The sequence below is a fragment of the Haematobia irritans genome, chromosome 3, assembly GCF_050003625.1.
Source record: "Haematobia irritans isolate KBUSLIRL chromosome 3, ASM5000362v1, whole genome shotgun sequence".
NCBI lineage: Eukaryota > Metazoa > Arthropoda > Insecta > Diptera > Muscidae > Haematobia > Haematobia irritans.
Genome location: NC_134399.1, coordinates 182,528,014 through 182,672,192, shown reverse-complemented (window position 1 = coordinate 182,672,192; position 144,179 = coordinate 182,528,014). Strand labels below are relative to the sequence as shown.

Below are 144,179 nucleotides of genomic sequence, written 5' to 3'. Positions count from 1 at the left end.
TAAAATTTTTTCAAATCCAAGCTGCAATAAAATCAAGATTTCGAATCACAACACCAAGAGACTGGTGATAGTCTTCCAAATGCTGAAAATATGAAAATGGGAGTTCGGTCACCTTGTATTTATGGACGAAAATTTACTTCTATATATTCAAGTACAGTGCAGTCGTGGTAACGTGAACACCACCTAACGTGAACACGCTTTTTCTGACACCAACTATTCCATGATGTTGAATAACATGAAATTTGACGTTAACACACACAAAAATTTCACGAAAATTTTTCCAATTAAAATTTTAATTGAGTTTTAAAAAATATTCAATTAAAAATTTAATTGATTCAACAAATTTTTTAATTGAAACAAAAATCAATCACAAAAATAATAGTATCAATTAATTTTTTAATTGGATCAATTAACTTTTTAATTGACCTGCAATTAATTTTTTAATTGATACTATCATTTCTGTGATTGAAGACATTCCAATTAAAAATTAATTGGATCAATTAATTTCGTGATTGAATCAGAAAAAAATTTTTTTTGTGTGAAGGCAGACTCGCAGTGCCAAATACAATTTCAAATACACCTACGGAATATTTTAGTGATCTGTTTGGCTTTTTTTGCGAATTTCAATTATTAATTTATATTGCTTTGTAATTTCATGCCCACTGATATTATTCCGATCTCTTTTTTTAAATTTTTTTCATGAAGTTGAATTAAGTTTTTAATATTACTAATAACAACAATAAAAGACTATCACGCTAGAAAGTGTAAAACTCCCGAATATGGTGATGTTTTGTTGAGAAATTCGCTGAAGTTCGCAAACGTGAAAATTTTCGCTAATGTGAACTCTCTTGGTTTCAATTAGTTCGCGTTACTGCGAGTGCACTGCAGTAAAATTGGGCAATAGACACGTTGCCAAAGTTGATAGAATTCTACCAGAAATGGTAGATTTTTTTATTGTTTGGTAGATTGATAGAAATAATTCTATATAGAAATAAAATTTTGACAAAGTTTTATACAGAAATAAAATTTTTAAAAAATTTTCTATAGAAATAAAATTTTGACAAAATTTTCTATAGAAATAGAATTTTGGGAAACTTGTCTATAGAAATTTTGACAAAATTTTCTATAGAAGTAGAATTTTGGGAAACTTGTCTATAGACATAGAATTTTGACAAAATTTTCTATTTATGGAAATTCCCCACCAAATCCCCAAGTCCCCAACTTAGAATTTTCGTATCCCCAATTTGGAGAAAAATCCCCAATACTGGCAACAGTGATTGTAAGGATGCATGTATGTTCCGAAAAGTCTTCCTGACGAAAGCGAAGATGTGGTTCTAATTCAAGACAACAGAATTTGTGAATCAAGAACTCGGGTTTTCAATTTGTTGGGTTATCTAGGAACAAATGGAAATCGGGATAGTATTATTGGCAATAAAGATCTATTTATGGTTTCTCCATTGAGCAACTACCGACAACGGTGTAGTCATAAATGGACAAACTCCGAATTCCATTCTAGAAATATACAGACTCCATTTTACACTCTAGAAATAGACAAATTGCAAGAATTAAAACGGCAACACTGGTAATCTCCAACAAGGAAGTCCTTCATCACAAAAACTTGGAAGAAATGTTAGAAGTAGCCAGAGTAAAACTCAATTGTCATACTAGTCTATGGAGTTGAGAAGTAGTATGGGAAACCCTATACGAAGCTGTATATCCGAGCAAACTGCAATGTGAAAGGCCGTTCGAACTCGGATATAAAAAGGAGGTCCCTTGTCATTGAACTAAACATGTAATCGGGCAGCACTCAGTGATAAGAGGGAAGTTCACCACTGTGGTATCACAATGGACTGAATAGTCTAAGTGAACCTGAAATATCGGGCTGCCACTATACGTAGCCTAAATTTCAAATCCTTTACTTAGGTTAGGTTAGGTATAGTGGCAGCCCGATATTTCAGACTCACTTAGACTATTCAGTTCATTGTGATACCACAGTGGTGAACTTCTCTCTTATCACTGAGTGCTGCCCGATTCTATGTTAAGCTCAATGACAAGGGACCTCCTTTTTATAGCCGAGTCCGAACGGCATTCCACATTGCAGTGAAACCACTTAGAGAAGCTTTGAAACCCTCAGAAATGTCTCCAGCATTACTGAGGTGGGATATCCACCGCTGAAAAACTGTTTGGTGTTTGGTCGAAACTGGACACTGTGTATGCAAGGCGGACATGCTAACCATTGCATCACGGTGGCTCCTCTACTTAACTAAAGCCAATTTAACTTTATTTTAGTTCATGCAATTATTATGTTTGGTGAAAGTTTTCCTTACTCTAATAATTTTTTGCGTACGTTACTTAAATCCAATTAAATTTTTTCACTTGTTAAAGAAAATTTTGTAGTTTGAAAGAAAAAATTGGAGTTCAAAATTGCAAGAAAGAAAGTTAGTGACATAACATACAAAGTTCATGATGGACGCATTTGTAGTAAAATTTACAAATTTAAAGAAATAATAAACTATTTTGTGATTCATTTGTGTATAATTTTTTCTCGTTTTTTAGTTAATTTAACTAACGTACGCAAAAAATTACTAGAGTAAAAGAAACTTTCTCCATATATTCCATGAACTAAAATAGAGTTAAATTGGCTTTAGTACAATAGAGAGTTCACTTTTGTTTAGTGTATATAGTCTCCATATGTAGAATCTTTAAATTTAACTTCGGAAAACGTACCATTTGAGCGGATCTGCTTGGGAATGTGTCCATCGTCAAATCCAGCTGAAATTCTATATATTTTCAAGTAACACGCTACGACGAAGAATTTTCATAGAAAACTGTCATATTTTATTCGTTGTGGTTAGAGATGGTCTGCATCAAACTTTTTAAGGTTTGCCACTGTCGCAAAGTTGTAAACGTCGTAAACGTCATATACACGTCGTAAATGTAGAAAAAGTAGCCAACGTCGCAAACTCCAAATTCTTTAGACCCTTCAGATAGGCAGCGAATGATATCCAAGATGATGATATATGCAAAGAAGTTTCAATTGTCAGGAATTATTAACAAGTTTAAAAAAACCTGAGAATATAGTTATTTCAATTCGAAACTCGAAGCCAAAATTACTATAAACTACTTGATGGTGCAGTAAACGTGACGGTCGGAAATCGCTCATGGTCAAACTTTAACAAATTACTGCAGAAACTAGAATGAAGGAAAACTACTTAAGTCTTACATAAATGAATTGCTGTTTAGAGAGAATTTTATAAAATCACTTTTTGGCTTATTAGAGCCAATTTCTATACTAATTAAAAAGCTTTAGTTGCATCAACGATGACTAGCTACACATCGTTGATGCAACTAAAGCTTGTATGGACATTATGGACCACGAAAACCAAGAATAACAGGTTGGCTGATAAATCCCCGGTCTAACAAAGAAAAACAATTTTTTTTTGTCAAAATTCGTTTTTATTATTCAACATAGTTCCCTTCAAGAGCGATACAACGATTATAACGACCTTCCAATTTTTTGATACCATTTTGGTACTACTCCTTCGGTTTTGCCTCAAAATAGGCCTCAGTTTCGGCGATCACCTCTTCATTGCAGCCAAATTTTTTCCCTGCGAGCATCCTTTTGAGGTCTGAGAACAAGAAAAAGTCGCTGGGCGCCAGATCTGGAGAATACGGTGGGTGGGGAAGCAATTCGAAACCCAATTCATGAATTTTTGCCAGCATTCTCAAAGACTTGTGGCACGGTGCGTTGTCTTGGTGGAACAACACTTTTTTCTTCTTCATATGGGGCCGTTTTGCCGCGATTTCGACCTTCAAACACTCCAAAAACGCCATATAATAGTCTTTGTTGATGGTTTTTCCCTTCTCAAGATAATCGATAAAAATTATTCCATGCGCATCCCAAAAAACAGAGGCCATTACTTTGCAAGCGGACTTTTGAGTCTTTCCACGCTTCGGAGACGGTTCACCAGCCGACTGTCGATTGGACTCAGGAGTGTAGTGATGGAGCCATGTTTCATCCATTGGCACATATCGACGGAAAAAATCGGGTGTATTACGAGTTAACAGCTGCAAACACCGCTCAGAATCATCAACACGTTGTTGTTTTTGGTCAAATGTGAGCTCGCGCGGCACCCATTTTGCACAGAGCTTCCGCATATCCAAATATTGATGAATGATATGACCAACATGTTCTTTAGATATCTTTAAGGTCTCTGCTATCTCCATCAACTTCATTTTACGGTCATTCAAAATCATATTCAACCACCTCTTTCGGGCGTCCACTGCGTTCACCGTCCTCCGTGCTCATTTCACCACGCTTGAATTTTGCATAACAATCAATTATTGTTGATTTCCCTGGGGCATAGTCCGGAAACTCATTATCAAGCCAAGTTTTTGCTTCCACCGTATTTTTTCCCTTCAGAAAACAGTATTTTATCAAAACACGAAATTCTTTTTTTCCATTTTTTTTCACAACAACAAAAGTTGCTTCACAAAAGACGCTCTATCTCACAAACTAATTGTCTTACAGACGTCAAATTTTGACACGAATCATTTGAAGGTTGGTACTAAATAAAAATAATATGCATTAAATACTAGCGACGCCATCTATGTGTCAAACCGGGGACTTATCAGCCAACCTGTTAAATCTAGTACAGTTTAAAATAAATACAATATAAAGCATTTTTTGCATACCTTTTATCGGGGAGCTTAACTAAATTAAATTAAAAAATATTCACAATTTCTTTAATTCCAAATTAGGTTTTCTACACTACGTTTACAACTTTTGTGACATACGTATTATGCCGTCGTAAACGTATGTCGCAAAAGTCACAGTTTGTGACAAGCCAACCCTGATTGTGATTGTGATTTCTATAAGAACTTATCGTTTAGCAATAATATTAAACTCAATAATTTATCCTTTTTTTTATAGTGGGTACAGTTGTGAAGATCATTTTCGGGAACCCGATACCTATTTACATTCTTGGGAGGTATTATTGGAAATAATGATGTCACCAATATGGTAAGCCACAAATTGTCAAAGCATTTTAAAACGAATCCTATATGAGATCATCATATATTTTTATAGTGAACATATGCTGATCGATGTTGGTATGCCAGTGATGCACCGCAATGTAGCCTATAATTGTCGTGTGGCCTTTTTCAATCGTAAAATTTTACTCATAAGACCAAAAATGTCTAACTGTGATGATGGCAATTACCGAGAGACAAGATGGTTTACACCATGGACCAAGGTAAATTAACATCGTGTATATAAAAAACAATATAATATGAATAAAAATTTCATTGAATCAATCCATTATTCCACATGCTTATATTTTCCACATGTTTATATTATCGATTTTTGTAAATCCCGGGATCCCGAAATTTTCTGGATTTTTTAAATAGTTTAAGTAATAAAAATCTACAGCGCCTAAAATGTTCGTACTTCTTAAAAATATCAAGGCATTAAAATTTTTATCAGATAAATGAAATCTTGTCATATTGTCGACGGACCTTTTATCATTGCTTGAGGACCTTACCGTTTACTTCAATTTTTGGTGAGAGTGTGCCTTTATATAGTATACATCATGTATAATACTCGTAAATACTTACTCGAGGTGTACCATAAATGCTCATTAACACAATTTGTCGGGTATGAAATATAAGGGCGGTTTGCACTGAATGAAGACTCCAGTATATTAATCACCCTTATTCCTGAAGTCGCCCTCGCCGTCGCTTTTTGTCGCTTTTCGTCTGTCGCCACTAATTGGTATTCCGTTCGTCGATATATTCTGCTATCGAAGAAAATCGGTATTCCTGCTGACGCTTTTTGTCGCCAATACCGTCGCTTTTTGTCGCCGTTAAATTTACCAGCGACGAGTTCAGTGATTAATTTCTGAAGAAGTTTTTTAGACTTTATTGATCGAACAATTGAAAAGTAAATTAAAAAAATGGAAATTGGTAAGAGGTAAAGTGACTAATCTTCAACAATTACAAAAACAAACAAAAATGAAAAAAATGAACTAGAGATCCATTAGCGTAGCTAGACAATTTTCCTAGGGGGGGGGGGGGCTATAGCCCCCCCTAGCTAAAAATTTATAGACTGAACTTATAGGTTCAATTATTGTTTTATTTCATAAAAAAGAATAAAAAAATAGACATCAAAATAATATATAATAAAGCAACTAAAAGTAGTTCCACACTTTTCCCAGCAAAAAAAATTGGGATTTGTTTTAAAGGCACAACTTTAAAAGCACTTCCAAAAATGTCCTCACAAAGAAGTTAATTATATTAACTACACAGGAAGTTTTTTACTTCAGCTTTTTCATATTTTAATGCGTAATTTTTGTTTTCTTTTTTCAAATAGTTTAAAAAAAGAGTAAGAATAAATAAAATGGTAAAAATTATTCAAATTTTGCCACAAAAATTAAATCCATTATAGAAAAATCGATAATTTTTGAAAATATCCAAACAAGCGTTAGAATGCATTAAAAATCATAAAAAAATATAAAAATTACTATAAATTAATGTTTCTTGAAGCTCGAGGTCTTTAAAAATATTTATATAATTCTAACAAAAGGTCGACCAAAAATCAAATAAAAAACGAATAAATAAAAATTATTTATTTGGGAAAATATATTAATTCACATTCAAAACTCTGAATTCGGATCACACCTTAAGAAGTGATGCAAATTTATTGCAACGGCTGTTGAAACGGTGGACATTCGTTCTATGACGAGTTCCTATTACATTCATCGCTTCTCCGCCAATTTCGCACCACTTCCGGACCCAAAAAGAACATTTTCACTTCTTTTTTGGCGACGCTTTTTTGCAGCATTATTAAGATATTAATTTATGAAAGAATAGTTTTAATACCAATTACTATTTTTTAATTAAGATGACTAAACCAGACTAAACAATATAATAAAGGAGCTTTACATCCTGTTTCTGTATGTCGAATGAGCTCTGTCGATCGACTAAAATGGAAACAAACAGCTGAATTTATAACCAAAAAACAGCTGTTTCTATGCATTTCAGTCGATCGATTGAACTCGTTCGACATACAGAAACAGGCTGTTAGTTATTTAACTAAACCATAAGTTCAATCACAGTTCTATTTCATAAATATCAGACTTCAAACATAGTCATCGGCAACTGTTACCACAACCCAAGTAATTCGATTGTGCATGAAAGTCTTTAGGGGAACTTTGTGCGGTTGTATATACTTGTTTAATTTTTATAAAAATGTAAAATCGTAAATAGGTTTTCAAATTCTGGGGGGGGCTAAATTTTTTCTGGGGGGTCTAAGGCCCCTCCCCAGAGGCCTTCCTACGCTTATGTAGAGATCAGCCATGAGATGAGCTGGACTGACTCCAACGTTCAATGCCTTTGAACATTAGAGACAAATTGTAACAAATGGTAGAAAAGCTGTAACTATTATTAAAAAATCTATATTGTTCAAGAGTGGAAACTCTTTGAGGAACTCATGTTCTGAGCTGACCACGATCACAAATCTATTGATATAAAAATGGACTATTTACACCAAACTGATCTGTATATATAGCAGTTATGGTCATCACATTCACATCATAGAAAAGAAAACAATTAAAAAGTGTTGATTTTTCCATTTATTTTTAGTAGAATGTATTTTATTTAGCACCAAACTTAGATAATGTAAATCATTTCCCGAGTCAAATTTATCATTTATTATTTTTAAAAGCAAATAATTAAAATTCAGTTTTGCACATCAACTGATTGTTTTCTCTCACGATGATCCTAGTGCAATTGATCTCAGCGTCGTCGCCATTTTTATAGTTTTGGAAGCTTTTACTGTCCTTGAATAACAGGTTGGCTGATAAGTCCCCGGTCTGACACATAGATGGCGTCGCTTGTATTAAATTCATATTATTTTTATATAGTGCCAACCTTCAAATGATTCGTGTCAAAATTTGACGACTGTAAGTCAATTAGTTTGTGAGATAGAGCGTGATTTGTGAAGAAACTTTTGTTATTGTGAAAAAAAGGAATTTCGTGTTTTGATAAAATACTGTTTTCTGAAGGGAAAAAATAAGGTGGAAGCAAAAACTTGGCTTGATAAGAAGTTTCCGGACTCTGCCCCAGGGAAATCAAAAATAATTGATTGGTATGCAAAATTCAATCGTGGTGAAATGAGCACGGAGGACGGTGAACACAGTGGACGCCCGAATGACCGTAAAATGAAGTTGATCGAGATAGCAGAGGCCTTAAAGATATCAAAGGAACGTGTTGGTCATATCATTCATTAATATTTGGATATGCGGAAGCTCTGTGAAAAATGGGAGCCGAGCGAGCTGACATTTGACCAAAAAAAACAACGTGTTGATGATTCTGAGCGGTGTTTGCAGCTGTTAACTCGTAATACACGCGAGTTTTTTCGTCGATATGTGACAATGGATGAAACATGGCTCCATCACTACACTCCTGAGTCCAATCCAAACCGTCTCCGAAGCGTGAAAAGACTCAAAAGTCCGCTGGCAAAGTAATGACCTCTGTTTTTTTGGGGTGCGCATGGAATAATTATTATCGACTATCTTGAGAAGGGAAAAACCATGAACAGTGACTATTATATGGTGTTATTATCACAATGGACTGAATAGTCTAAGTGAGCCTGAAATTTAATCGGGCTGCCACTTTAACCTAACCTAACCTATATGGTGTTATTGGAGCGTTTGAAGGTCGAAATCGCGGCAAAACGGCCCCATATGAAGAAGAAATGTTGTTCCACCAAGACAACGCACTGTGCCACAAGTCATTGAGAACGATGGCAGAAATTCATGAATTGGGCGTCGAATTGCTTTCCCACCCACCGTATTCTCCAGACCTGCCCCCCAGCGACTTTTTCTTGTTCTCAGACCTCAAAAGGATGCTCGCAGGGAAAAAATTTGGCTGCAATGAAGAGGTGATCGCCGAAACTGAGGCAAAACCGAAGGAGTACTACCAAAATGGTATCAAAAAATTGGAAGGTCGTTATAATCGTCTTGAAGGGAACTATGTTGAATAATAAAAACGAATTTCGGCAAAAAAAAATGTGTTTTTCTTTGTTAGACCGGACCTTATCAGCCAACCTTTTATATATCCACATTTTTTCCCGCGTCAAATTAAACATTTTTTTCTTGATTTTTCGACAAAGAATTGAGTCAGAAATAAAAATATTTTAAACCGAAAAAAAATTAAAATTCATTTTTTTCACATCAGCTGATTGTTTTCTTTTTTTACCGAGTATTGTAATTGGTTCAAAACGTAATCGTCGTCTAGCGACAGCCGACAAAAAGCGACGGCGAATAATAAAATTAAAATAAAAATGAAAATCAAATAATAAAAATAAAAATCAAATTTAACAAATTTGAATTAGTTTTTCAGGATCCCGAAAAACTCCGGGATTCAAAATAAAATATCCGGGGATTCGGGATTAATCCCTGGATTGTGGATTAATCCCGTCCCGAAAATCAAGGGATTTCGAGACGGGATTTATCGCGGGTGACAGCCCTAGTTTATATATGTACTACTTATGGTGTTTTCTTATACTAGGCCTTACAAACTGAGGAATTCTATTTACCTCGCATGATTTCCCAACATACCGGACAAGATACAGTACCTTTTGGTGATGCTGTTATAGCCACAAAAGACACATGCATTGGCTATGAAATCTGTGAAGAATTGTGGAATGTTAAAAGGTAATAATAATACACAGCTGCCAAAAAAAAACCATCTTTGATTTATTTACTCTCCTATTCTATTTATTCTCTTCATTGCAGCAAACACATTGACATGTCCCTATCCGGTGTGGAGATCATTGTCAATAGTTCCGGTAGCTATATGGAATTGCGTAAAGCTCACATAACCACCGATTTAATACGCAATGCCAGTTTTAAAGCTGGTGGTGCCTATCTCTTTAGCAACCTCAGAGGCTGTGATGGTCAACGGGTTTTCTTCAATGGTTGCTCCGCGGTAGCTTTAAATGGTGAAATTGTTGCTCGAGGCAAACAATTCTCATTGCAAGATGTTGAAGTCACTTTGGCCACGATCGATTTGGAAGAGATACGAGCCTATCGTGTGTCCCAACGTTCGCGATGTTCAATGGCTGCCTCAGCTCCTACATATCCAAGAATCAATTGTGATTTTGAAATGTCCACCCATTGTGATATATTTAAAACTGCCAGTACACCAATACAATGGATTTATCATACACCAGAGGAGGAGATTGCCATGGGGCCGGCATGTTGGTTATGGGATTACCTGAGACGTTCTGGACAAGGTGGTTTCTTTTTACCTTTGTCCGGAGGCGTGGATTCAAGTAGTTCTGCAACCATTGTACATTCCATGTGTCGCATGATTGTGAATGCCGTGCAATCTGGGGATCACCAAGTTTTGCATGATATACGTAAAATATTGGCTGATCATGAATACACACCCGATAATCCAGCTGCCTTGTGTAATCGCCTATTGGTTACCTGTTTCATGGGTAGTGTTAATTCGAGCAAAGAGACTCGCTGGCGTGCTTCTCAGTTGGCAAGCCAATTGGGAAGCTATCACATTGAAATAAGCATTGATACAGCAGTTAATGCTTTACTGGGCATATTTAATGCCGTTACGGGATTGACACCACGTTTCCGAACTCAGGGAGGATGTGCTCGGCAAAATTTAGCTTTGCAAAATATACAATCACGCATACGCATGGTTTTGGCCTATATATTTGCTCAACTTATGTTGTGGGTACGCAATCGCCCTGGCGGTCTTTTGGTGTTGGGTTCAGCTAATGTCGACGAATCGCTGAGAGGTTATTTGACGAAATATGATTGTTCCTCGGCTGATATTAATCCTATAGGTGGCATATCGAAAACAGATTTGAGGAGATTTTTATCCTATGCCAAAGACAAGTAAATAGTGATTATTATATTTAAATTTAATTATTATTATTTATATTATTATTATTATTTTGTTAACAGATATAACTTACCTATACTGGAATCAATTATTGAAGCTCCACCCACTGCCGAGTTAGAGCCATTGCAAGATGGCAACCTAATGCAAACGGATGAACAAGACATGGGTATGACCTATGCCGAACTAAGCGAATATGGACGTCTTCGGAAACAAGCTTGCTGTGGGCCCTATAGTATGTTCTGTAGATTGGTTGCAACGTGGAAAGGTGATTTGAGTCCCAAGGAAGTTGCCGACAAAGTAAAACATTTCTTTAGATGCTATGCCATCAATCGCCATAAGATGACCGTTTTAACACCCTCTGTGCACGCTGAAAGCTATAGTCCCGATGACAATCGTTTCGACCATCGTCCCTTCTTATATCGAGCCAATTGGAGTTGGCAATTCAAGGTTATAGACGATGAAGTTGATAAATTACAACCAATTTATACACCATCAACAATATCGCATGCTCGACCCAGTACTGATGATCTATTGTCATCGCATGAATCTACACATAGATCGTCATCAGTTCATCAGCACCATCACCACCACCAACAACACAGTGATTCGAAGCATTCATCACCATTATCTTCATCATCGGTGGATATTGCTGCTGCCACCACCGCCACGCCATTGGGTACAGCACCCAGTGGTAGCCTTGGTACTTTGGGTAAAAAATCCAGTGGTTATGCCAAGGTACATGTAAATGTTTTAGGTAAAATCAAAGATCGTACCGGAATACCCGTTTAATAGAGAGAGAAAAAAATGAGAGAAATCCAATTACTTTGCTAACATTTTAATGAATGAACAATTTGACCAATTATAGAACAAAAAAAAAACAAAATGGAATTAAGAACAAAACAGAAAGGAAATTGAAAACTCGCTTTAATGGAACACGTAAAAAAAACCTGGGACAAAATCCCAATTTAGCTTATATTTAGATTGAAAACGTCATTTTATTAATAATATTTTATATTACTTTTTCAAATTATAAAAAAAAAACGTATTTTTGTATTATTTTTTGTTAACTAAAATACATTGTTTTGCGAAATAAACCTGCGTTCATACCACATCTTTATTTGGATGAATTTTAAGGCCTTGAAAAAAAACATGGTTTGAGCCCTAATGATTGCAATACACAGAATGAAGCCGTCGGGTAGCACCGCCGCCAATTATGCGGGTTCATCTCGACTGAAGGGTAGTCGTCTTTCTTTCAGAAAAATTTTAATTTTTTTATTTTCTGCCAAAAACTGCTTCATTAACACAAACTAATTCAAGACTTCGTATCAGTTTTGCCGCCGCCTCCAATAAAAATGGATCGGTTTCATTCACTGCTTCAATTCCCAAAAACACTCATTTAAATAAAATCTTAGTATTAACAGCATATAACTCATATCAGCAAATGTTGTTTTAGTGTGTAAATATAACCATAGTGATAGGCGAACACTTGTTTACGTGCATTTTTTATTGGTATCCCAAATTCCGCAACGGAATACAGTGACGGCTAGCGGCGGTAAGCGATGGCAACACTATGGTATAAATTTTTCAGCCAAGGGATTATAATAGATTTTAATTTGGGAGCACGCCGCGAGCCGCCACGGTATTCTGTCACGGAATCGGTGTTCGCCTACCGCTATGTTAACCTATCGCTATCTTATCGTCATTAAATTTGGCAGCGATGAGTTTAGTGTACAATTTTTAAAGAAGTTTTTTTTTAACTTTAGTTATCGAAAAATTAAAAATAAACGAAAAATGGAAACTAGAAACTGGAAAGAGTTAAAATCCCTTTGGGTCCCATGAAAATTTGCCCCAAAACCTAAATGGACTAATGGCGTTTTCTTTTCTTGTAAAAAATGCGTATTTTTTTTGCATTTTGCCCGGAAAATGTACTTTTTAGGTTCTTTTCTAAAAAAAATAGGCAAAAGTGCGAAAAGGCTTCGAATTCTGTTGTGAAAATAGCGCCACGCATAGAGGCAAATTACGGGCATTTTCAGCACTGCCAACAAACGAGAGTGCTGCGATTGCCCTGTTTCCTTCTTTGAATTCTTTTCTACCCGCTGAAATGATAGCATTTTTTAGGTTGCTGGTAACATTTTAAAAATGCGCATTCTGTACAGACAAAATTAAGGCAAAGCACTTTTTTCAGAAAACAAAACACCATAAGGCACCAAAAAAGTGTATGGAAAACAACATCAAATTCTTTATGTTTTTGGGGAGTAACTTAATTTTTCAATTATTTCTCCATTATGATAATAAACATCAATAGAACAATGGTGGCAACTATACACACTTTTCTTGTTCTGAATAGCATTGGTGCATTCAGATTTGGTTATTGCATGGTCGACCTTCGGACGGCATTGACTTTTTTGTCTACAATGTGCTAACTCGATTCTAAAAAGAATTGTACACAGTAACACATTTACAGCCTGTTTCTGTATGTCGAACAAGGTCTATCGATCGACTGAAACGGAGACTAACAGCTGAATTTATAACCAAAAATCAGCTGTTTCTGTGCATTTCTGTCGATCGATAGAGCCAAAGATTTTCTGATTTCCCAAGATGTCTAAATTCTTCCCCTTTTTTTCTAATAGGCTCATGAGCTTAGGTTCATACATGTATGAGAGAGTTGGAAAAAAAATGGGTATGATGTTACGAATCTAAAAAAGAAAAGAAATTAAGAATTTTCAATTTGGTTAATAGGCCTGTTTCTGCACTCTTTTCATTCAACATTTATGCCAAAAGAAATTACTTCAAGTAAATTGTGTTTATTTTTATTTTGTTGAGTATTTATTGGTACCGTATCTTTACAAATTACATTGCCATACAAGAGATAATGACTAATATGGTTTATTTATAATTATATGACGATAAAAATGGCAATTTTAACGGCTAAACTGGAACTTAATACCCACCTTAAGTCATTAAATCATTATGATATGTCTATTATGCTCCCTGGTGTTCTTTCTACGTTAAGTTCTGTAGAAAACTTAACGTAGAAAGAACACCAGGGAGCATAATAGACATATCTTAATGATTTAATGACTTAAGGTGGGTATTAAGTTCCAGTTTAGCCGTTAAAATTGTCATTTTTATCGTCATATAATTATAAATAAACCATATTAGTCATTTTTCTGAGAAAATAGGAATTTTTACTTTACAGTTTTAATTTTGGAAACACGCCCGTAGTAGCGGCCAATTCAAAATGTTTTCCTCTTTTAACTTCTTTATTTGTCAATTGTTTTTTTTTATCTCTTTTTGTTCGTGTTTTTGTCTAAACGAAAAATTTAACAGTCACAAATTATTACACATCATTGGTCCCCCGAACACAGCTATTTAGACACATGATTGTTACGGATACTATTTTAAAGAGGAATTGGAGAAAATGTTGCAAAGAAACCTTCCAACAAGCAAAATAGATAACGAACGTGTGTGAACTTAAAGTCGTGCACTTTTATCTAAAAGTCTTTGGATAGAGCTCGTTCGACATACAGAAACAGGCTGTTAATTTTTTTTTTTTTTTTTTTCTTAAAACTTCATATTTTTCTACCAGTTAGTGTTTCAAACGGTATTTTAAATCAAAAGAGAAATTGAAACGCTATGGTTATATTTACACACTAACGCCCAGCGTCGTGTCGCCAAATTAAAATCTATATTCTTTTTTTTCGCGTTGCCAATGATTATTACTTTTTAAATTCACCACTAGGTGAACCAACAAATAATTAGAAATTAAAAGTTTTTTTTAATAGAATATGTAATAACAATCATGTTGAGACGAAGAATGCAATTAACTTGGCTAAAATTTCTTCGTTTTTGTTTTAATTCGTGGTACATTTTTTTTTGTGCTACATTTTTCAAAAATAGTTTTATTCTTATCCATATCATAAACAAATACAAGAACTGTTAACCCATTTTATTCGTATAGCATTGTATTTACTATACATACATACATATATATAAAAATCGTAGTTCAACAAAATGCAACAATATAAGCCTTCTATTCAAAGAACAAATTGTATTTATTTAAGTAGTGTTAGGTACACATACACAATAACATTCATATACGTATATACAATGAAATACATCAGATGACAAAAAGTTTAAGACAAATTATCTCAATAGTTTGTTATATGCAATTTCAAATAACGAAGTAACACTAACAATGCAACCAACACTGTCGAAAACGACGTCAAATGTTTCACTTCTTTTTAGAATCACATACAAAATGAAGTCTAATTAATAATAATACCTAGTAGTTAACGTAGAATTACAATGTAAGAAATTAAAAAATCTAAAAAAATAAAATTTAATAGAAATTGTAACAATATTTTAGATAAAATCTAATAAAATAAAGAAATGTCAAAGGTAATGTATCAGGACTATTATATTGGGGCTGTTTTCTTTTTGCACTGATAACCAGTGCTAAAATAAAACGCAAAAAAAAATTCAGTTCAAATTTCGATTTTGATTGGCAACACTTGGTCCCCAGCTGTCAAAATGAAATTTTTTGTTTACAAATAAAAAAAGAGGATAGAGACCGCCAATATATAGCAACAAGTGAATTTTGATAATATTAAATATAGATACATAAACAAAAAATTAATAAACCAAAGTTTGTGGTGGCAATTTGCATAATAATTGTTTTTGCCCTAAATCAACTTGTCGGTAGTGAAATGGATTTGGAAAATGGATGGATTTAAATAGTTCTGTAAACAAGTGGAACAATTCCAAAAGCTATTGAGAGCTTTACAAAATGAACACAGTCATTTGTATGAAGTGGTCAAGTAAAATAATGTTGAAATTCCACCTATATCTGCCTTACCCCCAGAGCCTGAGCCACTACAAACAAAGCCGATTACAAGTGTTGCGGACACGGATAAAATGGAAATTATGTCCAAGAATTGTGCAGAAATAAAGCAGACACTGGCAAACAATTGCAAGTCCAAGAAGAAACAAAAGGAAAAGTCTAAATCTAAAAAGAATGATAGCAATCAAGTTACCAATATCAGTAAGGAATCATCACCAGCCATATCGGAGGAAGCAGTCGCCAAGGTACAAGAATCCAGCGAGGTGCAGGAAAATAGTATAAGCAATACAAATGGTGACGTTGAGACGAATAAAAAGAGGCTGTCAATGAAATACTAGCACATGCCGCGGAAGTTCCTTCTCCCAATGACATAATTGTAACAGAAGAGTCTGTTGAAGCCAGGGCTGTGGAGTCGAGTCAATTTTGCTCGACTCCGACTCCAGCATTTTTCATCAGCTCGACTCCGGGTAATATAACTAAATGTCATTTTAATTTGTAGTTCTATTGTGGGGGTATCATAAATGGATCGATATAAAGTATCGTATTTATTTATGTGTAGAAAAATGGTCTTAATTTCACACTTGGTGCCAATTGAACTCTATATTTCAAATTTAGGGCAATGTTTGTCTTATATTTACAAATATATTTACAATTTTTGATGGCAATTTCGGAACAACGCATTTATGATTCATCAGTCAATAGATTTGTATTAGAGGTATAGGAAAATTTGAGTCATTTTACAAGTTTTCGGCTTAGGTAGCGAGTATCAGTGAGCATCAGTAAGAAAAAAATTGAGAAAATTTGTTATAGAAATAAAATGTGTAAAAAGTGAAAAATTGCTATAGAAATACAATTTTGAAAAAAAAATTGTAGAAATAAAATTTTGAAAAAAAAAATATCAATAGAAATACAAATTTGAAAAAAAAAAATTGTGTATTGAACAAAATTTTGCAAAATTTTCCATAGAAGTGATATTTTGCAAAAATTTCCTATAGAATAAAATTTTGAAAAATTTTCTATAAAAGTAAAATTTTGCAAAATTATCTAAAGACACAAAATTTTGAATGAATTTTTTTATAGAAATAGAATTTTGACATAATTTTCTATAGACATAAAATTTTAAAAACATGTTTTTGTAGTAAGTAAAATTTTGCTAAGTTTTCAAAAATAAATATTTTATAGAAATAAAATTTTGACAAAATTTTCTATAGAAATAAAATTTTGACACAATAAAATTTTGAATACAAATTTTTTATAGAAATAAAATTTTGACAAAATTACAATAGAAATAAAATTTTGAAAAGGTGTAGTAAATAAAATTTTGCAAAATTTTCTGTAGAAATAAAATTTTGCAAAATATTATATAGAAACAAAATATTGACTAAATTTTCTATAGAAATAACATTTTTACAAAATTTTCTGCAGAAATAAAATTTTTTTTGATATTGTTCCAAATTAGCCCTTTGGCCTTGGTACATTGACGTAATTCATAAAAAATAAATAAAAATGTTGCTACATTTAGTTCATTAAAGAATAACCATAAATCCATACGATATTATATCAAGCTCTTCAATTGTTCTAAGATTCACCACCACATATTTCTCTTTCTCATTTATATCATATTGAACGAAAACAATATCTATTTCGTATTTGTTTATTTTTTTTTTTTTATTAAAACGATAAATAATAAATGACTTTCGTCTTATGCGCTTTACAGACTATCAGTTATTCCGGACGGAATGTCGGTGTTTGTAAAGAATTTTACAATGTGTCGGATCGATACGACTTGTCGGCGATGACTAAATAATCGGTAAATGTGTTATCGATCCCATAAACATGCAGCAGTATCGATTATGCCGTCGGACTTAAATTATAATGTGCACAATATATGGGATATGTTCGACACGAGTACTGTCGTCCGGAATAACTGATAGTCTGTAAAGCGCATTACTTGTTAAAGAAGATTGTAAAAGCTTTTAAGTATTGGATTAGTGATAGGCTTTGTTATAGTCATGGCATGCAAATACACGAAATGTCTGCGTGTATGTAATCCTCTTTTCTATATTATCCATTTTTTGAGGCTCAACAAATGATTTCTCACTTGCCCAAAGCATGCGAACGTGTATTTAATTGTTTGTAATTCTCCTTTGGTGTGATGTTGGCGGTAGTGTTATGTAGGCATCCAAGTTTCTAACCCAAAAATTTCTATAGAAATACAGATTTCGTAGATTATTTTTGGCAATATGGACCAAATGTTGTGTAATTGGCCATTGGCTATATTTAACTAAAGACCGATGTGGACCAATTTTTGCATGGTAGAGACAATATACTAACCCACGTACCAAATTTCAACCGGATCGGATGAATTTTATTCTTTCAAGAGGCTCCTGAGGTCAAATCTTGGGATCGGTTTATATGAGGGCTATATATAATTATGGACCGATATCGACATGTTTGTTAGAGACCTTATACTTACATGTTTGTTAGAGACCTTATATTTACACCACGTACCAAATTTCAACCGAATCGGATAACTTTTGTTCCTCCCAGAGGCTCTGGTGGTCCGTTTATATGGAGGGTATACGTAAAAGTGGTACGATATAGCCCATTTTCAATACCATCCGTCTCACATCAATAATAACTACATGTTTCGTCTCCTTCTGGGTGTTGCAAACATATGCACTAACTGGTCCCCAGTGTGGACAGGGTTTAAAAAAGGGGGGGGCGGAGCTCGTAGCCTGCAAGTGAACATTACTGATTCAGGCGTTCGAATACTACACACTCCACGAGAGTAAAAGTGAGTACTAAGTTCGAGTTTTCAGCAAAAAAAAGGCATACAATTATACATAGAATAGCCCAAAGCAAATTTTCACAAAGTTTGTATTCCTTAAAATGGATTATTAGAGGAAAGTAATCGTGAAAAACGACGAATTTAGCGGCTAAACTCGAACTTAATACTCACCTTAACTCAAAATCCAAACAAATTAGTATTTGTTTATTTACTTTTTACCATTTTTCCATGTTCGTTTCTTCTTCTTCTCTGTATGTGACATTCACTTGAGATGTGTTTCTTTCCGAGTATTACTTTAGTTGACAACTCATATTTTGACAACTAAAAAATCGCATATAATGGTGACTCTGGTGCGACTTGCACTGATAGTTGTTCTGGATAGAACACCAGTGCAACGATTTTTATACAAAAGTTGCTATCAGTGCAAAAAGAAAACAGCCCTATTATGAACGGAGCATTATGGGCCGTCCAGACTATAAGATTATCCGGACAACAGTGCTTGTGTCAAACATAACTCAGATTTTGGCCACTCTATAAGTTATATTCGAATACATAATCGATACTGCAGCTTGTTAACGGGATCGATAACACATGTATCGATATTTTACTTACCTCCAACACTGTAATACGCATGTTTAGGGGTTTGATATGTTTTCCTTTTATAAGCCTTTCAAACGAGTCGTTTTCCCCATACAAGAAATCAAGTTCAAAACGCTAGTTGTCCTCAAAAACTCGTAAATTTTAGAATGTGAACCCCCCTAAAGGTAAGTACTATGTTCGCTTTTCGCGTTGAAATTTTCAATATAAAGCAAACAAATTAACTCAATTGATGCGTAGTTTCTTGTTCCTCTAGATTTCGCCAAGACTTTACAGGAATAAGTTTGTTTTCATTTATAATTTTGGTTACTTAAGGAAAAGTAATCGCGAAAATAAAGTGGTTTTCAAACCGAACATAGTACCTACCCTAACTTGGAAAATGCCGTGGCTAAGCATACTCTTTTCGAAATATATGTCAAATTATTGTAATAAATTTCATAGAAAAACGAATAAACAGAGGCTTCAAAACTTTTTTCCCTTTGCAATCGCGGTATTTATTTGAACAAACGTCACATATATTTGAAATCCGAGTAAATTGGAATTTCTAGTTTCCATGGCAACTACCAAACTAAAACATCTCAACTAGGTGTGAACGGTGAAATGTTTTGGAAAAACGAATGAGGAAAACGAGTCACTGGGAACATAGCATAAGATTCTTTACAAACACAGACATTCCGTCCGGATAAACTTATTAATTCCTGTTTGACGATATAATATATACTGCAGCATATTAGTAAGATCCATGACCTATTTATCCATTTTTAATTCATCGCAAACAATTCTTAGCATTTGATCACACTGTAACATTTTGTTTAAACACAGACATTTTGTACGGATAATCTGATGTTATGAACGTCGCATTAGGCAACACCTTCTCGTGACAAACGGAAAACTAACGGCGTTGTATGCAATACATTCGTCTCCGCTTTATCAACAACCAATATCAACAGCTGTTCTTATGGAAAGGATACGATTTTCGACGCGGAATGCAAATTTGACATATATCGAAATTGTTTATGATGCCCTTTTCAACTAGCGAAAAAAACGGAATTATTGATTTACTGGATCCACACATTTTAATACAAATTGCAAGGAGTGTAACTAAAAACGTAGTGGACATTACTACCGCAGATGGTAAGTAAGGTGCCGCAGAATTAAATATCTATAAAACCCACCCATCATATTTTTTACCATCTATGTTGTTTTACCAACAGATGCTCTTGAATACATCTTTACACACACATCGGACATCCAAACGCTTCTAAACAAGAAAGCCATCACTAAGGAAATTCTGTTTAAATATCTACACAGCAAGAGAGTATCGCTAGAAAGCAATTTTACTAAAGCTGTTTTAGTGAATAGGGTTATAGAATATTGGAAGGCATCGGAGGATTTGACAAAAGAAGAAACAGATGCAACAAACCAATGTGGAACATCCAGATCTTATGAATCACACCATAATGGAAATTCAAATGTATTGAACCAAGGATATGATTCCTCCATAGCATCACCAGCCAGTGAGCCTGACTTTCCAATCAATTTGTTAGCCCGTAAATTTTCCGAATGGTTTTTTAATAACTATAATCAGCACACTCTAAAACTTAATGATTTTTGGCAAGACGTTAGACTAATAATGGAAATTACCGCTAGCGATGGTAGCGACATACAAGACTGTGATAACGCTTTATCCACATTAGAAGTACTATATGGAGAACAAGAACGTTTTGGGTTTTTCTTTAATCCCAATTTGTCCCATTCCGGCGTACAAGGTCGTATGGATGTACATGGACTAGTTTTAGTTTTGGCTTGTGGGACTTTACATACCCAACAAGCCTGTGTTGGTATATTTGAATGTATCTTTGGATTATTACGTGATCCATTTTGTGAGAATAATTGGAAGACAAAAAACATTAAATTAATCTTGAGAAGCAAAGGAGTAACAAGTACACCATCACTACTTGAAAGCGACACATTGCACGAGGCTCTAGCATTACCCGTTCCTGAGGGAGACTTGACGTAACATCAAAAACAGTACTAAATAAAACAAATGTAAATATTTGATAAAAATAAGAATAATACAGAATAACTTTGCATTAGCTACTTGGGCCATAAGCTAAAATATTTTTTTTATTTTTATGGGAATACAAAAAAAATATTTTATATTGGTAGAACATCAGAATGGTAGTCGAGGGCCATATATAAACAACACATACAAATATTTTGTTTTCAAAACAATCAAACAGCTAAATCTTATTATGGCGATTCCTCTTGCAAAATATGAAGGACACTGTCATAGATTTCGGATCCTGTGTCCCACACAATATTATGAATTAACAATAACATTAGAATGACACTATCATTTTGGCTAAAATACAATTTCATATACTACACTACATTTCGCATTCTTCAATAAAATTGTCTTGGAAACTGTCTGAATTTTAGTCAATCGAAATTCCGGTTTGTTGTAAAGTCCTTTCTTTGAGAGTAAGTAAACCCGATTTTATTAGAAGCATTGGGACGATTGTCTCAAATCTTTTTAATTCGCTTCTAAAGAAAATTTTGCGATTCAAAATATGTCGTTTGCCGAAAATTTCGCTCCACAGAAAAGAAAAATTGTATGTATCAATGTATACACAATGTACTGAAGACGTATAGTTTAGCATCTTCCAGCGGAAATAAAAAGGAAAAATTTAATTTTCATGCTGTACATGAAGTACAGCATGACCTTATTTTGTTTTAAAATGTTCATTTTATTACAATATAAATGCATCAAAGCATTTATATAGAATGCTTCGATATAATAGCTGGATGGATTGTTTCCGTGATTTACAAATGATTTACACAATGAACTCAACAGGGTAAACTCATTGTTCTAGATGTAAAGTATTAATAGAGCTCATCGATTTCATTATACGTTACGGTATAATTGTTTGTTTTCCACATTTGCTGGAGGTTTCTCAACGCCCTTGGCAAATAATCGTGGTTATTTTCCAATGCTGACTTTAGCCAAATATCAATAAATTACTGTACAATCCATCACCTACATTTGATAGTTCAATGGCAATGCCTAACACATCATCAATGTTACTGTTAACATTTTTGAAAACGTCGCATGATGATTAAAAGTCGCTTATATTGTGTGACGAAAAAATTAACAGATACACACCATATTCGGCGTATTTATGCGTAGACCCAAAATATCTCAAGATTTTGAATTTCAGGTAAATCGGATAAAAATTGCGATGTCTAGAAGCACATGAAGTCAAATCAGGAGATCGGGTTTTATCTATACCAAAACATAGACCGATACACACCATTTTCGACACACCTATTTGTGGTCCTAAAATCCCTCTAGATTTCCAATTTCAGACAAATCGGATAAAAACTACGGTTTCTAGAAGCCCAAGAAGTAAAATCGGATAATCAGTCTATAAGGGGGCTATTCCAAAACATGGATCGATACTAACCATTTTCTGCACACCTAGTTATGGTCGTAAAATGCCTCTAGATTTTTAATTTTAAGCAAATCGAACAAAAACTACGGTTTCTAGAAGCCCAAGACCCCAAATCGGGGGATCGCTTTATATGTCCTGCGTGCAGACAAAAGACGAATCTGTGTCAAATTTTAGGACGATAGCGTCATTATTGAAGATTTTTGCGTGATTACAACAGACAGACATCCTTATATCGATTTACAATTTCTCCTTGACCTTTATATAATCGGAAGTTGATATTTCGATGTGCTACAAACGGAATGACAAACTTATATAAACGGAATGATAATATTATATGGGTATAAAATGTTCTATAAAACAACACAAAAACAATAAAGTACCAGCTTATTGTAACATAAAATCCAGTAAAACGTAAGCTTGCAAGAGAGTAAAAATGGATTTTTTTTCTCTTTGCTAAAATTAGCAGAAATGTACGCGAACGCCATCCAGTACCAATTTACCATCGCCAATTTAATAATTTTAAGCCAATTAAAATAATAAAAATATTTATTTTTTGTACTTCACTTCTGATCAGCGTTGCCAATTTAGCTTTTTTCCCGCTAGATTTGGCTTTTTTTGAACACATTTAGCGGGGAAAAAATGCATTTAGCTTTTTTTCTGGCTTTTTTCATGACCCTTTTAGCTAATTTTGGCTTTTTTTTATTTTCGACATGTTCCTATTGAAATATGGATAAAACTTCGTTTTTATCTAAGCCTTGCTGCCAGAATAAGGTTTTCCACATATTTCAATTCCTTATATAAACTGTCAGTAAATTATTAGGAATATTAGCATTTGACTCGTTTATCCTTTTTATGTTATTATAATTTGGTTATAATAGCATTTGTGAATTTCTCTTCTTCAATAGCCGATAAATTCTTTTTGTCCTTATAGTTAAGTGATTCAACTTAAAAATGGGTATTTTTTCATGAAAGAAGGCTAAGGTCAATTCTAAAAAATTCTTAAAATTAATGAAATAGTCTTTAAATTTGTGGAGTTTTTGTATCTTGACCACAAACCAAAATAGCGTTCAAAAAAAGAAGAGGTTTTTCAACATTTTATTTTAAAAACGTATACATAGAATAATTTCTACTTAAGTGTGTAAATATAACCATAGCGATAGGCGGTAGGCGAAACATTTTTGCCGCAACGGCAAATACAATAAGCTTGACGGCGAATAATTCCCTTTTTCACGTTTCCTAGCGTTTTTGTTGTCAATACAGCACGCTTTGACAATATTAAACAATGAAGTTGAATAAAAACATACAATGGCTTGTTATTTGTTGAGTTATTTCAAGAAAAAATAATCTACACGTGTCCAGGCAACAGCAATTCCTTGTGGTGAGTTAAAAAAAATTGATAAGCGATGGCAACACGATACCAGTTTTCGCCAAGGAGTTAGAATAAGTTTTAATTTGGCGACACGCCGCTAGCCGTCACGGTATTCCGTCGCGGATTTTGGGCTTCCCATAAGAAATACACGTAAATAAGTGTTCGCCTACCGCCTATCGCTATGGTTATATTTACACACTAAAGTCGAGTCTGAATTTGGAAATTTAAGTTGTCGTTAGCACGCTTTTAAAGCACTGTGATAGCTCATGAAGAAAAAGCTGAAAAAACGAATAAATTCAAATTTGACTCGGAATCAATACCAAAATCATTAGTGTACAAAATCTTTGGAACCGAACATAGAAATAATTAAGGAAATAAAGTTTTGAATGTGGTATTATTTTTGTTAACATCAAAAAAATGCAATGAAAAAATTCGTAGTGATAGGATAAAAACAAATCTGCTATATATTAATGGAATGGATTTTTAGACAACAATAGGTTTGTATGGGAAATTTTCGAATAAAAGTTATTCAATATAAACTTGCAAGACAGTTAGAATGGGTTTTATTCTCATGGGTAAAATTAGGAGAAGTGTACACGTTCACGAATTTATCATTAATTCAGTTAAAACGAAATATATTGATATTTTCTTATGCAGTTCTATGTGACATTGTGCAATATATCACACATTGGACTTGTTGATGATTAACCAGCTGACAATTGCAAGTTTACTGGGAAAAATGTTTTTACTAGGAAATATAAACGAAGGACTTCCAGTAAAAATTTGTGATAGTAATCAAAATGTATCGAGTATGCAAACAGAGCTAATATGACTTAAATTTTCTTACAGTCTCACAGAAATTGAAATAAAATGAATACAATTAAAATAATATGCATTTTAAGTGAAATAAAGCCTTTAAGTTTGTTAAATTTCAATCAAAAATGTGACTTTTGATACAAAACATTTTAGCTCTTTTTCTAGATATTTTTTTAAATTTTTTAGATTTTTTTGGCTAGTTTTTTGGACAAATCTAGCGGTTTTTTGTGAAACAATTCTGGCAACGCTGCTTCTGATTGACTCTGTGAAATATATTGCTCATGTGATTTGTTTATGACAAACTCCAAGTTTTTACTGGCAAAACAATCCCTAGCAAAAACTTGCAACTTCTCTATTTCTCAAATGTCACATTTGATCTCTCTCTGGCTCGCCATCAAGGCTTTTTGGAGTAAACGAACGACCTCCAGTTTTAGGTATTTATCAAAAATGATTTGGTACTAGAATGGATCTAGTGGTTGAAATGGTATGCAATAAAACAACGACTGAACAAACCAGAACACCGTGTAGGCTAGGTATGGAAGGTTAGGTTCCATTGTGATACTATACGTGATTTACTTATCTCTTATTAAAGAGTGTTTCTATGGGTCGCTCAATGACAAGTGAATCCCTTGTTATAGCCGAGTTCAAACGGCGTTTCACATTACGGTGAAGTAATTAGATAAGCTTTGAAACACTCAGCGAAACTGGGGCTGAATCCATGACCAAGGAGGGCAATTACACAACGGAGGCTCCCACGTAAGGCGCACGACGATGAATTCCCATTTATAAAAATGGCTCCAAATTCAAGCACTTACCTTTTAGTCGCACGCATGCAACTAAAGTCGCACATTTTGAATATTTTGACGTCAGAAAGGTTGCAAAATGGGACTAAAGTCGTTCAACGGTAACACTGCACATCATTAATTGGCATAACTGTCATTACATATTGCCACCATGCATGCTTATCGTAATTTTAAATGTTTGATGGATCTTTACATTTTTGATTTCATCGATGTTCAAAAAAATTAAGTTTTGAATTATACTATCAAATTATTACGATTAAGCAAATAATCGATTTGCCTTATAGTATGTGTTAAGAGCAATACCAATCATGTAGTAAATTCTCGCAGCCCAATAAAAACTTGTGTCCGCAATATTTAAAAAAAAAATGTTTTACTAAATTATTCTGACTTTGTCTTACCCATTACACCTTTTGGTAATCATATAAATAAAATGTTTTTTTTTGTTTTAATATGTTTTATTTCAGATTTTTTAAGATCTTAATTTAGTACAAAAATTAAATTCTCTTAATTTGACACATAATTATTATTGTTATCTTATAGCTAAATACGTAAGCTGTATAATATTTTATTTATAACTTGCAGTAAAAATGAGAAATTTATATATAAATTTTAGAATGTATATCTTAAAATAATTTATAAAAATTTCTTGCCAAATAATCTTATAATCTTGTGTTTTATTTAGATTAACCGAAATTAATTAAAACAAAGACACATGGGATCCAGATTTAATATTTAGATAAATTGCCTTTTTACACAGTTAAAATGCCTTAGCACACTTTATAGGTTTTGTAACATTTAAATATTACTGTTTTTACGGATATCGTTTCGTTTGAAGTTCGCATTCGATAAGATACAGTTGCCATACTAAATTGGACAATTGAATTAAGGGATGTCTTTGCAAATAATTAAAACTATACAGTGAAAGCTCTCAAACTTGGACACTCTAACTCTCTAAATTTGATGTATTTTGTCTTACTATTGAAATAAAACAAAACGAATATTATTCATTCAAGATTTCATTTGGAATTTTTTGGTTTGAAATATGACACACTGTTTTACACGGCCAAAACCGAGGACCCAATATCTAACGGAAATGTCATAATCATAAACGCTATAATTTGGGCAGTGAAGTACTTCCGCCCGTATCTTTTTGGAAGGAAGTTCAAAATTTACACGGATCATAGACCCCTGAATTGGGTGATGAATCTAAAAGAACCAAACTCCAAACTGGTAAGATGGCGATTGAAGTTGGAGGAATACGACTATGAGATTGTATACAAGAAAGAGAAACTCAACAAGAACGCTGACGCTCTTAGTAGAGTAAAGATAAATGTCCCATTAGAGGAGACAAATGAGGAGCTGTATAACAATACAAGCACAATCCATAATCAAATTACAGGTAATTCTCAAGAGGAGGTATGTAGGATCCCCCCATGACCGTAGAGACTGTTTTCAGGAATAGGCAGAGAAGAATTTTGCGCAGGGAACAATTTAACGAGGAAACATTTATACGACCGACGAAATCTTTGCAATAGTACAATCGACATATTCCAAATATTTTGCCCAATAAACGAAATTTGCCGGAATAAACGAAACATTGTACCATCTCAAACGGAAATATTATTTTTTAAACATGAAAGATAAAATCACTAAAACACTAAGCAATTGCGAGAAATGTAAGACATTTAAGTACGATAGGAACCCCCCCCCCCCCCCCCCCCCCCAAACTGAAATATTTAGTTCCAGAAACACCGTTGAAACCTCTGGAAATACTCCATATCGACCTATATAGTGTCAATAATAACCAAATATTGACTATTATAGACAAATGTTCCAAATTTGCCTGCGGGTATACACTAAGTTGTAGAAGTAGTATTACGGTTCTTAGGGCGTTTAAAAATTATATTAGTACCTACGGCATACCTAAGATGGTCGTATGCGACCAAGGCTCCGAATTCGTTGCAAACATCTTCAAAGACTTTTGTGGCAATTTCAAATAAAGTTACTCTTTACTTCATTCCAACAAACAAGCAGCAATTTTCCTGTAGAACGGTTACACTCAACACTTACACTAATTTTGTCAAAGAGGAAAGAAAATAGACTCACGGTAGAACATGACGAAATTCTCTCTGAAACACTGATTACATATCGACGCCTCCGAACCATAGTATGCTAAGTCGACTTAGCATGTTTTAAAGTTCTTTGCGTTTTTAGATTCTACGTTCTTTAATTTAAATTCTCTGAAATTTTGGTAATCATCGACCAATCCAAACGAAAGTTATAAGCAAAAATATACTTAGTATGGGACTTAAGATTTAAGAAACTTCCATACCAATATGTGGTAAGTACACTTAGCATATTTCGGCTTGGAACATTTTGAATTATTTCGGATGCTAAGTAGACATAGCATACTACAGCACGGACTTTTTTTATGACGTGTTCGCTATGTATACTTGGCATTGTCGTTATTTTATTTTTAGTGTTTCTAAGTTTACTTAGCATGCTTTTCCCCGAACTTCAAAAAGTAGTTTGTGTGTGTAAGTATACATAGCATACTATAGTTTGGAAAAAATAGTCGACTGATAAAGAACGAAAATTTTCACATTTTTACAAATGATATGAGTTCGATTCCGCGGAAAAAGCTGAAATTGGCACAAAATATCTCAAAAGGTAATATTTATTTATATGTAGTTTTATATTATGTTATTAATCTGATTTCGCTTCTATAAAGGAGAAGTAATAACTACAGAGACCATGCTAAGTAACAAAGAGGAAAATAAAGGTAAGCAAGAAAAATAAACGTATATATACGCCAATGGAATGGTACTCTGTAATAAGAAATGTCAAGAAGACAGAATCATTGTATGACGTTATTGAAGTGGAAAATGAAGATTTTTTAGATTTCAAGCCATTTGCATCAATTATAAATTGGGCGAAAAATACAAAAAATGAAAAAGTAAGTCTATCAAAGATCAAGCAGATCAAAGTGTCGAAGGATCAAAACTATATTTTTTTGCAAACATAAATTCGATGATGATTTTAAAGAAATCAAAGTATATGATGAAAACAAAAAGTGCAGAAAAGGGAGAAATGTCCCTCAAGACATACCGAAGGCATATTCGTCTACATTTGGTATAACGGAAGAAAAACATAAAGATCTCCTATATATGTGCGACCAAAACTTACTTCCAAAAGTTCACCAACGCTTCTACAGAGAACTAAATAGCGCTGTTGGAAAGGAATATGTAGTCACGTCAGACAATGACGATTAAATATAATAAAAATAAATTCAATTTTAAGTGAATTGAATTATTTTTTATTTAATTTTAATTTTTTTATAAATTAAAATACATATGTGTTTATGTTTTATGGAACCTTCATTTTAACATATTTTTGAATGGCCATTACTTAACTCGTTTTCATTTGTTTAATGTACTTATAAATGGATGTTATTAAACTTGAACTATCAATAAAAACTTAAAAAACTATTATAAATTGTTTGTTTTTTTTATTATATATTATAATCTTAGTTCGTCTAAGTATAATGACAATAAAATGTATCACCGTTTTGTTCCAAACCAGAACATGCTATGTATACTTAGACGACTAATCAGAGTAGAAAGGTCCGTAACAAAACATGCTAAGTAAGTCGACTTGGCCGACTACTTATGAAATGTTTGTCCATGCTAAAGTATTCTAAGTCGTTTTTAGCTATAAACTGCTAGAAAAATGTTAAACTTAGAAGTGCCACCAAAATTATATTTAAATTCCGTTAAAATCAGTAAAACACTCAATGTTCTATTCCACACCACTCCCGAGATAACGCCTGTAAACTTTGAGAGCTTCTCCTGAAAAACTCACTTTTCAGACTTAGCATACTATTCTTCGGAGGCGTCGATATAATAACGGCATTCATTCCTCACCCAAACACACTCCATACGAATTATTTTTCGGAAGGCCATACAGATTCATGAGGACCTTGATTACATTTATAACGGGGAATATGGACACTATAACAATTAATCAAAAAATAGAAAAAATCTACTCAAACCTAAACAATGTTACTAGTTCACGTACACTCAAGCAACTTCAAATTGATCGAATGACTCAATAACATAAAATCCCACATTAACACCGAACAAACGAGACGAAGACATACTAACCCAAACAAAATCAAATAAACTATAATATCGACCTTCAATTTCAAGATTCTTACTTACCCCAGAGGAACTTGATAATAAAGAAATTAAATTTAAATAACAAAATATCCAAATTGAAACAATTGAAGATATATATGAAATGTTGGGCATGCAAGCCTACTATAACGAAACAAAAATTATTTTTTATATTCTCGTCCCGAACGTTTCTGAGGGAAATTATTTTTTATATCATGTAATCTCTCTTCCACTTAACGTAACTAAATTCATAATCACCGAGCCCTATGTATTATTTAACGAAAATACCATACAACATTACAAAGCACTTTGTCCCAAGATAGAGGGAATTTATTTTTGCGGTGAGTCGATCCAACGGGAGGACACTAAAAATTTGTTATGTATTGGTAATCTGATGAGTAACAACGAAGCAAACTGTCCCATCGCCGACGTAGGAAGGGTAGAATCAATAATGCAAGTGGAACCCAATTTAATCCTTTTTACCAATTTCCCAGAAATAACAATTAATTCCAGCTGCAACAACAAAATCTTCACAATAAAAGACACAGCATTGGTACGCTTCAAGAACTGTGATGTCACGATAAACATCATAACATACTACGATGACGCTGATGCGCATTGTCCCATTTATTTCCCACACTATTTTTGTATTGATCAACATTTATTTCTTAGAATTAAGTTACTTTTAATATTGTAAATGAAAAATAAAGTCATTCTGTTGTTAACTCTCAAAACGAGATATTGTGTTTTTTTTTAATAACGGAACACCACTTAGTACCTTAACTCACGCAATACTCGACTTCGGTAAATTTCTGGATGAAGAAGTGAAAATTATTCAAAAGCAAATATTGTTATGGTATACGGAGAGTCGCAAAACACGAGTAATTAGAGTGGAATAGCGATATTAAACTAAATTCAATTATTGAATTGTTTTCATTTTTAGTTTATCATACATTTAGCTAATGTATAAATAAATTCATAGTTGAAATATTCAATAAATCTAGTGATAAGGGATTAAATTAATAAAATGGCTTGATGATGATATTGATGAAGGAGTTCTAATTAATGATGCAGAATTCAAATTTCGATATTTCAATGATACGTTTTAATCAGCAGCTAGTAGATATTAGAGTAGTTCGAATCTAGTTTTATTGATAGTATTTGTTTTATTCGCATATTCTTTTGGATGCTCAGAGTTCAGTATATCAGCAAATCAATTAATTTGCAATGAATTTGGTAAATGTAAAACTTTGGTAAAAAAACAGTTAAAATAAATAGTATCCAAAGGCGCAGTTGAGAAGATGCGCGACCGCAAACTACGGAATATCAATTCGTTTATTCATTCAAATTAATTTTCATACTTTTCAATTCTTAACTTTATTATTAAATAAAAAATTTTCATTGAAGAGTTTTGTTAAAATTTATTGGTGCGGAGACCCTTGGTTGGTGCTGTTGAAAGGAGTGATTCGCATATAAAAAATTTAACAAGTTTAAAAAGATATGGTTATCGACTTCAATGTACAGAAAGTTTGGAAGGTTGTATTAAAAAATCATTGAATTATCGCCACTTTACAAAGACAAAAGGATTGCAGGGTTGGTATGTAATAACGTATAAAAAAAAAATAAACGAAGAAAGTTAAAATACAGGAAGGAGTAGGAGTATCAGCAGAGTGAATGTAAACGTATAGTCGATAAAATTTTCGACTGGAGAAAAGAAGACTTTCAATATTTTTAAATAAACTAATTGTAGCATACTCCTGTGCACTATTGTAAAAATAATTAAAGAAAACATGAACTTCTTGTCTTTATTATTATGAGAAGGGAGAAACGGTGGAGCTACATTGACAAACCAAGTTTGATATATTGATGAGGTGTTCAATTGTTTAATGAAACCCGTATGTGGAAAGAAGAGAGTGTACTCAAAAAAACAAAAACGTGTGTCTATTACGAAGAAAATTCAATGAGAATCAAGTTGTCAATAGAAAATCAATATGAAAGTATGGTCAATATACTCTTTACATTCGCTCCTTACGTCGTCAGGTGAAATGACACCAAGCATTGAAAAGTCGAAAGGTTTTAGTAACATGGATCCACAGGAGGCTGCTTTTGAGGAGCGGAAAGGAAAAAACAAAAATGGATGCATTCATTCACGAACAGAAGAGAGCCAAGCAATGTACAAGCTTAATGCAACCTTCGTTTTGAAGACTTTTGGAGGATGACAAAGAAGTGCTAGAAGAACGTTTACGTATTTCTATGTAAATATATGAGGATATGCTTCGGGAAATAAAGGAAGGAACAATATGTCAACTCATGGAGATCATCAGTAATGAATTAAGACATAAATAATAAGTTAAGCATTGCTAAAAAATATATATACTCTTCAAATTTTTACTAATTATAAAAAAGTAATAATTTACATTTTCAAACTATCAATTTTTTTTCCAAATATAAAATTATCCATTTATACAATATAATCCAAAATAATAATCAATAAATAATAATAATAAAAAAGGAGAAACTTCTTTTGATTATGTGGAGGGGAATAGGTGGTCGTGCAACCAAATTGTCAGACCATGTTTGTTATAAATAGGCGAATTTTATCAACATAGGTATTCAGTTACAATAGTCAAGCAACAAATTAGTGGAAAATTCAATTCCCTGAATTTTTAGAATATAATCAATTTGAAGGAGCATAATATATGTTGATACTCTTTCAGTATGTAATGTGACGAAACACACATTCCACTTCTTCCCCATTTATCTTCACTCACACATGCATTCCTATTAGCATACAGTACTGTGTTTTGATTCACTTACATTTTCTGTGCATTCATATTTTGTTTTGTTGACGCAGGTCAGTCACACACTTGGTAGTGACAGAGTTGAATGCACTCATTAGAGTTCTAATTTGATGTTGATGGCATGCGACACTTTTCATTGCTTTAGAGTTTCCAGTTGGGATTGCATACATTGTTTTGTATGTAGACCAAATACATGAACTCAGAATTGAGTCAAATAACTACCAATAGGAATTAAGACAGACCTGCATCTCAAAGAAAGTAAAAGTATTAGTAAAAGTGAAGATCGATTTTACAAAGAAAGATATGCGTGTATTAGTGAAACCCATAGTTCTACACACCATTCGTTGAATATGTATTAGTATATTTCCACTCAATAATAAGTAATTCTAAGTCCCAAAATTTGTATAAATAGAATGCATTTTTTCAAAATAAAGTCAGAGAAATATTTGACACAGAGCTTGTGAAGGAAGACTGTTCGATGGTACGAGATAGCAAGCCAGAAAACAAAGAATACTTGCAAGGCCCAAAGAGGTTGTCAATAGAGGAGTATAAGAGACGTCAGATAAAGACCTTAGTGGACACACGAGGACTACTATACGGTGACGGATAGTCAAACAATACAGTCCACCACAAAATATGTTAAAATATTTTTAATGTCGATATCAATACACTAAGGAGGACCACTAATTACACCTCAAAATAGAATCATTTTTCTATATTATGAAATTGATAAGTTTAAATTCGAACGATCTTTCTTTAGTAATAAGAACGATGTTCATAAATTTAAATTAATACTTGAGAATAATAACAAAATATAAATTTTATTATAAAATAATACAGTACATTAATTCAAATATAATGTTTATTGAATTGCTCCAAAAATGGGTAGGTTGAAATAAAAATTTCATTTATAATAGTAGGCTCCTTTTGTGGGACTAGACATTAAACTATTACGACTGTTTTATAACCATATCATAACATGGTCAGTTCGGGTTTTATGCTTGCGTCGTACAGTATTTTGTATAATAGACTATAAAAGTGGAAGAATTACTGTTGAAATCTCCAAAGCTAATGAAAAATATGGATTTATTCTAAAATTTTAATTTATGAGAGAGAAATGCTCCTGCCAAACTAAATTGTGTTTGGGGCAATAAGGAGCTTAATTAATTAAATTTAAAAAAAGTTTTAAATTTGTTACTAGAAATAAAGATATTTTAAAGGTCTCATATAATCGTTTGGGCCAATTGTGGCTTCCGATTAGAGCGCAAATATGGTGAACATTCCCAACTTACCATTTATTTCACTTGATCAACTTAAGGATTTTGATGACAAACTCATATTCGACGATGAAATGCGCTCTCAGTTGGTAAGTCGAATTAACATTTCTTTAATTATGCATTGAATTGCAAAATTATTCAGAAATACTTGTTTCGTTAAACTGGAGGAAAAGATGTCACTTCTTTCTTGAAATTTGAAATAAAATCCGTTATTGCGATGAGTTAGTCTTAAATTTGACATGGCGTGGATGTCCAGATAAACCAAGCATAAAAAATTTTCCATAGTTATGTGTATGGTACGTTTTATTACAATTAATACATCACATTACTTTACTTTTATACTCTACACCAGCGATAGTCAACCTGGTCCGTATCGCACATAGTGGGCGGTAATATATTAAGTATATTATATATATATTGTATAATATAGTATATTATATTGTTTTGATTTCCCTTTTTTTATGGTCCATTTAGTGTTGCGAATGTGTCACAGTCGGTCATTTCATTTACAGAAGCATTAAAAAAAACATTACAAAATGACCCAAAAAAAGAAATACGCCGGAATATTTGAATTCAGTGAATTTATGTGGGATTTGAGATTTAAATTACGAATGGCAACTCTACAACAAAGACAAATTCTGCTTAGAAGTTGCAAATAAGAGAGAGAGGGAAAGATGTCAGTTGAGAAGTTGCGCGACAGCAAACAACCGTGGAATATCCATTCTATTCATTCATTAATTTTCATTCATTTAATTTTCATACTATTCCTTTCTCAACTTTATTATTAAATAAACATTAACTTTTGTAATTGTAGCGTTGTGTTAAAATTTATTGGTTCTTTCACCCTTTATTGGTGCTGTTGAAAGGAGTCATTCCCATGTTTATATCAGCAAATAATTCAATAAGTAGACATCAAAACCGGCAATATTTTTTTATAAAGATTAAAAAAATAGACAAATTTGTTAAATTGAAGAAAACTCATCAATAAGGTTTACGCCTATGTGGTGACACCGAAAATCAATGCATTGAACCATTGCTGTTTAACAAGTTAAAGAGGATTGTCTGCCTATTTTAAGAATCATAAAAAGTGTAAAAGAAGACATAAATATAGATTTTGTGGCTATATAAAAAGAATCTACTGGTCTTACACATATGTGCTTCATGTGCTGTAAAGATCAGATGACGGATAAAAAGGACATGTGTTAAGAGTGCACTTAGTTATAATTTACAAGGAGCAAGAAATATAAATGGTACTTAATTTTAGGCTAAGTAGTTGTAATTATCATGTGTGAGGTATAGTTTAAGTTATTTTACATTTTATTATCTTTAAGTGATTTTCATTATTAAAGAGTGCCTTACAAACACTCGACGTGAACAGTGTTTCATATAGCAGACGGGTTTACAATTGCTTTCATTTTATACTTTACACATTACTTGCTTCATTATCAATTAAATAAAGTCTTCCAGTTCGATTTTTTACATTGCATTGTTCGGTTATTTTATGATTTGAACACAATCTGAGTTGCATATAAAACTATGAACAAAAAGTGGAACAATTATTCTCGAAACCAGTTTAGTCGATATTCAACTGTGATCTAGATAATAGGAAAGCTCTGTGATATTTAGTTTTAAATCTGATTATTTTCAGCAAATGTTTAAAGTTTTGTGTTTGTCTCATGTTATATGAATAAGAAAACTTTACGAGTGCAATGGAAAATAACCTGACTAAAGATTAAATATTCAATAAAGATACCATCCTTGAAGAAGCTGGAATCACCCAGCGAAACGTTGGACGAAAAAAATGGAATAAACTAATCTATTCGCATAAAAATACCTGACCTTAAAAGCCCAAAGGCAACAACAGATGTTTAAAAACAATTAGAAAAGGTCGAATCAAAAACAAAAAACGTTTGAATTTGATTGGCACAGTGCAATAAGTCAATTGAATACCTGAAGAAACAATTGTTAAAATCCATATTGTTACAATACTATGACTTTGATAGATAATTTTGTATAACAACGGATGCAAAAAAGACAAGAATACAATGTCCAAGAGCTTCCGATAAATTGATTGATTGAAATATGAATAATCTCTTAACAATGGATGTAACTAACAAGGAACGTTTGTGCTTATCACTGAGTTATCACTAAAATAAAAAATATCATAAAAAAAACACACACAACGTTACTCACGTTAATAATCAATAATAGACATTGGCCATGAATGCTTTTGTAGTTGAGGTTAGTGATAATGATGACAGATCAATTTATATCCCTATAAATTATGGATTGCTGCATTTCATCCACTATAAATGTTTTGATAATGATACTTTTAATCCGTCTAAATTAAATGCTATTTTCAAAACGAACATATCAGTTGATGATTATACGGCTTTGGAGAGTTTACCAGAATATTCGTTCACATTTCATAAATACGTTTCTCCAGATAGTATTACCGATGACTCTATAGTCGGTGATGTGAATGCAAAAATTATACATCATGATAGCGCTTCTCAGGAAGCTCATATAATACATATGTTACAGTGGTATTATAACATGCGTGCCGACTTTGAGGCGTTGTATGCATCTTATATTAAGAATATGTCTGACATATTTAATATTTTCATTGAAGTATATTTGCCAAATTTACGAAGAGTGGAAGGAGATGGGTTAGCGTATGAAAGATATCGTGGAATATTTAGGATTTTCGATACAACATTAGAAAATTCATCTCTCAATACCAAACATAAGAATGGAATGCACGTAGCGGCTTTGCACCGTACGATGCATGAAATTTTAGTTTTTGGTCTAAATAAATGTTCAGATATTACTAACGTAATGAATTCTAGCGCAGTTACTGAAATATGTGCGGCTATCGTATATTCAGTACTATTCGGCGAGATGAATACAGTTAGTATTCTATTCAATTTAATGACCTCATCCGTATTCCCAAAATCTATATCCGAACTTAAATTAGATAAATGGTTGCCGTACAACATTTCTCATATGGAATATGTATCAGATGAGCAGTGTTCGTTTAAACATAATGGAGTGATAAAATGGGCATATTATATCGATTCGAAGGACTTGAAAAATGCCCTAACTAAAACCGGGACGGCTAATTACGTTACAAAAATCATTACCTTAAACTGTACTAAATTGCTTCTTATAGTATCAATAATTGATAATTTTGGAACTTATTCTGTTCCATCATATGTAAATAAAGTATATATACAAAAGATTGTGTTTAAGTAAAAAGTGCATTTATAATAGCAGGTCCCTTTTGTGAGTCTGTAATCTAATGTGTCCTTTTGTAGGACTATAATCTAGTTTATGATTACAAATTGTAATGAATTGTTTTATAACGATGTCATAGCATCGTCAGTTCGGTTTTTACGCTTGCGTCGTCCAGTTATTTTGTATAAGTTATCATGAGAAACCCTCGTGTCTCAATATTCTCACAGGCTAATAACACTAAGTAACTTAAAACTCCACACGAGTTACAATATCAGCATATTTCTACCTGTGAATTCTACCAAACAACCATTTCCCACATTCCTATATTCCATCATTTCATGATAAGCATAATTGACGTTTTGCAATATTCTACACGAGCCGCTGAATCAGCGGTCAACACAGAGTGCAGTGGCAGAGCGGCAGCAACGCGGGTGGCTTAGGTGTAGGTTTCTTTAGGCTAAGTAAGAAATGTTTTAGTTAGTCTAGAACTCACCCAAATGAAATAAACATCAAAACCAAAAAGACTTGATTAATTTATAATAGACTATAAAAGTGGACGAATTACTATTCGAGTATACAAATTTAAAGAAAAATGTGGAATTATTGCAGAAATTTGCTTTATGAGAAAGAAAGCCAATAGGGAGCTTATAAAGTTATTTTTTTAATAAATACATCGCAATAATTCTCATATTCAATTTTGTGTAAAAATATATTTCAAATAATTGACTGAATTTTAAATAGTTGTAAATTTGATACTTTAGTTATTTTCAATTTTATTATCTTTAATTGAATTTCATTAATAAAGAGTGGGTGCCTTACACACACTCGACGTGAACAGTGTTTCATTTAGCAGACAGGATTGCACTTGATTTCATTTTATACTTTAAACATTACTTGCTTCATTATCAATTGAATAAAGTCTTTCAGTTCGATTTTTTACATTGCATTGTTCGGTTATTTTATGATTTGAACACAATCTGAGTTGCATATAAAACTATGAACAAAAAGTGGAACAATTATTCTCGAAACCAGTTTAGTCGATATTCAACTGTGATCTAGATAATAGGAAAGCTCTGTGATATTTAGTTTTAAATCTGATTATTTTCAGCAAATGTTTAAAGTTTTGTGTTTGTCTCATGTTATATGAATAAGAAAACTTTACGAGTGCAATGGAAAATAACCTGACTAAAGATTAAATATTCAATAAAGATACCATCCTTGAAGAAGCTGGAATCACCCAGCGAAACGTTGGACGAAAAAAATGGAATAAACTAATCTATTCGCATAAAAATACCTGACCTTAAAAGCCCAAAGGCAACAACAGATGTTTAAAAACAATTAGAAAAGGTCGAATCAAAAACAAAAAACGTTTGAATTTGATTGGCACAGTGCAATAAGTCAATTGAATACCTGAAGAAACAATTGTTAAAATCCATATTGTTACAATACTATGACTTTGATAGATAATTTTGTATAACAACGGATGCAAAAAAGACAAGAATACAATGTCCAAGAGCTTCCGATAAATTGATTGATTGAAATATGAATAATCTCTTAACAATGGATGTAACTAACAAGGAACGTTTGTGCTTATCACTGAGTTATCACTAAAATAAAAAATATCATAAAAAAAACACACACAACGTTACTCACGTTAATAATCAATAATAGACATTGGCCATGAATGCTTTTGTAGTTGAGGTTAGTGATAATGATGACAGATCAATTTATATCCCTATAAATTATGGATTGCTGCATTTCATCCACTATAAATGTTTTGATAATGATACTTTTAATCCGTCTAAATTAAATGCTATTTTCAAAACGAACATATCAGTTGATGATTATACGGCTTTGGAGAGTTTACCAGAATATTCGTTCACATTTCATAAATACGTTTCTCCAGATAGTATTACCGATGACTCTATAGTCGGTGATGTGAATGCAAAAATTATACATCATGATAGCGCTTCTCAGGAAGCTCATATAATACATATGTTACAGTGGTATTATAACATGCGTGCCGACTTTGAGGCGTTGTATGCATCTTATATTAAGAATATGTCTGACATATTTAATATTTTCATTGAAGTATATTTGCCAAATTTACGAAGAGTGGAAGGAGATGGGTTAGCGTATGAAAGATATCGTGGAATATTTAGGATTTTCGATACAACATTAGAAAATTCATCTCTCAATACCAAACATAAGAATGGAATGCACGTAGCGGCTTTGCACCGTACGATGCATGAAATTTTAGTTTTTGGTCTAAATAAATGTTCAGATATTACTAACGTAATGAATTCTAGCGCAGTTACTGAAATATGTGCGGCTATCGTATATTCAGTACTATTCGGCGAGATGAATACAGTTAGTATTCTATTCAATTTAATGACCTCATCCGTATTCCCAAAATCTATATCCGAACTTAAATTAGATAAATGGTTGCCGTACAACATTTCTCATATGGAATATGTATCAGATGAGCAGTGTTCGTTTAAACATAATGGAGTGATAAAATGGGCATATTATATCGATTCGAAGGACTTGAAAAATGCCCTAACTAAAACCGGGACGGCTAATTACGTTACAAAAATCATTACCTTAAACTGTACTAAATTGCTTCTTATAGTATCAATAATTGATAATTTTGGAACTTATTCTGTTCCATCATATGTAAATAAAGTATATATACAAAAGATTGTGTTTAAGTAAAAAGTGCATTTATAATAGCAGGTCCCTTTTGTGAGTCTGTAATCTAATGTGTCCTTTTGTAGGACTATAATCTAGTTTATGATTACAAATTGTAATGAATTGTTTTATAACGATGTCATAGCATCGTCAGTTCGGTTTTTACGCTTGCGTCGTCCAGTTATTTTGTATAAGTTATCATGAGAAACCCTCGTGTCTCAATATTCTCACAGGCTAATAACACTAAGTAACTTAAAACTCCACACGAGTTACAATATCAGCATATTTCTACCTGTGAATTCTACCAAACAACCATTTCCCACATTCCTATATTCCATCATTTCATGATAAGCATAATTGACGTTTTGCAATATTCTACACGAGCCGCTGAATCAGCGGTCAACACAGAGTGCAGTGGCAGAGCGGCAGCAACGCGGGTGGCTTAGGTGTAGGTTTCTTTAGGCTAAGTAAGAAATGTTCACCCAAATGAAATAAACATCAAAACCAAAAAGACTTGATTAATTTATAATAGACTATAAAAGTGGACGAATTACTATTCGAGTATACAAATTTAAAGAAAAATGTGGAATTATTGCAGAAATTTGCTTTATGAGAAAGAAAGCCAATAGGGAGCTTATAAAGTTATTTTTTTAATAAATACATCGCAATAATTCTCATATTCAATTTTGTGTAAAAATATATTTCAAATAATTGACTGAATTTTAAATAGTTGTAAATTTGATACTTTAGTTATTTTCAATTTTATTATCTTTAATTGAATTTCATTAATAAAGAGTGGGTGCCTTACACACACTCGACGTGAACAGTGTTTCATTTAGCAGACAGGATTGCACTTGATTTCATTTTATACTTTAAACATTACTTGCTTCATTATCAATTGAATAAAGTCTTTCAGTTCGATTTTTTACATTGCATTGTTCGGTTATTTTATGATTTGAACACAATCTGAGTTGCATATAAAACTATGAACAAAAAGTGGAACAATTATTCTCGAAACCAGTTTAGTCGATATTCAACTGTGATCTAGATAATAGGAAAGCTCTGTGATATTTAGTTTTAAATCTGATTATTTTCAGCAAATGTTTAAAGTTTTGTGTTTGTCTCATGTTATATGAATAAGAAAACTTTACGAGTGCAATGGAAAATAACCTGACTAAAGATTAAATATTCAATAAAGATACCATCCTTGAAGAAGCTGGAATCACCCAGCGAAACGTTGGACGAAAAAAATGGAATAAACTAATCTATTCGCATAAAAATACCTGACCTTAAAAGCCCAAAGGCAACAACAGATGTTTAAAAACAATTAGAAAAGGTCGAATCAAAAACAAAAAACGTTTGAATTTGATTGGCACAGTGCAATAAGTCAATTGAATACCTGAAGAAACAATTGTTAAAATCCATATTGTTACAATACTATGACTTTGATAGATAATTTTGTATAACAACGGATGCAAAAAAGACAAGAATACAATGTCCAAGAGCTTCCGATAAATTGATTGATTGAAATATGAATAATCTCTTAACAATGGATGTAACTAACAAGGAACGTTTGTGCTTATCACTGAGTTATCACTAAAATAAAAAATATCATAAAAAAAACACACACAACGTTACTCACGTTAATAATCAATAATAGACATTGGCCATGAATGCTTTTGTAGTTGAGGTTAGTGATAATGATGACAGATCAATTTATATCCCTATAAATTATGGATTGCTGCATTTCATCCACTATAAATGTTTTGATAATGATACTTTTAATCCGTCTAAATTAAATGCTATTTTCAAAACGAACATATCAGTTGATGATTATACGGCTTTGGAGAGTTTACCAGAATATTCGTTCACATTTCATAAATACGTTTCTCCAGATAGTATTACCGATGACTCTATAGTCGGTGATGTGAATGCAAAAATTATACATCATGATAGCGCTTCTCAGGAAGCTCATATAATACATATGTTACAGTGGTATTATAACATGCGTGCCGACTTTGAGGCGTTGTATGCATCTTATATTAAGAATATGTCTGACATATTTAATATTTTCATTGAAGTATATTTGCCAAATTTACGAAGAGTGGAAGGAGATGGGTTAGCGTATGAAAGATATCGTGGAATATTTAGGATTTTCGATACAACATTAGAAAATTCATCTCTCAATACCAAACATAAGAATGGAATGCACGTAGCGGCTTTGCACCGTACGATGCATGAAATTTTAGTTTTTGGTCTAAATAAATGTTCAGATATTACTAACGTAATGAATTCTAGCGCAGTTACTGAAATATGTGCGGCTATCGTATATTCAGTACTATTCGGCGAGATGAATACAGTTAGTATTCTATTCAATTTAATGACCTCATCCGTATTCCCAAAATCTATATCCGAACTTAAATTAGATAAATGGTTGCCGTACAACATTTCTCATATGGAATATGTATCAGATGAGCAGTGTTCGTTTAAACATAATGGAGTGATAAAATGGGCATATTATATCGATTCGAAGGACTTGAAAAATGCCCTAACTAAAACCGGGACGGCTAATTACGTTACAAAAATCATTACCTTAAACTGTACTAAATTGCTTCTTATAGTATCAATAATTGATAATTTTGGAACTTATTCTGTTCCATCATATGTAAATAAAGTATATATACAAAAGATTGTGTTTAAGTAAAAAGTGCATTTATAATAGCAGGTCCCTTTTGTGAGTCTGTAATCTAATGTGTCCTTTTGTAGGACTATAATCTAGTTTATGATTACAAATTGTAATGAATTGTTTTATAACGATGTCATAGCATCGTCAGTTCGGTTTTTACGCTTGCGTCGTCCAGTTATTTTGTATAAGTTATCATGAGAAACCCTCGTGTCTCAATATTCTCACAGGCTAATAACACTAAGTAACTTAAAACTCCACACGAGTTACAATATCAGCATATTTCTACCTGTGAATTCTACCAAACAACCATTTCCCACATTCCTATATTCCATCATTTCATGATAAGCATAATTGACGTTTTGCAATATTCTACACGAGCCGCTGAATCAGCGGTCAACACAGAGTGCAGTGGCAGAGCGGCAGCAACGCGGGTGGCTTAGGTGTAGGTTTCTTTAGGCTAAGTAAGAAATGTTTTAGTTAGTCTAGAACTCACCCAAATGAAATAAACATCAAAACCAAAAAGACTTGATTAATTTATAATAGACTATAAAAGTGGACGAATTACTATTCGAGTATACAAATTTAAAGAAAAATGTGGAATTATTGCAGAAATTTGCTTTATGAGAAAGAAAGCCAATAGGGAGCTTATAAAGTTATTTTTTTAATAAATACATCGCAATAATTCTCATATTCAATTTTGTGTAAAAATATATTTCAAATAATTGACTGAATTTTAAATAGTTGTAAATTTGATACTTTAGTTATTTTCAATTTTATTATCTTTAATTGAATTTCATTAATAAAGAGTGGGTGCCTTACACACACTCGACGTGAACAGTGTTTCATTTAGCAGACAGGATTGCACTTGATTTCATTTTATACTTTAAACATTACTTGCTTCATTATCAATTGAATAAAGTCTTTCAGTTCGATTTTTTACATTGCATTGTTCGGTTATTTTATGATTTGAACACAATCTGAGTTGCATATAAAACTATGAACAAAAAGTGGAACAATTATTCTCGAAACCAGTTTAGTCGATATTCAACTGTGATCTAGATAATAGGAAAGCTCTGTGATATTTAGTTTTAAATCTGATTATTTTCAGCAAATGTTTAAAGTTTTGTGTTTGTCTCATGTTATATGAATAAGAAAACTTTACGAGTGCAATGGAAAATAACCTGACTAAAGATTAAATATTCAATAAAGATACCATCCTTGAAGAAGCTGGAATCACCCAGCGAAACGTTGGACGAAAAAAATGGAATAAACTAATCTATTCGCATAAAAATACCTGACCTTAAAAGCCCAAAGGCAACAACAGATGTTTAAAAACAATTAGAAAAGGTCGAATCAAAAACAAAAAACGTTTGAATTTGATTGGCACAGTGCAATAAGTCAATTGAATACCTGAAGAAACAATTGTTAAAATCCATATTGTTACAATACTATGACTTTGATAGATAATTTTGTATAACAACGGATGCAAAAAAGACAAGAATACAATGTCCAAGAGCTTCCGATAAATTGATTGATTGAAATATGAATAATCTCTTAACAATGGATGTAACTAACAAGGAACGTTTGTGCTTATCACTGAGTTATCACTAAAATAAAAAATATCATAAAAAAAACACACACAACGTTACTCACGTTAATAATCAATAATAGACATTGGCCATGAATGCTTTTGTAGTTGAGGTTAGTGATAATGATGACAGATCAATTTATATCCCTATAAATTATGGATTGCTGCATTTCATCCACTATAAATGTTTTGATAATGATACTTTTAATCCGTCTAAATTAAATGCTATTTTCAAAACGAACATATCAGTTGATGATTATACGGCTTTGGAGAGTTTACCAGAATATTCGTTCACATTTCATAAATACGTTTCTCCAGATAGTATTACCGATGACTCTATAGTCGGTGATGTGAATGCAAAAATTATACATCATGATAGCGCTTCTCAGGAAGCTCATATAATACATATGTTACAGTGGTATTATAACATGCGTGCCGACTTTGAGGCGTTGTATGCATCTTATATTAAGAATATGTCTGACATATTTAATATTTTCATTGAAGTATATTTGCCAAATTTACGAAGAGTGGAAGGAGATGGGTTAGCGTATGAAAGATATCGTGGAATATTTAGGATTTTCGATACAACATTAGAAAATTCATCTCTCAATACCAAACATAAGAATGGAATGCACGTAGCGGCTTTGCACCGTACGATGCATGAAATTTTAGTTTTTGGTCTAAATAAATGTTCAGATATTACTAACGTAATGAATTCTAGCGCAGTTACTGAAATATGTGCGGCTATCGTATATTCAGTACTATTCGGCGAGATGAATACAGTTAGTATTCTATTCAATTTAATGACCTCATCCGTATTCCCAAAATCTATATCCGAACTTAAATTAGATAAATGGTTGCCGTACAACATTTCTCATATGGAATATGTATCAGATGAGCAGTGTTCGTTTAAACATAATGGAGTGATAAAATGGGCATATTATATCGATTCGAAGGACTTGAAAAATGCCCTAACTAAAACCGGGACGGCTAATTACGTTACAAAAATCATTACCTTAAACTGTACTAAATTGCTTCTTATAGTATCAATAATTGATAATTTTGGAACTTATTCTGTTCCATCATATGTAAATAAAGTATATATACAAAAGATTGTGTTTAAGTAAAAAGTGCATTTATAATAGCAGGTCCCTTTTGTGAGTCTGTAATCTAATGTGTCCTTTTGTAGGACTATAATCTAGTTTATGATTACAAATTGTAATGAATTGTTTTATAACGATGTCATAGCATCGTCAGTTCGGTTTTTACGCTTGCGTCGTCCAGTTATTTTGTATAAGTTATCATGAGAAACCCTCGTGTCTCAATATTCTCACAGGCTAATAACACTAAGTAACTTAAAACTCCACACGAGTTACAATATCAGCATATTTCTACCTGTGAATTCTACCAAACAACCATTTCCCACATTCCTATATTCCATCATTTCATGATAAGCATAATTGACGTTTTGCAATATTCTACACGAGCCGCTGAATCAGCGGTCAACACAGAGTGCAGTGGCAGAGCGGCAGCAACGCGGGTGGCTTAGGTGTAGGTTTCTTTAGGCTAAGTAAGAAATGTTCACCCAAATGAAATAAACATCAAAACCAAAAAGACTTGATTAATTTATAATAGACTATAAAAGTGGACGAATTACTATTCGAGTATACAAATTTAAAGAAAAATGTGGAATTATTGCAGAAATTTGCTTTATGAGAAAGAAAGCCAATAGGGAGCTTATAAAGTTATTTTTTTAATAAATACATCGCAATAATTCTCATATTCAATTTTGTGTAAAAATATATTTCAAATAATTGACTGAATTTTAAATAGTTGTAAATTTGATACTTTAGTTATTTTCAATTTTATTATCTTTAATTGAATTTCATTAATAAAGAGTGGGTGCCTTACACACACTCGACGTGAACAGTGTTTCATTTAGCAGACAGGATTGCACTTGATTTCATTTTATACTTTAAACATTACTTGCTTCATTATCAATTGAATAAAGTCTTTCAGTTCGATTTTTTACATTGCATTGTTCGGTTATTTTATGATTTGAACACAATCTGAGTTGCATATAAAACTATGAACAAAAAGTGGAACAATTATTCTCGAAACCAGTTTAGTCGATATTCAACTGTGATCTAGATAATAGGAAAGCTCTGTGATATTTAGTTTTAAATCTGATTATTTTCAGCAAATGTTTAAAGTTTTGTGTTTGTCTCATGTTATATGAATAAGAAAACTTTACGAGTGCAATGGAAAATAACCTGACTAAAGATTAAATATTCAATAAAGATACCATCCTTGAAGAAGCTGGAATCACCCAGCGAAACGTTGGACGAAAAAAATGGAATAAACTAATCTATTCGCATAAAAATACCTGACCTTAAAAGCCCAAAGGCAACAACAGATGTTTAAAAACAATTAGAAAAGGTCGAATCAAAAACAAAAAACGTTTGAATTTGATTGGCACAGTGCAATAAGTCAATTGAATACCTGAAGAAACAATTGTTAAAATCCATATTGTTACAATACTATGACTTTGATAGATAATTTTGTATAACAACGGATGCAAAAAAGACAAGAATACAATGTCCAAGAGCTTCCGATAAATTGATTGATTGAAATATGAATAATCTCTTAACAATGGATGTAACTAACAAGGAACGTTTGTGCTTATCACTGAGTTATCACTAAAATAAAAAATATCATAAAAAAAACACACACAACGTTACTCACGTTAATAATCAATAATAGACATTGGCCATGAATGCTTTTGTAGTTGAGGTTAGTGATAATGATGACAGATCAATTTATATCCCTATAAATTATGGATTGCTGCATTTCATCCACTATAAATGTTTTGATAATGATACTTTTAATCCGTCTAAATTAAATGCTATTTTCAAAACGAACATATCAGTTGATGATTATACGGCTTTGGAGAGTTTACCAGAATATTCGTTCACATTTCATAAATACGTTTCTCCAGATAGTATTACCGATGACTCTATAGTCGGTGATGTGAATGCAAAAATTATACATCATGATAGCGCTTCTCAGGAAGCTCATATAATACATATGTTACAGTGGTATTATAACATGCGTGCCGACTTTGAGGCGTTGTATGCATCTTATATTAAGAATATGTCTGACATATTTAATATTTTCATTGAAGTATATTTGCCAAATTTACGAAGAGTGGAAGGAGATGGGTTAGCGTATGAAAGATATCGTGGAATATTTAGGATTTTCGATACAACATTAGAAAATTCATCTCTCAATACCAAACATAAGAATGGAATGCACGTAGCGGCTTTGCACCGTACGATGCATGAAATTTTAGTTTTTGGTCTAAATAAATGTTCAGATATTACTAACGTAATGAATTCTAGCGCAGTTACTGAAATATGTGCGGCTATCGTATATTCAGTACTATTCGGCGAGATGAATACAGTTAGTATTCTATTCAATTTAATGACCTCATCCGTATTCCCAAAATCTATATCCGAACTTAAATTAGATAAATGGTTGCCGTACAACATTTCTCATATGGAATATGTATCAGATGAGCAGTGTTCGTTTAAACATAATGGAGTGATAAAATGGGCATATTATATCGATTCGAAGGACTTGAAAAATGCCCTAACTAAAACCGGGACGGCTAATTACGTTACAAAAATCATTACCTTAAACTGTACTAAATTGCTTCTTATAGTATCAATAATTGATAATTTTGGAACTTATTCTGTTCCATCATATGTAAATAAAGTATATATACAAAAGATTGTGTTTAAGTAAAAAGTGCATTTATAATAGCAGGTCCCTTTTGTGAGTCTGTAATCTAATGTGTCCTTTTGTAGGACTATAATCTAGTTTATGATTACAAATTGTAATGAATTGTTTTATAACGATGTCATAGCATCGTCAGTTCGGTTTTTACGCTTGCGTCGTCCAGTTATTTTGTATAAGTTATCATGAGAAACCCTCGTGTCTCAATATTCTCACAGGCTAATAACACTAAGTAACTTAAAACTCCACACGAGTTACAATATCAGCATATTTCTACCTGTGAATTCTACCAAACAACCATTTCCCACATTCCTATATTCCATCATTTCATGATAAGCATAATTGACGTTTTGCAATATTCTACACGAGCCGCTGAATCAGCGGTCAACACAGAGTGCAGTGGCAGAGCGGCAGCAACGCGGGTGGCTTAGGTGTAGGTTTCTTTAGGCTAAGTAAGAAATGTTTTAGTTAGTCTAGAACTCACCCAAATGAAATAAACATCAAAACCAAAAAGACTTGATTAATTTATAATAGACTATAAAAGTGGACGAATTACTATTCGAGTATACAAATTTAAAGAAAAATGTGGAATTATTGCAGAAATTTGCTTTATGAGAAAGAAAGCCAATAGGGAGCTTATAAAGTTATTTTTTTAATAAATACATCGCAATAATTCTCATATTCAATTTTGTGTAAAAATATATTTCAAATAATTGACTGAATTTTAAATAGTTGTAAATTTGATACTTTAGTTATTTTCAATTTTATTATCTTTAATTGAATTTCATTAATAAAGAGTGGGTGCCTTACACACACTCGACGTGAACAGTGTTTCATTTAGCAGACAGGATTGCACTTGATTTCATTTTATACTTTAAACATTACTTGCTTCATTATCAATTGAATAAAGTCTTTCAGTTCGATTTTTTACATTGCATTGTTCGGTTATTTTATGATTACAACACAATATGAGTTGCATATAAAACTATGTACAAAAAGTGGAACAATTATTCTTGAAACCAAAAACGTTTGAATTTAAATAATAATGAAGGGAGAACTCAGTGCAATGAGTCATTTGAATACCTGAAGAAACAATTGTTAAAACCCACATTGGTATAATACCCAGACTTTGATAGACAACGGGTACAAGCAAATATGTATGCGAAGCAGTGCTAAGTCAAGAATTCAATGTCCAAAAGCTTCCGATGAATTAATTATAAGTTAAAAATTGAACCAACGTTTTTTCTTAAGAAAAATCTTCTTATGGCAATTGTTTAAATGTTTAAAATCGAACCAACTTTCTTTAGTAACAAGAAAAGATTTTCATAAATTTAAATTAATACTTGAGAGAATAGTAATAAAATATGAATTTTGTTATAAAATAATACGGTATAATTCAAATATACTGTTTATTGAATTACTCCAAAAATAGGTAGGTTGTAGTAAAAATTTCATTTACAATAGTAGGCTCCTTTTGCGACATTAAACTATTACGACTGTTTTATAACGATGTCATAGAATGGTCAGTTCGGTTTTTACGCTTGCTTCGTTTAGTAATTTGTATAATAGACTTGTAGTGTGACCAAACACACATTCCACTTCTTCCCCCTTCATCACCACTTACACATGCATTACTAATAGCATACGATACTCTATTTTTGATTCACTTGCATTTTCAGTGCATTCATATTTTGTTGACGCAGGTCAGTCACACACTTGGTAGTGACTGAGTTGAATGCACTCAGTAGAGTTCCAATTAGATGTTGGTAGCATGTGACACTTTTCATTGGTTTAGAGTTTCCAGTTGGGATTGCATACATTGTTTTGTATGTAGGCCAAATACATGAACTCAGAATTGAGTCAAATGTCCACCAATAGGAATTAAGAATGACCTGCATTTCTAAGAAAGTAAAAGTGAAGATCGATTTTATTTGAAAATATGTGCATGTGTTAGTGAGCTCCATAGTTTTAAACTCCAATTGTAATGTATGTATTAGTATAATTTCCACTCAATATTCGATTCTAAATCCAAAAATTTGTATGAAAAGAATGTATTTTTGTAAACAAAGTCAGAGAAAAATCTTACACAGAGCCAAAAACAAGCGGCTTTCATTTCTCTCTCTGTTGAGGTGGCACTGTATAGTGCCTGCGACAAAAACTTAGCTGGTCTAGTGGCGCTCTTAAGCGCCGGCCAAATATCGGGTAGGCAGGTCTCTAAATTTGAACACAGTTGTCAACAAGTACCCAAGTAAAGGAATACTTTACGTTGTGATCCTGCTACGTTAATTAATTATATCACGTATACATTACAACTTTTTCGAAGTTACATATTAAAATCTCACATATATAAAACATTTTAAGTTCGGAAAAGCTATAAAAGTGGAATAACTACTACTGAAGTCTTCAAAGCTAAAGAAAAATTTACACCATGTAAAATATGGAATTAACTTACAATTTTGCTTTATGACACACAAAATATTGCGACTGTTTAAGGCACAGTCGCAACTTAAAAATTGATTCGCATAAATTTTGGACGCCAAACAGAAAAATTGAAATATGAACAACCTCTTAACAATGGATGTAACTAACAAGGAACGTTTGTGTTTAATACTGAGTTATCACTATAATAAAAAATAGCATGTACATTCCATGGCACAATAATTCAAATATACTATATAATTTCTCTAAAAAGGTTGAAGAAAAAAGTGAATTCATAGTAGCAGATCCTTTTTGTGGGTCTGTAATCTAATGTTCCCGTTTGTAGGACTATAATCTAGTTTATAATTATAAATTGTAATAACTTTTTATAACGATGTCATAGCATCGTCAGTTCGGTTTTTACGCTTGCGTCGTCCAGTTATTTTGTATAATAGACTATAAAAGTGGAAGAATTACTATTGGAGTCTCCAAAGCTAAAGAAAATGTGGAATTATTCTAGAATTTTGCTTTATGAAAAAGAAATGCTCCCACCAAACTAAATAGCGCGAGTGTTTGGGGCAATAGGGAGCTTATAAAGTTTTTTTTTTTTAATAGATACACCACAATAATACTCATATTCAATTTTATCTAAAAATATATTTCAAATAATTAAATTTTAAATAGTTGTAAATTTGTTACATTAGTTATTTTCAATTCTATTATCTTTAAATGAATTTCATTAATAAAGTGTGCCTTACAATCACTCGACGTGAACAGTGTTTCATTTAGCAGACAGGTTTACACTTGCTCTCATTTTATACTTTGCAGATTACTTGCTTCATTATCAGTTAAATAATACAGTGTGTCCATCACCATATATGTTGTGGTTCGTTCGCGTATATTTTGTTTGGTTTTGTTGTGCTGGTCAGTGACATAATTTTATGGCCAAATTCTTGATCGTCATTTGATTCCCTTTAAGTATTTCAAAAAATTCGAGTTACATTGTTGCAACAGAACCATCGCAAGCTTTTGCTGACAAACAATATAGAATTTAGATTTTTTAGTGCTAAGTTATGGAGTGGACTCTAGGTCCAATTCATATCATAGGTTAAGGAATTATTCTTGAACAATTATTCTTGAAAACAAAAACGCTTGAATTTGAATAATAATGAATGGACACCTCAGTGCAATGAGTCATTTGAATACCTGAAGAAACGATCATTCAAACCCACATTGTCAGACTTTGATAGACAATTTTGTATTATATCGGATGCAAGCAATTATGCATGCGGAGCAATGCCGATAGCATTCACATCCAAAACATTTACAAAGGGTGAGGCTAATAAATCAACAGCCGAACAAGAACTAATCGCCATACATTGGGATGTTCAGTATTTCAGACCGTACCTACACGGAAAACTTGGTCGAAACGGACCATGAGCCCTTGTCCTATATATTCTCAGAGAGCTCAGATGCTCTCAGTAACAACACGTGGCGTTGGAGTCAATTTAGTACCATCTTTGTTCCTCGATAGTACATCAATACTAAATGTGCCGTTGCGGACTGACCAAAAACCCCATTAGATAGCGTATGCAGGGACACGACTATCAACACAAATCCTGTCCTATAATTATGTATGTACGTACATTAAAAAAAAATTTGAATATAAAACACACATTGCTATGTATCAGTAAATGGGCATGTATTTGTCCCATTAATAACTTAAATTTTACTAACATAGATATAAGGGGCATTTATTCGGTTATTAAATGATTATTACCGGTATATATCATGACGCTTGGGCTCTATCAGTGAAGACGCTGACAGAACTAAAAATTGTGATATATATTCCATTTTTTTTTTTATTTTTATCAAGACATCCTAACAAAACGTCTGTTTTCTGTACATTTTAAAATGGGAGCTAAGGAGTCGAAAAATATTGAAAACACGGGGGAAGTAATTAATGAAATGATTTCAATGCCCGCAAAATAAGGAAAATATATGTTAATGATTATTACGGGAATAAAGGTGATCCAAGTTTTGTATAAAATGCACAGTATTTATAGAGGTTCTCTAAAGAGAAAATATAAGTCGTCAGCAACAATAGCCGAAATATATATATTTTTTTTCTTTTTTGTCTCACTTTTCACTCTTTTCACCATATAAATGGAATGGCGGAATATTTTAAAAAAAGTTGAGATTTTTAAAGGAAATTTTTGATAAATCTTACACTAAGAGAAAAGCTTCAGGCTAAAATTAAGCTGTGTCGGGCTTGTTTTTAGAATTGTTGAATTTTAAAGAAATCAAGCCTGCTATGAGATAAAATTAAGAACGACAATCTTAAAAGAAGAATAAAATCTTAAAACAAGTAGAAAAATTTTGATTTGAGAATAAAGTTCTTAATTTTAGATTACATCAAGAATGAAATTCTTAGTTTAAGACTAAAACATATTAAAACAAGCCTGACACGCTTAATTTAATCCGAAACGATTTTACAATAAAAAAACACTCTCACTATGCGGTGATTTCTTTAGTTGTGTTATTCTTTCAGTGTGTCCACGTGCTAGCTATAGTGAAAATTAATTAAATTAAAGAAAAAGACACAAAAAACTGTTGTAATGGAGAATTGTGGAATAGTTAATATTGATGAAAGCACCATAGGTAATTGGATGGCTGTGGCCTTTGAAGAAGTTATTCCGGTAAAAGAAACCCCGTCGTATGTTCCGGGGAAAGAAACAATGGAAAAAAGTTCGAGTGAGTTTGTGCTATTGAATGTTGAAAACGAACAGTCTCAGCAATGTGGCGAATACCAAGATGAGGAAAATGTGAGAAAACTATTGAAAGAATTCGATTTGGAACCTGTCTTTGAATATTTAAAGGGTAAATATTTGTACTTTTTTATATGCTCCATACATCATTCATTTTTATGATATGTTCACGCTGCTCAAGTGACTTTTAGGAGCTTACAGTTCATGCGAAAAGAGGACATAAAGGAAGCAATTCCTCCATTAGGGCTGCGCATGGAATTTCGCGAGAAACTATTTGTTTGGAAGAAAAAGCAGGTAGAAATTTTGTGTTTTAGAAAATCTAATCATAAAAAAAATATTTAATGATATTTATCATAGTTTGGAATAGATGAAGGTGCAATGTCAATGTCATCAAAAGTAGAGGACTTGCTGCAAACTGTGCAATATCCAAGAAACAGCTCCTTAATCACTTCATCTGCAACTTTGTCAATCAGTGGAAAATTGTTGACAAAAGATTTGAGCGTAATTCTAAATGAAACATCAAAGGGAAAGAATATTATCGAATTTTACAATCAAAAGCAACATTTAACTAACGAATAAAGGAATGAATTGATAATCATCATTGTGGAAGAAGTAATCAACAACAATATCAAGCTCCATGCAAACGATTTTTTGGTATTACTAAATTAAATTGTTAGTATCTTTCTAAATGAAAAGTCTGTTGAGGTAAGCCACATGTTAATTTAATCCTCCGATGAGTGGGAAGGTCCCAAGGAACTTTTTTGCCTTTTCAAACTGAAATTACTCCTACTTCGGACACTACAACCCAGCCCTAAAGTTACTCTGTATTCCAAGAGTATTTTGTTGCGCATCTTTTGGAAAAAAATTAAGCCGATCGGATCATTATTTTTAGGAGTTATTGAGGTTTTAGTGAGAGAGTACGCGGACGTGTGAATAGGTCCGTATGGACCTTGTACTGTATTTCATTAATAAATTCATGTTTTCGTGCATCATTATAATTTTTTTATTGTTTCAACACATAATTTACTTGTTCTGAACACAAAGACATTAGGAATGATGATAAAGACAAAAAATTCTAAGAACAAAAATACACATTCGAATTTCGAACAACAAAAATACACACATATTTTTTTTTTTAGTCGTCATTGAGTACACATACATAATTGAAAATGTTTTTTCCAAAGACCACTTACCATTTGAAAACATTGAGCTAGCGCTAAACTATGCTAACGTAAAGATTGTAAGCAACACAAATAATCTAATGTATGTAATTTCGATTCCCAAAACTTTGAATGAAAATTGTAAAACGCTAATAGCCAAACCAGTAGTACAAGAAAATACTGTAATCAAAATTAAATTTAAAAAACTTGTGAAATGTGAAAATAAATTATATGGAATCAAAAACTATCGTAATGAACTTAATGGAATTATTTTATGTTTAAGAACCAATATTGAAAACATTTCGAATGACAACTGTTTATCTAAATTAATTCTCAATGCTCCACATAATTGTACCGTAACTAACTCAGAGCACATAGACAAAATAGAAGAGATCCAACCAGGCCTAATATTGTTAAATAATTTTTCTGGCGATGTTTATACCTATTAAAATTTGAGAATAGCACAGTAAGAATAAATTCTATAACATTTTCAGTAGAGAATGCAGCCTACTCCAAGCCAGTCCCAGTCCAGTTCTTTTAAAATCCTCAATAAAATAGGTGTATAGCACCGCAAAGGAGAAGAGAATACAAAAATTTGATTTTTTATTAATTTGTATGACGGCTAGCTTGACTTGAGATATTATACGTTGATATCCCGGCTAAGTAAGCAGACTAATAAAGTCCAAGTCGAAACAATCATATACATCACATTAGTTACTTGGTTCATTACCAAAGAAATAAGCTCGTTCAGTTCGGTTTTTAATCTTGCGCTGTGCGGTTATTTTATGACTTGAACACGACCTGAGTTGTATATAAAACTTTTTACAGAAAGTGGAACAATTATTCTTGAAACCCGAAACGAAAACACAATAATGTGATTAATAAACGCTTGACTTTGAATAGTAACACTGATATTGTAAACTGAATAATACATATGGCAAAACAGTGTGTTTTTAAAATATTATTTCTTGGTTCATTACCAGACAAATAAATCCTTTCAGTTCGGTTTTTAATCTTGCGGTGTTCGGTTATTTTATCGTTGAACAAGATCTGAATTACATATAAAACTCTGTACAAAAAGTGGAACAATTATTCTTGAAACCCGAAACGAAAACCCGATAATGTAGTTTATAAACTTTTGAATTTGAATATTAACGTTGGTATTGTAAAATGAATAATATATATGGCAAAACATTGAGAAATTTTAAAATATTATACTTGGTTCATTACTAAAGAAATGAATACCAGGACTGGAAACAGTAGAAAAACTTGAAAGCAGATTGAAAGATGTTGCAAATCAGAGATCAGATGCTCTCAGTTACAACACGAGGCGTTGGAGTCAACTTAGTAGCATCTTTGTTCCTCGATAGTACATCAATACTAAAGTATGTATGACGGCTTGATTGACTTAAGATATTATACGTTGATATACCGGCTAAGTAAACAGACTAATAAAGTCCAAGTCGAAACAATCATATACATCACATTAGTTTGATTTACATTACTTGGTTCATTACCAAAGAAAGAAACTCGTTCAGTTCGGTTTTTAATCTTGCGCTGTGCGGTTATTTTGTGATTTGAACACGACCTGAGTTGTATATAAAACTTTTTACAGAAAGTGGAACAATTATTCTTGAAACCCGAAACGAAAACACAATAATGTGAATAATAAACGTTTGAATAGTAACACTGATATTGTAAACTGAATAATACAAGTTAACAATATTCCCAAATCTGCCAACTCCACACGTGTGGCAGAGTCAGCATAAAAGGGAATATCAAAATATTTACACGCGCAGGCTATCAGACGCTTAGTCTGCAAAACTACATTCCCATGCCACCGGACACCTCCACCTGAAATGAGGTGCATACTGACAAAACTGAAGCCAACAAGAAATGCAAAGACAAGTGGTAGCGGCAGTCTTGGTTACGCGTCGTTCAGCTTTGGCCGTAATTTTGATTATCTTAGATATATTCCTTTAAATGTTTGATTGTTAAACTATCGTATTATACTTAAAATAAAGATACATTGTAAGAAATTTTGGTGTGAATTATTATCGGCGCAGTGGTCGCGCTTAGCAATTTATTTTTTTAAACTCTTCAAGGAAACTCCCCTTAACTTACATGTGGCAAAACAGTGTGTTTTTAAAATATTATTTCTTGGTTCATTACCAGACAAATAAATCCTTTCAGTTCGGTTTTTAATCTTGCGGTCTTCGGTTATTTCATCGTTGAACAAGATCTGAATTACATATAAATGTAGTGTGCCCATCACAATTTATTGTAATTTACCAAATATTGTCAACATACATTTATTTTGGTTCTTTCGCGTACATTTTTGTTTTGTTTTGTTGCGCTGGTCAGTAACATAATTTTATGACCGAATTCTTGTTCGATATTTGATTCCGTTCTTAAGTAGCTCAATAAATTCAAGTTACATTGTTGCAACAGAACCATCGCAAGCGTATGCTGACAAGCAAATGTAAACATAGTATTTAGATTATTAGTGGTAAGTTATAGAGTGGACTCAACTCAAATCATAGATTAAGACAGTTTTGTATAAAAAGCCAAAGAATAAAATAAAAATCAATCAGTATTCTACTCTAATTCGGAGTGATCATTTCTATTTCGCATTGGTGCTTTTGAAGAAGGAAGGAAGGATATTATTTGTTACCCATTACACTTATTACAAAAACTCTGTACAAAAAGTGGGACAATTATTCTTGAAACCCGAAACGAAAACTCGATAATGTAGTTTATAAACTTTTGAATATTAACTTTGGTATTGTAAAATGAATAATATATATGGCAAAACATTGTGTGATTTTAAAATATTATTACTTGGTTCATTACTAAAGAAATTAATACCAGGACTGGAAACAGTAGATTTGCTAAATTTGCTTCAGAGCTATGATAGTAGAAATTGCCACAGTTTGATTACGCGTCCTCGAAGTAAGACTTGTATTGATCATGTCTATTCAAATTTATATTGTCCAATGTTCATTTATTCGCTTGAGCATAGGTTATCTGACCACAATGTTATATCATGTTTGATTGACTTAGACGTTCGAATGGAAAATAACTCACGGGAAAGTAGACGGTGCGATTATACTAAGCTTAGAGAGTGTATGAGTCAGAAATTATTAGATTATCGTCATACGGGCGATTCATCAGTTGATACCTCGAACTTAGTAGGATCATTAGGAATTCTGGCGAGGGACGTAATATTGCTCCATGGGTTAATGGAAACCTGAGGAAACTATTTTTGTTAAAGAGTCGTTTATTGGGAATGAGACGAAAGAGACCTTCAGATAGAGACATTTCTGAAAGGCTCAAAAGGCTGAGTAAAATTATTAAGACGGCTTTTCGTGAATCTACAAATAATTATTATACCGACAATTTGTCGGAAATCCAACACGATACGAGGAAGACTTGGCAGTTTTTGAATAAGACCTTAGGCAGGGAACCTAATCGCGAAATCAGCATATTAGATATGTGAAATCTAGAATAGGACCTGCTGTTGGTGTTTTATACAAATTTAGAAAAAAGTTTGATCAAAGGACGAAACTTATTTTATACCAGGCGTTGATTCAAAGTCACTGCAATTATTTGAGCATAGTATATGCATGTTGCAAAAGTTCAGATCTTAAAGGGCTTCAAATATTGCTGAATAAAGCGCTGAAAGCGGTAGGTAACTTACCAATGAGATATCCGACATTGAAACTGTATCGGGATATTTTCCCAAATATGCTTCCCATATATGGAAGTTATTGTCTTCAATTGTATCTTTATGTGTATAAAAGCTTACACTCCATTGGTCACCATACTATTACATTTGTTAGGAACCATAATCCATTCAATACTCGTGGTGCTAATGAGCTGAGAATTCCGTTCTGTAGAACAGAAACGACAAAGCAAAGAATTGAATACACGGGCTAAATAAATTTTAACAATTTGCCCAATGAGATAAAATCATTAACATGTTTCTCTCTTTTCAAATCAAGGGTGAAAACATTTCTTTATAACTCTATTGATGAACTCCTCGTTTAACATATAACATGTAATGAAGATCATTTAATAGCATTGTATTTATTCTTATAATGTTGTATTAAATTTATTTTTTTTTTCTCTTGTTTCGTTATTATATTTTGTTGCCAACGAGCCTCTAAATAGCCGATAGGCGCTGAGGCCAAATTAAAATATGAATACACGAATTTTATAACGTTTTACGTTCAAATAAATAAATAAAATAAAAAAAAAAACTTGAAAGCAGATTGAAAGATGTGCAAATCAGAGATCAGATGCCCTCAGTTACAACACGAGGCGTTGGAGGCAACTTAGTAGCATCTTTGTTCCTCGATAGTACATCAATAATAATGTATGTAAGTTAAGAGATAATAAGTTGAAACTGAGTAATAATAACAATGCTGAATGGACGGGTGACTGCCATGCGCGTGTGCATCATCAGCATAATCAACGTCAGCAGTCTGGGTTGAATGTGGTAATACTACCCAGGCGTGAGAATGGTTGCGGTGGCTGCTTCACAGGGAAAAATAGGCTATTTGTATAAGTTAAGGTATTTGCTAGATTTAGTGCAGTTTTGGAATTAAATAAAATAAGACCGGCAAATTATTTTAAAAATATAAAATAATTAATTAAATCTTAACTGGCGCCCGAGCAGGGACCTTCAAATCACAAGTCGTCGAAGGATAGTAAGACTACCCGAGGTGTAGCAAACCCCAAACGACCGAAGGTCCACCTCGTAAAAGAAAAAATAAGAAACTAAAACAACAAGAGAACGCGGAAACGACGCGCCCTAGTAGCAGTAGCAAACGGGAGTCTCCAGAGGCAGCGGTCGTGTTGTAGTGGTTAAGAAACATTAGTTTTAAGAAAGAGAATTGTGAAACAGTGATTAAAAACAGTTAATAAAAAAGAGAAATAATTAGTAAGCCAAGGAAATCCTACATTGAAATTGAAAAAATTAATTAATACAGAAAAAAAAGAAAAAAATTATAAACAGTAACAAAAGAGTAAATAATAAGAAAGGAAATTACTTTGAAAGTGAAAAAAAAAAATTAACTAATACAGAAAAAAAGGAGAAAAGAGAAAAATTTGTAAACGGTGACAAAAGAGTAAATAATAAGTTAAGGAAATCTTACATTGAAATTGAAAAAAATAAATTAATACAGAAAAAGAGAAAAGAAAGAAATTTGTAAACAGTGGCAAAAGGCGTAAATAATAGGTTAAGGAAATCTTTCATTGAAATTGAAAAAAATTAGTTAATACAGAAAAAGAGAAAAGAAAAAATGTGTAAACAGTGACTGAAATATTTAACTAAAAGGGAAATAACCAATGCGGATCAATTTATTGTGGTAAGTAACCCACTCAATCTCTGGTCTTGTTAAATTAGAAATTCATTCATTCAAAAATGGCACCCATTGACGACCTTACCAATAAACTACAGACCTCCTTGAACTTAGGGGGTGGTCATAGTGTGATGGAATAGTAAAAAATTGAGATTCGGACGATGATTGAGGAGATACTACGGACAGTTGACCGACAGGAGATGGCTGAGGACGGGGATTACCCCATAGGGCCTGTGCGAATAAAAGAATTAGACAAGATTCCGGACATAGTTAAATCTATTAGGGATTTCTCGGGAAAACCGGGTGAGTTCGGGTCCTGGAGGAAATCAGTGGAGAGAGTCCTGGAATTATTTGACGGAATCAAGGGCACGAGCAGATATTACGCCATTCTGCACACGATCAGAACGAAGATTGTGGGTGAGGCAGATACTGCCCTTGATTCGTATAGGACGCCTTTGGACTGGTCGAAGATAAGGAAGTGCCTCATGATGCACTACTCCGACAAGAGGGATATCGGAACTTTGGAATATCAGATGCCCACCATGACCCAAGGACATAGGACCATTACCGAGTACTATCAGGCAGTATATCAGCATCTATTCTTGATTTTAGATAAGATTGCATGTCTCGAATTGGATAGCGATAGCCTATGTGCTATGACGAATGCGTACAGAGATAAGGCACTGGATACCTTCATAAGAGGTCTTAGGGGAGATCTTCCTAGACTCTTGAGTGTCAGGGAACCGACTTCCCTTCCACAGGCATTGCACATTTGTCTGAAGCTGGATAACATGAATTTCCGGATAAGTCATGCCCACGGGAATACGCAAAGGACGGGATATTGTGGAAAGAATATTAACAATGCTCCGCCCAAATTTTATCATGCTCCGTCTAATTTCTATCCTCAGTTAGCTTATACAGGTGCAAGACCACCCTTGCCTCCGAGGGAGTATCCGAAGCCCCCACCTAATTTCCAACAGCAGGCAGGAAACAGGACATATGATTATCAGTAACCAGAATTCATATCAGCAACAGACTGCCAGGCCGTATTTCCAACAAGGAAATACGCAAAATCATTCACACGGTCATAATCAGGCTAATCAGAAACCAATATTAGATTATGACAAATAGGTTTTAACATTTGAATTAGACAACGAATTTATTACAATGCCCATACACAACTACAGCTTTTAAGAATTTTGAGCGTGTGTGTCGTGTTTCTACCGAAACCATTGACGACGATGATAAATTCCGTGGGGATTGTGAAGAATAGAAATACTGTATACATCCCAGTTTTCAGCAAAGATTACACTGATTCTGGAAACAGATTTGTTCCAACTCCGGAAGGAGTTAGATTTAGTAATTTGCGAAGAGTTGTTGAAACATTGTCAGAATAAAGATCAATATTAATGGCATTATATTAGAGCATAATATACAGCTCATATCAAATGACATCCCGATAAGTACGGATGACATTTTAGGAAGAGATTTTCCACTGAAGTTTAGGTGTAATATAGATTATGACAAATAGGTTTTAGCATTTGAATTAGACAACGAATTTATTAAAATGTCCATACACAACTACAGCTTATAAGAATGATATATCAACACCGCGTTGCTATGGCACTTATCGAAGTAAAGGTTCAATCATTGAAATCTAACTATCCCATCCCACGTAGGTTCTCCGATGAAGTCGCTCACTTAAATAATTCAGCAAATTTTGAGCGTGTGTGTCGTGTTTCTACCGAAACCATTGACGACGATGATAAACTCCGTGGGGATTGTGAAGAATAGAAATACTGTATACATCCCAGTTTTCAGCAAAGATTACACTGATTCCAGAAACAGATTTGTTCCAACTCCGGAAGGAGTTAGATTTAGTAATTTGCGAAGAGTTGTTGAAACATTGTCAGAATAAAGATCAATATTAATGGCATTATATTAGAGCATAATATACAGCTCTTATCAAATGACATCCCGATAAGTACGGATGGCATTTTAGGAAGAGATTTTCCACTGAAGTTAAGGTGTAATATAGATTATGACAAATAGGTTTTAACATTTGAATTAGACAACGAATTTATTACAATGCCCATACACAACTACAGCTTATAAGAATGATATACCAACACCAAATTTATATAGCTTGTTCCGCGTTGCTATGGCAGTTATCGAAGCAAAGGTTCAATCATTGAAACCTAACTATCCCATCCCACCTAGGTTCTCCGATGAAGTCGCTTACTTAAATAATTCAGCAAATTTTGAGCGTGTGTGTCGAAGTGTCATGTTTCTACCGAAACCATTGACGACGATGATAAATTCCGTGGGGATTGTGAAGAATAGAAATACTGTATACATCCCAGTTTTCAGCAAAGATTATACTGATTCGAGAAACAGATTTGTTCCAACTCCGGAAGGAGTTAGATTTAGTAATTTGCGAAGAGTTGTTGAAACATTGTCAGAATAAAGATCAATATCAATGGCATTATATTAGAGCATAATATACAGCTCATATCAAATGACATCCCGATAAGTACGGATGGCATTTTAGGAAGAGATTTTCTACTGAAGTATAGGTGTAATATAGATTATGACAAATAGGTTTTAACATTTGAATTAGACAACGAATTTATTAAAATGCCCATACACAACTACAGCTTATAAGAATAATATACCAACACCGCGTTGCTATGGCACATATCGAAGTAAAGATTCAATCATTGAAATCTAACTATCCCATCCCACGTAGGTTCTGCGATGAAGTCGCTCACTTAAATAATTCAGCAAATTTTGAGCGTGTGTGTCGTGTTTCTACCGAAACCATTGACGACGATGATAAATTCTGTGGGGATTGTGAAGAATAGAAATACTGTATACATCCCAGTTTTCAGCAAAGATTATACTGATTCGAGAAACAGATTTGTTCCAACTCCGGAAGGAGTTAGATTTAGTAGTTTGCGAAGAGTTGTTGAAACATTGTCAGAATAAAGATCAATATCAATGGCATTATATTAGAGCATAATATACAGCTCATATCAAATGACATCCCGATAAGTACGGATGGCATTTTAGGAAGAGATTTCTACTGAAGTATAGGTGTAATATTATGACAAATAGGTTTTAACATTTGAATTAGACAACGAATTTATTACAATGCCCATACACAACTACAGCTTATAAGAATGACATACCAACACCAAATTTATATAGCTTGTTCCGCGTTGCTATGGCAGTTATCGAAGCAAAGGTTCAATCATTGAAACCTAACTATTCCATCCCACCTAGGTTCTCCGATGAAGTCGCTTACTTAAATAATTCAGCAAATTTTGAGCGTGTGTGTCGAAGTGTCATGTTTCTACCGAAACCATTGACGACGATGATAAATTCCGTGGGGATTGTGAAGAATAGAAATACTGTATACATCCCAGTTTTCAGCAAAGATTACACTGATTCCAGAAACAGATTTGTTCCAACTCCGGAAGGAGTTAGATTTAGTAATTTGCGAAGAGTTGTTGAAACATTGTCAGAATAAAGATCAATATCAATGGCATTATATTAGAGCATAATATAAAGCTCATATCAAATGACATGCCGATAAGTACGGATGGCATTTTAGGAAGAGATTTTCTACTGAAGTATAGGTGTAATATAGATTATGACAAATAGGTTTTAACATTTGAATTAGACAACGAATTTATTACAATGCCCATACACGATAGTTCTGTCAGGATAAATCGAGTATTTGCACCGAAAAGAAGCGAGGTAATTATCCCGTTTCATATTTTACTTTAAAAGAGGACGGCGTTATTTTAAAGCAAGAGATACGACAAGGCGTATTCTTGGCAGTAGGTAGATATGTATGTTCTGGTCCACTTTAATGGGCTTTTTTATGTGCTTGTTTTAATGGGCTTTTTTTTGTGTGTGTTTTTTTTAAAGAAGGGGTAGGGGGAAGAGATAAGTGATTCGGAGATGTACGGTGTGGAATTACATGTGATTTGTCGAGTGTGCGTTTTTTTCACCTTTAGGTATGGGTGAAGATGTAAACTTTTATGTATTTGTTATTTTTGAGAAGAAGTATTTATAAAGGGATAAATATTTCATTCCTCGAAGAAACATATAGTATGTCCATTTGAAATTTTAGTTCCCAATTGAATTCTAAACCCGGACTTAGCAATTCAAACGCGCGGAGTTTTACGTTGTGAATACAACATTTTTTTAACAAACGAAAAAAAAATAAATAAATATGTCCGGTGCTATAGATGTTGTGTCCAATTTCAATGAAAAAAATTTAAAACGTATCCTACATATTAAGGGTAAGGTTACTCATAAGGACTACTCTATTGAAGGATGCTATAGGACAACTACAAAATATGGGGATTCAATAGTGCTGCGTTTGGCGGATGACCAAATCTTATATTTACCCAAAAGATTTAACAGGCTGGATGATGCAATTCAACGTATAGATTCTGGAAAATTTTCTGTTTCAAAAGTGTCTATTTCAGCCGATAAGGAGAACCCAATCAGCAGATTGGAGTTGAAACAGTGTTTGTCCTCCGATCCATTTTATGCACCATATTAATTATTAAAAGAAAAAAAATGAAAATGAATATTTAAATAAAGAATGAAATTCTAAACATTATAAAACCGTTGTGTTTTTATTCTTGTCAACTTTCTAGAATTTGTCAAATGCATCGAATTTCCATTCACTACAATGGAATTCTAAAATTTATGAATTTTCAGTTTTCAAAGGAGTTGTACGGTTTGGAATTACATGTGATTTGTCGAGTGTGCGTTTTTTCCCCTTTAGGTATGGGTGACGATGTAAACATTGATGTATAATTGCATACAAAAAATATCTATGAAAAATCAGGGAATGTGTCTTTTTGTTAAGATTTTTATGTATTTATTTTTTGAGAAGAAATGTGTATTTATAAAGGGATAAATATTTCATTCCTCGAAGAAACATATAGTCCATTTGAAATTTTAGTTCCCAATTGAATTCTAAACCCGGACTTAGCAATTCAAACGTGCGAAGTTTTACGTTGGAAATACAAATTTTTTTTAACAAACGGAAAAAAGAAACGGACAATTAATACGTTGTGAATTTTTGATGTTATACAAAAAAAAACGTTGAGAGTTTTTTGTTGTAAAATGATAAATATAAACAGAAAAGAAGACAATATTAGTTTTAAATAAAAGATAACAAAAAAATCGTATAACAAAAAACATATTAAGAAAGTACGATTTGTTTCTTGTGCTACAAAATAATTAATAAATAAAAGGTTTATTTATAACATTTTAAAAAAGTATTGGAAAGAACTTTAAACCAAATTGAATCCCAAATGCTAACATGCAAAGTATGCAAAGTATGCAAAAAATTTTTCAAAAGTCAAAATGTATTCCAAAAACTTTCCTTACTACCATCCCAAATTATATTCAGTGATGATGAGGATAATCTTTTCTTCCAGTGTTATTTCGTCGCTCTTACCAATACTATTACATTGGGCATCTATGCCATACACATACAATCGTAGAAGGTGAATTTACTGACGTAACCATTTTGTCTACTACTACTCGAATTCCAAAATGATTGCTATTGGTGTTGGACTAGCACAGGTACCTTCAAACTGATCCATGTATTTGACTTGAAGGAATACGAGGAAGTGATTAAACGACTGGAAGTTGTTATTGGTAAAAAATATAGAAACCCATCATCCTCTCCTTCCCTTCCTAGATCACCACATATCCCAGATAAAATCCTGCATACTACGACTGAAGCCCAAAACACTAATAAAAAAATCCCTGGATTTTATAGGGACAGCCTGGAAATGGTTGGTCGGAACGCCAGACCATCATGACTTCATCTTAGTGCAGGATAAGGTCAGCAACGTATTAAAAAGTACAATAATCAGGTCATAATAAACCAACTAACTATAAACCGACTGAATGAAATCACGAATATCACCAATAAGATTCTAAAGAATTCAGAACACGAAGAAATTTCTGCAATTGAAAAAATAAATGAATTGAAATATAGGCTGCAAATCATTAAAGAAGAAATATTAAATATAGAATTTGCCATAGAATGGGCAAAAGCTGGCATAATAAATTAATTTATTTTCTCAAAATTAGAAATTAGAACATTACAAGAAATTTTTGATATGACAAATATTACAATCGAAAGTATTGATGATTTTTTAAAATTTTCCACAATCAAAATAGCAAAATGAAAGTTTAATTTATATAATAAGTATTCCCACAGCTAATAATGAAACCTGTAAAAATACATTGCTAAAACCAATAATATTTAGAAACCACATTTATAAATTAAAATTTAAAGAAATTTTGATATGTAAAAACAAAAAAAATGGCATTGTAATGTATTAGTTATGATAACCTTAAGATTTTTAATTTTGACACCATAGTTGAAATAGAAGACTCAGATTGCATCGCCCAACTGCTAAGAAGCGGACCAGCATCATGCGATATTACAAATAATGACGTACCCTCGGTGGAACATATTGAGGATGGGTTGCTATTTTTGGACAAATTCAGAGGAAATGTAGTAATTAACGAATCCCCAATTTTTTTTAACGGAACTTTTATTATCCATCATGAGACCACAAATATCACAATAGACAAAGAAACATTCGTTACAGCAGAATCCGCAAAATCAAAACCAGCTTTGGTGCAACCAAAGCAAACCGAGTCGGAAGTGGAAACTCTTTCTTTGAAAATGATGAAAGAGATTTCGGTAAAGAATATTGAGGCAATAGCTACAATACAGAAGAAGGCTCATATTGCCCTCAGTGCAGGAGCACTAGCGATAATCCTCCTATTTTTACAACATATTAGAAAATAAAAAAACAAACAAAAATCCAGAGCCGACAGTTACAGAAGGAAATGAAATTCATGCACAAGAAACACCAACAACATCGGGGAATATGAAGGCCAAGAGCCTTAACAACATACCATTTTTTTAAAAAGCAACATGTCAGCTATATTTCATACGAACACGTATGAAACTTAAAGTGGGAGGAGTTAATGCACTCAAGTAACATGACCACCATGAGAAGCAAGCTACCCAACTTGTTAACCCGAATGAGGCCAGTGTTACCATATGGTAGTAGTAGGATAATGCCGGTTCTAATTCAATACTTTAATGGGTTTTGGTCATTTTTTAATGGGTTTAGGTCCGTTATGTAAACAATGACACAGTGGGGTGGGTCGTTCAATTTGCGGATTTATTTTTTTTAATTTAATGGGTTTGAGAACGTAAAGTAAACACTTGATCGATAATGCAGTTTCTAGATTAAGGAGCTATTATGTTTTTAATGGGTTTGAGGGCGTTAAGTAAATGAGATCGGTGGGTTTGTTTATTAAAGTTAATTGGTTAGTGGGCTTTAATGGGTTTGAGGCCGTTAGGTGAACAATGTGAAGGTTGGTTTGTTCATGGAATTTTAATGGGTTTGAGGACTTTAATGGGTTTGAGTCCGTTAAGTAAACAATCCCAGTGGGGATGTAAAAATGTAGTTGTTTTTTTTTTTTTATTATTTTAATGGGTTTGAGGACATTACCCCGGTGTGTTTGTTTATGAAAATTTAATGGGTTGGATAACTTTAATGTGTTTGAGGACGTTAAGTAAACTTTCCCACGGCGGGATATGGAAGTTCAATGCAGAAGGGGTATGGTTGATGAAGTATAAAAGTTGGTCGTTATATTCTATGCTAATCAGAATATATTGTGTATTGAAATTATTGAGAGATGGCGGATAACGGAGATTTGATTGCTGATTTTAACAAGAAAAATTTGAAGAAAATTATTCACTTGAAGGATATGGAGGCGCACAAGGACTATGAGATCATTGGTTGCTATAGAACTTCTACAAAGTATGGCGAATCGGTGGTTCTCAATCTGAAGGAGGATGATCAGATGTTTTATTTACCGAAGAGATTCAACACCTTGAGCGATGAATCCATTCAACGTTTAAGTGGGGAGAATTCCCGATATCAAGGAAACCGCTTTCCGAAGAGGAAGATTCTCCTAGCAGATTGGAGTTGAAGCAATGTTCGTCTGCGGATGCTTTTTATATATCATACTAACAAATGTATTACAACGAATAATAAACCAGATAAATAAATAATATTTTTATAAATACAAAAAAAAAAAAAAGTAAATGTTTTTAATTTTCAATTTAATTTTTTTAATTTTCAAATTTTTTTCTGAAAGAATTTGTATGGAAACGACCCATGGTGCATCTCTATGCAAAATGGCAAACATTGGGTCGCACATATGTATTTTTGGGGTATGGTGTGGTCATCGAAGAATAAGCTGTGGTACATTTCTGTGCGAAATGGCAAACATTGGGTCGCATATATGTATTTTTGGAGTATGGTGTGGCCATAGAAAAATATGCTGTTGTTGGTTTTTTTTATTTTTTAAGTTTCTGTCGCACAAATGGATGGCTAATTATGTGTCGTGGGATTTTGTTCTCAGCCTTGGTGCGTGCGTCTTAGATGCCTCTGTACGGGTTTGATGGAATGGCATCTGTGTAGAAGATTCAATGAATTTGTTTATTTTATATTGTAATCGATATTAATCGAGTCTTGAGTTCCAAGCCCTTGGTTTTATTCAATTTCAATTCACTGAAAATTCGTGTGTGGCATTATTGTTTATACGAATTTGTCAAGCTCTTGCTTTCGTTCAAATTCAATCAGTTTATTCATTGAAAGTTTGTGTGTGTGTGTGGCAGGTGGAGTGGAGTTGTATGATCAATCGTAGCATTGACTTTAAAATTGGCGCTGGATTCTTTATTATTTTTTCTTTTTATAAATTTGTGAGAAAAATGCAATGGGAAAAATATGCCGAAAAAAAAAACAAATTAAAATTCTAACTGTAGGGTGTTGTGCAGGCTGATGTGTAAACAATTATTCTGGAATGTGGATGGACATTCAGATCCGATTTTGAGGACTTATCGGGATATGAAAGTCATTGAGGTATAGTGACATTAAAATGGAAATAGTATTCTTAAAACTGTTCTTAAAAATGGAAGCAACAAGCAACAACCGCCAAATGATGACGAAGGAGGATCTCTATGAATATAAGAGGATTATCAATGCAGATGTATTAAAGGATACCGACTATGAGCCTGGCAAGCCCGACGTAATTTATGTATCGAAGGATACAGGACACCAGGATATATATATCGACGAAATAGATGAGGTGATGGAGTTCACCAATAGCGAAAGATCACCACCATTATTTCCATCCGAAAGCGACGAAAGCTTTGATATATTGCAAAATGGTCAGAGGATCCCGCAATCTTGGCTGAACTCTTTGCCTGACCGACCACTGGTGCAGTCGGTACAAATAATAACACCACCACCACCACATCCATTTTCTCCACGTGAAAATATTTTACTTAGAGTAATATCGGGGTATTATGCACTATACCCTGAAGTTATAAATAGTATATTACATAATTTTTCTCCGGAAGAATACTTATTTTACATAAATAACTTTATGAAATAATTTTTAAAAATATTTTTTTTTTTTTAATAAAATAAAATTATTAATATAAACAAGAAAAAACATAAATTGTATCGTCTTTTCATTTGGGTATAAGGATGGAATGGGGGAACTCACAAGAGGAATAAAAAATGAATAAGTTAAACAAATACATTACAAAAAAAATGAATAAAATAAACAAATGAATGCTAAGGAATAATTCAAAGAAGCTTCGTTGATTTTACTTGGTGGTGGTTTAAGCGCTTGCCACAGATCTTTGGTTTGATTTCTGCTTTAATTTAATTTTAAGTGTCAGCGTTAGAAGATCAAGAATGTTCTCCTGTTCGGTTTGTAGGGAAAATTTCGCATCCTTCACATCTTATCGAAGACACGTAAAGCTTCATAGAAGATGTGATGTGTGTGGAAGGATGCTTTTCAATAAGCGTGCTTTAAATTTACATATGGAGCTGCATTCAACAAACGGAGGACATGGATTAATGAATGAAGATTTTCAACACCAGATTTTGAGGACTTATCGGGATATGAAAGTCATTGAGGTATAGTGACATTAAAATGGAAATAGTATTCTTAAAACTGTTCTTAAAAATGGAAGCAACAAGCAACAACCGCCAAATGATGACGAAGGAGGATCTCTATGAATATAAGAGGATTATCAATGCAGAAGTATTAAAGGATACCGACTATGAGCCTGGCAAGCCCGACGTAATTTATGTATCGAAGGATACAGGACACCAGGATATATATATCGACGAAATAGATGAGGTGATGGAGTTCACCAATAGCGAAAGATCACCACCATTATTTCCATCCGAAAGCGACGAAAGCTTTGATATATTGCAAAATGGTCAGAGGATCCCGCAATCTTGGCTGAACTCTTTGCCTGACCGACCACTGGTGCAGTCGGTACAAATAATAACACCACCACCACCACATCCATTTTCTCCACGTGAAAATATTTTACTTAGAGTAATATCGGGGTATTATGCACTATACCCTGAAGTTATAAATAGTATATTACATAATTTTTCTCCGGAAGAATACTTATTTTACATAAATAACTTTATGAAATAATTTTTAAAAATATTTTTTTTTTTAATAAAATAAAATTATTAATATAAACAAGAAAAAACATAAATTGTATCGTCTTTTCATTTGGGTATAAGGATGGAATGGGGGAACTCACAAGAGGAATAAAAAATGAATAAGTTAAACAAATACATTACAAAAAAAATGAATAAAATAAACAAATGAATGCTAAGGAATAATTCAAAGAAGCTTCGTTGATTTTACTTGGTGGTGGTTTAAGCGCTTGCCACAGATCTTTGGTTTGATTTCTGCTTTAATTTGATTTTAAGTGTCAGCGTTAGAAGATCAAGAATGTTCTCCTGTTCGGTTTGTAGGGAAAATTTCGCATCCTTCACATCTTATCGAAGACACGTAAAGCTTCATAGAAGATGTGATGTGTGTGGAAGGATGCTTTTCAATAAGCGTGCTTTAAATTTACATATGGAGCTGCATTCAACAAACGGAGGACATGGATTAATGAATGAAGATTTTCAACACCAACAACATCAACAAGAGAACCCTAATGTGGAACCAAGCTGCTCATCGGGAACACCTAATCAACCTCACGTACATCAGCAGCGCATGATGCAAATCGGTAGTTCCGACCAAATTCAACAGGGTCAACAACAACAAAGCCCAAAGTTTGTTTTTAAAAAAATAAATAGTGGATTTAGGAACCGAGTGGCTACATATGAGGTAATTCATATACCTGAGGATTGTTTAGATGTAAATATGATTTTTACAAATTTGGGAATAAGTATGAAAGAATTAGTACTGAACTCACTGGCTATGCATAATTGCATTAAATTTAATATACAGTTAATAGGGGAGTATATTAAATTTACGGAAGAAGAGCTCCACATGCAATACATATACCACATATCAAAAATGGTAAGAGTAACTGTCGCAGACAACGTCAACGATATTTTTGAGGCGCAGTGTGAAGAAATTAAAGCCAAGATGAGTGAGTTTCAGGAAAGAGATTCTGGGTGGACCCTCACCCGCATTGAAAAATTGGAGATACATATTAACAAATGTGCGGTATATCCCCACCCCTAAAAAGCTGGCGTTGAAAAAAGCATGCATCAACATTCGCAATTTTGATGAATACTGCTTTAAATGGAGTCTTATAGCGGCGCTAGACAAACCAGCGCCCCAGAATCCCTCAAGAACTAATGCATATAATGTTGAAATTGGTGATACTAAATTAACACTCAGCAATGGTCTCACCATAGACTTTGAAGGAATTGATTTTCCAACACCAATTCAACAGATCGCCAAATTCGAGAAAAATAATCCGCACATAAGCGTTAATGTCTATGGGTATGATGACAAGAACGCGGTTGTTGTTGGCCCCTATCACATAACAAATCAATATCAGGAGCAACATCATGCTAACCTGCTACTTTTGGAGAAATTTGGGAAAGCCCATTATATAACCATAAATGACATGTCGAGGTAATACAACATAACTTTTAAAGTAATAAACAAATTTAAAAAAATATATATACATATATTTAGATTGCTGACGTCACAACTAACTGCAAATGAACATCATCTACACATATGCGACAAGTGCTTACAATACACATCGTTGGACCATGTATGGAGCAATCATAAAGAAGAGTGCGGCGGTGTGGCTTAGTTTTTACCAAAAGAAGGTGACAATTTAGTTACTTTTAGAAATAGAAAAAATACAATGGACGTTCCATTTGTGGTATACGCTGATTTTGAGTGCGTGCTACAGAAGATCACAAGTGGAGGTCCATTAGTAAACAAGCATCAGCCATGTGCTTTTGCTTATTATATTAAGTGTAGTTTTGACGCAAGTTTAAACATCTTTAAAATGTATACGGGGGAAGACGCCGCGGAAAAATTCGTTAAAAGTCTGGACAATGACTGCAGAAATTTATATGACAAATATTTATCGCTAAATACTACCATGCATATCTTAACACCCGCGGAAGAATTCGCATTCTATAATGCCGAGTTATGTCACATATGTGACAAAAGTCTAGAAGATGATAGGGTGCGGGACCATTGTCATATTACGGGGATATACAGGGGTCCGGCGCACAATCGTTGCAATTTAAATTATAAAGTTCCCAAATTTATACCAATTTTTTTCCATAATTTCTCATCCTATGATTGTCATTTATTTGTGAAAGATTTCCTCAAATACATTCCAGGAGAAACTAAAGTAATACCTTTAAATAAGGAGCTATATATTTCTGTTTCTCATACAGTTAAAATTCAAAGGGATGTTCATTTGGAATATAGATTTTTGGATTCCCTTAGATTTATGCAATCCAGTTTGGACGCACTAGCTACAAATCTTTCCGATGAGAAGATGACTACAGTCAAATCTCATTTTGCCAATGACGATGAATTTAGATTAATGCGCAAAAAAGGTATTTTTTGTTATGAATATTTAGATTCCTTTGACAAGCTGGAGGAAACCAAGCTTCCAGCGATTGAGGACTTCTATAGCAGGCTAAATAATCAACATTGTAGTGCTACTGATTATAAGCATGCGACAGACGTGTGGGAATTTCAATGTAAAACACTCCGTGATTATATGGAATTATATTTAAAAACAGATATTCTACTTTTAGCAGACGTCTTTGAAAACTTCCGTCGATTGTGCAAGTCTGTGCACGGGTTGGACCCATGTCAATATTTTACTGCCCCAGGCCTATCATATGACGCCACGCTCAAGTTAATAACTGCAAATGGCTTTAACTTGGAGCTCATAACGAATGTTGATATGTTTAATTTTATAAAGAGGGGAATTCGAGGGGGAATTACCCAATGTAGTAAAAGATATCATAAAGCAAATAATAAGTATATGAAAAATTTTAACCCAACCATTCCATCCACATACCTTATGTACTTTGATGTAAACAATTTATATGGATGGACAATGCAACAATATCTTCCTTATGGTAATTTTAAGTGGATTGATGAACAAAGCATTATTTTTGACCCTGAAGAAATAAAAAAATTTAAACATGATTCCGCAGAAGGCTACATATATGAAGTTTCCCTCTCTTGTCCACCTAACCACCATGACAAATTTAATGACTTACCCATGGCTTCTGAAAATAAGAAGATAGGTGGATCTAAGCATAATAAGCTAGTGTGTGATCTTACTCCAAAAGATAGGTATACGATGCACTACCTAACCTTAAAACAATGTTTGGAGCAAGGGTATATCTTAAAAAGGGTACATAGAGTTCTCTCCTTTAACCAAAAGCCATTATTAAAGGAATATATAGACAAAAATAATGACATGAGGAAAAAGGCAAAAAATGCGTTTGAGAAAAATTTTTTCAAACTTCTTAACAATGCAGTTTATGGAAAAACCATGGAAAATGTTGAAAAGAGAAAAGATATTCGGTTCGTTACCGAATGGGAGACAACGAATAGAAATAGACTAGGGGCGCGAGCTTTAATAGCAAAACCAAATTTCGATAGTATTACGCAGTTTTCGGATGAATTTTGGGCTATTCATATGAATAAAACCTCATTCTGCTATGATAAACCAATATACCTAGGATTTTGTATATTGGAGTTAGCAAAGTGGAAAATGTACGATTTTCACTACAACTATATGAAAACAAAGTTTGGTGAAAGGTTATCTTTAAATTACATGGATACGGACTCGTTTATATACACAATAAAGTCTGATGATGTTTATGATGAAATTCGTTGTGATTTATATATTTTGATACTTCAGACTACCTACCAAATAACATTTTCCAGTTTCCTTTGCTTAACAAAAAGAAAATTGGATATATGAAAGACGAAAACTGCGGTAGAATAATGACCGAGTTTGTTGGGCTTGGTCCAAAAATGTATTCCTATACTCTAGATGATGGTGAAGAAGTAAAAAAAGCCAAAGGTGTTAAAAAATGCATAATTAGGGAGTATAGCATAAGTAATTATAGAAATTGTTTATTTAATCAGTTGAAAGTAAGTGATGATATGCTAAATTTCAAATCAAAACTACACAATATATACACTAATATTTTAAATAAAGTAACTCTAAGCCCCATAGATACTAAGCGGAAAATTAAAGAAGGTAACATTAATACACTTGCCTGGGGTCACCATGAAATTTACTCAAAATTAAATGAAATTTTTAATGATTTTACATGTGAAATGGATGTAGACTTAAATATTTCATGGGATTGTGATACTGATATTGAATTCCTTAATTCTTCTTTATATTTATAAATATTTTTCAAATTTTATTTTTTTAACACATAATCCATCTTGTATATTTATACTTACATATATTCTATAACAAAAAAAATAAAAAGAATATAGATTTATGATTTATAATAAATTGATTGTGTTTTATTTATTTGAAAAGGGAATGGTAACAGCATTTTTATATTATTTTTCGAACATTGCCCGTCAATGGAGTATACTCAATGAAGCGGTCATGGATTATTAAACAATATGCAGATGTATTTGCTGGTATAGGTTTACTGGTTTCAAACTCTATTTTGACGTCTATTGGTCCACTTTTTATCATTTCGTTTTGATAGCTAACATCAATTACACTAATTGGGTTATCTTTGAATTCCAAACAGGATAGTAATGGTTGTGGTTCTTTCAAGTAAAAGCTTTGTTGGAATTTGGTATACATGTCATACAGGACTGCGTATCTATTATCATCAAACTTAAGATTAAGGTCATCATAAGGGTAAGTATCCGAATTGAGGTGTACTTTTAAATTCACCAGATGACAATGTATAAACTTTTTGTTATTTTCAAATGCTAAAATAACAAACCGTGGGCGTTCGCGGTTTACGGAGAGTTTAACATTCCAGCTACCTTTTGTAGCATTCGGAAATGTAGGATTAAAATGACAATCCCAACTTCGAAAAGCTAGATGTAAATTTGTTCCATCTTTGATGATCTTCAACACCTTGAGTTTTGAGGAGTCGGAAATGTGCACGTGTGGTATTCTCCATGTGATATTTTGAATAGTCAGTTTGACATTTTCATCTGCTTTTGTTGAGTAGCATACATTAGAATCATTAGAACTACGTAATAAAATTAGGTCATGTTTGCAATTAAGAATAACTTTGTTGAAATCCTCTGCAAATCCCAACAACAATTTCAAGGGGACATAAAAGCATCCATTTGGAGATCACTCTTTGTATTCCATCCAGCATTAAGAAGCATATTCCCATCGAAATCATTTAGAGACAAAAAATATTTGATTGTGCTTGAAATACCCAAATGACGAGTGCGGTCAATTTCAATTCCATTGATTTCATATCGAATCTCATCGAACATGTGGGCAACGCAATTATTTCGCAATCTACCATTGGGGGTTCTTTCGCCATCCGCTAACGTTACTAGACCCTCTATGTAAATATAACTCTCAGTCGGTAGGACATATATATCTTGGTTTTGTATCGTTATTCTAATTTCATCGTTATTTTTATAAGATTGTACATATGGCATGTAACTGTGGTAATCTTTTTTAATTATGCTCTCATCAGAGAATGGTTTTTCTCCCACGTTTAATATTTCAGACATTAGTTTTTAGCCGAAGGTTTAATGATTTTAAAAAACGTTTATTTGCTTTAGATAATTTTCGTCTCTTAGATCGGACAGACAGATGTTGTGTTTTAAGCTTGAGTGCTTCAACAGGAATGGATTGGATGAGTCCCTTAGTATAATATTTATTATTATAAATTATCATTTTGCTTTCGGCTTAAGGTGCAAACGCAATGTTATTTCTTCACCTCGAAAGTTTATCAACCGCTTGTCTTGATCTACAATCCAAATTTTCAAACTACCAATTTCTTTGACGTTTACTGGTAAATAAGATTCTTCGGTATTTCTTCCAATTTATACCCCGGAGAAACGTTAACACCGAACTCATGTAGTGTGTGAGCAGCATAATTATTCATATATGCTCCCGATATTATATTGCATTGTATTTGAATCGCATTCACTTTCAAAATATTTACAGATTGGTTGGATGTATGTTTCACGTTAGGTGTTAAAACTCTATCGTTAAACCCAAATAAGGAACCGATCGATCGATCCTTATTAAAGTGTATAACATCATCAGAAGAATAAATTTCAATTTGAAGTGTGTTGTTGTTAGCCGCGATCTCTAAAGTTTTGCTGTGATTTTTTTTGACATATTCATGTTTTATGTAGCTAGCAATATCTTCCAGTTCATACGAACCAATCGGAATTTCAATTAAATCATTTCCAATATGAAATAAGTTGTTTTCGTAGTCAACGTTTGGTATTGAATTATAGGAATGGAAATCAACTAAAGCACATTCATATTCCCCATCAAGTTGAATGGGAGGAAAATAGTGAGTGGTGAGAACCGATGATTTACCGCTTAATGCTAACGTAATTGACATTGTAATGACTAAAAACCAATTGAATAACAATTTGCAATTTGATTAGTATTTTATTATATATGTAAATAAAGGGATGGTTATAATATATCATTCTTATTTATCCAGGAGTTATGTTCATCGGGGAATCCTAGCCACTTAACATATGCCATTTGTCCCTTTGTTTTAATAATCTTCTCAACAAGATAGACATCAGGATGATGAGTGCGCAGTATTTCCTCTTTATAGAATCCACCTTTTATGGGGTTTCCTTGATAATCCTCCAATAGATATGTGCTGGGATTTGTGTTTCGTATAGATCGTATGCGAAAAATTTCGGTACTGAAGTTGGGCGTATAGCCTTTCTCAAAAATGTTTTTGTATTTACTTAGACGTACATAATCGCCAACGTGAAATTGAGACGGTTTATATATCTTTAAATGATTATAAACAGTGTTTAATAACATTTGCTCATTATTTGGATTTACATCGATCGGTGCCATTTTTATTGTTCGATGTACTGTTCTATTGTATTTGTAAACTATACGTTTATATATGTTAACCCATTTATATGATCCATTGTATGAAAACTCTCGGAATAGTAATGTTTTAAAAGTACGGTTAAAGCGTTCTACAATAGACGCTTTCATAACACTATATGTGGAATAGTGATTTATTGAATATTTTTCCTTAAGTTTTCCAAAGTCCTTATTAAAAAACTCTTTACCATCATCTGTGTGTAAGTTTTTCGGTACTCGATTCATACTCAATACCTTCTGAAAGGCTTTAGATACATCGGATGCATTTTTTGTTTTAAGTGGCTCCACCCAAGCATACTTTGAAAATGTGTCAATGACCGTGAGAATATATTTAAATCCTTTATTTAGGTTTCATAGTTTCCCATCTCAACCAAATCTGCCTGCCATAAGTCATCAATACCCTTCGTAACAACTCTCCGACGAGGGAAATTTTTTCGAGCTTGCGTGTGGATTTCGTTAACGATCTTCCTTTTCTCCATTTTTAAATACTAATATTGTAATTAATTACTAGTATTGTAAATCAATTCTGGATTCGATTGCATCTCCGCTAATACCTTATATATATCTTTAATGCTTATCATTATCTGCCTTAATTCTTGCCTAAGTATGACGATTTCTGTATTTAAATGTTGCTTTAGTATTTCTCTTGAGATGTCGATTTGTTTTTGTAAATAATCTTTGTTGATTCCGTCCGTATCCTCCACCGGCGCTCCCAAATTTTTGAGCTTTTTATTTTGGAAATCGATGTTATTATTCCTGTCAATAGCAAATCCAAAAACTTTCGGAACATATTTCTTTAGTTCAGAAGAATTCGATTCTATTGAATAATCAGTGTATTATATTGGCTTCTTTCAACTCTTCAATTATAGAAACTATTTCATTGTTTTGATTATTGTGACCGGCTTCCTGTGATGCAATTAGTAATTTCAGTCTTTCCACTAACTCATTCGGATCGTCCCAATATATATAGTTGGGCTTTTGCAAATTAACCGTCATTAACCCTTTACCTGTGTGAGTATCTTTAAACAGATTTTTTATTATGTGATTATATTTGTAGCCTTTGTTTCCTTTTATTTGACCGCTTGCATCAAAATTCCTACGGTGGGCATTAGTATTTGATAAAATTTTTTATATATGTCTAGTTCCACAGCATCATAATGTTTCGGCTCTTTATAGACAATTAATTCAAACAAGCCTGGTGTGAATTCCCAACGTTGATTCCCTATGTGTATTTTATCTTTATTTATTCGAATGGGACTATTGCCTAAAGACCATCCATTTTTATCTTTATGTGGGCCAAAAATAGTATCAAGAGTTTTTACTGTTTGTAGTGTAGATAAGTCTATAGTACTATCTCCATCATCTGCTTGTGAAAAATATTTTTCTGAATGCTCCCCCACCTCTTCGTCGTCTGCTTCTTCAACATCGTTTGAGTCAGTTTTAAAGTTATTCATGTGGTAGTTTACATCAAAATGTGGTTTATGTGAGTTTTCTCTTTTTGGGGTACTGGTTTCATATTTGAAAATCTGACTTTCTGGAAACTCCGTTTTTATGTTCTCACTTTTTAATTTTATAAAATTATTCAGCGGTATAGTTAATGGCTTAAATATGCTTTCTAGCTTGATGGATTTTTCGTCATCGCCTAATTTTATGCTTCGAAACTTTTGTTTCAAAGATTTTCTCGATTTTATTAACTTTCTCAACACGTGTTCATTCATAATGATAATATAGAATTGATGTGTTGTACAATTTTCGTTAACCAGATGTCAAACAGGAATTGAATAGGTCATGAACGGCTAATGAACAGACCCTGTACAGCTGTTGGTCTACTAAGCAACAGACCCTGTTGGGGTATTGAACTGTTATTTCGATGTTAATTACCACAAAGTAATGGGGTGTAGTATCTAAGCGACTTTAATGATATTGATATAGCGTCTGCTTTAGTCTGAAGAATGTTTAAAACTAAGGACTAATATATGTGTCAAATCCTTTTCTATAACGTCCATCTCGAATTTCATCATCTTTATTTATAACCAAAAATCCGTATCTAGCTTTCCAACATTCTCGACAAATATCTATATAGTGGCCCAGAGGCATGTCACTACCGACATGATCATTGTATATATGTTTAATGTTTGTTTCGTCTTGCTTGAAAGCAACGATTAAGTTTGCATTATCACGAATTAATTGTTTTGGGATTCGACTGTATGTTTCACAGAGATAAAACGAATCGATGTTCCTATGGCGACCCATTGCGAAATAGTCGCGTATATTATTTTGTTTGTCGCACGCTACATCATCAAATATCATAATCGAGTTTGGTTTTGCTTCATTCGGGGTTAAAACGTCAGCATTATTGTTATACATGTAGTATCCCATGCCTTTTATTGGGCTTACAAGTCTTCTGAGATACTCATATTTTAATTGATATAAAGACTTTGAATACAAATATATATTCTCAAATTTAAGACCATTTGGACTTTCAATCAAACTTATCATCGCATTAGTTTTGCCGCAGTTCGATGGTCCAACTATTAAACATCTTATAGAATTCGGCAACAAAGAACTATGCTTTGATTTGTTTGAATTTATGTGTGTGAAATCAAAATTTCGGATTTTGATGTCCTTGTCCTGCTTTATAAACCGCATAATAACTACTGATATATATATTACGATTTCGAATATATTTATTTTTTTATTTTTAATTTGTTTGTTTGTTTATAGTTTAAAATTGTATAAAATGATTGTTTACAACAAAAATCAAATCAAAAGCAAAAGTTCTGTCCAAGGAGGTGGATTCGTAAATAATTTAATTAACTCACTACCTGTAGAGCTACATTTACCAGGATATCGAATTTGCGGACCAGGCACAAAATTGGAAAAACGTCTTAAAAGAGGGGACAAGGGAATAAATGGTTTGGATGCTGCATGTCGACTTCATGATATCGCTTACTCAAAAAGTGAAGATATAAATCAACGACACAAAGCAGATAGAGAACTTTCTCAAAAGGCGTGGGAACGAGTAAAATCTAAAGATAGCACTTTGGGCGAGAAAATATACGCTTATTTAGTCACCAACGCCATGAAATCGAAAATAAAACTTGGTATGGGTGTGGATAAGAAAAAACGACAGACTTTATTTACAACAGCTGTCCAAAAGGCAAAAACATCTTTAAAGAAGGAAAAACCTTGTGATATAAATACAGCAATTAAAATTCCACGCAAAGTAATAAACACTTCGTTTAAAGGGAAAAAATCACATGTCGTCATTCCTAGAGTTATTAAAGTACCCAAGATTGGAGGATTTCTTCCATTAGTTCCAATAATAACAGCGCTGGTGCTTTGGGAGCTATAACATCTGGCGCTTCATCCAAAGCTAAAGTAGTTAATTCCGCAAAGAGCGCAAAACAGCAACTTGAAGAAAATATTCGACATAACAAAAATATGGAAGCAATTGCTATGGGTAAAGGTCTTTATCTTAGGCCTTTTAAAAGGGGTATGGGTATCACATTGAGCAATTCAATCGCAAAAAACTAATTAAAATGCTACCTAAGAGACCACTAACGGATGTAGATATATACATATTTGCTAAAAGATATATTACACATTTTCGAGGAGTATTTATGAGAGACAATCTACCAAGCACACCTTGGAAAAGAGAATGTGGTGTATTAAATTTAGATTCCCTAAGAGGACCTGGAACACATTGGGTAGCATATTACAAAAACAACAATGAAATTGAATACTTTGATAGCTTTGGAAATCTTCAACCGCCACTCGAACTGTTGAAATATTTAGGTTGCAATGTAAAATATAACTATAAAAGAGAACAAAAATTTAACTCTTCCAATTGCGGTCATTTATGTTTGAAATTTTTGTCTCAGTTCATGAATCCCAAGCCCTTATAAATGATGTCAAAACATTCATGTAATTCAGTTCAACAAAGACTTCTTTCGATTATTGAGATATATTCAAGTCAATCGCAAAATGGACGTCATTCCTCGATCTGAAATTGCTCTAGTAGATTTTCAGTGCTGTCATGCCAACGACCGCAGCAGTATATACATAAAAGAATTGGCTTTTATGGATTTCACATCGGTCATAGCTAATCATTTTCTCTTCAAGCCACCATTCGACATTAGAGAACTTAATAGAGATGCATTAACCCGAAATCACTATTGTAAAAATTTTATCAACGGACTTGATTGGTCAATAGGCACCATAGATTACTGCCGTGTTGGAGAAGTTCTATGGCCACTAAATAATTTTAAGTATATATTTGTTTTTGGAAAGGTTAAAAAGGATTTTCTAGAAAAATATATTAAAAGTTGTATTATTAATTTGGAATATGAAACTAGCTTTAAAAATTTGTATAACTATAAGACATCTTGCCATATTCATTCAAATAACAAATTTACGTGTGCCGTAAATAATGTTTATAAACTTTTTGTGTATCTAGAAAAAAATTTTGAGAAAATTCAAGACTTGATCATGAGCTTAATAAATAAATAATAAAACAAATTCTATTTTTTTTTATTCAAGCTTTATTGATAGTATGTCTTAAAATAAACAACGTAAGTATCATAATTACAAATGGTGGGCAGCACAATTTCCTCTTGCTACTAGTCACTCTTCGTTTTATATTAAAATCATGCATACCACATGTATCACATCCCATTGTAGGTAACATCTGATTGAGTTCTATAGAATTTATAGGTACATTGTTAGTCGTACATCGCCTTAATAAAGGACAATTTATTGATAAACGTAGATGTTCAGATATAGGGTCATCTGTTTGTTTCCAGGAATATATTTCAACTTTACAGAAATAACACTTAACAATATCTGCTTCTCCTGTATAAAACATCCCCGTCATTGCCAATGCATTTCTGCTTATATAATCTACGGGCCAAATATCGAATGTCTCCAAACGTGCATCTTCACGGTGAAACCGATCTTTCTGCGGGGAAACCATGTTTAACTGACTATTTCTGTGCGCTAATTAACACTACCATCAAATAAAAACATTCATTTTCACTTAAACTAAAATTTTTATATTGTTGGGTATGGTCAGTATTTTTTCTCATTGGATTTCTTCTGTGTTACTGGGTCTATAGTTCTTGGATAATAAAAAAAAAAAAAGAAAAAATAATAAAAAATCCAGCGACAATTTCAATGTCAATGCTACGATTGATCATACAACTCCACTCCACATGCCACACACACACTCAAAAAAAAAAAAAAACTACACTTTTACATCCCCACCCACTCTGGGATTGTTTACTTAACGGACTCAAACCCATTAAAGTCCTCAAACCCATTAAAATTCCATGAACAAACCAACCTTCACATTGTTCACCTAACGGCCTCAAACCCATTAAAGCCCACTAACCAATTAACTTTAATAAACAAACCCACCGATCTCATTTACTTAACGTCCTCAAACCCATTAAAAACATAATAGCTCCATAATCTAGAAACTGCATTATCGATCAAGTGTTTACTTTACGTTCTCAAACCCATTAAATTAAAAAAAAAATAAATCCGCAAATTGAACGACCCACCCCACTGTGTCATTGTTTACATAACGGACCTAAACCCATTAAAAAATGAGCAAAACCCATTAAAGTATTGAATTAGAACCGGCATTATCCTACTACTTATGGTCCCACACACAACAAGCGTAGCAAAGTAAATACGTTAATACGTGTGATTCCCCGATTTCGAAAAATTTGCACTCATTCTATTTGTGAAGGGTGTGCGCTTCTGTCAAATTTGTTTTTTATCTAGTTACTGTGTGTTCGTTGAAGCGATTGGATGCATTGTCAGTACTTAAGAAAATATTATGGCAAAAAACCTGAATTCATGTTACTACAAAAAGTATGCAATATTTTTAATGAAATGATGTTCTTCAGATTTCAAATAAGTATTTTTTATTGCGGAAGATATTGAAGTTGTGTATGTACAATTCCATTTCTCAGCTTTCAAAAAAATTAAGTGTTTTTTCTAAAAGTTTTAACAGATGTGACCGTATGGTCACGCTGGGCGAAATTAAGCACAAATAGATCACTTATTTTGTTTGGTGTTTTTTTTTTTTGATAATTTTAAGGGCACTTACTGCAAAAGAAGCTATTGATTTCTTAAATGAGTTGTCTGCTGAAGACGAGTCTGTAACAGCATTGTATATTCTTCCACTTGAAGTTGAAAGTGGCGCACTTAGTGGTGAAGACGATGCTGAGGCCAACTGAAGTCAGCTTGTGAACTCGAAATGAGCAATGGCAGACATATCAATAACTTAGACGACGTGTAATGTGAACAACGAGATGATGAAGACGATGTGGAAGTTCATGATATTATTTAAAATATTAATTATTGGTTCATTGCCAGACAAATAAACTCTTTCAGTTCGGTTTTTAATATTGCGTTGTTCGGTTATTTTATCATTGAACAAGATCTGAATTGCATATACAACTCTGTACAAAAAGTGGAACAATTATTATTGAAACCAAAAACCTTTGAATTTGAAAGGACACCTCAGTGCAATGAGTCATTGGAATACCTGAAGAAACAATTGTTAAAACCCACATTGTTACAATACCCAGACTTTGATAGATAATTTTGTATAACAAGCAAATATGCAAGCGAAGAAGTGCTAAGACAAGAATACAATGGCCAAAAGCTTCCGATAAATTGATTGATTAAAATATGTACAGTCTTTTAACAATGGATGTAACTAACAAGAAGCGTTTGTGGTTATCACTGAGTCTTCACTAAAATAAAACATATCATGTGCAATAATATGGCATAATAATTCAAATATACTATATATTGAATTTCTCCAAAAAGATTGGGTTGAAGTAAAATGTGCATTTATAATGGCACGTCCCTTTTGTGAATCTGTAATCTAATGTTCCCTTTTGTAGGACTATAATCTAGTTTATGATTACAAATTGTAATGAACTGTTTTATAACGATGTCATAGCATCGTCAGCTCGGTTTTTACGCTTGCGTCGTCCAGTTATTTTGTATAATAGACTATAAAAGTGGAAGAATTACTATTGGAGTCTCCAAAGTTAAATAAAAATGTGGAATTATTCCAGAAATTTGCTTTATGAGAAAGAAAGCCAATAGGGAGCTTATAAAGTTTTTTTTTAATATATACACCACAATAATACTCATATTCAATTTTATTTAAAAATATATTTCAAATATTTAATTGAATTTAAAATAGTTGTAAATTTGCTACATATACGACCAAATTCTTGATCGATATTTGATTCCGTTTTTTTTAAGTAGCTCAATAAATTCCAGTTACATTGTTGCAACAGAACCATCGCAAGCGTATGCTGACAAGGAAATGTAAACATAGTATATAGTATTTAGATTATTAGTGAGTGGTAAGTTATGGAGTGGACTCTAGGTCCAACTCAAATCGTAGATTAAGAAATTTTGTATAAAAAGGCAAAGAATAAAATAAAAATCAATCAGGGTTCTACACCAATCTGGAGCGTTTACATCTTTTTTTTCGCATTGGCGGCATTGAGTGCCGCGAACCTCATACTTTTTGGCAAGGCGCTTCTTTAGTGCCGCCTGAACAATTATTTTTGCCATTGTCGTTTTTAAGCGCCGGCAACATCCGGGTTAAATATATTTTTTGAAACTTTATCATTTATCACAGTACAAAAAGTGTGTAGTGTGCCCATCACCATTTATTGTAATTTACCAAATATTGTCAACATACATTTGTTTTGGTTCTTTCGCGTACATTTTTGTTTTGTTTTGTTGCGCTGGTCAGTAACATAATTTTATGACCGAATTCTTTTTGATATTTGATTCCGTTCTTAAGTAGCTCAATAAATTCAAGTTACATTATTGCAACAGAACCATCGCAAGCGTATGCTGACAAGCAAATGTAAACAATATTTAGATTATTAGTGGTAAGTTATGGAGTGGACTCTAGGTCCAACCCAAATCATAGATTAAGACATTTTTGTATAAAAAGCGAAAGAATTAAATAAAAATCAATCAGTATTCTACTCTAATTGGTAGTATTCATTTCCATTCCGCATTGGCGCTTTTGAGTGCCGCGAACACCATTCTTTTGGCAAGGCGCTTCTTTAGTGCCGCCTAAACAATTATTTGGCCATTGGCGTTTTTAAGCGCCGGCACAACCGGGCAGGCAGGGCGAAAAGATATATCTATAATCCTGAACTTTTTTTATTACAAGTGGAACAATTATTCTTGAAACCAAAAACGTTTGAATTTGAATAATAATGAATGGACACCTCAGTGCAATGAGTCATTTGAATACCTGAAGAAACGATTGTTCAAACCCACATTGTCAGACGTTGATAGACAAGTTTATATTTGCAACCAAATGTGCATGCGGAGCAGTGCTAAGTCAATAATACAATGGCCAACAGCTTCCAATAGCATTTACATCCAAAACATTTACAAAGGCTGAGTGTAATAAATCAACAGCCGAACAAGAACGAATCGCCATCCATTGGAATATTCAGTATTTCAGACCGTACCTACACGGAAAACTTGGTTGAAAAGGACCATGAGCCCTTGTCCTATTTATTCTCAGAGAGCGCAGATGATCTCAGTTACAACACGAGGCGCTGGAGTCAATTTAGTAGCATCTTTGTTCTCGATAGTACATCAATACTAATGTATGTATGATGGCTAGCTACACTTAAGATATTGTTACGAATTTGATAATTATACACACAAAAAAATTTTGTTCTGATTCAATCACGAAATTAATTGGTCCAAATTAAGTTTTTAATTGAAATGTCTTCAATCACGAAAATAATAGTATCAATCACAGTTTTAATTGGAAATTAAAAAAATGCTTGATTAAAAATTTAATTGATTTTATTAGCAATTTTCAATTAATTTTTTAATTAATTTAATTGATGTTGAATGCAAAACTCAATTATTATACCCTGCGCCACACTGTGGAACAGGGTATTATAAGTTAGTGCATATGTTTGTAACACCCAGAAGGAGACGAGATAGACACATGGTGTCTTTGGCAATAATGCTCAGGGTTGGTCCCTGAGTCGATATAACCATTTCCGTCTGTCCGTCCGTCCGTCTGTCTGTGAACACATTTTTGTGATCAAAGTCTAGGTCGCAATTTAAGTCCAATCGCCTTCAAATTTGGTCAATGTTCCTAATTTGGGTCAGAATAGAACCCTATTGATTTTGGAAGAAATCGGTTCAGATTTAGATATAGCTCCCATATATATCTTTCGCCCGATATGCACTAATATGAATCCAGCAGCCAGAGTTTTATACCGATTTGCTTGAAATTTTGTACAAACATAACATTTAGTCGTATAGTCAAGTGTGCAAAATTTGATTGAAATCGGTTCAGATTTAGATATAGCTCCCACATATATCTTTCGCCCGATATGGACTAATATGGTCCTAAAAGCCAGAGTTTTGGCCCAATTTGGTTGAAATTTTGCACAGGGAGTAGATTTAGTATTGTAGCTATACGTGCCAAATTTGGTTGAAATCGATTCAGATTTAGATATAGCTCCCATATATATCTTTCGCCCGATATGCACTTATATGGACCCAGAAGCCAGAGTTTTATCCCGATTAGCTTGAAATTTTGCACAAAGAGTACAATTGGTAGTATTGTCATGTGTGCCAAATTTGATTGAAATCGGTTCAGATTTAGATTTAGCTTCCATATATATTTTTCGCCCGATATGGACTTATATGGCCCCAGAAGCCAGAGTTTTGGCCCAATTTGGTTGAAATTTTGCACTAGGAGTACAATTAGTAATACCGTCATGTGTGCCAAATTTGGTTGAAATCGGTTCAGATTTAGATATAGCTCCCATATATATGTTTTTCTGATTTCGACAAAAATGGTCAATATACCAACATTTTCCTTCTTAAATCGCCACTGCTTAGTCGAAAAGTTGTAAAAATGACTCTAATTTTCCTAAACTTCTAATACATATATATCGAGCGATAAATCATAAATAAATTGTAAACTATATGAATTTTTGTTAATAATAATAACAAAAAACAAAAAAAAAACTTTTGCGAAGTTTCCTTAAAATTGCTTCAGATTTAAAGGTTTCCCATATTTTTTTTACTAACATTGTGTTCCACCTTAGTGCATTAGCCGACTTAAATTTTGAGTCTATAGATTTTGTAGAAGTCTATCAAAATCTTTCCAGATCGAGTGATATTTAAATGTATGTATTTGGGACAAACCTTTATATAGCCCCCAACACATTTGACGGCTGTGATATAGTATTGAAAATTTAGATCTACAAAGTGGTGCAGGGTATAATATAGTCGGCCCCGCCCGACTTTAGACTTTCCTTACTTGTTTTTTTTTCCATTAAAAACGTAACTATTTTCAATTATTTTCTTAACTGACTTGCGGCCATTTTCATGTAGCTCCGTTAGGCTTTAACTGCCAGTTAACAGAAAGAAAAATGAAAATATCTTTTCTCCGGTTAACTTTCAACTTAAAAAATTTGAGCAATTAAATTTCTAACTGGCATACGCAAGATGGCAGATATGTATATATCACGGTATAAAAGTTCGTTAGCTAACGTAGCACTAACGGAGCTTCATAAAAATGGGGGTTAGTGTTTTTAGTTTGATTAAAAATGGATAGTTTGATATAAATTTTTAAGTGTATATGTGTTTGGCAGCCACCAGATGAATAACTTAATGGTCGAATATTCTGGCGTTGCCAGAATATTGCAGTGCTGCCAGAATATTCTCGCATTGCCAAACCGTCATATATAAAAGCGCTCGCATGCTGCTAACGAGTCAGTCCTTATTAAAGCGTCAAACGGATAACATCAGTGTGAACAATTTGTAAAGTGAATTAGTGTAAAGTCCTAGTAAATAAATTGTAGATTAACGTTATTGAAACAAACAGTATTTTAATTGACGGGTAATAAAAAACGTAACAATATTATCCGTTGGTATACCGGCTAAGTAAACAAACTAATAAAGTGCAACTCCAAACAAACTCGTTCAGTTCGGTTTTTAATCTTGCCTTGTTCGGTTATTTTATGAATTGAACACGACCTGAGTTACATTTAAACTTTGTATAAAAAGTGGAACAATTATTCTTGAAACTTGAAACGAAAACACAATAATGTAGTTTATAATCGTCGAATTTAAATATTAACATTGGTATTGTAAAATGAATTATACATATGACAAAATATTGTGTGTTTTTACAATATTATTTCTTGGTTCATTAGCAGACAAATAAACTCTTTCAATTAGGTTTTGAATATTGAGTTGTTCGGTTATTTTGTAGTGTGCCCAAAGAATAGAATAAAAATCGATCAGTGTTCACCACAAGATCTGGGTGTCTAAAAAACCGTCACTGCCGTCTGCAACATCAGCATCGGCGTGGTTCTTCTACAAAGGAGTATAGTTACAAAAACTTTAATATTCAGTTCTCTCTAATCCTTCAATAAAAATAGGTGCATAGCAACGCAAAGAAAAAGAGGACTCAAAAATTTTATTTTATTTATTAATTTACATGTTCTACCTGTTCTACAATAAACTCTTTCAGTTCGATTTTTTACATTGCATTGTTCGGTTAATTTATGATTTGAACACAATCTGAGTTGCATATAAAACTATGTACAAAAAGTGGAACAATTATTCTTGAAACCAAAAACGTTTGAATTTGAATAATAATGAATGGACACATCAGTGCAATGAGTCATTTAAATACATGAAGAAACGATTGTTCAAATCCACATTGTCAGACTTTGATAGACAATTTTGTATTTGCAGCAATTTTGTATTTTATGACCAAATTCTTGATCATCATTTGATTCCTTTTAAATACGTATGCTAACAAGCAAATGTAAACATAGTATTTAGATTATTAGTGGTAAGTTATGGAGTGGACTCTAGGTCCAACTCAAACCGTAGGTTAAGAAATTTTGTATAAAACCCCAAAGAATACAATAAAGAGGAATCAGTGTTGAACACAAGTTCTGGGTGTATACTTCATTTCGTATCTGAGTTTTGTCGTACATGTTGTACGTATTCTACATGTCAATCCTAATATTTTACAATTTTATCATTGAACAAGATCTGAATTGCATATAAAACTCTGTACAAAAAGTGAAACCATTATTCTTGAAACTCGATAATGTAGTTTATAAACTTTTGTATTTCAATATTAACTTTGGTATTGTAAAATGAATAATATATATGGCAAAACATAGTGTATCTTTTTTTAAAAAGTATAAGTTATCATAAGATACCATCGTAGCTCCACTGTCCCACTGTGCAGTTGCAATAATGCAACCAAAACAAATAAATATCCATCAACGATACGAGCTACAATGTCAGCGTCTTTATACCTGAAAACGGGAATATCGACAAGTTCTCACAACTCACATCGACCACGAGCTACTAGTCAGATTTTCTACACCAGACGTTGAGTCAGCAGCGCAGCGCAGAATGTTGGTGGAAGTTTATGCTTTCTTTAGAGTCAGAGGCAGTTGCTATACTTAGTCATTAACATGAACTGTAATAAATAAGTTATAACAAACCATTTAATAATAATAAAACCCTATCAATGCGTTTAATTTATACAACAAAGAAATAGGATTAATGAACGATATGGATGTGAGGAATGCAAACATTTTGTCGGAAAATGGTGCTAGTGGATTGATAGCACACGTTCTACAAATATGAAAATTTAAATACTAACATCGTTATTGTAAAATGAATAATACATATGACAAACATTGTTTTTTTTAATACTTTTTCTTGTTTAATTACCAGACAAATAAACTCATTTAGTTCGGTTTTTAATCTTGCGCTGTTCGGTTATTTTATCATTGAACAAGATCTGAATTGCATATAAAACTCTGTACAAAACGTGGAACAATTATTCTTGAAACTCAAAACGGAAACACAATAATTTAGTTTATAATCGTTCGAATTTAAGTATTAACATTGGTATTGTAAAATGAATAATACATATGGCAAAACATAGTGTATCTTTAAAAAGTATACATCAAATTAATGGGATTACAAAACGATATTGATGTGACATTTTCTCGGAAGATGATGCCAGTGGTTTGATAGCACACGTTCTACAAATATGAAAATTTAAATACTAACATCGGTATTGTAAAATTAATAATATATATGGCAAACATTGTTTTTTTTTTTTTAATATTTTTTCTTGTTTAATTACCAGACAAATAAACTCATTTAGTTCGGTTTTTAATCTTGCGCTGTTCGGTTATTTTATCATTGAACAAGATCTGAATTGCATATAAAACTCTGTACAAAACGTGGAACAATTATTCTTGAAACTCAAAACGGAAACACAATAATTTAGTTTATAATCGTTCGAATTTAAGTATTAACATTGGTATTGTAAAATGAATAATACATATGGCAAAACATAGTGTATCTTTAAAAAGTATAAATCAAATTAATAGGATTAAAAAACGATATTGATGCGACATTTTCTCGGAAGATGGTGGCAGTGGCATGATAGCACACGTTCTAGAAATGCGAGAATTTAAATACTAACATCGGTATTGCAAAATGAATAAATATATGGCAAACATTGTTTTTTTTTAATATTTTTTCTTGTTTAATTACCAGACAAATAAACTCATTTAGTTCGGTTTTTAATCTTGCGCTGTTCGGTTATTTTATCATTGAACAAGATCTGAATTGCATATAAAACTTTGTACAAAACGTGGAACAATTATTCTCGAAACTCAAAACGGAAACACAATAATTTAGTTTATAATCGTTCGAATTTAAGTATTAACATTGGTATTGTAAAATGAATAATACATATGGCAAAACATAGTGTATCTTTAAAAAGTATACATCAAATTAATAGGATTAAAAAACGATATTGATGTGGCATTTTCTCGGAAGATGGTGCCAGTGATTTGATAGCACACGTTCTACAAATATAAAAATTTAAATACTAACATCGGTATTGTAAAATGAATAATATATGGCAAACATTGTTTTTTTTTTTTTTTAAATATTTTTTCTTGTTTAATTACCAGACAAATAAACTCATTTAGTTCGGTTTTTAATCTTGCGCTGTTCGGTTATTTTATCATTGAACAAGATCTGAATTGCATATAAAACTCTGTACAAAAAACGTGGAACAATTATTCTTGGAACTCAAAACGGAAACACAATAATTTAGTTTATAATCGTTCGAATTTAAGTATTAACATTGGTATTGTAAAATGAATAATACATATGGCAAAACATAGTGTATCTTTAAAACGTATACATCAAATTAATAGGATTAAAAAACGATATTGATGTGACATTTTCTGGGAAGATGGTGGCAGTGGTATGATAGCACACGTTCTAGAAATGCGAGAATTTAAATATTAACATTGGTATAGTAAAATGAATAATACATATGGCAAACATTGTGTGTTTTTAAAATATTATTTCTTGGTTCATTACCAGAGAAAGGGATACGAGGCGTGGAGGAGACAGGGAGCCAGAAAGCAGATTGAAAGATGTTACAAATCAAAGAGCCCAGATGCTCTCAGTTACAACACGAGGAATTGGAGTTAGCTTAGTAGCATCTTTGTTCCTCGATAGTACACCGATACTAATGTATGTATGATGGCTAGCGAGACTTATGATATTATTCGTTGATATACCGGCTAAGTAAACAGACTAATAAAGTCCAAACAATCATATACATCACATTAGTTTAATTTTATACTTTACACATTACTTGGTTCATTACCAAGGAAATAAACTCGTTCAGTCCGGTTTTTAATCTTGCCTTGTTCGGTTATTTTATGATTGAACACGACCTGAGTTGCATATTAAACTTTGTACAAAAAGTGGAACAATTATTCTTGAAATTCGAAACGAAAACACAATAATGTTGTTTATAATCGTTCGAATTTAAATATTAACATTGGTATTGTAAAATAAATACATATGGCAAAACATTGTGTGTTTTTAAAATATTATTTCTAGGTTCATTACCAAAGAAAGGGATACGAGGCGTGGAGGAGAGAGGGAGCTTGAAAGCAGATTGAAAGATGTTACAAATCAAAGAGCCCAGATGCTCTCAGTTACAACACGAGGCATTGGAGTCAGCTTAGTAGCATCTTTGTTCCTCGATAGTACACCGATACTAATGTATGTATGATGGCTAGCGAGACTTATGATATTATTCGTTGATATACCGGCTAAGTAAACAGACTAATAAAGTCCAAACAATCATATACATCACATTAGTTTAATTTTATACTTTACACATTACTTGGTTCATTACCAAGGAAATAAACTCGTTCAGTCCGGTTTTTAATCTTGCCTTGTTCGGTTATTTTACGATTGAACACGACCTGAGTTGCATATTAAACTTTGTACAAAAAGTGGAACAATTATTCTGAAACTCGAAACGAAAACACAATAATGTAGTTTATAATTGTTCGAATTTAAATATTAACATCTGTATTGTAAAATAAATAATACATATGGCAAAACATTGTGTGTTTTTAAAATAATATTTCTAGGTTCATTACCAAAGAAAGGGATACGAGGCGTGGAGGAGAGAGGGAGCTTGAAAGCAGATTGAAAGATGTTACAAATCAAAGAGCCCAGATGCTCTCAGTTACAACACGAGGAATTGGAGTTAGCTTAGTAGCATCTTTGTTCCTCGATAGTACACCGATACTAATGTATGTATGATGGCTAGCGAGACTTATGATATTATTCGTTGATATACCGGCTAAGTAAACAGACTAATAAAGTCCAAACAATCATATACATCACATTAGTTTAATTTTATACTCTACACATTACTTGGTTCATTACCAAGGAAATAAACTCGTTCAGTCCGGTTTTTAATCTTGCCTTGTTCGGTTATTTTATGATTGAACACGACCTGAGTTACATATTAAACTTTGTACAAAAAGTGGAACAATTATTCTTGAAACTCGAAACGAAAACACAATAATGTAGTTTATAATCGTTCCAATTTAAATATTAACATTGGTATTGTAAAATAAATAATACATATGGCAAAACATTGTGTGGTTTTAAAATAATTTTTCTAGGTTCATTACCAGAGAAAGGGATACGGGGCGTGGAGGAGAGAGGGAGCTTGAAAGCAAATTGAAAGATGTTACAAATCAAAGAGCCCAGATGCTCTCAGTTACAACAAGAGGCGTTGGAGTCAGCTTAGTAGCATCTTTATTCCTCGATAGTACACCGATACTAATGTATATATGATGGCTACCTAGACTTATGATATTATTCGTTGATATACCGGCTAAGTAAACAGACTAATAAAGTCCAAACAATCATATACATCACATTAGTTTAATTTTATACACTACACATTACTTGGTTCATTACCAAAGAAATAAACTCGTTCAGTCCGGTTTTTAATCTTGCCTTGTTCGGTTATTTTATGATTGAACACGATCTGAGTTGCATATTAAACTTTGTACAAAAAGTGGAACAATTATTCTTGAAACTCGAAACGAAAACACAATAATGTAGTTTATAATCGTTCGAATTTAAATATTAACATTGGTATTGTAAAATAAATAATACATATGGCAAAACATTGTGTGTTTTTAAAATATTATTTCTAGGTTCATTAGCATACAAATAAACTCTTTCAGTTCGGTTCTTAATCTTGCGTTGTTCGGTTTGTAGTATGCCCATCACCATTTATTGTAATTACATATATATTGAATACCGAATATTATCAACATACATTTGCTTTGGTTCTTTCGCGTATATTTTGTTTTGTCTTGATCTTGATCGTCAATTGATTCCCTTTAAGTAGTTCAATAAATTTGAGTTACATTGTTGCAACAGAACCATCGCAAGCGTATGCTGACAAGCAAATGTAAACATAGTATTTAGATTATTAGTGGTAAATTATGGAATGGACTCTAGGTCCAACTCAAATCATAGGTTAAGAAATTTTGTATAAAAACCCAAAGAATAGAATTAAAATTAATCAGTGTTCAACACTAATCCTTGGAGTTCACTTTTTCGCATTGGCGCTTTTGAGTGCCGCGAATCACCTAAATATTGGCAAGGCGCTTCTGTAGTCCCGCCAGGACATTTTTGCCATTGGCGTTATTAAGCTCCGGCACACCCGGGTAGGCAGGCTTATATTCTCTATATATATTATATATCCTCGTTTTGGGTAATCCTGCTGATATCCTCAACTTTTACATGGCGATCCTGCGGATTTCGATCCTGTAACTGATTTGAGAGACCAACAAGCAAAGCTAAAGATGCCAGGTCCCTGCACGCCGGACGAGAATTGTATGAAGGAAACTCCGGGACCACGTAGACTAACGATTGAAGAATACTGCCAGAGGCAACAGAGAAACCTTGAGTCTCGACCAATAACGGAAAACCCCAAGCATCGACGCAGAGGCCGTCTAGTACGCCTTCGCAGGGAGATTGCAACTCTGAAGATGAGAAATAAGTTCAGACCCACCAGCACCTTGGAAGTTGCGTCAGAGATGTGGCTTATAATTGATAAATTGGAAGCAGAGTTTAGAAAAATAAGTAAACTCCCATCAATCATTGTTTTTATAGTAGTATAATATAAAAAAAGAAAAAGAAGATTCTAGACAAAAAGGAAGAAAAAAACAAGAGAAAATCTTAACGATGGGAGGAACCCAAACCAAAATTAACGAGATGTAAATGCAAAAGCATCCACTGCGGTCAGCGTCAGCGTCGACGTGGTAATGCTATTGTTTGTAATCCTCACAATTATATTAATTATACGGTATTTAAGAAAATATGTTAAGAAAGAATTACGAAGACAACAAGCTAGAGCTGGAGTCTTACAATAACAGTAATGATGAATAGAGATATATACTAATTAAATACGTAAGCTGTAATAACTACGCATTATTAATAAAAATAAAAAAAAGATATAAAATATAATTCAAAGGATATCCTCGTTTTTGGCAATACTGCTGTTATCCTTCACTTTTACAGGTTATTTTATCATTGCACAAGATCTGAATTGCATATAAAACTCTGTACAAAAAGTGGAACAATTATTCTTGAAACCCGAAACGAAAACACGATAATGTCGTTTATAAACATTTGAATTTGAATATTAACTTTGGTATTCTAAAAAGTATATAACACATTAATAGTATCAAAGAGCGATATGGATGTGGAGAATATTAACATTTTGTCGGAAAATGGTGGCAGTGGTATGATAGCACCGTTCTAGAAATGTAAGTCTTTCTAGGGGTTCCAAGAACCGTAAGATGGATGATGTAGGAGAGACGACAAACGCAAGAGTTTATACCAACAAACTCGAAAACAAATTCTGTTGCGAGTCACAACATGTCGAGAATTTATGACACAAGTAGTGACGAGGTAACATTGATTGTATTGTCTTTCGTGAGAGTGGTTAAGTTATTGGCATTCGCGAATATGCTGGAGATTTCAAAGATAAGATGTAAGAGAGCAAATGTGATACTCAAGGATCATGTATAGCTATTGAGTCCGTTTACAAAGGAAAATATTTGCCCATTTTGTTCGAAAACAGTGTAGGTAAGAAAAAAAGGTTGTCCAAGGATCGAGTAAAGATTTTGGTCAAGGGCACAGAAGTATCTGATGACATATTTTTATAAAAACAATTGCGACAGGTTTCATGATATTCGGACAAACCATAAAAACGTTTTTCGTTTCAAACATTACGTTCTGAACGGCAAACAAGCTATTTCATGTTACACATGTTATTTCCAATCACATACAGAGAAGGACGACGCATTAAGTGTTTAAACAGAGCCATATAAAGAAACCACTGTACATAGCTGTGAGTTTGCAGTAGCAGAACTACTTTATTTCATTTTCCTCTATAGCCTAACACAGATTTTAATTTGGCAACACTCCGTTAGCCTTTGCGATTTTTGGGCTTCTCTTCACATCTACCAAGGATTCGTCTATTTATAAACGCCATTGTTATGTTGATACACTAAAATATCAGGTGTAAAGAGAGGAGTGGCAATTTTCTGCATGTTGATAAACTCTTTAAAAAATACAGATCGAAGAATGGCAGAAGACGCTATCCGGAATGAATCAAAACCATTGGAGAATGGTCTCAAGATTGGTTAATTTTTTGACAACTGATGTTATTGAAAACTACGATATCTAACGGTTGCATCATGGCAGCATTTCTAAATATTTTCCCTAATTTTTAGGTTAATTCAGCGTTCACGCCAAGTATATTTTTGGATTAAAATTTTTTCTCTTTATAAACTTGCAGAGGAAAAACATTTAAAATTCCAAATAAGCGTGGGACGAATGTCGTTTAAAAAAATTGGCAAGAAATTTTTACATTTTCATAATATTTAAAAATAATAATATACTAAATACTGAGTAATTATTAAAATTAAAATACACATATGGCTTGGAAATGGTAAGAAATAAATAACTTATCTGCTTATGACGATTGTAACGAAGATTTTCTGTTATATAAAATGAGCTTACCCATCAGAGAATTTGATACCCTGTTGAATGGCGCGAAGAATTCATTCATCAGCATTAATTATTCTTCTTTTTGGGTTTCTTGGGATTACGAGATCTTGATTTTGCTTTACATAGCGGGCAAATAGGAGCATTTCGATGGATTTGTTGATGGCACGAGAGGCAAGATTTCATGGGTGGTGGTTGTTGTCTGAGATTCACATTAAAATCGGAACGAAAAGTGGGATGGTGGCCTAAACCTATTGAAGGTGTTTGCTGCAAACGATTCGTTGGAGGTGGAGGTGGAGGTGGTGCAGAAAAATCTCCTTTTCCCAGACGTACCACAGATGCAGGATTACTTCCAGAGCCTGGTGGTGCAGGCGGCATAAATGCATGACCTCCTGTTGGTGGTGGCGCTCCAGATCCAGCGCTATTCGGAGCAGTTGGTGGTAATGCCGTGACCGTTGCCTCTGGCATTAATGGATGCCTGGGGTGCGGTCTGGCTAATGACGACTGGGCTGCTTCAGATCGGGTTTTAGATTCGTATGCAAACTATAAAAAATATAATCATATGAATAAAAAATAAAATAAGAGCTATTTCATATTGCTTTCGTATGAATTCGTAGAAAATCCTTAAAATGTTTTTTAATGATTTTCTTTTATGGTTCATCGTTTTAAGTAACATCTTAAAAATATCAAGGCACCCAAAGTTTTATCAGATTTACGCGATCTTATCTTATTGCGGTCAATTTATTTATCTCATACAGTCAATTTATTACGACAATACAATAAGCCAAATTAGGCCAATAACAATTTATAAAATGAATAATAAAAATCCTAAAAACCCAGAAATTTAACGAATTTTGATTATATTTCATAATCCTGAAAAGCCTTTGGATTCAAAATTAAAAATCCCGGGATTCGAGATAAATCCCGTTCCGGAAATTCTGGGATTTCGGGACGGTATTAATCCTGAGTGACAGCCCTAATCGAATCCGATATTCAAAGTAATGTTTTTAAATTAGAACCATCATTTTCTACTTTAACAAACATATTTATGTTTCTACATTAACACACATGTGCCGGGTTGCCGAGTTGGTATTATCGCTCTAATACTGTAATTTTACTTCACACTTACTTTCCAACAAGAAGATTTAATTTCATTCTGTTTTTGCAGATTTTTCTTTAGTTTAAGCAGCTAAACTCTTAGTATCCACCTTATGTGGTAAAATCACAGAATTCACTAGCTCATCAAAATAAAATACAAGTAAAATCTAAATTAGGGCTATGTCGACTGTATTATACTCTGCATCACTTTGTACACGCAATGCTGTCCTTCCAATCCGAATTGATAAAAATTTGATGTGAAATATATCCTCGGCATTAGAATTTTATTAGTAAAACAAAAGTATGATATTAAAATCTAAGGAGATTTGTGTCCACGTGTATTGATCATTTATATTGCCTGTGCAAAATGACAAGTTATACTCTTTGCAAGCCATGTGTTAACCTCAAGTCCGGTCCTGAGCTACATAATTGCATTTGCAAAATATAGATTTTATCTACGTTCATAAACATATTTTTCTATCTGAATGCATTTTTAAATAATTTTGCAAACGAATACATACACGTATGCACTTAAATACTGCAACTGTTTAGCCGTCGTCTGCGGTGCATTGGTTGGTGCATAACTTTGTATGTATATCAGATTATATATGTTTAAATGTTTGTGCATACAAACCTCTTTTTATACATACATTCTGTTATTTTAAGCATATTTGAAACAAATAATTTTTTGATTTTTTTTCATTCGTAACATAAATGCAATGAATAAATCGAAGTTCAAGTCGGAATTCAAAATTTTAAACTTCGCTCTTTCATTATTGAGTAAATATCCCGTAAAAATATTACAGGCATAAACATGTCTAACTCTGGACCAATTTGAACGATATTGCCTATTCTACTCCTTTTACTGTTGGATTGGTCATTCAAATGCATATCTGATGAACCATTTTCTACCAATTCTGGTCGAAAAATAAACCAATGCAAATTTTTAAGTCACTGATGGACATCATAAAACGACCCATGACGCGCACACAAAAAAATTTTTGTCTGATTCAATCACGAAATTAATTGATCCAATTAATTTTTAATTGAAATGTCTTCAATCACAGAAATGATAGTATCAATTAAAAAATTAATTGAAGGTCAATTAAAAAGTTAATTGATCCAATTAAAAAATTAATTGATACTATTATTTTTGTGATTGATTTTTATTTCAATTAAAAAATTTGTTGAATCAATTAAATTTTTAATTGAATATTTTTTAAAACTTAATTAAAATTGTAAATGGAAAATGTTTCGTGAAATTTTTTTTGTGTGCGGTTATTGTAAAAGTCACACTGTATCTGTCTCGTCTCGTCTCTTCTTGTTGTACATTTATACCACAGTATGGATCTTTTTCAAATTGAGTTATTAAAAAATATTACAATTTCTTCCCAAAGCCGAAATATCCAATCAGCCTTGGAATGAAGCAAATTTTTAAACTTAACCAATATCGGCCATTCTACTTCACTAATTTCAACTTTCCAAAAGACAAATTATTGAAAATTAGATTTTTTAAATGAATATTACAAAATAATATTCAAATACATTGATAGTTTACGAGGACCAACGCAGCGGTGACGAGTTTAGTTATCAAGACTACACCCTCTTGTACTAAATGATATTTGTTATGACTGCTTTAGTCTAAATTATTACCTTCAATAAATTTGTTTGAAATCTATCCTTTGATATAGGGCTGCCTTCCTCCTCGTGTAGATCTCTCAGTGGACTCAATCCCAAATAGTCACGCCGCATGTGGTCTATTTGATACTTTAATGCCAAATACTCTTCGTAATGCCTATTAGCCATATCCACAGATCTAGTTTGATTATCCTTAGTCTGTTTGATTATATTTTCCATGTCATTGATATCTGCGTGAATTTGTCTCAATTCTTCCACATGTGACATTTTCTCTTCCAATAGGTGCTCCAATTCTTTGCGATACTCCTCCAGGCATTTGTCTTCATCATCGCTTAACTTTACTTCTTTGATTATCCGCACTTTAAGTTTCTCAAGGGAGACAGTTTTGTCTCGTATATCTTTGATTGCTTCCAATTTAGCATAATAGTGGCGTTCATTGCTTGAAGGCATATCTGGAGTAGTGGTAGCCATTTTGTATGTATGTAGTGTTCAGGTTTATTGCATTTACAGCACAAAAAGGGGGTGGTTTTCAGCAGGACGCAATCTATGTATCCACTTATTATAATATCTGAGATATATCTTTATTTCCTTAAAATATTTAAATACCACAAGCCTTTTTCGGAACCATTTTGATATATTTAGTTAATATATTGCTTTTATATTTGGGTAGAAAATAATTTAAGGAATACACTCTTTACGAAACTTTACGCTGCGATAATTTTAATATTAATGTGGACAGGGCTGCCAATCTCAAATACCAAGACTGGCATCGTTCTATGTCATAACAATTTTCTCTATACAACTCTGTAGGAATTGTCCTAATGCGCCGTTCATATTTTATATGGCGTTCTCACCAAGCATGTTTTGGGGTTTGAAATGTTTGGGTATTAAGTTCGAGCGTAAGGTGGGTACTATGTTCGGTTTTCGAGTTGAAAATCACTTTATTTTCGCGATTACTTTTCCTGAAATAACCAAAATTATAAATGAAAACAAACTTATTCCTGTAAAGTCTTGCCGAAATCTAGGGGAACAAGAAACTGCGCATCAATTGAGTTAATTTGTCTGCTTCATATTGAACTGTTTTAATAAAGTAACCGCGAAAATTTCAACTCGAAAAGCGAACATAGTACTTACCTTAAGGTGGGTATTAAGTTCGAGTTTAGGGTAGGTACTATGTTTGGTTTTCGAGTTGAAAACAACTTTATTTTCGCGATTACTTTTCCTTAAATAACCAAAATTATAAATGAAAACAAACTTATTCCTGTAAAGTGTTGCCGAAGTCTAGAGGAACAAGAAACTACGCATCAATTGAGTTAATTTGTCTGCTTTATATTGAACTGTTTTAATAAAGTAACCACGAAAATTTCAACGCGAAAAGCGAACATAGTACTTACCTTTAGCCGCTAAAATCGTCATTTTTTCACTAAAGTGAAAACTAAATCAGTTAAAAAAGGCATAAAATAATACATATTTGTTGCAGATTTGATTATAACTTGATGAGGAATAGCCCAAAATGTTCACAAAGTTTTTATTCTTTAAAATGGATTATTAAAGAAAAGTAATCGTGGAAAAATTACGATTTTAGCGGCTAAACTCGAACTTAATACCCACCTTTAGCCGCTAATTTTCACTAAAGTGAAAACTTAAGGTGAGTACTATGTCCGGGTTTTCCACCAAAACACTAAATTAAAAGTACAAATATATTTATCCCTGCCAGCATTTCAATAGGGCTGTTTTCTTTTAGCACTGGATACCCTAAGCCGTGAAGGACTAAAAGAAAACAGAGTACTCGTTTATCCAGGATATCTCCAAAAATATGCAACACTGTCATCAGCTGTTCAAAAACAATCACAGAAATGTAGTGAAATCTTGCATTTTTAATGTATGAAATGCTCCAATTAGTAATAAATATTTACTGCTGCGATTATTTATGACACTATACCACTTTGAATTTCATCTTTTTAGATAAATTAGTCACAATAAAGTGCTATTGTGAATCGATGAAGCGTCACTTTATCAAAACACAATCTGGCAAGATCGGCGCGAATTGCACTGATGAGATGTTCTGGATAGAACACCAGTGCAACAATGTTCTGGATAGTCCATACAAATGTTGTATCCAATGCAAAAAGAAAACAGCCCTAATGTTCCATTTCATCCTCATCGCTACCACAGACTCGTAAGTGACACTGCAACAATCGCCAACTGTGATAGTATTTTGCCATCACTATTCGCATGAAAGTATTTTGCCATCACTATTGTTACAAGAGCCATTTTATATTTTGTGAAACACCAAGCACAACTAGCTTCTTATAATTTATTTAAATAAAAACGATAATGAAGTGCTGAAAACATAGTTATTTCGCTTAAAATTGTGAAAGGTATATTGGTGAACAATTTTTGACTTTCCAAATGGAATAAAGTGATAGTTTTTCAAATATTTTTCCAGACACGCTGCCTCCATTGGGAATAAAAGCACTGGCTGATAGACGCTACAACATGTAACTTGCAACTTGTAACTCAACATCAATCTTTTATTAATGCATAAAAATATGTTAAATGTGATGTGATAGTCGTATAAATGTTATATTTATGAGAATTTATAAATGTTTAATAAAATTAATACACATCTAAACAATCGTGTTTTACTTGACCACAATGATTCTTTTACAACTATCTTAAAATTCACTTTCTCTGATTGTTTGAAGGGGCTCTTATTGGCGTCTTTCTAAAAGTGTGCAGAAGGACACCTAATAATTGCACTAATGCGATACTTTTTTGTAGTAACTTGGCGTGGTACAACTTCTCAATAGTGACGGCGCTTTTCCGAGGAGTTTTGGATATCGTATACGACTGTTTTCGACGTAGTGGGGATTTTCAGAAGCGCCCCCAAATTCAAAAAATGTTGGCAGGGTCAGTAAAAAAGTCATAAATTATACATATTTGTTGCAGATTTCAGATGATGGGGAATATCCCAAACCAAATTTTCACAAAGTTCGTATTCATTAAATTGGATTATTAAAGAAAAGTAATCGTGAAAAAATGACGATTTTAGTGGCTAAAGGTAGGTACTATGTTCTTTTTTCGCGTTGAAATGTTCACGGTTACTTTATTAAAACAGTTCAATATGAATCAGAAAAATTAACTCACTTGACGCGCAGTTTCTTTTTCCTAAAGATTTCAGCGAGACTTTACAGGAATATGTTTATTTTCATTTATAATTGTGATTATATAAGGAAAAGTAATCGCGAAAATAAAGTGGTTTTCAACTCGAAAACCGAACAGAGTACTGGCCTTTACGATATATTCACTAATTCTCCTTAAATTGACAGCTGTTAGCTTCAGCTGTATCGAAAAATGAAAACAATCCATAAGCAGATGTGAAATTGAAAGTATAGAATATTTTTATTAATTATAAAGCATGATGAAATATTGTCGTGTATGCCTCAAAGAAAATGATAATCGAATAATATTTATCGATCTCATGGAAATTCCAAATCCTCCGGTGTATATTAGGAATGGTATTGTGGCAAGAAGCTATTTGGAATGCTACCATTTTTGTTTGCAAACAAAACGCACAATTTCGAATATAGTTCTAACCGATTATCCATATATCTGTGAAATATGCAATGAACAAATGATGAAAACCATTGAGTTCATATTGCAGTCTCAAAAGAACGAAGAGTTTTTACTGTCGACGTACGATTTATTCAAAGATGACAGTAGTATCTCTGAGGACGTAGGTGATGATTTGTTAGAAGACTTGGGGAGTATACATTCAGATGGAGAGCAGTCTGTGGTAAGGAATCTATACATATAACAAAAACATAAAAATTTAAGTAATTGAAATATATTCTTTTCCAACAGATGGATGTTATTGAAGATGCAGTAGAAACAGATATTTTAGATGATAACTTACTCGAGAATAATATAGTTAGAATTTCAGCTCATACGCAAATAAACAATATCGATAACTATGTGGAGGATTGTGAAGACAAAATTGATAATTCTAATATGTGGCCTTCTGAAAATGCTATAGTAATAAACGTAGAAAAAACTAATGCCAGACAATTAGGCAATAGCAATGATGTTGAAGACTTGGGTCAATCTGATAATAGTTCAATTAAGGAGAATTCAGTAAAAACGGACAATTTCGAGATTGACAGCACAAAGTGGAAAACCGTGCCTAGAGAAGTCTTTCATGTTGACTTTAAATGCTTGCTTTGCAGAACAAATTTTTCAACTCAGAGACAACTTTATGAGCATTACGACAATGAACATGGTATGTTGCTTAAAAATACATTAGGTTTAAATGGCTTCTGTGATGTCATATGACATGAAAGTATCGCCTACATTTCGGAAACTACAGTCCTTTCAATGGTTCATTCTAAAGAAAGCTTCTTTTTGCAAATTATTTCTTTGCTTACATCCCTTAGAGTTACTGAAACAAATCTATTCACTGTGTCCATTCAATCTGTAATCTTCTTTGTGCACTTATACATAAATATATCGAAATTTTGTATTTTCAGATCAATCTACACTAACATTCCCCTGTGATATTTGCAATAGACGTCATATATCCCAAAAAGCCTTAAATTTCCATAAGCACAGTATTCATAACAATATAGAACATGAGGACTGCAATCTGTGTGGACAAGCCATTCTTCCCGCTTTCATGAAAGCTCATAAAGATCGTCATAAAAATGCTGTCCTGTATTCATGTTCTAAATGTGGTAAATTTTCAAATATTGCTGTTTTTAAGTCGAAAGCAGAATTGTTTTCACATTTCTCTCAACAGATCGTACCTTTGATAGACTTTGCACGATTAAACAACACCACAGAGCTATACATGAGAAAGATAAACTGAGGCGCTACGAATGTGCAAACTGTGATCGCCATTTCTTTTCCGAAGAAAAACTCCAAACTCACAGTAGGGTCCATGATGACAATACAAATGTCAGTGCAGTAGACTATCTGTGCCACATTTGTTCAAAAACATTCCCAAAGAAGATGGATCTGCATTTACATTTGCAGGTACATAAAGGCAACACTATCAAATGCCCACGTTGTTCGAAAGAATTTGTACGCCCAAAGGACATGGAATATCATATTCGAACACACTACCCCAAAGATTACCCGTTCACCTGCCAGATATGCTTAAGAGGTTTTGCCGTGAGATGGAGTTACGATGCCCATTTGAAGCAACATGATGGTATTCGCCACAAATGTAAAGTTTGTGACAAGGAATACGTTCATTTATCAGCATTGAGAGTACATTCATATGAGCATCGCGGTTATCCTTTAACCTGTAAAATTTGCGGAAAAGGCTATGGTGTTCGTAAAAAGTAAGTTCTTTGAAGTACCTTATTTAATCCTTATTATAATACTTTTAAAAAAATAGGTTGCGAATACATTTAAAAAATGCACATTTTAAAACACATGCGGATCAAAATTATTCGGATAGCATGCTGGATGAGTACATTGTTCGAAACAAAATTCCCCACTTCTATTTGGAGGAACAATCTGCAGATGATGATTCTGATGTTAAAGATGATAGTTAAATGCGACCAAAATAGTTACACTTTACTAACAAGAAGTAATTGAAATTCTCAATGCAAGGTAGATACTAAGTTCTTGTTTCACAAGTAAAAATCAAAAGTGCAAGACATGAATGTAACAAAATTTAACAAAACTCTAAAGCACTGGCGATTTAGATTACAATTACAACTTACCATTCCAAAATTGTTGAAGCATTTCCAAAGTACATTAAAAAATTTGTATTTATTTTTTTGTATGCTAATACAATTCGAAACGATGCCTGCTATTTTTATCTCGATTGCTTCTAATCATAATTCGTTTAACTAAAACAACAAAAATGTTTGTATTTATTTATTTTCTTTGTAAACCCAACACAAAAAGAACTAGAATTTTAAGATATCCAATGCGGGAGCTACGATAAAAATTTGAAGCAATATTATTTGGCTTATGTTGCTATACTTTTGATCTCATATTACTAAATTTAGCGTAAATCTACTGAATATAAAATGAAATATTTTAAGAATATACCTTGAGTTTTAAATAAAATGCGAACGTTTTAAGGCATAGCAGCGAATAAGTTGTTTACAGATAAGGGTGGGTACTGTGTTCGGTTTTCGAATTGAAAACCACTTTATTTTCGCGATTACTTTTCCTTAAATAATCAAAATTATAAACGATAACAAACATATTCCCGTAAAGTCATGCCGAAATCTAGAGGAACAAGAAACAGCGCATCAATTGTGTTAATTTATCTGCTTTATATTGAACTATTTTGATAAAGTAACCGCGAAAATTTCAAGTCGAAAAGCGAACATAGTACTTACCTTAAGGTGGGTATTAAGTTTGAGTTTAGCCGCTAAAAACGTCATTTTTTCACGATTACTTTTCTTTAATAATCCATTTTAAGGAATACAAACTTTGTGAAAACCAGCTTGTTTTCAAGTTACTTTTTAATTAATTAATTTAGAAATATAAAATTATTTACAATCAATTCCTTGGACCTTTTCCATCCATTATTTGGCAAGACTCGATCAAAATATAATCGTCTTCATAAATATATTTGTACTTTTAATTTAGTGTTTTGGTGAAAAACCCGAACATAGTACTCACCTTTAAGGTGAGTATTAAGTTCGAGTTTAGCCGCTAAAATCGCTAAAGTGAAAACTAAATCAGTAAGAAAAATGCATGAAGTTATGCATATTTGTTGCAAATTTTATTATAACTTGATGGGGAAAAGCCCAAAGCAAATTTTCACAAAGTTTGTATTCCTTAAAATGGATTATTAAAGAAAAGTAATCGTTCGAGTTTAGCCGCTAAAATCGCTAAAGTGAAAACTAAATCAGTAAGAAAAAAGCATGAAATTATACATATTTGTTGCAAATTTTATTAAAACTTGATGGGGAATATCCCAAAGCAAATTTTCACAAAATTTATATTCCTTAAAATGGAGTATTAAAGAAAAGTAATCGTGAAAACATGACGATTTTAGCGGCTAAACTCGAACTTTATACCCACCTTTATGGAAATTTATTTCGTGCTCTTAATTTCCTTTTATTTGCATTTTAATGCTATGTCAATACTTGTCGTATACGCGTTTGGTTCGAGTATTAAACTAATGTGGTAAATGGTTTGATGTGCTCAGCAGCCAATCTCCCGTCTTCTGTAATCTATAATCTTTGTTAAATATTTTCAATTTGTTTTGTTTACATTTTAATGTTAGTTACCAACCCTGCCAGCATTTCAACGTTCCATTTCATCCTCATCGCTATCACAGACTCGTAAGTGACACTGCAACTATCGCCAACTGTGATGGGGTAAATATATCAAAAAGTACAAAATGTACATGGAAGTATTTTGGCATCACTATTGTTACAAGAGCCATTTTATATTTTGTGAAACACCAAGCACAACTAGCTTCTTATATTTTATTTAAATAAAAATGATAATTAAGTGCTAAAAACATAGTTAGCATTTTTTGAATTTGGGGGCACTTGTGAGAATCCCCACTACGTCGAAAACAATGATATACGACATCAAAAACTCGTCGGAAAAGCGCCGTCACTATTGAGAAGTTGTACCACGCCAAGTTACAACGAAAAAGTTTCACATCAGTGCAATTATTAGGTGCCTATTTAGATAAATTTCGAAGGACGCCAATAAGAACCCCTGCAAACTATCAGAAAAAGTGCATTTTAAGGTAATTGTAGAAGAATCATTGTGGTCAAGTAAAACACGATTGCGTAGATGTTTATTGATTTGATTAAACATTTATAATTTCTTTTAAATATAACATTTTTCGGTTTATCTAATGGTGTTGAGTTTTAAGTAACAACCCTGCCAGTATTTCAAAGTTGCATTTCATCCTCATCGCTACCACAGACTCGTAAATGTCACCACAACCATCGCGAACTGTGATGGGTGAAGCATATCAAAAAGTACAAAATGTACATGAAAGTATTTTGCCATCACTACTGTTAGAAGAGCCATTTTATATTTTGTGAAATGCCAAGCGCAACCAGCTTGTTATATTTTATTTAAATAAAAACGAAAATAAAGTTCTGAAAACATAGATATTACGATTAAATTGTGAAAGGTATATTGGTGAACAATTTTCGACTTTCCAAATGGAATAAAGTGATAGTTTTTCAAATATTTTTCCAGACACGCTGCCTCCATTGGGAATAAAAGCACTGGCTGATAGACGCTACAACATGTAACTTGCAACTTGTAACTCAACATCAATCTTTTATTTATGCAAAAAATTATGTTAAATGTGATGAGATAAACCGAAAAATGTTATATTTATAAGAAATTATAAATGTTTAATCAAATCAATAAACATCTACACAATCGTGTTTTACTTGACCACAATGATTCTTCTACAATTACCTTAAAATGCACTTTTTCTGATAGTTTGCAGGGATTCTTATTGGCGTCCTTCGAAATTGATCTAAATAGGCACCTAATAATTGCACTGATGAGAAACTTTTTCGTAGTAACTTGGCGTGGTACAACTTCTCAATAGTGACGGCGCTTTTCCGACAAGTTTTTGATGTCGTATATGATTGTTTTCGACGTAGTGGGGATTCTCAGAAGCGCCCCCAAATTCAAAAAATGTTGGCAGGGAAGTTACATATTGCAGCGTCTATCAGCCAGTTTGTTTATTTTCGATGGAGACAGCGTGCCTGGAAAAATATTTGAAAAACGATCACTTTATTCTATTTGGAAAGTCGAAAATTGTTCACCATATACCTTTCACAATTTTAAGCGTAATATCTATGTTTTCAGAACTTTATTTTCGTTTTTATTTAAATAAAATATAACAAGCTGGTTGCGCTTGGCGTTTCACAAAAAATAAAATGGCTCTTCTAACAGTAGTGATGGCAAAATACTTTCATGTACATTTTGTACTTTTTGATATGCTTCCCCCATCACAGTTCGCGATGGTTGTGGTGACATTTACGAGTCTGTGGTAGCGATGAGGATGAAATGGAACTCTGAAATGCTGGCAGGGTGAGTACTATGTTCAGTTTTCAAGCTGAAAACCAGCTTTTTTTCACGGTTACTTTTCATAATTAATTAATTTAGAAATATAAAATGATTATCAATCAATTCATTGGATCTTTTCCATCCATTATTTGATAAGACTTGATAAAAATATAATAGTCTTCATAACTATTTTTGGACTTTTAATTTAGTGTTTTAGTGAAAAAACCGAACATAGTACACACCTTAAACTCGAACTGAATACCCACCTTTAAGGTGAGTACTATGTTCGGTTTTTTCACCAAAACACTAAATTAAAAGTACAAAAATATATATGAAGACGATTTTTTTTCAAGTCTTGTCAAATAGTGGATGGAAAATATACAAGGAATTAATTGCGATGCATTTTATATTTCTGAACTAATTAATTTAAAAAAATAACCGTGAAATCTGGCTGTTTTTCAGCTTGAAAACGGAACATAGTACTCAGCTTTATGCATGAAAATAGAAAATCTTCAAGGAAAATATTACCTTTTCAGTAATAAGAAGAAAGAAAACTATTTCTTCTTCAGTAATTTTCCAAATGAAATTGCAAATGGCAACACGTTATAAATCTAATCAAACAAGTATGCGGACATTTTTAATAATAAGCTCTAATTAAATAACTAAAGCTTTTCCACAGTTTTTCGATTCGGAAAAGGGAATTTTTTAGTTTGTATGGGGTGTCGCTTCAGGATAATCACCCTTTGCTATATGATGAAAATTTTGTATTGCGGCCATACGTTGATATTTACGAATATACGCATTCCCTTACGCTTGGATTTAGTTGGATAAATGAATGTAAGCAGATGTTTAATGAACTGACAATTCTCAAATTCTCAAAAATCTCATGAATCCTCAATTCTCAAAAATTTATTTACAACAAAAGTAAATAAATAATTCCCTGATAGTTGTTAAATATAACGTAAAAACAGTATTTTTAATAAATTTGTAAGTGGCCCAACAGAAGATGTTTAGTACATTAGTAGTTTAGAGGAGTGCATCAGTTTCTCCCGACAGTATAATTTTGATCAAGCAAAAATAATAATAATATTTAATATTTACATTATTGGTATAATTTGGGACGGACTCTTAACCCTAGGTTAGTCTACAATGTCAGAAAGGAAGTTTTGTCGAGCATGTCTAAAGGAAATTCAACATAACACTCCATGCACTAATGTAATGCAACCTCCCAAACCACCAGTTCATTTACGAGATAATGTAAAAGCCAAGTCTTACTTGGAATGCTATTACTTTTGTTTAAAATCCAATTGCAATCGTTTCAACATTACATACTTGCCTGAACATTCGTATATATGTTATCCATGTATGAAGCAAATGCTCGGCACAGTGGAATTTATAACAAAATCCCAGAAGAACGAGATCTTGTTGCATTCAATGTACGAAGATGACGATAGTGAAGATGAGGATGATGAAAGTAGTACAACGAATATAACTGGAAGATCAACTTCAAGGACGACGGCGACGACTAGTCAAAATGACATGGAGGCTTCTACAATTAAAATAATTTCACCTGTAAATTAATATTTGGAAATGTTGTTACAGTGTTCATAAAATATTTTACTTCTTTCAGACGGATTTGATGGAGAAATATGGAGAGGACGTAGAACTACAAGATGCTCGAATGTGTGAAATGGAAACATATGCCGGAGAAAATTCTATTGAAGAATTTGTTATTGATCAAGATACTGATGATAAAACTAAGCACGAAGTAATAATCATAGAGGAAGTTCACCCAACAACACCAATTGGAGTGCCAGATCAAAAGGTTTATTGTAAAAATGACCTCAGTCAAACAGTAAATCATCATACGAGTTCAAATCTCTTAGAGTCCAGAAAAACACTAAGAGCACTTTTCAATTGTGTTTTGTGCAAAGAATCTTTTCAATACCAACGTCATCTTTACCAGCATTATGAGAGTAAACATGGTAAGAGAAAAATGTTTACAAATTATGGTACGATAATTATTTCTTGATTCTATACAGATCAAGGTGTATTCTCATTTCCTTGTAATACCTGCCATGCGAGATTTATATCACAGAAAGCTCTCACATTTCATCATGATTGTGTTCATAGAAATACAGAATATGTTGATTGTGATATATGTGGACAAGTTATTCTGCCGACAGTGTACAATGCACACAGAGAACGCCATAAAACAGAAATCCAATACAGCAGTTATAGAGGAGGTAAGTTTTATTTCTAAACTAAGATATGTTATAGGAGCAGTTATTTTGGAACAACTTGCGAAAGAATTTCAAAATTTTTTGTTATCCTTTTGAGTGCGTTTTTATGGAGTCAATGTTTCCCGTTATTAATACTTAAGATTTCATATTTTTACAGTTAAAACATTTTTGTATGTTGTAGGGATGCCGACGCACTATCACAGAATCCAACTTTCAAAACATGGAAAAGACGCTTTATTAAAGTTTTGGAATAATCTAGATACGATTTTACCTAGACTTCAAGTACTATCGATTCTAGAGTCAAGATATATGAAAAAGCCTAAAAGTTGATTTCATTAATCATAAAATGTTTGTAATTTTTGATGAGCATATAACTATAGAGTATCGTTTTTCTGAAAGTAAAAATGTTTTTTTGTGCTAAAGCGTAGTCATTTTCTGAGCCGTATTAGATAAAGTGGCAGAATCCTGAACAGAAACTTGTTGTTAGAAATTTTCGATCACCTATTGATGTAGCACTGGAATTTTCGCAGGATATAATATACATATTATTTCGCTCAGATACAGTTTTCAATACTGCTTCCGGACCCCATTCACGGTGCTACTAACGAAGGTTTTCGCAAAAACGAATTAAATGCTACCTTTATCGAATTAAATAGTTTACATCCTTACATTTCGATTTGTTATAAAAAGACAATTTGTCGGTTTTGGCCCATATAAATAACAATATCGATCTTGTTATGTATATGAGCCAATCTATTTTCTACTTCACTTTTTCTAGTTTTAAGTTGCTTTGTTACGTACAGATGTGAAATGAAACAAAGTATGTTCATATGCAGTCATATAATTCTAATTTATATCGTTTGTTTATTTTCAGGTTGTGGATAAAGAAGGCATTATGTTGGTCCTATTTGTTAAGTGATTGCCGACTGATAACAGAACGGAATAGTGATTAGTGTGAATAAAATGTGTCTCTAATTTCTAAAATACAACCCATTAACACATAGAAAGGAAGAATAATTATTTAGTTTTGTTGAGAGGAATTATATTATTACTACTTTTACTAGTTTTTACTAGAAATTGTTCCTCAACCCCAAAAAATAGTAAAAGTAGTAAACAATTTTAAGAGAACAATGTCAAAATGCATTTCTCTTTTAAAATGTTTTACTTCAAGTAACTCGACAAATTCTTTCGAGTAAAAGTAGTCGGTATGTCATGACAAAATAATTATTTCTTTATAAATTTTACAATCCACAGTAGTTCCAAATCGTTTTTTTTGGAAATAATTCTGTAACTTTTCAATGGATTAAGATATCAACATAATTTTTTCTTTGTGTCAAAGCTGAGATGTTTTTCTCTATGTTTACAGGTTTGTAGGTCCCTAGTGGATTCACGGGCTGGCCTATAGACGTTGGAAGTTGGACACCTTGGATGTATGAAATTTTGTTTTACTTGGCAAACGCGCAATTATGAACCGATTTGCATGATTTTTGCTTTGGTGAATAGAACTTATAAACCTCCATAAAAAGAGTGCGTGTGTGTGCACATATATCTAATATTTGCGATATATGGGCCTTACAATTTGGCAAAATTTGAACAAAGTGGGGTCAGTATTTTGTATCTAGAAGGACAATTTTAAGATCGATTGTTCTATTTTCTTAACTGCATTTCTTATAAAATTCTACGTATTCTAGAGGAACTTTGATGTGTAACTTTGTGCTTTAGATGAAACGTGTAGACTCCACAATTTGGAATTTCAAAACAATACCGAACCAATACCACATGTTTTGAAAAATGTATCAAAACATTGACAGACACACACCAAACTCGGCACACCTATTAATGGTCCTTAAGTACCTCTAGGTTAGGTGGTATCCCGATGTATCAGCCTCACTTAGACTATTCAGTCCATTGTGATACCACATTGGTGAATTTCCACATTGCAGTGAAACCACTTAGAGAAGCTTTGAAACCCTCAGAAATGTCACCAGCATTACAGAGGTGGGATAATCCACCGCTGAAAAACTTTTAGGTGTTCGGTCGAAGCAGGAATCGAACCCACGACCTTCTGTATGCAAGGCGGGCATGCTAACCATTCCACCACGGTGGCTCCCCTCTACGTCTTGAATCTCATGCAAATCCGATAAAAGTTTTAATGTCTATGTCATGAAGACCCCAACTGGCGGGTCGGTTTATATGGGGGCAACATCGAAACTTAGGCCGATGAAGCCCATCTTCAAACTTGACCTGCTTGAGGGCAAAATACGTGTTTGCGCAAAATTGCACCACTATAGGTTCATTATTGAAGGATGTAGCCTGATTATAACAGATAGCCAGTCAGACGGCCATCTTTATATCGTCTTATAATTTGTCTCTGATCAAGACTATATATACTTTCTATAGTCCAAAATCGTGTTACAATAATATGCGCGTTACTGATAATATGCGCTATTACTGTACTTATATGGCCCAGAAGCTAGAGTTTTACTTTGATTTAAAATTGTATAACAAAGTAAAAACCATAACACCTTTCCATCGTAATAAGGATTTCAAAGTTTCCTGCAAAAAAAAATCTGCCATTTGTCGAAATAATTTAATTTAATAATTTTTCCATGTTTTGAAAATATTTATTCAAATCCTAATGATTCTTTTGTTTTTTATTTGACATTTTTACTATTTTTTACTATATTTTCGTTCCTGTACATTTAACAAATTTTGAAATCTGAGAGGAGTAAAGTAAAGGAACATAACTATGATTTTGTCAATATATTAATAATATGCATTGATCATCTATGATACGTATTCGAGGCTGATGTTGTACGAAGTACATTATTGTACTCTAATACATTTAATCATTATCATTACTCATTATGTATTATGATTTTATGGACGTCTTACTTATATTAATAATATTTATGATTTTGCATTTATGTTACGTTTTCGCTTGACGTTGACCTTGACGCTGGTGTGTTTTAAACGACATTGTATCAAAACATATTCTGACCTATTTCCAGAATTGTCTGTTGTTTACTTATGGGTTCGTAGTGAATTCAAATTCATTATGATTGTAATGATTTAACCAAAACATTACCTCGATATTTTAACGCGTTTCCGAAATGGATGAATGTTCGCTATGAACATTGGATTAAATATACATTGCAAGTCAAAACAGAATGTTAGAAAAAAGTATATTCAATCGAACAGTTAATTATTTTTCTTCATTACTGATTATTATGCAAATATTTGTGTATATTTAAAATATATTTTATTAATGGCATTGGCGAGTTTTGATTTGATATCCTTGTAAAAAATCTGCGAACTCGAATTGATTGGTAAATGTGTATTTTAAATTCTGCAGTTATTCAAATTTAAAATCATTAATTTTTTATTACTGATTTTTACAGCGTAAAACCGATACGAATGACAGAAATATTGTCTTAGTAAGAAAGACTGTGGAATCTAAATTTTACGCAGAAAAATTAAATAATATTAAGTGTAAAATTCGTTGATATCGTAATTTGCTTTCACCTACTGATTATTATTTCAGGAGTAAACAAAATGAACACTCATTGGAAAGCATCTGCTGAAACAGCAGTCGGTGTGTGCCTTTATATTTTTTGCGCAATTTTTAAAATGTTTAGGTTTTAAAAGTTTACCCAAGGTATAATTAAGGAACCAGAAATAGTTTATTGTACTCTCAAAAGGTCCTAAATTAATCAGCAAACATTTTGCTCAGATATTCTTAATATATTGTTTTTATCGTGGTACGATTTAACTTTTCTGTTTGTTTCAGACAAACTAAAACTTGTTCGAGTGCAATCGAGCTTAAAAAATTACAGACAATGTTTGCTATTTAAACCTTTCGACCCCGAATTTTTATAGATATCGCTAAATTTTTTATACTCTTAAACATGTTTAAGTCATTTAAGAAGCGCCTAACCAAAATTTCGGGTCGCCCCGCCCACTCGTTTGGGCGGTAGAAAATGTTACCTGTGGGCAACTTTGGGCAATTGTGGCTATAAAATGGTTTGTTTCGTAATTTAGACGCATTACGTTTTATTGGATTTTTTTTCATTTTTCTTTTTATTACAGTAAATATATATACTTAGGGTATGGAGGAGAACTTTCGAAGTATCTCGATATCGTTTGTGTGAAAATTAACGTTATTTAATATATCCAATATGTGCTAAAAATGTTTGCTGGTTTGACTGAATTCTTTTTCGATTTCTGTCAAATATTTGTTCAGTGTGACCGTACCGTTAGATGTGCGCATGACATCACGCTCACGCGCATTCACGAAAAAATATTTGTACTCACGCACGCCATGTGGGTAGGAATTCACGTTCACGCAAATTCACGAAATGAAAAGTTATACTCGCGCACGCTCACAACACATGTCGTGACTCAGGAAAATTTTCGGAACACGACAATTGGCGTGATTCACGACAAATTTCATGGCTCGCTGCAGTAACAGAATCATTAGCAAAATTCAAATATGTTTCACAATCAAACAACGGACGCTATTGAAATCTTAAGAGTGATAAAATCCGTGAAGGTGATTAAAATCGGTGAGCTTGAATCGTGAACGTGTATTTGTTCGTGAGTGTAATTTTTTTCTGTCTCTGCCTTAACGTGAATGTGAATTTTATCGTGATCGTCAATTTTATCGTGAGCGCGAATTGGATCGTGAACGTGAATTTTAATTGTGAGCTCGATTTCGGAGAAATTTTACTCACGCATATCACGAACACAATTTGATTTTTGCTCATGAACGACAAATTTTTGTTTAGTCCCGTTCACGCACATTCACGAGATTTAGCGTGAATCATGCGTGATTCACGAAAATGTTTTGTTTTTGTCCTGAACCCATGTCAGTTTAACGGGCGGTCTAAAAAACTAAAATATAGTAAAGCGCCAATATTCGTATTAATCCACCAGTATGTTGCCAAGAAGGCTGATATCTATGGCTTCTTTCCTTTTTACGATTGCTTTCAAATTCCTCCTCGGCACTGCAGATATGTCTCCCACATCATTGCCGCATTCCTCGTGACTTGGACAGCCCAATCGAAGTTCAAAATTTCTTTAATATCAGTGTTTATCAAACCTTTTTTCTCTAGGACCCATGTATAAATATTTTAATATTTTATTTTATATGTATTACAACAGATTTAATAAAAACTTTCAATACTTTTGTTGTAATTTTTGAAAAAAATAAATCTCATTTATAAAAACCGTTTTCCAAATTCGCAACTATTTTTTTCGTGAGGCACGTGCGCATTAATGAAAATAAACTTGCTAAATGACAACCAAATTAGCTGTTTTTTTAATTCAACTTAAAGGGAACACTTATAGGTTTCAATACCGTTACAGTTTCATAAAAAAAACAACGCTGACAGTTAGTCTCAAAATACAAAAAGTTGCCCACAGGCAACTTTAGGGTCGAAAGGGTTAAACATATAGTGACTGCTTTCATTTTACAGCAGACGGTTTGTTGTCTTAGCAGAATTTACTGTGTCTACTAACAAATGTTTTGCGAAAATAAAAACTAAAACAATATGTTGACATAAGCTTTAAAAATTCATTTTGAACATACATACATAACATGTTGGCTGATAAGTCCCCGGTCTGACACATAGATGGCGTTGCTAGTATTAAATACATATTATTTTTATATAGTACCAACCTTCAAATGATTCGTGTCAAAATTTGACGTCTGTAATTCAATTAGTTTGTGAGATAGAGCGTCTTTTGTGAAGCAACTTTTGTTATTGTGAAAAAATTGGAAAAAAAGGAATTTCGTGTTTTGATAAAATACTGTTTTCTGCAGGGGAAAAATACGGTGGAAGTAAAAACTTGGCTTGATAATGAGTTTCCGGACTCTGCCCCAGGGAAATCAACAATAATTGATTGGTATGCAAAATTCAAGCGTGGTGAAATGAGCACGGAGGACGGTAAACTCAGTGGACGCCCGAAAGAGGTGGTTACCGATGAAAACATCAAAAAAATCCACAAAATGATTTTGAATGACCGTAAAATGAAGTTGATCGAGATAGCAGATGCCTTAAAGATATCAAAGGAACGTGTTGGTCATATCATTCAACAATATTTGGATATGCGGAAGCTCCGTGCAAAATGGGTGCCGCGCGAGCTCACATTTGACAAAAAACAACAACGTGTTGATGATTCTCAGCGGTGTTTACAGCAGTTAACTCGTAATACACCCGAGTTTTTTCCGTCGATATGTGACAATGGATGAAACATGTCTCCATCACTACACTTCTGAGTCCAATCGACAGTCGTCTGAATGGACAGCGACCGGTGAACCGTCTCCGAAGCATGGAAAGACTCAAAAGTGTGCCGGCAAAGTAATGGCCTCTGTTTTTTGGGATGCGCATGGAATAATTTTTATCGATTATCTTGAGAAGGGAAAAACCATCAACAGTGACTATTAAATGGAGTTATTGGAGCGTTTGAAGGTCGAAATCGCGGCAAAACGGCCCCATATGAAGAAGAAAAAAGTGTTGTTCCACCAAGACAACGCACCGTGCCACAAGTCATTGAGGATGCTCGCAGGGAAAAAATTGGCTGCAATGAAAAGGTGATCGCCGAAACTGAGGCCTATTTTGAGGCAAACCCGAAGGAGTACTACCAAAATGGTATCCAAAAATTGGAAGGTCGTTATAATCGTTGTATCGCTCTTGAGGGGAACTATGTTGAATAATAAAAACGAATTTTGACAAAAAATGTGTTTTTCTTTGTTAGACCGGGGACTTATCAGTCAACCTGTTATGTATATATAGAAATTTATGTTATTAACTTCAGCCGAGAAATTATGGATACACAACTAGCTCATAGCATTGAAACAGAAAAAATCAATTTGTTTTACCACTATGAGGTTGGCATTTTCGAATTTTTCGGGGAGTGGGCATACTCCAAATAGGGGTTTGCAGTCCTTGGACAGGGTTGAGAACCCTGTGTCCGTCCCGGGCCGTAGTCCCGACTGCAACGACTGTTGTTGTAACGGTTTAGTGTGTGATTTCATTCATTTTGTTTGTCAGTTTTTATACAACGACAAGAATGGGATCTCCCTAGAGTGGTTGTGAGACGGGTAGGTTTAGTTGGGCAAGTGAAAAGGTGACGATTGGCTCTAGGTTACAGATGCAGTATTTCATACATTGCATAATACCCTACTTTCATTCAATTCCCTCCTCAGACTAATAACACATAAGATAAGGAATATGTCTTGAGAAGGATTATCCAAGAAATGCTACTCAAGTTCTACAAGGAAACAAATTCGAAGTCGTTAAACTTCTTTTGTGCAAATGACTGTTTTTGAATAGTAATAATTCCGTTACCGATACTTTTCATAATAACTCAATGCTCCGCACCTAACGTAATTTTTCTAAAAAATATTTATTTTTATTTATTTTCCATTAATTTAAGCAATTCAATGTTTCGGTTTTTGAAGAACCTTTTTCGAAGACAAAATTTTTTGGGAATGTTTTTCGAGTACTGCACTTCTGCCTCTGATCAATTAGTGAACAAAGAAAATTATTTGAAACCATTAAATTTGCAAATTATTACGCATATTAACAATAGAGTGATATATTAAACCCGGTTTTCTTTTTAATAACAATACGTTATTTGGCAGCTCGATATTCAGGCACACTACGACTATTCAGGTCATTGAGATACCACAGGGGTCAACTCCTCTCTTATCACTGAGTGCTGCCCGATTCCATGTTGGCTCAGTGACAAGGGACCTCCTTTTTAGGGCTAAATCCGAACGGCGTTTCACATTGCTGGGAAACCATTTAGAGGAGCTTTGAAACACTCAGAAATGCCACCAGAATTACTGAGAGGGGATAATCCACCGCTGAAGAACTTTTTGGTGTTCGATGGAAGCAGGGATCGAACCCTAAACTTTGCGTTACATAGCAGCCATATTTAAATCGTAACAGTATATGTTTAATACCCAATCAGATAACGTCGTTACGCAATTGATCACATTGTCTTTTTTATTGTTTAGTAAAGTAATAGTTATGTTTTTAATATGACATTACGTATTCATCATTATTTCATAAATTAATTTTGAGCGGTAAAAACACAACACTACTCTTCATATTTCTTTTACATAAAATAATGACGATTGGAATTTCATAATACCTATAAAAGTTGCTAATACATGGACCTCAAAATCAATAACAAAAGTTGTATTGAAATCACAAAATCTTGGGAACAATTAGAGTTAACGCTATACCATCGGACTTTGTATGACGGTGTTTATATTTGAATTAACAGTTTCAGGGTAACGAACCTGACTCATTATTTAGAGGAAAAAGCTTAAAGTTTTTGTATGAAAAAGCTTTCATTAACAACATAGGAACAATAAAGCAATTCTAAATGAATTGATTATTAATGACCTTAGCCGATGCACATGGAGACAGTCCATATCAGATGCAATGTGGAAGTGAATTTCATAACTCAACACACAAATTTATATCATCCACATTCATAGAGGCTCGACCCCGCTCTTTTTTTGCACTGTTTATGTTGTTAAACTTGTTTTGCTGGCAATGCCAACACGTGACGATGGTTTGTTTGTCTATGAATTCGAAGTTCAAATATACCACACGGAAATATACATTCTGTTGTTGAAGGGTGTTGATAAAAAATATGTATGTATATACAAAATTATCAAAATGGAATAGGGGAGGAAGGTGTAATTGGTGGTATACAACACGACTCACACTTTTATGTTGTTACGTAAACTCTATTACTGGAAATTAAGAAAAAGAAATGTTTGATTGTTGGTGAGGTAATATAAATGTTTATTAATACATTCTTGTCCACTGCTCCATAGTGTCGCGGTCGTTTGTGATTGATGAACATCAATTAAATTAATATAATTTTTTTAAAATTAAAGTAAAATTTGATTTAAGTTACAATTAATTTAGGATGTAATTTGGGGGTTTACTTGGTGGCCGATTTCAAGTAGGCAATGAGATCACCACGTTCACCGGGTTTCTTGAGACCAGCAAAGATCATCTTAGTTCCGGGAATATATTTCTTGGGATTCTCCAAGTATTCGAACAATGTATCTTCATTCCAGGTAATGCCCTTGGATTTGTTAGCATCTGTGTAGGCGAAACCGGGAGCTTGACCAGTTTTGCGTCCAAATAATCCATGTAAATTTGGACCTACTTTATGTTTGCCACCAGCTTCCACGGTGTGACATTGGGCGCAACGTTGGACGAACAACTTCTTTCCCTTTTCAACATCACCAGCAGGTACTCCCATTTTTGAAATTTCGATTTGCACAGCGCGAACTCCTCAACACAAATGAATGACTAAAAAAAGTTCGAGACAGATGTGACAGTTCTACGTATATGTTTGACGTACTATACGTTTGTGTCATTGTTTAGTGTTGCCAATACTTCTAAGAATTGACGACATCATTTTGCCGTCAGATGGCATTAGTTGTAAATTATATAGTCGCTATATTTGAACTACTGTGTTCGATTATAAAATTAACACTAATAATGGAACGAAATTTTTCGACAACAATTTCACGGAAGATGAAAATTGTATACGATGTTCAATGCATGTCCTTTTCCTATGCAGTTAATATTGAATTGCTTTTTAGCTACTAAAGGTATTTTACAGCAGTTCTGATGACAAAGATTGGCCATGTCGTGAATTTGGCTCTGTCGGTGGACTTCAAACAAGTTAATAGTTAACCCGACAAAGACTAAAGCGATATTTCTGTTCGAAGCACAAAGTTTCACTATAGATAATGAACAAACTTGTTTAAAACACATTGAGAAAGTGATGGATCTTATCGACCTTGTCTTTTGTCGTCTATATCACCTTTCATGTTAAGAGAATGTTAGTGTAATCACTTATGATTCGAATATGTCTCTTCGTCCGTTAAACATTTTCTGGAGTGTTCACTCTGACATTATCTCGATTCGAATTATATGATTCGAATATGTCTCTTCGTCCGTTAAATATTTTCTGGATTGTTTACTCTGACATTATGTCGACATCCATTATTTTATTCTTTTTATAATTTATTTTTCATGAGAAGTCAAACATAAAAATTACTATTTTTACCCAACAACATATTTCATCGTTGTGAGAATAACATTAATCGTATGGTCGATAGCTGACAATTTGATGAGCCACTATGTTCAAAATTTCCCTTACATGCATATCATGTTGATCATTTATAATAGCGGTGATACGCGCACATTCCTTTACATAATTTTCCAATTCCTTGAGATTAGGAGGTTTTCGGGGATTTTTGGATGATTGTAATGCTTGTAAACATTGACCGGTCATATTGGCTAATTGTGAACGTGGTGGACTAAATATTTCATCCAAATCATAAAGCTCCAACGGTGGTGCTGATGGCTCACTAAAAATGGGGGGAAATGTCTGGAAGAAAACAAAATCGATCAATAATACAGTTTATCTCATTTGAAATAAATAGCAAGTTACAGCCAATTGAAGTGGTGGCAGAGGTATCTCAAATTGTGGTTTTATAATTTTCAAAGGCTCGTATTTAACATTCAACTGTTGATAGGTATTGATGACATCCTTCAGCAAACGATTGCTCAAAGAGCACAAAGTCATGTCGAACATTTTCTTAAAATCGGCAGGGATTTCAGAACCAATGGAATCAATAAGACATGCTTTTGGCAAATCAGCTATAAATCCAATGTCGGTAAAGGTTTTGTTTTCATTTAGCTGCAAGATGAAATATATGTATTTGCTATCAGATTTACTTATCCAAGTATGTATGTGTATATTATCCGAGCGAAACTGAAATTTAATTTTCTAAAAAAACTCTAAGTCAACTTTCCAGATATTGAAGATCAATTAATCAAAAACTCAACCTTTTCGATTCAGATTAAAATACCCCATTATTTTGATGGCCTTACCTCTACATCATTGAAATCCAAGTGGTTGAATTGTATATCATTTGATCCCAATAACTTAATAATATATTCCAATATAGAATCATTTGTCTTGTAACTCGTTAAATATTTGTCATGAAACATATAACCAGAGCCCAAGGCTAGTATTTTACCCTTGCCTCCCTCCTTGCAATAATAACCAGCCAAGGGCCTATTGAACGGGTATACAACAGGACCTGTTGTCAATAACACATTTGCTGGTTCCGATACATTTAAGGTTGCTCCATATGGGTATTGAAAATGAAGTTTATATTTCTCATCACTGAAATCATAGTCCACCTTATCGACTGGTTGTTTTAATAGATAGCGCCACATTGACTCACAAACCACTCCACCTCCAATGGAACATTCTTTCGGATGAAAATTTTTGTAATAATGAGGTCGTATAACATTATCTGTAAAATTTGTAGATTTTTTATTAGAGAAATTCTTTCGCAAAAGTCGACTTTGCATTGGAAACATCTAACTTTTTACAAAGAGCATGTCTACTTTTGGCATATCTGTACATTGGGATGAGCTTACCACTATTTATATATATTCCATATTGTTCTAGGAAGAAATTCACATTGGTATTGAATTCATTTTCCCCTCCTTCTCCAAGAAGAACTAATAAGTTTCCACCAGTATCTACATAAGTCTTTAGCACCTCAAATTCTTCTTCAGTAAAGCGGTCTTGAGGTCCTGCTATAATAAATATTTTTACCTTTGCCAATTTCTCTGGTTTTAACTCCATATCATTTCTGCAAACATCAATAAAGGTCACTGGAATGAAGGCAACCATAATAGAGACAACGAAAACTTACTGCTCTATATTCCATTGCGATTTCAACTTGCGATGTAACATTTTATAGTTGTCTGTTATTTGAAAACGTTCATTTTTGGAAATATCAAAACAAATCAAACTTTTCGAGGACATTTTTAATTTGGCTGGCTTCCTTACTGAAATATAAAATATGTTCGTGGTCAATTAGGGAGTACACTGAGTACTTCGTTGCTATGCTACGTGATTCCTTTCGGACGTTAAATAAAGCATTTCACATAGTCTTTCGTCTGTATGCGTTTTTATATTCCTTAACCCTTTGACAACCGGTGACCACTACAGCGGAAATTAACAAGCGACTATAATATATCTATGTATATAATTTATTCTCACTTAGTTTCGATTTGTTTCTCAAAGTTCATTTCAAGCTATTGGTGGTTACTAAGACGAATTTTTATAAACGCCGTAACATTTTGAAACTGTTTATCTACTGTACGTCTCTAGTAAGTGGAAAGTCAGACAAAAGCTTTCTATATTTATCTTACACTTCAATAGTTGCAAAATGCAAGCAATTAACGAGAAAAATTTAACTTTCTTACTGTATATTTGATTTGGTATTGAAAGGGTTACAATTCGTTGCTAGGCTAAAATGCATCTTTGTATCTATGGTAATCGAGGTGGACGTAACAAGCTGCGAAACTTGAGACAGCTTTCTCTTTCTGACAGCAGCAATATTTGTACGTTGGTCAATATTTTCGAAGAATCTTTCTCAAGAACACTACAATGTTGAGAACTAACTTGGCCCGAAAATCAAGTGGTTTTTAACTCTAAAACATAACATAGTACATGCCTTAAACCATGAAGCGGTTTCGGATACTATTAAAGTCAATGATTTGCCAATTTTCGTTTACTTATATTTTATGAGTTTATTTCTATAACTTATAATTTAACTGTTTTTGTATATGGGTGATAGTATTTTTCTTAAATATAAATGGAAACTTGTAGTAAAACTATAAATGAAAAAATATTGTACTTAAATCACTTTTTCTCCGTTACAAAACGCATTGTGCAATATCGATCTCAACAACTTTCTAATTCCGGGGGAATGGGAATGTCGTTGTGTGCAGCAAATTGTAAAAGGGCATTGTATTTCTTCTTCCAATTGTCAATTTCTCTGCTGCAATGTTCATTCTCTTCATGCATTTGTTCCAATTCAATCCATTCATGTGATTTCTCAGTTTCCAAAACATCTTTTTGTTCTATACGTTTGATACGACAACTAGCAGCATATCCACGATTCTTTAGTGTCCTGCGGCGTTGTTTCATGCGCACTATTTCTTCACGATTTAATCCTCGCATTTTTAGAGTACGATTTAAATCACGTACAGAAATTGAGACCAATTCATCATCACTGATATCTGGAATTGGGCAAGGTGATAAAGGGGCCTGAAAATAAAAGAATTACATTAAAATGACATAGTTGACAGCAAATAAGTGCATATGTGCCCTGCAATTGTAATTTTACATCGAGTTTCTAGAAACTTTCTATATGTTAATCCCATTGTTGGGATGTCTTTGTTTATGTATACACAAACCACAGAGCACTTTCAACTACTTTCGAGCCAAACGTATTGCTTGCAATACATTGACTTCTCGATAAAACTATTGCATTTACATAAAGATCATCAGTTACCATTGTTGATTTTATAATTCGACTCCTTGACTGTTGTGAATGGTCCATTTAGGCAATGACAATTATTTTGTTGTTGTTGTTGGGTATCAAGTAAAGAATGACAGAAGTTTTTCCAGTAAAGATAGAGCAATTGTTGATAGTGTTTGTTGAAAAGAGATTAATAATAATTAATCTTCGCCTACGTAATAAAAGTTAATATTTTCTTAATGAAAAATATGTAATAAATACCGTGATTTTCAGCTTTTATTTTTTTCCTGACGCAAATACTCAGCAGGTATCAAATGCGTATACTACAATGCCTAATTGAAGAAGAAGAAGAAGTAATAGAGAGAATAAACAAGAGGACGAAAATTTCTCTTCTACAAAAACAATGAATGTCAATCGTATAGATGTCGCACAATGCCTTTGGTATTACCGACGTTGCGGTCGAAGCGCTGTTTTGATAAATTGTTTATAAAGGCATCGGCAGTTATAATTTCAAATAGTCTGCCAAAAATTTTAATAGAATGAAAACATTTATAAAAAAGAACATTTGTTACTACAAAAGAAATCCTATTTTCTTTACGTTTCGTAAAGTCGGCAGAGAACTGAACTGGGCGATATTAAAGAAAATTTCCTCATCATGCATGATATTAGAGAAATTTTCCTCATGGCTGCCACCTACTGACGCAGTTTCCCTTCACAGTTTCGTTCTCTTGTATTTTTATACTCTCCGGAAGTAAAGAAGATAGCGTTGCCACAATGAATTTTTATTTTGGACCAACATTTTTCCAAAATTGGACCAAAACTATCATAAAAAGTTAAAATATTTTTTAAAAATTTTACTTCGATAGAAAATTTTGTCAAATATTTAATTTTACTAAAAATTTTTATTTCTATTTATTTTATTTCTATAGAAAACTAGCGTAACCCGGCCCGCTTCGCTTCGCCTTCCGAGTGTTTTTGTAGGAACATTTTACGTTAACTTAGTCAACCATATCCTTCGTTCTGAAAACAAATTCGAAAAGATATCCAAAACTCCTGGGAAAAGCGCCGTCACTATTGAGAAGTTGTACCACGCCAAGTTACTACAAAAAAGTATCGCATGAGTGCAATTATTAGGCGCCTTTTTTAATAAATTTAGAACGACGCCAATAAGAGCCCCTTCAAACAATCAGAAAAAGTGAATTTTAAGATAGTTGTAAAAGAATCATTGTGGTCAAGTAAAACCCGATTGTTTAGATGATTATTAATTTTATTAAACATTTATAAATTCTCATAAATATAACATTTATACGACTATTACATCACATTTAACATATTTTTATGCATTAATAAAAGATTGATGTTGAGTTACAAGTTGCAAGTTACATGTCGTAGCGTCTATCAGCCAGTGCTTTTATTCCCAATGGAGGCAGCGTGTCTGGAAAAATATCTTAAAAACTATCACTTTATTCCATTTGGAAAGTCAAAAATTGTTCACCAATATACCTTTCACAATATTAAGCAGAGTAATAATGTTTTCAGCACTTCATTTCCCTTTTTGTTTAAATAAATTATAATAAGCTACACCCAGAAAACAAATTCGTTGCCTCAACCGATTTATTTGCCAACCGAAAGCAGGTGGTTCCATCAACTTTCAATGATATCTGTGAGCACAACTAACATTTGGCAATTGTAACTATATGGTAGTATGTTGGATCAACTTTGCATTGGTTGTCGCAATTTCATATTAGTTGTTTTGTTTGTTGGTGCAACCGCCCTCGATTTTCATTACTATTATCCTAACCAAATTCCAATATCAAATGAAAGGGCAGATTATATTGAGATATTAATTTATTACAAGATTTACAATCATAATAAACAACGAAAATAAATACAACAACAAATGTGAGATCAATTTACATTACAATTTACAATTTTTTATAGGTAATGTTTGTATACCAATGACAGATGGTTATTAGGTTGCAATTATGTGGTCAAACTACATAACCTAATTCAATATATACTTGCCAGAAATTTCTTCCTTAAGCCTCTAGATATAAATACAGATCGACTTAGACTCTTACTGTATTCTTAATACAATAAAAAAAGCTCGCTTGCCGTAAAAAGTATTTGTGTTTATTGGTGTATGAAGCCTGCAATTTTTATGGAAACTTTTGTAATATTCCTTTTTTATAAATCGGTGCGATACTTACCTGAAGGCAACTTCTTTTCTATGGGATAAACTTTATTCAATGTATTGCGGACTATTATCAAGTAAATGCTGTTCCCCGTTTTGCAAATTTTGTAGCGTCATACCATTTACCATGCCGATGTTGATATAAATATTTATTTGTTGCAACAACTACCTTACGCCCGTCCTATAATTGAACTAAGATTCTATTAGTATACTCAACTTTTAGTTGTACCAACCATTTGTTGATTCCCATGATGTAGGTCTCACTATGCTGGTGGTTAGCTCAACAATTCTATGCAGCATAAAACCAAATTTATCGGCATTGGTTATTGTAACCAATTGAATGGTTATGAGAATTTCGTTTTGAACCTGTGAACTTTTTTATGGTCGTGTTGAATGTATAATGGGGAAAATAATCAACACATTGTTCTTGTAACAAAAAATAAGTTACTGACATCATTTCCTCATTGTAATTATCGAATTGCAACCAACCATTTCTCTGGGTGTAGTTGGTATTTCACAAAATATCAAATGGCTCTTGTAACAATAGTGATGGTAAAATACTTTCATGTCAATTTTGTACACCCAGAAAACAAATTCGTTGCCTCAACCGATTTATTTGCCAACCGAAAGCAGGTGGTTCCATCAACTTTCAATGATATCTGTGAGCACAACTAACATTTGGCAATTGTAACTATATGGTAGTATGTTGGATCAACTTTGCATTGGTTGTCGCAATTTCATATTAGTTGTTTTGTTTGTTGGTGCAACCGCCCTCGATTTTCATTACTATTATCCTAACCAAATTCCAATATCAAATGAAAGGGCAGATTATATTGAGATATTAATTTATTACAAGATTTACAATCATAATAAACAACGAAAATAAATACAACAACAAATGTGAGATCAATTTACATTACAATTTACAATTTTTTATAGGTAATGTTTGTATACCAATGACAGATGGTTATTAGGTTGCAATTATGTGGTCAAACTACATAACCTAATTCAATATATACTTGCCAGAAATTTCTTCCTTAAGCCTCTAGATATAAATACAGATCGACTTAGACTCTTACTGTATTCTTAATACAATAAAAAAAGCTCGCTTGCCGTAAAAAGTATTTGTGTTTATTGGTGTATGAAGCCTGCAATTTTTATGGAAACTTTTGTAATATTCCTTTTTTATAAATCGGTGCGATACTTACCTGAAGGCAACTTCTTTTCTATGGGATAAACTTTATTCAATGTATTGCGGACTATTATCAAGTAAATGCTGTTCCCCGTTTTGCAAATTTTGTAGCGTCATACCATTTACCATGCCGATGTTGATATAAATATTTATTTGTTGCAACAACTACCTTACGCCCGTCCTATAATTGAACTAAGATTCTATTAGTATACTCAACTTTTAGTTGTACCAACCATTTGTTGATTCCCATGATGTAGGTCTCACTATGCTGGTGGTTAGCTCAACAATTCTATGCAGCATAAAACCAAATTTATCGGCATTGGTTATTGTAACCAATTGAATGGTTATGAGAATTTCGTTTTGAACCTGTGAACTTTTTTATGGTCGTGTTGAATGTATAATGGGGAAAATAATCAACACATTGTTCTTGTAACAAAAAATAAGTTACTGACATCATTTCCTCATTGTAATTATCGAATTGCAACCAACCATTTCTCTGGGTGTACTTATTGATACGTTTCCCCATTACAGTTGGCGATGGTTGTAGTGTCACTTAGGCGCTTTACAGACTATCAGTTATTCCGGACGGAATGACGGTGTTTGTAAAGAATCTTACAGAGTGTCAGATCGATACGACTTGTCGGCGATGACTAAATAATCGGTAAATGTGTTATCAATCCCATAAACATGAAGCAGTATCGATTTAACTTATAATATGCACAATATATGGGATATGTTCGACACGAGCACTGACGTCCGGAATAACTGATATTCTGTAAAGCGCATTACAAGTCATTGGTAGCGATGAGGATGAAATGGAACTTTGAAATGCTGGCAGGGAACAACCTGGTCGTTGCTAGCACATTGGAAGTGTGTTAATCTTACATGACAAAGACGACCGATCCGATTTCCCAAAAATAATTTATGTACACTGGTAGAAAAAAGGCGGTACGTGGCCATTACCGTTTGGTATTAATAGTTTAGTTCACGTTACCTTTCAATTTTGATACCACATTATATCAAACCATTTACATCCGGTATTATTATGGCATTAACTATCACATGACTTTTAGAAAATTATAAGATGAAAAAATGAGGTATATGTATGTATTTTATATATTAAATACATTTAAAAAAAATATCTTTATACGGGGTTTGTATTAAACCCAATACCGTTTTGGTATTATTTGGTAATACTGCTCTGTTTATATATCAATACGTTTATGTTATAAATATTAATACCACGTTGGTATTATTTTCAATACCATATTGGTATTTTCATAATACCATATGGTACTTTCATGCTTTGCGTACCGCTTGTACCGTTCGGTATCGATATTGTACCATACGGGGTTGGCTAACTATCAATAACGTACGGTATCGATTTGAGCACGTATGGTAATAATTTTTCTATTGGTGTACTTTCCAGCCAGCATTTCAAAGTTCTGTGTTATCATCATCGAATTAATGAAAAACTTTACAAAATAGTAAAAACAAATTCCCTGCCAACATTTTTTGAATTTGGGGGCGCTTCAGAGAATCCCCACTACGTCGAAAACAATCATATACGACATCAAAAACTCGTCGGAAAAGCGCCGTCACTATTGAGAAGTTGTACCACGCCAAGTTACTACGAAAAAGTTTCTCATCAGTGCAATTATTAGGTGCCTATTTAGATCAATTTCGAAGGACGCCAATAAGAACCCCTGCAAACTATCAGAAAAAGTGAATTTTAAGGTAATTGGAGAAGAATCATTGTGGTCAAGTAAAACACGATTGTGTAGATGTTTATTGATTTGATTAAACATTTATAATTTCTTATAAATATAACATTTTTCGGTTTATCTCATCACATTTAACATAATTTTTTGCATTAATAAAAGAATGATGTTGAGTTTTAAGTAGCAAGTTACATATTGCAGCGTCTATCAGCCAGTTTGTTTATTTTCGTTGGAGACAGCGTGCCTGGAAAAATATTTGAAAAACGATCACTTTATTCTATTTGGAAAGTCGAAAATTGTTCACCATATACCTTTCACAATTTTAAGCGTAATATCTATGTTCTCAGAACTTTATTTTCGTTTTTATTTAAATGAAATATAACAAGCTGGTTGCGCTTGGCGTTTCACAAAAAATAACATGGCTCTTCTAACAGTAGTGATGGCAAAATACTTTCATGTACATTTTGTACTTTTTGATATGCTTCCCCCATCACAGTTCGCGATGGTTGTGGTGACATTTACGAGTCTGTGGTAGCGATGAGGATGAAATGGAACTTTGAAATGCTGGCAGGGTTGTTCCAAACTTTTCTTATGGGGGAATTTCATAATTCGTGAGTTGATTGAAGAGTGGATTTTTCCTTTTAGGCCGGTATTAAGTTGGCATTATCGAGATAAGTAGTTATTTTTTCACGGTTACTTTAATTTCATTTTAAAGAAAATATTTCCATTATTGCTTTAGATAATTCCCCATCAAGTTAGATTAAAATTTGCAAAAAAGTTATAATTTTATCCTTCTTTCCGAAGTTTAAGGATACAAGAAGTAAATGAGGGAACGATTACGTTCTCTTTCGTTTTCACTATGTTTGAACAGTACTAAAAATTTGATTTGCCGTTAGCTTTTTCCAATCCGGCTTTTGTTCCACCATATTTAAATAAATGGTGTGTGTCTTAGCTACATATCTTTATTGTAGATTGAACACATCTGAGGCTGTGTTACATTTACAAACAAAACTAAATAAGACAAAAATCACCAAAGAAACGTTTAAATTCAACTTGTTTCCAAATACGATGGTCTGCATGAATGTATATCCTCAAGAGATAAGTACTAAAGACACTAGCGCTGTGTAGGGTAATATGAGAAGAAATAGCTTTTCCTGTGCATTGTTTTCCAAAGCAACTCTGTCCAGAAAAAAAAACGGATAATTGGAATACGAATGAAAGCTTTTGTATTATTTTTATTGCAAAGAAATTATTTTGTTATAGTTTTCAAGTTTTTAAGTAAAATTTTGTTATAGTTTTCAAGTTTTTAAGGAAATTTGTCCAGCCAAATGAAATGTTCTTTATTCCAAGTATGGTTATAAAATGTTATGAACCTTTAATACTTCATTCCCATTACACTTTAACTAGATTTCAACTGCCATTTTCCATATAAATAAGGGATTTTGTATCCACTCTTAATAGATTTCGAGCCTAATGTGTATGATGTATTAGACTGAAGACTTTAATGATTAATTAAAACAAAGGAGATATATAATCCCTGCCAGCATTTCAAAGTTCCATTTCATCCTCGTCGCTACCACAGACACTTTAACAATAGCCAACTGTGATGGGGGAAGAGTATCAAAAAGTACGAAATGTACATGAAAGTATGTTGCCATTACTATTGTTAGAAGAGCCATTTTATATTTTGTGAAACACCAAGCGCAACTAGGATATTATAATTTATTTAACTAAAAACGAAAACAAAGTGATGAAAACATATATATATATATATATATATATATATATATATATATATATATATATATATATATATATATATATATATATATATATATATATATATATATATATATATATATATATATATATATATATATATATATATATATATATATATATATATATATATATATATATATATATATATATATATATATATATATATATATATATATATATATATATATATATATATATATATATATATATATATATATATATATATATATTATATATATATATATATATATATATATATATATATATATATATATATATATATATATATATATATATATATATATATATATATATATATATATATATATATATACATATGTTTTCTTCACTTTGTTAGGAAAGTAAGGAAAATCTAAAGCCGGGCGGGGCCGACTATTTTCTACCCTGTACCATTCGGTACAGGGTATAAAATTTCGGTACCATATCACTTCCGTCAAATGTGTTGGGTGCTACATATAAAGGTTTGTCCCAAATACATACATTTAAATATCTCTCGATTTGGACAGAATTTGATACACTTTTACAAAATCTATAGACTCAAAATTTAAGTTGGCTAATGCACTAGGGTGGAACACAATTTTAGTAAAAAAAAAATATGGGAAACATTTAAATCTGAAGCGATTTTAAGGAAACTTCGCAAAAGTTTATTTATGATTTATCGCTCGATATATATGTATTAGAAGCTTATGAAAATTAGAACCATTTTTACAACTTTTCGACTAAGCAGTGGCGATTTAACAATGAAAATGTTGGTGTTTTGACCATTTTTGTCGAAATCAGAAAAATATATGTATGGGAGCTATATCTAAATCTGAACCGATTTCAATCAAATTTGGCACATGACTATACTACCACTTGTACACCTTGTGCAAAATTTCAAGCTAATCGGGATAAAACTCTGGCTTCTGGGTCCATATAAGTGCATATCGGACGAAAGATATACCATGACCTCCTCTTCTTGGTCACGGAATGAATAGTACGAAGTGAAACAAGAGAAAATGCGAATCAACCAGATGACTTCTAAAAAGATCTTCATCAAATAAGAAACAATAATGTCAAAAAATCTAGTCAACGGCAAGTAACGTGGCAAATTGCAGGACGACAATCTCACGCATTGACTATGTAAGTTACAAAAATGTATAACACTTGAACAAATAAATGTCCTCCTCATCATTATTCTCAGACGGTGTTATGAATTTTTAATGGTATTGGAAAAAATTAAAAAAAAATGAGGGAGAAATATAGCAAACTAATAGGAAAGAGGAGCAAGCTGTTGCTGTAAGTAGGAAATTAAAGAATAATGTTTATGGTACTCGTACTCAGCATACACTGAAAATAAAAGTTGTTGTACGATTTCATGTCCTTGAAATACTATAGAAGACGCATTTCTCTGATATAAAGATATCCCAGTCCACAAACATTTCTTTCAATGCGCATCCCGGGATCCCCTATGGATTATTTTTCACTTTCGATGCAATCCTTTTGGACAAGTCGTAGAAAGTACGGAAGTAGGCCGTGTTAAGTGAAAATTTAGTACGCATACGCTTAGTCTGCAGAATTACATTCCCATGCCACCGGATACCCTCACCTGAAATGCAGAAACTGAAGTTAAATTAGCTGACCAGTGAAGACAGATTGGGAACCAACAGAAGTCTTGGTTACGCTGCGTTCGACACAAGTTCAATTATATTCATTTATTAAAGCGCTAATTGTAAATTTGATTATCTTGATTATATTCTTTTGATTGTTTAATTGTCCGATTATTGAATTGTATTAGGAATAAAGTGACTCATTTTGAAGAAATATCTGTGTGTAATTCTTTTCGGCGCAGTGGGATTGCGCCAAATAACTTATTTCTTTTTTAATCAACAAGGAGAATTCCTTTAACTTGTATAGGATAAAAATATAATCTTTTAGAAAAATATTTTATCAAAAAATTGCCGCTGGTGAGATTTGAACCAGCGTTCTTTACTTTTTCATATATAATAAACAAGAACATCTCAGGAAGTAGTTAGAATGTCATGCCGTGGTGTCATATTACGTTCATAGCACAAACATTTGAATAGACGTTTTGATGCATTGTCTTCTGTGGTGTTTGTGGCTGATTGTAGCTGAGTGTGCCTGGGTCTGTTATAACTTTTGTTCCTAAAAACGTGTCTTTTTTTAATTTTTTATAATCTAAATATCGAAAGAACAAAAATTTTTCTAAAATAAAAAATGATCTAGATTCTTAATGCAGTTATAATCCAAATTAAAATATTTATACCCTTCACCACTACTGTGGTACAGGGTATAATAAGTTTGTGCATTTGTATGCAACGCCACGATGGAAAAGACCCATCGTTTAGTATACCGATTGTCTTAGATTTAAATTCTGAGTCGATTTAGCGATGTCCGTCTGTCTGTCCGTCCGTCTGTTTGTATATGTAATTTTGTGTGCAAAGTACAGCTCGCAGTTTAAGTCCGATCGTCCTGAAATTTGGCACAGAGTTTTACATTGACTCATAGACAATCGCTATTGATTTTGAAAATAATCGGTTCAGATTTAGATATAGCTGCCATATATATTTATCACCGATCTGGTCATAATTGACGTATTTATCAACGTATTTTCTCAAAATTTCTGGAAGCCAAATATTTTGGGGCTTTCGTAAGATGTGCAAAATATCAGCCAAATCGGTTCAGATTTAGATATAGCTCCCATATATATCTTTCGTCCGATTTGAACTTATATGACCAAAAAAGCCAGAGTTTTGTCCTGATTTGCCTCAAATTCGCCCGATTTACGCCCATATGACCACGGAGGCCAAAATTATTCTCCCATTTACGTTTTTTGCTGAGATAGGAGGATTATTATTCTAACTATGCATGTCAAATTTGATCAAAATCGGTTCATATTTAGATATAGCTCCCATATATATGTACGCCAGAGCAGGAGAAATATGGTAGAATGTTTCATATTTTAGACCCATTTGCAATGGGAGTTTCCTCCAATTGATTCGATAGTTTCCACAGAGAATACATTTAATATGCTATTTAAGTGTGTCATCTTAATCTAATATGGCCAAAATACCCACATTTTACATTTTTTATTTGTTAATCTATGGCTTTCCATTTTATTATTAACCTGCTTCAAATATAAGCTAAGATTTATTTTGATGATTTGCAGTCTGGAATTATTCGTGAATAATTCGTGAATAGCTTTGTTTATATATTCAAAAAAAAAAAAAAAAAATAGACAATAAAAAAAAAATAACGATATCTGTAATCTAAATTTAATTTAAAAGAATACAAATTTAAAATCATTATTTTTAAGAAGACTTTGGCTCTCGACTTGGTTGAACCGATTAGTCTTAAAATCGAAACGCACACTTTTTAATTCTGATTACAATCCCTAGTACATAAATAACATTTGTAACATCTGCAGGCAAATCTTTCGATTTCATTTAAAGCTCTACTTTGCTCACACTCTAATTTCTTTTAAAATAATAAAATGTCAATGTCAACAACAACAAAATCAATAAATGTCAATAAATGTTTGTCACAAAGTGACAAGATTGTCGACTGATAGAGGTTGCGGTGTTGCTGATGATGGTGCGGCTGTAAAGCTCCTTTAATTTAATTTATTTCATACAGACACTGTAATAGTCAATCGTCTGGATGAGTGATTTGCCGAGTGTTAAAACCATCGGAAAAAAGGAAACATAAAAGCCAACAGCAACACGTTTTCCATTCATAATGAACTCAAAAATGATTGATGCCTCTATGAAATTCTGAAATAACAAAGTTTAAATCAAACGTTTGGAAATGAGCACGACCAGAAGTTGGAGGAAATCTTCATGATGACCTTCATAGCTTGTACAACATAATGGACGAGGTTAACTAGATCAACACGCAGAACAATTTTAAATAGAGCCATAGACGCAGTTAATTGACAATGAAAGAGCTAGATTTGGAAACTTTTAATAATGTGGAGAATTAATTTATCATAATGGGTTATGACATAATTTCCCATGAACAATATAAGCTACTAGCGTAACCCGGCCCGCTTCGCTGCGCCTTCCGAAGCGTATTTGGAGGAATATTTTTGCGTTAACTTAGTCAACTATATCCTTCGTGCTGAAAACAAATTCGAAAAGATTTGAATTCTTTTATAGGTACAAATACGGCGGGAGAGGGTGTACCTTCTTCTATATTTCTTGTGAATTTTAAGTGTGGCTTGTCAAGGAAAGGTATCCTTCTCCTCAACATATCTGAAAATTAAGCACTATATTATAATAACATACAAAGAATTACTGTTTTCCATCCAATAAATCGGAAAAAGCAAAAATAGTAAAAATTTTACCACATTAACATTTGCTAAAATGTTGGAAAATGATGCACCCTCTACGTTGGCTGCCAATTTCATGTAAATTTAAGTTCTTTACTAAAAAGAAGTCTGGCAGAAGCCTGTGCAAAAATCATAAAATTTAAGAAAAAAAAAAAAACGGACAAAGGGGAACCCTCCCCCCACCTTCGCTCCACTCCGACCTGATATCGGACTATCACGTACCCTATATTAATTTCACAACTACTCAATGGTCCCTACAAATTCTATCGAAGTAAATCGACAAAGTTTATTTCAATTTTCCCCTTCCCCAACCAGATATCGAAAAATCATATACTAATTTAAAAATCATCTATAAATTTAATCACCTCCTCCCACGTTCCCTGTAAATTTCAAGTAGATCGGCGATGTTTAAATTTTGCTCTATTGTTTTAAAGGGACGTCACTTTCCCCGATACAATATCGACAAACACCGCCCGATACAATATCGACAAACACCGTAGTGAATAGCACCCCTAACCTTCCCTGAAAATTCTTGAAACTTTCCTTCAAGTGTGGGGCAAGGAAGGTTGCCTCTTCGTTCATAACCTTCCCCCACTGCCTATGTAAATTTCAAGAAAACTTAAAAATTGTTGTTTTTTTTTTTGCAGTTTTAGAGGAGGACCTCCTCCCCGACTAAATATCGAAAAGTGATGTAGCGTATCTTTTGTAAACGTCCCAGAAAATGTCAAGCAAATTATAAGCCTAAAAGGGCGGCCTCTCTTCCGTCCAAATATCACAAAATCAGGTATCAACTATTAATATCGTAATCTCTCCCCAGTCCTCTGTAAATTTCAAGTAACTCGGTAAAAGTTTAATTGTTTCTCTGTATGTACTTAAGAGAAGCGGATGTCTCCCTATGCCCTTTTATTTTTATTAAAAAATTAAGAATCTGATATAAATTTCATAACCCATTTTTTCCGTAAAATTTCAGTCGGGGAAATTTACTTTTGTTTGTACTTTCAGAAAAAAAAATCGGGCAAAGGGGTGGTCCCCCTCCCCGACCAAATATCGAAAAATAATGTAACGGATTTTTGTCTAGATGCCAACCCCAACATTCAATGAAAATTTCAAGCAAATCGCATAATTTTGTTACAGGTTTCAAAAAGTAGGGCAAGGGGGAGGTCCCCCTCCCCATCCACATATGAAATCATCGGGTACCCCATATTAATTCCATAACCTCACCACATGTTCTCTGTAAATCTCAGATAATTTAGAGAATTTTAGTTTTTTCACTGTACTTAAAAAAAAGTCGAACAAAGGGGAGGCCCCCCTCCGCCTCCAAATATCGAAATAAAAAGTAGCGGATCTTTGTCTAGATGCCAACCCCAATCTTCAATGAAAATTTCAAGCAAATCGGTCAACTTTGGTCCAATTTGCAAAAAGTCTGACGAAGGGGAGGTCCCCCTCCGCGACCAGGTGTCAAAAAATGAGGTACCCTATTTTCACCACATGAACGCCCCCTACGATCTCTGAAAGTTTCAAGTAAATCGGTGCAGCCGTTTCGGAGCCAACTCGGAACATACAAACAAACAAACAAACAAATAAACAAACATAGATTGAATTTTATATATATAGATAAATATAAACAAAATCGAAAGTGTTTTCAAATAAAAAGTTTTTTATTTACGCCAAATATAAAAAATGTTTAAATGTTTTTTCTTGTGATAAAAGTTTTAAATTTTCGAAGAATTAAAAAAAAAAAACTGTTGCAACGTTTCCGATTGATATTTGAGGATTTGCATCAAGTTTTTGCGGATGATCACGAATTATGCTCGATTTTCGATTTTTTTTACGTGCCGCCAATTTGCCTACCTTTGATATTAGAGTTTTATTTTGGTTTCATGAGTTTCGAATTTTGCAAAGCCCTATAGAATAGCATTTGAAATATGTACAAAATTCAATTTGAACTTATTTCATTTATTGTGAAAGCCTCGCAGTCAGAGTCAAGAATTGAACAAAAATAAAAAAATATATTTTGTTTAGCAATTTCCGTGGAAGCCGTGTTGGAAAAACTCCCCTGTGGAGATTATGCGAAATATTTCCAGTTTTTCGTTGATTTTCGCCAGACGTCATGGCATTTTCTGGGAATGGTTGCAGATGCCAACAAAGAAAACACACACACACAAAAATTGAATCATTTTTTTTGCAGAGAAAAATACTGGACTAATCGCCAAAAAATGAATTGAAATTGTAACTGCGTAACCCAAAGTCGAACAACCTTGGCCTTTTCATGAATTGTTTTACATAAATTATTTTGGTCTTCTTATTGTGACCACTTTTATGCTTCATTTCCAATATGTGACATTTGCCTTGAATGATTTACAATTCGTTTAAGAATTGCATTTTCGTATCTCATGCAGAATTGGGCTGTGTGTTTGTTATTAAAAAAAAAAACGAAGAAACTTAAATCGCAAATATTACCCAAAGAACAAGTACATACGGCCGTAAGTTCGGCCGGGTCGAATCATTTGTACCCTCCACCACGGATTGCGTAGGCTAAAGGCTGAAATCCAAAATCGAATTACTTGGGTTGTGGTAAAACTTGCCAATGGCAAGGTACACTGTTAGAAAAATATGTTTTTCATATGTTCCGATATAAACAAAATGTGTTTCGGGCACGATTTTAAACCACAATATATTTAAGTGCGAACATGTAATGTTCCTAAACTAACACTAAATGTTTGGGACATCTATGTTAATATGTTAGAATATATTATGTTTGGGGCATCAATGTTTCATAAAAATCATATGTGTGAATACAAACATATATAAATTTACAAATTTCGACTAAACATACATATGTTGTGATATTTTATTCAAAGCGACAGAGAGAGTATAGAGAGAAATAGAGATGGAAACCGGGAGAGTTGACGAAAGATATCAATATAACACAGCAAAAGAGTCAAAAGAGAACAATTTCTGTGAAACCGCTTGTATGTTGTTTCGGAAAACTGTTTTATGATAAGGCCAAAAATTTGATATGTTTAAGTCTAAATATTATTTAATTTGAATAAAGAGAATATACATTCTGAACTAAGAGAATAGACATTTGAAAAACAAACAGCTTATGTTTTCGCCTTGAGAACAGCATTTTATGTATGTGTGGACATGTGTTTTGTTTATCATTTTGGCATTATGGGCACAATTTTTTTCTTGGTGCGTTAAAAATAACGAAAGGGCACTATACTCTTTTTAGAGTTGGGACAGTAAAATGAAATAAGGAGGAAATAGTGAAAAATTACACAGTGAAATGTAAAAAAACAAACTTTAGTCCTCTTTATTAAAAAGTAGTCCACGAGGAGTTGACGGACACCATCAAATATAAAAGCGGGCATTAAGTTCGAGTTTTACAGCTAAAACAATTTAAAAAGTTTATTTTCTTTAAAATGAATTATTAAAGAAAAATAAAAGGAATTTTAGAGCGATGGTGTTAAATGCTAGTAAAAAACTGTTCACTCCTAAATAAATTTATGTTTATATTATAAAATTATGTATGTATGTTTATACTCGACTCCACGTTCTTCTTTTGTTAGTTTTTGAATTCCTTCCAAATTTCAAAGTTTTGTACAAAAACAGTTTTTTATTACAAGATTGTTATTTTTGCAATAAAAAATAATATTTTATCCAAAAATCAGTCAATTTCGTTTATATCAAGCACTGTTACTGACTATAAATCTATAATAACGCACATATCGAAGTTTCATTTAAAAAAAATTAATATAGTATAAATATAAATGTGTAAATTAAAAAAAAAAAAAAAAAATGTTCGGTCGGAGCAGGGATTGAACCCACGACCCTTTGCATGCAAGGCAGACATGCTAACCACTGCTCCACGTGGCAAACAAATGTATGTTTCTGTTAAATAATGTTATGTTTGCATGGGCTCGTGGGCGCTGCAAACTATGCTATATAAATGTAACTTAAAACGATAATTATCTACTGGTGACTATAACAGCTACGTAGCCCAGTGGATAGTGTGTTGGCTTACAAACTGTATGGTCCTCGGTTCGATTCTCCGTGCAGGCGAAAGGTAAAATTTTAAAAATTTATAAAAGTGAATAATTTCTTCAACATTATTTGTATTACAGAGAAAGGTGCCAATAACTAAAAAAATCGTGGAAGTGAAAATTACGAGTATGTTAGGGAATGAGCACAATCGTGTTTGGGAAAAATTCTTCCAAGCATATAATATTTTTGGCTCAAAATGCTTCCAAACATATAATATGTTCACATAAAACAAACATATTAATGTTTCGGCAGTATGCAATAATATATGTGCTTCCTGCAAAATATGTTTGGAACATATGTTAAAGAAGCGATTTTTTTTGAGGGTGTATCTTTAAGATTCTTAACATATGGGGTATTTGTTAGACACACAAAGCAGATTACATACCAATATAATTCAGTTCTTGACAGAGGAGTCTATTAGTAATTACGATCCAATATGGACCAATGTTTACGCGGTTTATATAGGGGCTATATATACATAATTATGTGTCGATATTAACCAATTTATGTATGGTAGTTAGAGGCCATATACTAACTCAACGTACAAAATTGTATTCGAATTGCTCTTCCAAGAGGTTTTTGAGATCAAATCTGGAGATCGGTTTATATGGGAGCTACACATAATTAGGCATGGTTGTTGAAGGAAATATACTTACACCACGTATCGAATTTCAATCGAATCGGATGAAATTAGCTCCTCCAAGAGGCTCCGGGGGTCAAATCGGGGTATCGGTATATATCGGGGCTATAAATAATTATAGATCGATATGGACCAATTTTTGCATGGATGTTAGTGACCATATACTGACACTACTTATTGAATTTCAATCGAATCGGATGGAATTTGCTCCTCCAAGAGGCTCCGGAGGTCAAATCTGGGGATCGGTTTATATGGGGGCTATATATAATTATAGACCGATATGGACCAATTTTTGCATGGATGTTAGTGACCATATACTAACACTACATATCGAATTTCAATCGAATCGGATGAAATTTGCTCCTCCATGAGGCTCCGGAGGTCAAATGTGGGGATCGGTTTATATGGGGGCTATATATAACATAATTATGGACCAATATGGGCCAATTATTGCGTGGTTGTTAGACGGAAAATACTAACATCACGTACCAAATTTCAACCGGATCGGATATAATTTGCTCTTCCAAAAAAGTCCGCAAGACAAATCTGGGGGCCGGTTTATATGGGGGCTATACCTAAAAGTGGTTCGATATGACCCAGTTGCAATACCATCCGATCTACATCAATATTAACTAATTGTGCGAAGTTTCAAGTCGATAACTTGTTTCGTTCAAAAGTTAACGTGATTTCCACAGATGGACCCAGAATCTCACCACGACTCAGAATATATATTCTTTATGGAGTCTTACATCAATATTTCGATGTGTTACAACCGGAATGGCAAATTTAATATATATGGTGGAGGGTAAAAATATAGATTAGGACATGTTTAAAGCATCCATTTAATGCTTACAGCATTGAATTGTCGCAAAAACATGTTTTTTGTCTTTACGAAAAAAAAGTTTTGTTGCCGAGAAAATAATATCGTGGAAAACATGCTCTAATATTTAAATGAATAAGGTATAGAAACATACCTTATTGGAAGACAATATAATTTTGAAAAGATTTTTTCTCTTTAAAAACTTTTAATTCGACTAATCAACTATTGACATATTTTTTTAAATATTGACCAACCAAATCCGTTAGTAAGTACTTATATGTGTTTTAAACTTGATCTCGATTGGCTTTATTACTCCTAAATTACTCTTACAGTCGTCCTCCAGTGCTGCTTGAATATTTGCGTATATCCACAAATATATATAGCCAATAAACTTTGCCCACATTCTTATGTATGTGTGTGTTGATTTTCTACATGTGATTGTAATTGTATAGGCACTGGTCGATAATGAGATAAGTTAACAAACTTTGATAAATAATTCATCCATAATTATTGCTTTTGCAAGCACTTTGTGAACAGTTTAGTGTTGGTGATTTTTTTTTTTTTATATTCCTTTATTCCCTCGATAATCAATCGCCCACCCACTTACTCAATATTCCACAGTTAATAAACCTACAATGGAATTAGGTGTAGGAAACCATATAAAAAATATAGACACATAGTGTTAAACTCGAATATATTATTCATAAATTTGTTGTGTAATTTATTGGTATTTAGGGATTTAGCATATAACATCCGTTTTGGTTTGTTTAATCTGTGGTAGGAATAGCATATGCACATTGGGCTTGATTTGGGAAACGAGTCGTTTGATTGAAATTAGTCGGTATATGCTCAATCGTTGATTAGCGGCCTTATCTCCTATAAGGATATCGATAACATCGATCTACATTAATATATGCTACGATATAAATCATTGGTATCAGAACAAAAAGTTATCCAAAAAGTTTTTTTTTGTGCTGGAAGTGGTGGATTGAATCACAAGCTGAATTTTATGTGAGCTTGTCATAGGGCGAATTCTGTTCTTGTAAGAATAATATTCGCCCTATGTTTTGCTTGTAAGAACAACATTCGCCCGTTAGATTGATTTAGAATTAGTTCTTAAGATGGAATGCAACTTCAGTATTACAGATCTCATTTAAACAAATACTATTCACAATTCACTGCATTTCATGTCCACGTCCTTCTGATCTACCCCTAACCAGAGAATAAAGCCGACCCATTTTTGTCGGCGGAGGCTGATACCAAAATGTTGCCTCCGGCGGTGGCAGCTTGACGGCTAATGCGCTTTACAGACTATCAGTTATTCCGGACGACAGTGCTCGTGTCGAACATATCCCATATATTGTGCACATTATAAGTTAAGTCCGAAGGCATAATCGATACTGCTGCATGTTTATGGGATCGATAACACATTTACCGATTATTTAGTCATCGCCAACATGTCGTATCGATCCGACACACTGTAAGATTCTTTACAAACACCGACATTCCGTCCGGAATAACTGATAGTGTGTAAAGCGCATAATCCATTCGGTGGCGGACAATTATCCATTATTAAATCAATTTGAAGTTTTTCGAATAGTAACGAGATTAGTTGTACAACCAATCTTACAATAAAATTTACATTTCGTTAAAATTTTTGCAAAACTATTAAAGGAGCTTGAAATTGATTGATTGTGGGTGGAAAGTTCGAAATTTTGGCAAAAACTTTTTAGTAATTGGCGGCTAAATTCCCTGGTCATTGAGCTGAATTCAGGCAGCACTCGTTGATAAGAGAGAAGTCCCCCACGTATGGTATCACAATGAACTGAATAACAGGTTGGCTGATAAGTCCCCGGTCTGACACATAGATGGCGTCGCTAGTATTAAATTCATATTATTATATGAATGAATATATTGAATATATTATATAGTACCAACCTTCAAATGATTCGTGTCAAAATTTGACGTCTGTAAGTCAATTAGTTTGTGAGATAGAGCGTTTTTTGTGAAGCAACTTTTGTTATTGTGAAAAAAATGGAAAAAAAGGAATTTCGTGTTTTGATAAAATACTGTTTTCTGAAGGGAAAAAATACGTTGGAAGCAAAAACTTGCCTTGATAATGAGTTTCCGGACTCTGCCCCAGGGAAATCAACAATAATTGATTGGTATGCAAAATTCAAGTGTGGTGAAATGAGCATGGAGGACGGTGAACGCAGTGGACGCCCGAAAGTGGTGGTTACCGACGACACCATCAAAAAATCCGTAAAATGATTTTAAATAAAGGTGGGTATTAAGTTCGAGTTTAGCCGCTAAAAACGTCATTTTTTCACGATTAATTTTCTTTAATAATCCAATTTAAGGAATACAAACTTTGTGAAAATTTGCTGTGGGCTTTCCCCATCAAGTTATAATAAAATTTGCAACAAATATGTATAATTTCATGCATTTTTATACCCTGCGCCACACTGTGGAACAGGGTATTATAAGTTAGTGCATATGTTTGCAACACCCAGAAGGAGACGAGATAGACACATGGTGTCTTTGGCAAAAATGGTCAGGGTGGGCTACTGAGTCGATATAGCCATGTCCGTCTGTCCGTGAACACATTTTTGTAATCAAGGTCTAGGTCGCAGTTTTAGTCCAATCTACTTCAAATTTGGCTCAAGTATATGTTTTGGCTCAGAATAGAACCCTATTGATTTTTGAAGAAATCTGTTCAGATTTAGATATAGCTCCCATATATATATTTCGCCCGATATGGACTTATATGGCCCCAGAAGACAGAGTTTTACACTAATTTGCTTAAAATTTTGCACAAGAAGAACACTTGGTACTATAGTCAAGTGTGCCAAATTTTATTGAAATCGGTTCAGATTTAGATATAGCTCCCATATATATCTTTCGCCCGATATGGACTAATACGGTCCCAGAAACCAGAGTTTTACCCCAATTTGGTTGAAATTTTGCACTAGGAGTACAATTAGTAGTGTAGACAAGTGTGCCAATTTAGATATAGCTCCCATATATAGCTTTCACCCGATTTACACTCACAGAGACCAATTTTTAACTCCGATTTAGTTGAAATTTTGCACAGGGAGTATAATTTGCATTGTAGATATAGCTCCCATATATAGCTTTCACCCGATTTACACTCACAGAGACCAATTTTTAACTCCGATTTAGTTGAAATTTTGCACAGGGAGTATAATTTGCATTGTAGCTATGCGTGCCAAATTTGGTTGAAATCGGTTCAGATTTAGATATAGCTCCCATATATATGTTTTTCTGGTTTCGACAAAAATGGTCAAAATACCAACATTTTCCTTGTAAAATCGCTTAGTCGAAAAGTTGTAAAAATTACTCTAATTTTCCTAAACTTCTAATACAAGTATATCGAGCGATAAATCATAAATAAACTTTTGCGAAGTTTCC

The 144,179-nt window shown here is 33.1% G+C and overlaps 10 protein-coding genes, 2 long non-coding RNA genes and 1 pseudogene across 17 annotated transcripts in view; 8 read left to right on the top strand and 5 right to left on the bottom strand.

Moving 5' to 3' along the window:
* Positions 1–12,020, top strand: part of Nadsyn (NAD synthetase) — a 21,810-nt gene extending 9,790 nt beyond the window's left edge. The window contains exons 2-6 of the mRNA XM_075300157.1: positions 4,934–5,023; positions 5,090–5,255; positions 9,571–9,716; positions 9,798–10,919; positions 10,989–12,020. Of these exons, the coding sequence (XP_075156272.1) occupies positions 4,934–5,023; positions 5,090–5,255; positions 9,571–9,716; positions 9,798–10,919; positions 10,989–11,715 (2,251 nt within the window). The 3' untranslated portion in view covers positions 11,716–12,020. The remainder of the gene's footprint in view (positions 1–4,933; positions 5,024–5,089; positions 5,256–9,570; positions 9,717–9,797; positions 10,920–10,988) is intronic.
* An 8,065-nt stretch (positions 12,021–20,085) lies between these two features.
* On the top strand, positions 20,086–21,276 carry LOC142229523 (uncharacterized protein C3orf38 homolog). The gene is made up of 2 exons (XM_075300082.1): positions 20,086–20,291; positions 20,372–21,276. The coding sequence occupies exons 1-2, from the start codon at positions 20,174–20,176 to the stop codon at positions 21,175–21,177; spliced, it is 924 nt and encodes a 307-aa protein (XP_075156197.1). The 5' UTR covers positions 20,086–20,173; the 3' UTR covers positions 21,178–21,276.
* A 31,613-nt stretch (positions 21,277–52,889) lies between these two features.
* Positions 52,890–53,708, top strand: LOC142231319 (uncharacterized; annotated as a pseudogene).
* An 18,296-nt stretch (positions 53,709–72,004) lies between these two features.
* LOC142231318 (uncharacterized) lies at positions 72,005–73,791 on the top strand. The gene is made up of 2 exons (XM_075301933.1): positions 72,005–73,323; positions 73,716–73,791. The coding sequence occupies exons 1-2, from the start codon at positions 72,005–72,007 to the stop codon at positions 73,789–73,791; spliced, it is 1,395 nt and encodes a 464-aa protein (XP_075158048.1).
* A 763-nt stretch (positions 73,792–74,554) lies between these two features.
* Positions 74,555–75,717, bottom strand: LOC142231317 (uncharacterized). Its single transcript, XM_075301932.1, has 2 exons — positions 75,327–75,717; positions 74,555–75,270 (listed from the first exon to the last, which is right to left on the bottom strand). The coding sequence occupies exons 1-2, from the start codon at positions 75,715–75,717 to the stop codon at positions 74,555–74,557; spliced, it is 1,107 nt and encodes a 368-aa protein (XP_075158047.1).
* Positions 75,718–87,786: 12,069 nt separating this feature from the next.
* LOC142229505 (zinc finger C4H2 domain-containing protein) lies at positions 87,787–100,055 on the bottom strand. 2 transcript variants are annotated; one of them, XR_012720421.1, is made up of 3 exons: positions 99,347–100,055; positions 96,611–97,138; positions 87,787–89,630 (listed from the first exon to the last, which is right to left on the bottom strand). XR_012720421.1 is itself a non-coding variant. In XM_075300069.1 (2 exons), exons 1-2 carry the CDS (start codon positions 99,800–99,802, stop codon positions 96,665–96,667), a joined length of 930 nt encoding a protein of 309 aa, XP_075156184.1. In that variant the 5' UTR covers positions 99,803–100,055; the 3' UTR covers positions 93,050–96,664. The 2 variants fall into 2 exon arrangements, 1 of the variants encoding a protein (XP_075156184.1); XM_075300069.1 differs by lacking the exon at positions 87,787–89,630 and having other exon boundaries at positions 93,050–97,138.
* A 1,435-nt stretch (positions 100,056–101,490) lies between these two features.
* LOC142231613 (uncharacterized) lies at positions 101,491–101,969 on the top strand. The gene is made up of 2 exons (XR_012720842.1): positions 101,491–101,712; positions 101,781–101,969. It is a non-coding gene; the product is annotated as an uncharacterized LOC142231613 (long non-coding RNA).
* A 724-nt stretch (positions 101,970–102,693) lies between these two features.
* On the top strand, positions 102,694–105,394 carry LOC142230035 (uncharacterized). Its single transcript, XM_075300645.1, has 5 exons — positions 102,694–103,130; positions 103,199–103,613; positions 103,861–104,064; positions 104,130–104,676; positions 104,733–105,394. The coding sequence occupies exons 1-5, from the start codon at positions 102,753–102,755 to the stop codon at positions 104,890–104,892; spliced, it is 1,704 nt and encodes a 567-aa protein (XP_075156760.1). The 5' UTR covers positions 102,694–102,752; the 3' UTR covers positions 104,893–105,394.
* Positions 105,395–109,199: 3,805 nt separating this feature from the next.
* Positions 109,200–111,618, top strand: LOC142230194 (uncharacterized). Of its 2 annotated transcripts, none has more exons than XM_075300832.1 (5): positions 109,200–109,345; positions 109,497–109,930; positions 109,989–110,343; positions 110,401–110,604; positions 111,476–111,618. In XM_075300832.1, the coding sequence occupies exons 2-5, from the start codon at positions 109,508–109,510 to the stop codon at positions 111,484–111,486; spliced, it is 993 nt and encodes a 330-aa protein (XP_075156947.1). In that variant the 5' UTR covers positions 109,200–109,345; positions 109,497–109,507; the 3' UTR covers positions 111,487–111,618. The 2 variants fall into 2 exon arrangements, with proteins under 2 accessions (XP_075156947.1, XP_075156949.1); XM_075300834.1 differs by having other exon boundaries at positions 109,232–109,345; positions 109,502–109,930.
* A 7,782-nt stretch (positions 111,619–119,400) lies between these two features.
* LOC142229495 (cytochrome c-like) lies at positions 119,401–119,956 on the bottom strand. Its single transcript, XM_075300055.1, has one exon. It carries the CDS (start codon positions 119,896–119,898, stop codon positions 119,572–119,574), a length of 327 nt encoding a protein of 108 aa, XP_075156170.1. The 5' UTR covers positions 119,899–119,956; the 3' UTR covers positions 119,401–119,571.
* A 655-nt stretch (positions 119,957–120,611) lies between these two features.
* Positions 120,612–123,095, bottom strand: IFT52 (intraflagellar transport 52). Its single transcript, XM_075300048.1, has 5 exons — positions 122,384–123,095; positions 122,103–122,320; positions 121,545–121,975; positions 121,102–121,350; positions 120,612–121,038 (listed from the first exon to the last, which is right to left on the bottom strand). The coding sequence occupies exons 1-5, from the start codon at positions 122,494–122,496 to the stop codon at positions 120,748–120,750; spliced, it is 1,302 nt and encodes a 433-aa protein (XP_075156163.1). The 5' UTR covers positions 122,497–123,095; the 3' UTR covers positions 120,612–120,747.
* Positions 121,295–121,624, top strand: LOC142229492 (uncharacterized). Its single transcript, XR_012720419.1, has 2 exons — positions 121,295–121,396; positions 121,457–121,624. It is a non-coding gene; the product is annotated as an uncharacterized LOC142229492 (long non-coding RNA).
* A 145-nt stretch (positions 123,096–123,240) lies between the features above and the next one.
* maf-S (MAF bZIP transcription factor K) lies at positions 123,241–124,403 on the bottom strand. Of its 4 annotated transcripts, none has more exons than XM_075300049.1 (3): positions 124,262–124,403; positions 124,016–124,211; positions 123,241–123,786 (listed from the first exon to the last, which is right to left on the bottom strand). In XM_075300049.1, exons 2-3 carry the CDS (start codon positions 124,079–124,081, stop codon positions 123,421–123,423), a joined length of 432 nt encoding a protein of 143 aa, XP_075156164.1. In that variant the 5' UTR covers positions 124,082–124,211; positions 124,262–124,403; the 3' UTR covers positions 123,241–123,420. The 4 variants fall into 4 exon arrangements, with proteins under 4 accessions (XP_075156164.1, XP_075156165.1, XP_075156167.1 ...); XM_075300050.1 differs by having other exon boundaries at positions 124,034–124,211; positions 124,262–124,402; XM_075300052.1 differs by having other exon boundaries at positions 124,034–124,063; positions 124,262–124,359.
* Positions 124,404–144,179: the final 19,776 nt, after the last annotated feature.

Excerpts from the sequence above, each read along its gene's own strand:
- IFT52 (XM_075300048.1), bottom strand. The coding sequence starts at position 122,496 with ATGTCCTCGAAAAGTTTGATTTGTTTTGATATTTCCAAAAATGAACGT. Across the intron at positions 122,321-122,383 it reads TCGCAATGGAATATAGAGCA|AAATGATATGGAGTTAAAAC; the intron begins GTAAGTTTTCGT and ends TGATGTTTGCAG. Across the intron at positions 121,039-121,101 it reads TGCCACCACTTCAATTGGCT|ACATTTCCCCCCATTTTTAG; the intron begins GTAACTTGCTAT and ends GTTTTCTTCCAG.
- LOC142230035 (XM_075300645.1), top strand. The coding sequence starts at position 102,753 with ATGATGAAATATTGTCGTGTATGCCTCAAAGAAAATGATAATCGAATA. Across the intron at positions 103,131-103,198 it reads CAGATGGAGAGCAGTCTGTG|ATGGATGTTATTGAAGATGC; the intron begins GTAAGGAATCTA and ends CTTTTCCAACAG. Across the intron at positions 104,677-104,732 it reads GGCTATGGTGTTCGTAAAAA|GTTGCGAATACATTTAAAAA; the intron begins GTAAGTTCTTTG and ends TTAAAAAAATAG.
- LOC142231317 (XM_075301932.1), bottom strand. The coding sequence starts at position 75,717 with ATGTCTGAAATATTAAACGTGGGAGAAAAACCATTCTCTGATGAGAGC. Across the intron at positions 75,271-75,326 it reads TGCTGGATGGAATACAAAGA|AGGATTTCAACAAAGTTATT; the intron begins GTGATCTCCAAA and ends TGGGATTTGCAG.
- LOC142231318 (XM_075301933.1), top strand. The coding sequence starts at position 72,005 with ATGTATACGGGGGAAGACGCCGCGGAAAAATTCGTTAAAAGTCTGGAC. Across the intron at positions 73,324-73,715 it reads GATCTTACTCCAAAAGATAG|GATTTTGTATATTGGAGTTA; the intron begins GTATACGATGCA and ends CAATATACCTAG.
- LOC142229523 (XM_075300082.1), top strand. The coding sequence starts at position 20,174 with ATGATGCCCTTTTCAACTAGCGAAAAAAACGGAATTATTGATTTACTG. Across the intron at positions 20,292-20,371 it reads GGACATTACTACCGCAGATG|ATGCTCTTGAATACATCTTT; the intron begins GTAAGTAAGGTG and ends TTTTACCAACAG.
- LOC142229495 (XM_075300055.1), bottom strand. The coding sequence starts at position 119,898 with ATGGGAGTACCTGCTGGTGATGTTGAAAAGGGAAAGAAGTTGTTCGTC.
- LOC142229505 (XM_075300069.1), bottom strand. The coding sequence starts at position 99,802 with ATGGCTACCACTACTCCAGATATGCCTTCAAGCAATGAACGCCACTAT. Across the intron at positions 97,139-99,346 it reads TTCAAACAAATTTATTGAAG|TTTGCATACGAATCTAAAAC; the intron begins GTAATAATTTAG and ends TATTTTTTATAG.
- maf-S (XM_075300049.1), bottom strand. The coding sequence starts at position 124,081 with ATGGACCATTCACAACAGTCAAGGAGTCGAATTATAAAATCAACAATG. Across the intron at positions 123,787-124,015 it reads TGGTAACTGATGATCTTTAT|GCCCCTTTATCACCTTGCCC; the intron begins GTAAATGCAATA and ends TTTTATTTTCAG.
- LOC142230194 (XM_075300832.1), top strand. The coding sequence starts at position 109,508 with ATGTCAGAAAGGAAGTTTTGTCGAGCATGTCTAAAGGAAATTCAACAT. Across the intron at positions 109,931-109,988 it reads CAATTAAAATAATTTCACCT|ACGGATTTGATGGAGAAATA; the intron begins GTAAATTAATAT and ends TACTTCTTTCAG. Across the intron at positions 110,344-110,400 it reads GCATTATGAGAGTAAACATG|ATCAAGGTGTATTCTCATTT; the intron begins GTAAGAGAAAAA and ends GATTCTATACAG.